Raw genomic sequence first — 142,307 nt, 5'->3', positions numbered from 1 at the left:
CAATGGATGAATTAATTAGAAACCTTCATAGGATTTCTGCACAGTGAACCCAGGAGATAAAAGACATCCTATTCCTCAGACCTGCTCCTTTCCTTCTGCTCTCTCCTCCCTCTGCTCTTAATTGTATTGTTTGCTTGTTGTGTCGATAGCAGGATTAATTTCACTATAGATCAGGATTATTGACCTTCTCGTCAATGTTATTTCATTTCTGTAAGGTGCTAATTATAGGGAACAGGGGAAAGCAAATTGCACTGTAACTTGTCTCACTTGCTTTCCAATAAAACGGAAAGAAAACAACATGAATTCCCTTTGTGCTGCCCTCCTTGGTAAGGTACATTCAAACACTAGCTCACTGTCTATCTATGGCATCTAGGAAGGACACTGCTAGTGACTGCTGGACTTGATTGGTCGACTTTCTGTTTAAAACACTGTTGAATATTCTGACCCATTCCCCTCCACCAAATGCCATTCTTGTCACAGTCACTGCTTTTTGTTCCCCTCACTTCATTTGAGAGAGGGGGAGGGCCCAGTTCATAAACAATTAACCGGCTGGATAAGTGATACACTCAAGCGCTAACAGACCTGAAAAACATTGTGTTATAAATTCTGGTAATTGAGTGGAGGGAGGTGTGGAGCACCAGGCCGCTGGAAGTGAGACGCCGTCAGTTTCTGAAAGATCAGGAGGTCTGCACTTTTGCATCAATTACATCTACTAAAGGAGAGGGCATCTTTTAAAGTAGAAGGACATAGTAACGCTTTACAAGAAGAGTAATTTGCCGCTATTATGACCATTTTGTGTACTTCCAAAGGTCTACCAAAGTACAGTGAGCCCTAAGACCCTCTCATCCACCCTTTTCTCCCCTTCTCCACCCCTCCCTCCTCCCACAGTCCTCTAATGAACTGAAAGGTCAGAGCACTAATAAAACTATTAGCAGAAATGAATCTCTCAGATGTGTTAATGCACTTTTAATTCCTGTTAGCAAATTTCATCCCCCAGCAGTTTGCTGCCCGCTAATGAGAAATAAAACGCCCCGCTCTAGGGAAGGGGGATGGGGGGGAACGGGTCGATGCTCCGGCTACTCCACAGTAGACTCCACACACACACACACAAGTCATATACACTTACTTTGCACCTCACACACACCCTGGATGTGCTGGATGTTATTCACGGACCGAGGCCTGTTTTCAGCCCTGTGATTCTGCAGGGTTAATTAAAGAGCACATCTCCATCTGTTCTCATTCAGCCTCAGCCCAGTGTCTCCCTAACACACACACACACACACACACAACACAACACACACACACACTCCTTTTCCTCTGTCGCTCTTTGTCATCAGTGGAAAGGTGAAATAACTTGACAGTAAGGTGTTCACAGGGACACTGATAAGCATGCTGTAACTTAAAGGACATGCTCTGGCCTCCCACCCCTCCTGTCTCGTGACCTCACTAATGAGGGACAGACGGGGCTTGACCCTGATGTCTAGAAGCCACCAGAGAATATCAAGCCATGGTAGGCGTGACGTTCCCCGTGTTTGTGTAAGTGTGTCTGTCAGCCCGCTGTCACAGGTTTAAAAAGTAATCTGGGCCAACTTGTTCCACTTACAAGGTGCACATGCAAGTGGAAAAGGGAAAGCAACTCACTGCATTCATAAATAATTAATGAATTATTGTTCTTACATGTAGTGGGAAATGCCGGGGAGCAGTCAAGAAGTCTGACGTCCAAAATAATAAAAAGTGGGTCAGAAAGAATTTGTTTTAAATAGTCCATAAAATGTCAAAAAATAATGACAAATGAGAATTACATATTACAAGAGGTCAAAATAGCTTTCTTTGTCTAAAAAAATGTCCATACAAGGGTCAGCAGAATTTTAGTATCAACACTATAAACGTAGTTATAAAAGTACAAATTATAGTTTTCTGTCACTTGATTGATACATTCATCAAGTGCTTCTGATTTCAGCAGTTTGGGCACTTTATCTACTGTTGGTAAAAGTGACTTTGTAAAAGTGAGCATTACTCTCATTCTCCTTTTTGTGACAAATGTTAAAGGGGAAGCACAGAAAATGTTGTAAAGGGACAGTGCAGTCCCAAATGTACAAAACACTATGAGTGGGAAGGTAAAAAAAAAAGAAGCATTAACTGAACTGTGTGGTTGCATGTTATTATTCGTAATTTCACATTGGTACAGCTAATTACACACACACAGAATATGTTTTGTTTAGCTGTAGAGTTGACATACTGTACTTACAGTATAACATTTAATTTATTCTATCCTAAGCTATAAAAGGGGACACTATCAAAGAAAGAAAAAGGTAGAAAAAAAAGGCCCCGAGGGGAGGGGCCGAGACATTCTATTACCATCTGAGCCTTTTAATCAATAAAGAGATAAAAGATATTTTAATCAAAGACATATTTCCTTGTTTGTCTAATGCTTCTGCCGCCGCTGTGCATATCATCTTTAAATGCTGAAAAGGATGCATAATGCTCTTCCAGGGAGCCACTCATCCATATAAACACAAAACAGGAGCAGTCAGCAGAAACACACACCAGCCCGGCCCAGCGCACAGACACTCCATAGACGCCAAATTACATTAGGATGGGCATATTAAGGGGAAATTGCATCCTGTAAACTAGAATATTATTTCTACACACAAACACGCTGCTTGCGCACACACCCACACAAACCATTCTTCAACATCATATTCCCCAGCCCTGAGCGCACAATTCAGTAACAGATCCATAAATGCATTGTTTTGTGCAGGTGCATGAACACACACATACACAAACCATAAACACAAAGCATTAGTGTTTGTCGGACATGCAGGCATCCGCTGGCCGTGGCTAAAGCGTTCCAATGAGATTAGAGGGGTAACCGGACCCTTTCCAGGCCCGCTGGACTGAGCTCACACCGGGCTAACAAGTCCAGAGGTGGTGGGCCGGCTGGATCAGGTTCCAGGAGCTAATGGGTCAAATACCAACTGACACCTAATTGAGTGATAAAGAGTGCACATTTAGGTGGGGATGGATGAATGTGTGTCTGTTTGTGTGGGGTTCATTTACCTTTACATTCCAGTATATGAAGAAGTTTTTAGTCATAAATAACCTAGGTGTGTGTGTGTGTGTGTGTGTGTGTGTGTGTGTGTGTGTGTGTGTGTGTGTGTGTGTGTGTGTGTGTGTGTGTGTGTGTGTGTGTGTGTGTGTGTGTGTGTGTGTGTGTGTGTGTGTGTGTGTGTGTGTGTGTGTTTGTGTGTGGTCCCGGCTGGTGCACTACTTAGGGTGCATCAGAGTTTGAACATGTCTGCCGAGCACCGGGGAGCACAGCAGCAGCTCCAGTAATAGTGATTCATGCTTTCCGTCAGGCCCCCTGACAGGCGGGGTTCGATCCCCTGCTCAGCGCGCTGTAGCGGCAGGAACAGCAGCCGAGGCGGGCGCAGGACCACCAACATCATCATAACTGCTGAGGGAGTGTTGGGCTGCTGACATATTGATCCACCCTCAGTTAGGAGATTTGATAGATTGACCTCGGACTCTTGACTTTAAACCGTAAAAGGGAGGAGGGCAAATCGGGAAGTCGGAGAAAACAATCAAGACAAAAGGCTAAAAGAGAGACACCATTGACTGAGAAGGCCATCCAGTGAAGCATGTTTCATTCCAGAGTGCAGCTAATGATTATTTTCATCAGTGATTGATTTGCTCACTTTTCTACAGATAATCCATTCAATTTATAGTCTGAAAAACAGTGGTAAACCGGTATGGCTTTTTAATGGCCAATGCCAATATTTAGAGAGCAGGGTGACTAATAGCTGACATATATATATTGTTATTTTTGAATCAAGTAAAACAAAACAAGTTAATACACAAAACGCTGAACTTTAATGATCATTTATCGAACATTGTTAATGTGGGCATATCTGTGTTTGCACAATCCGTCTGCAGTGCACTTTATTTAATTTTTAATGTATATCCACTGACTCAAAAAACCTAACTTTGTCCAAAAAGCCTTGTGAATTACAGAGTTTTAGAGAGCATCAGCAAAAAGCTACAGTCATTTACCCCCCCAAAAGAAATTCATTGACAGAACAGTTTTGTCAATAGACTCTCTAGCACCTGAAGTCATGTATAGTACTCGCTCTTTATACGACCTGCGGCCTTACTGCCACAGCCTCAGTTACATCTCATGACCAGAATCTGCATATAATAGAAAGCGAAGAGACAAGATATCCATGAGGTAACATCCCTTACTCCCTTCCCCCACACCCACAGCCCAAAGCCCAGCAACTCGTCGGACCATCAGGTTAAGCCTCACCCCAAGGCTCCTTTGGGCCCCGTGGGGCTCAGGGGCCAGGAAGGACCAGAGAGGGTACGGGCTCACACTAACGATGGAGGAAACCGTGTCCAGTCGGCTGGAGCCTGAGACGGAGCAGAAGACCCTGCCCCATTGTTCTGCCAACACGCTGACAGCCGGTGATTTAGGACCGGGGCTGCCCAGGAGCGTGAGGGGAGGGACAGGAGCGAGGGAGGTCAGAGAGAGGCTCCACAGGCACCCTTCAACAATCCTACCCGAATCCCTCCATCCATGAGATGGCAGAATGAATCATGGCTGACCCAGCGCGCGGCCTGGGCCTGGCCTCTCTCTGCCTCTCTCTACCTCCCCCTACCCCCCAATCGACCCCCTCCTCTCCCTGGACAAACATGACAAATCTGGTGTTTATTTACTTAAAAAGACCTGGAGAAAGAGCAAAGGGGGGCAGATAAAAACTGTGTAAAATCAATACAGAGTTAGTTCCTGCCCTAGTGTTGCTCTTTCCTGTCTGTGCGGCTGCAGAAACCCAAGCCTAATAAGGAACCCAGGTGAAGAGGAACCCAGGTGGCGTCAGAAAGAAGCACATAACAGGAGCGAAATGTGGAAAAAGGGCTTGTAGGGAATGAGGAGATAGTACAAATGCAGTAGTACTACAACCTAATTCTATCGACTTTCTATAATGACTTTGTCTATGGATGAGTTACACATGTTGAGCGTTGAATGGGGACATAACAAATAAAACACAACAGCCAAAGTCTAAGCTGTGGGTGATGTACTGTATGTGCGTCGACGGAGACATGTGAGATATAATTGGTCTCCAAGTTAGAGTCCAGACAGCGGAGCATTGAATCTACAGAGCCTCTGCTCTCGCCACATGACAAGGAGAAAACAGATAAGGCTGGCTCTCAGGGGAGAGGGAGGGTGGCCATCGAGCCAACCCCCTGAAAAGAAATAGCAGCGGCGAGCTGTCAAGGATTCTGTCATATCCTACATCACGTCAGCCGCCCATTTCATCCCATTGCTGGCAAACCATGCACGCTGTTGTGGCTGTGTGAGGATGAAAGTGCTGGAAAATGGGAGTCATTGTAAACCATTTTCTGCCCAGGACCCCCCCCCCCCCGCCCACCACCACCACCACCACCACCATCCCCTCCATCTCCACCCCTCTTCTTTCCGACTCCTCTTGAAGACAAATGGGTCCAGGGCAATGACAGAGTGCCTGGTCCACAAATCACCAGCGGCCGGTCTGCTCGTCCACTGCTTCCTCCTCCCCCGCTGCCTCCTCCCCCGCTGCCTCCCCCCTGCACCCAACCTCACCCCTCCCCGTCCGCAGCCCCTCCATTAGTCATGTGCACGCGGGCAGCAGCCAGCAGCCGTAATTAGACAAGGACAAATCGCCAGCCACGGACACGGACGAGTCCGGCCGCTAAATAAGGCCCCGTTTCCATACCGACCGGTGGGCGGCAAGTACGGCCGAGGAGAGAACTGGGGTGTGGGAGACAGAAACTGGAAGAGCTGGGTGCTGCCCAATACACCCTGCCATGCTCCTGACCTGGCCTGGCAACTCATAATCCTACAGGCCCATGGCCCGAACCCACCTCTCACCCATACACCCTGAAACTAAAACCCTACCAGGGGTAGACATTAAGGGTACAAATCCACTGGCCCGGCTGGCCCCACCATTGTAACCACTGGCCCAAGAGCATTCGTCCAAAGAATCGACTAATAAAGAAGAAAATTAACACATTTGTTGCGATAGTAATTTATGCACAAACTATACAACATTTGAATCATCAGTTCTTCCTCATTTTCCTCAATTGTTCATATTTGGTTTATTAAAATTGTTATATTGTGGTCATTGTTAAAAGAAAAAAAGGAGGGTGACATTTCTGCTATGAGTATTATTATTTGTATAATACACTTTCTGCCTTCCTGATAATAGCCTAGATTAGAACCTTCATTATCCTAAACTGCTGGGACATTTCCCTAAAGCCAATATACCTTTATATTTTCTACTCTTCACTTACTTGTCAGCATTGGCCGGCATTGATGTACAGGGCCGACAAAAGACCTCTTCTTCTCATACTCCCTGTCACTCTCCTTTAACTCCTCCGGTGACTTTCTTTTATTTGAAGATTGTTTTTTGCCCGGCGCTTGGCTGGTTACCGGTGGTTTTAAAAACATTTTGGCGAATGGTTAGGTGGCGAGAAAGTCTGTAGTGAAGGAGCCTGCTCGCGCTGCGCTCTACTCCGCAGCAAACAGCTGTTTGCTTTTCATCCAACAACGACAATCGCCTCACGAAACGCTATGTTGTAGCGTTAATAAACGAAACAATTTAACAAAATTGCTAGTCAAAATACCAATACCACAGGACAATGTGATTTTATGTCTTACTGTTTTTTTTGTAAAAATATTTTTAGTGGCCCGAGAGGGCAAGTGGAAAGTACGTTATGCGGGCCCGGGGTGTCTAAATAGTGCTTCCGGGCCAGCGGGCCATTTATAATGTCTAGCCCTGCCTACTCACCACCACACCCCTCAACCCTATTCCCAGCAGCAAGCTGGTTGTATTCATGCTGGTCTTAGTTCTCCTTCTTGCTCACACTATAGTTTGAAAGGGAGCGTCCTATGATACACTTTGTCACTGAGTTTGGAAGGCCATCATAAACATGGATATTCATTTCATGAATACCAAACTTTTTTGCTCCCTTTTGTCAAAGAGCTGAAAGTGTAAAATTCAAGATAGTATTGTATTTCAATACCGACTGTTCACAGAGCCAGGCATTCATCTTTCAAGACAAGGGCAAGACAGAAACCTCATACAACCCTCCATCACATTCCTGTCAATGCAACACCACTACGTCACTTGTTTTTGTGGTGGTCAAACCGACTCCATATAAATAAATTAAGTAAGCAAAGCAAATCTGGAGCAATAAAGAGCAATAAAGAGGTTTCAGGGTACATTAGGTGAAACATTAGAAGATGGCATTAGAAAAAATGAGAACCCATAGAATCAGATTACACATGAACGGAGAAATGGGCAGTCAACAAAATATAAATTACAGCCATGTGAGGCTAGAGCAGTCTGAATCCACAGAGGAGTATCAGTAACAATTGCTTTGGCCAGGTCACAACTGCAACACACTCCCTGGGCAGAAGGGGGTTGACTGCCACACACACACACACACACAAAACACACACGCACGCAGCATGCTCCACCAGAGCAAACCTTATTGATCCGCCTCCTAATTTCCTAATTAGTTTTTATTGGATTTCATAATCGTCATCACGACACATCAAAAGAAACTCAAAACCCCAGCAAGATTTTCTGCCCTCCTCAACATAATTTCTTTAAACTGTGAAAAGGAAGCCATGTATTCAATTCCAAGTCCCCAGCTGTGAGAGCGACCCTTTTTTTTTTTCCTTTAAACTTCCCTACTAAAACTCCTTGGACAGCAAACACTGCACAAACACACCATTTCTCCCATGTGCAGTAACTGATGTTTAGCATTGCACATTTTCTGCATGATCTGCTGCTATTTGTCACACTTCTGCTCACTCCTCAGTCGCCTCTCACTTGTAGCACTTGTTAAACATACTGCAACATGAGCAGCAGAAAAATGTGGAACTAAAGGAAAAAACACTTGTCCTTTACTGACACTGATTCTGGTCATAGGTCGTTTAGTATATCAAATGGCCTTTCTTTAGTCTTTCAGAGCCAATGTAACCTCGTTGTCATGGAAATGATGATTTTTCATCATACCCTCACTGAGACTGCCTTTGTAGCCAGTTGGCATTTTCGTTCAACACAGGAAACGTCTTTTTGAATCCTGTGAGTAGCTGCTCACACATCAACATGCTGAAAGATTGAAAGTCCAGCAGCAACCACAACTTTCCAGGAACTACAGCAGCTGGCGAGTGGTTTGTACACGTTTGAAGGGTTATGTATGCAATGTTGAAAGATATACTGAGTACAGAACGCAGACTGGTCCAGAGGGGGTTCAAAGACAAAGCCCATCTAATGTCCTCATTCACACTTGAGGACAGTTAGCCCGCTGACATCTGTTTATGAAAAGTAAATTAATACAAAAACAATAGAGGAACATTTCAGATTACTGGAATGAATGTCCCTTTGGACCACAGGCCTCAACTTCTCTATTAGCACCTCCGCTATCATAACTGTTCCAGAGAATCCTTATTGCACCATCTGGTGTGCAATAAATGAGGAGAAAAGTCGAATGGAATTGGAGGAGAGTTAGAAAAATGTGGTCTGTATAGAGATATCCTGTCTATTACCACCACTGCTCCAATGCTAAAGCACAAGTTAGAAGCTGGAATGACTTGATGCACTCGTTAATGGCGACTGCCAGATGTTAATCAGCCACAACAACTAATTTCCCTGTTTTTTTCCCTTTGTTATGGCCCATTTTGAGACAAAACCTCTGGCATGATGACACAAACACAGCAGCTTTTAAATGAGGGCAGATGAAGATAAAGAGGGAAGGAAATTGAGAGATGTCGCAGGATTCTTATTGTTATTGACAGCAGAGATCCATTCATAGTTGCTGATGCAAACCCAAAAACTTCCAAAACTTCCGAACTAATTTTTTGTTGATTCATATTTAATTCAAACTACTTTGCTATGATCTCAATATCCCATAACGAAAGAAGGACAAATATGTATTTTAACTACTTAACATCATTTCTTAGCAGAGGTCACTAAGGGTTAGGGTTAATCCTAACCCCTGTCTAACCCAGAGACAGCAGAGTTTAGAAAGTTACACAAAGCACTGAGGCGTGAAGTCTAATGAGATCAGAGGATCTCCAACAGAATACCGTTTTCAATGAGAACTGACATCCAGCCTGTGGACCCTTTACGAGTGTTAACCCACCCATCTCCTCCTTTCAAATCTATCCCTCTCATTTTTTTTTTTTTTTAAAGACTACCACTGCATCCATTGATCAAATAAGACATTTAAGATCGCTAAATGACAAAACATGTAAGAAGAAATGACTTTATAGGCAGTCAAAATACGTTTTTTTTTTTTAAATAGCCCATTTATCTAATGCTGTTTACAATCATTTACTCATTCACTCAAGGCAGACAACATAGTCTGGCAGACTAAGGGAGGCTCATGTGGAAAGACAAACTAAACTAAATACAGAGGGATTCCTTGGAAAGAAAACTGCTCATAGCACATGTAGCTTGAGAGCTATACGATACAGCTTTGGTCAAGCAAGCAAAAACCTAGACTTGAACCCAACTGAAAATACAAAAATCCTTGAAGAAATGCCATTTAATAACACTTCCCCGTCAATGTGACACAGATTAAGAGAATCTGCTGGGAATGAAGTGGAGAAACTCTAGAAATCCATGTGTGTAATGCAGGGAACTGGCAAATCTAATAAAGACCTGAAGGTGTAGCTTCTACAAAGTAGTGAATAAAGGACTTAAATGCCACTGTAAACGAGGCAGTCCGTCACTGTGCCAGACACATCAAACCTACTGTATAGATTGGAAAAAAGTACTTACATTTCATATAAATCAAAGCATGTGGGAAATAAAGAGCAAAGTTTCTCTGACGCTTTCCATCCCTCAAGTTCTCTCATCTTATTCTCCCTCTTCAACAGATCTATATATTGCAGGTAAGTCCAACCTGAGGGGCCTCTCAGTGACCCCACCAGGTTCATCTCACCAGCCTCTGCTCACACCGAGGTGTGGGCACAGGACAGCAGAACAAGCTTAAATCCCAGTGAAGATGTTTTTGGCCTTGATCACCGTGCCCATCGATCCCTGGCTGATTCCCACTCAGATACGTCTTATTTTATTAGTGGCTTCAGCCTTCTGCCGCCCCATTCCGCTGTGATCAATACCAACATGTGGATGGCCCATATTTTTCTCACTTTTAGTGCCTTAACGCTGTTTAACCGTGTCACCTGATAAACGACAGGCCCTCCCCAAACACTGATTTCCTATTGATTTCTCCTTCATTCAGCCATCCCTCCCTTCGTCACTCTCCCATTGTTTTTATCTCCAGTTATCTCCTCTCTCCTCCCTCTATACCTTAACCCCCACCAAACTTAAGCAGAGGATAGACCTGCCAGACACCTTTTAACCAATTCAACCACAGACACCCAACTCAGCTTAGGGCAAGCGAAAAGGATCTGGACTTTAAAGAGAGCAGGACATTTTCAAATAACCCTTTGGCATGTAAGACGGGCATTGAGTCAAACCTGGGGAGCTTTTTTCTAAAAGTGAGGTTTGTGTTTGTCATTTTCCATCATTACCCACCAAACAGCCCGTACACAAACAGTGGTGGAGACCTATCTGTGTGCATGCAGGCATTAACAGAGCAGGATCCAGTGAGCACCATGCAACAGATGCTATGACAACCTGGAGGGAGACAGCTCCATCCATCACCCGCTGAAGTCCTGATGATCAGAGCAGGGCTTGGACTGGAGGAGGATGCACAGCAGGGCAACACACAATCCACTTAAAGGCTTTCTATTGGGCTATAGCTGTATAAACACATTTCATATGTTCCGTAGAAGGCAAATAAAAGCGAACAGCAGTGACGAGGAAATAAGATTAGGACTGAAACCAAATGGGAAAACAATATGTTGTGGACATTAGAGATACAAATAAACTGCATCTCAATATTGGAGAAAAACAATTACAAAAAGGAAGGATCGAACCGGTATCTGCCTGAACTACCATGCCATCCTTTTCTCTCCTCAGACTGTACATTATTTATGCAAAATTAAACTTATGCTCCTATTCCTGCTTAGTCTGGCTCATCCACTCAGTTACCTCTTAATTGATCTCTCATCTAAGGCACTTGTGTAAATCCAGTCTGCTCCTCCCAGCCATTAATGCCATTAAATATGGCTGCCTTATAACCAGATACTCTGAAGATGTCTGGATCAGCTGTGGTTGGAGTTCATTTTCTAATTCACAGGACAATACAATTATCTTATCGCTGTGAAACCCCTGCGTTTACGTCTTATGGAAACATAAGTTATTGTATTTCCCTGTGTGTTGTTTGCAGTCAACACATTACTTACAACTTTGCTGTTAACATTTGTAACTGCCCGTAAGAGAAGAAAGGAACAAAAAGATTCAAAGACAAATAAAATGGAAATCTGGGGAATTTCAGGTCTATGCATAAAGTCTGAATAAGCCAGATAATAAACTGACACCATGAGCATCTGTTAAGGAATCCGATAACATGACCTGGCATCTTTTATTAGGCCTCTCACCCTTTAACAATGGGTTAAGTGATAAATTGACATTTACAGCGCAGCCTGCCAAGTACACTGGGTACAGAGCACACTGAGAAACTGACCGTGAAGTAATAACGAGCGAGTGGGCAAGAGCAGAGATTCTCTATTAACACGAGGGGAGAGGAGTTGAAGGGGTTGTGGGCTATGAAAGGAACGGTTTCTTGAACAAAACTCCCGTGCTTTAACAGCAACCCCCCCCCCCCCGCCCACCCCTCTATCAGGGCTGCAGCCATGGGAGAGCTTGAGCACCAGCTAGTGGTAGTGGAGTTACACTGCCAAGACTCCCCACAACAAACACATTAATCATGACCAGGGGAGTGTAAAATTCAATCGGCTCCTTCCATCCATTTCATGTGAAGCAGACTGAAGGCCGGCCTTGTAGTGCCTGAGAAAGGAAGGATGAAAAAAAAGGGAGAAAAAAGGAAGAGGAGCTCCCTACACTTCATCAGAACCCCTACTTCATAACAAATGGAGTGTCTCTCTGGCGGAGGAGTGCCATCAGAAACACGCGTTCTCTCTATCCATTTAATTCCGGCAGTGGAGGAAGGGTCAGGGAGGGAGCAGTGGGAGCGCGTTCTGCTCCTCGCTTGCCGCTTCCCCAGTCACACAGTAAACTACCTTTTAGGAATTGTTTCTCAATAAGAAATGATCAGTCCATTTATCTGCACCAGGCGGGCCTGTCTCCTCACCCCAGACCTCCAATATTTTTCGTTTGACCTGATCAGGGCTATAAACTAGACCGAGACACTTTCAATTTGTCACCCGAGGAGGCCTCTGCGAGTCCCATGCTACTGATTGCATCCTCCCTCCCAAATGTAAAAATTCCTCCCATGCTTGAAATCTCTCAGATTCTTTTTTCAATGCATACAGCTCCTTGGAAATAGAGCCTCCTGTTGCCATGCTACAATAAAAGGTTGTGAGAGATAATCACATCCACACACCATGTACAGAATGTAGTGTCTGTGGGGTTAAAGAATATAGCCAGGACAAAAAGGCAATTTGTAAAATGATTAAAAAAATAATAATGAATCACTCATGATACTGATTAACTACAAATTAACATTTTTTGTATTTATTACAGGGTTCATACACTTTTTCACCAATGATTTTCAATGACTTTTCCATGACCGTTACCTAATTTTCCATGACCAAAAAAATTACTCTTTCTCAGCAGTACCACTGAAACATTTTTATTTTAACATGGTAAGCTGGGAAATAAGGTCTGCATATGAAACAGGTTGTGCCTATCTAAATCAAATCAAATAGTAGACTTACTAGCTCCTACAGACTAAAGCCACTGGAGACTAGAGGGCGTGATTGTAAAAATCTCTCAGCAGCAAAATACCTCGACAGTTAAATGCCATTTTACGTTTCATTACTATACGATACAGTATTTATTATCGTTATAGTATTACTATTTTGGCGATTAGATAAAATATAAATTATATTTGATGCAACTTTGGTTACATTTCCATGACTTTTCCAAAACTTTGGGAAAAATATTGTTTTCCATAACTTTTCCAGGGCCTGGAATTTGCATTTTGAATTTCCATGACTTTTCCAGGTTTTTAATGACCGTAGGAAACCTGTTATTAATATAGTATTCTGAATAAAAGAAAAACAATCTTTTTAAATAGAGCAGTGTCCTTGCATGTTTGTTTTTCTAATATATTCTCATCACTTGTCACTTTGCTATGCTTTTGAATGAGAATTGCTTTAGCATAAAATAACAAGATTGGAATTTTGGATTTAGGCTTATTCAGATAATAAAACACCTGACAAATCAACATGCTTCATCGCATCAAAGCCAAATTCACATAATTAAAATGTGTATTTCATATCTATATTGCCATAAATCAGTCCTGCTTGCTTTTTTTTAACATTGCCCAAAGTGGTCAATACAACTACCAATATAAAGGGACATCAAAGTTGCATGGTCTCATGCAGTCATATCGCACAATTCTACACAAACATCACGTGGGATGTAACGAGTATAAGTCTAAGAGACACCATGAACCCTTTCAACAAACACCACCATCAAAAACTGGGGGAAAGCACTTATTACTGGTTGTTCATTGAGGGGGAAATATTAACCACACTGTTTTCTTTCAAAACATCTACAAACTTTGAACAGGGGGTAATTACAAGTCACACACCACTTGCTTTCCCATCAAACCCTTTAAAACAGTTAAACATTCTTTGAATTGGATGGAACATGTCAATGATTTTTTGACAGCACTGAAATATGGTGAGGAACACTCAACCACGTATATGCAGCCTGTTCAAACTGCTGCCTCGTCCGAGTCACATGCACGCGATTAATCACTGATACCTCCGGCTGTCACTTTGCACGTATGTGGTTACACAACACTAATGGGCAACTGAGTGGAACTGAAAAACACATGAAGAAATCGGCCTTTCTTCTCTTACTTGTTTCCGTTCTCTTTGAAGAAATCAGGTGGGGAACGGCCTCCTTCCTCTCTGATGACTCGGCGTTGCAGCGTTGCTTCATTCAGGATACCTGAAATACAGGACATATAAGAAGCATAAGAAAAATAGTAATCTGAGAGACTGTCAATAATCACACTATGTTATAGGCCGTTGACAGATGACATCATTTAGTGTGTTTAAAAGTATTTTGGAAGAGATTCAACAGTTCTTGTGACACAGTTGGGATTTATTGCATCACTGACGAGGTCTAACAATAGGATGTGAAACTTTAGGTTGCTAACAACTTGGTGGTCCAGTCTAAATTGTTTGTAAGTAATATTTAGATTTGATTTATCAATAATGCTGTCCAAATGCACCCCATATAATAATAAAATAATATTAACCATATTTTTACAGCACAAATGTCTCCGTTGGTTCTCTTTATGTTGCAAATACACACACAAGTACACAAACTTATAGTCACAAAATAAACGTGGCTCGCCTTCACTAGTAATGCAACATTCTAAAAAATGATACAGTAAGTCCAATAAAATGTTTTGTACTAAACAACATTCAGATTTTCTTTTTTCTCCTGTTTATTCATTTCCGTGGCACTGCACTTGATTGAACCAGAAAGTATCTTATCTTACTGATGAATGTTTGCTTTATAAATGGCTTTACTGTAAATACTTTTTTAAGCTTTGCTGAAGTTACTAATTGATATTTGTTTAAGTTTAGCAACCTCAGAAAGGTTACAACGATCTTGATCTTGTAGCTAATCTCGTTAGGTTTATGGGTTTTAGTTTGACTTTTTTTTCTACACACCCACAAACCATTTCTAACTTAAAAGATCAAATAAATTACACAAAACTCTCATTCTTCTTGGAAATTGATCACCATGGACAATGTACACTGTTCAAAATGAAAGAGGATTAAAAACACAGAAGTAGTAGCTGCCAACAGGGGCAACATGACCGGACAACAACTGTCTGCAGTTACCCAAGTTACTGTTACTGCAGTTACTCGAGTTAGTCAGTCAACTGTCAAGAAAACTGTGTATTAAATGATTTATATTTTGCACATGATATTTAGGTAACGTGGATATTCAGTCATAATTGACTAATGAAGGGGCTTCACTTTGCATTGTTTTTAATTGATGCAGCCAATGCCTAATTACTGAGTTTAATTGGGTAGTAAATAATAGCCATTACTGACTAATTGACTAGAGGAAAACCATTATTTCAGATGTGACATGTTGAATATTAAAGATATTTGAACTGTTAAAGGTGGGGTAGGTAATTTTGGAGAAATCAGCTCGAGATCGCTAGAATTTGAAAATACACGACCGGAGAAAATCTGCCACTTCCTTATAGAGCCCTGCCTCCAACACACACGAACGCGCACATGACCAATGAGGGCACGAGATAAGTTTGTGCACAGATGGAAGGCTGACAGGCAGGTAGGCCATCCAGTTATTTTAGCCGGGCCGGCTAAAATGATTGGTCGTACTTTTTACAGTATTACGGCTTCCACAGATGACATTTTTTTATGGATTTGTTGTCAAAGCACTTAAGATATTCATTGCTATCGGGATGTTAAGAGCATTCCATGGAATATAACAAAAAGTGTATCTCGAGCCGGTTTCTCAAACTTACCTACCCCACCTTTAATAAGCCATAATTTTAACTGAATGGTTACTCTTCTGTCATTGTCCATGTCAGAAGCAACCAGCCCAAACACTACACACCAGTCCATACTCAACTCATGTAACCTAAAGATAAACTAACAGTCATAGCACTGGGATGATATGCACTACTCTTCTTTTCCTACACTGTGTAATTGTCCCAGAGAACACAGCATCTTCCTAATACTAACACAAACATATCATTGAGATTTCTACTTAACGGTGGGAAATGCATTCAGTTTGCAAAGGAAAACAACTGCAGGACACACACCGAGAACTGAACTGATTCATTAGTGAAGCCATTTCTGTTATTTGTCAGTGTTTAAAAGCATCTGTTTGTGCCAACGGCCAGACAGAGAAAATGCAACTCTCTAAGTGAATTCTTTTTTTTGAAGCTACCAGCCATATCTTCAGGGGCAGTCCTCCCTCCCTACACCTTTTGTTAAGGTCTGTTTATGTTAAATGTGTAGGTCAGTGATGTAAGAAGAAACTGTTCCACTGAGCCAAAGACAAAGGGTAAAAGCGAGTAACCGCAAACTAAGAAAGCTACACTATATAGAGCTTTTAACCAAAGCACTTTAGTCACACACACACACTAATTGCAGTGATAAGTTGCTATCACAGTATAGACAAATACACTCATAGCCAACAACATATTGATTGTAATGTGTTTGCAAAACCCAGATCCTGAGAATAACAGTAGTTTGGGAAAGTTGTTAAGGATTTGCGCCTGTTTTTATCTCCTTCACAACTTCATTGAACTATAAAATCTCTACATCTTTCTTATAAGCCAATTAATCCACGTTAGTATCTGTCAATGAAGAGCTTCATGTGCAGTACTAACACTTGCAGTGAAATGCTAAATGTAAATACTCTAAGGAAAGAAGATGGATAAGAAGCCAGTTTTAAAATATAAAGTTCGAGACACAAATTAGTCTGCAGAAATTGCCCATAAACTCAGCTGGGACAAGTAGCCCTAACTGCAATACAAAAACATTTGTGTTGTATACGGATGGTAAGACAACAACAGCCTCTATGTGTTTAAACAGACCAAAACAAATATGGTTGCAGAGAAAAATCATGATATAAGTGACTTTTACCCTTTTACACTTCCTGTAATTGTGGGAGGCTACAGAGTTTAGCAGTAGCCTTTTGGCTAAAGTCTATGGTAGCCTATTAGCCTGGCTGCTGTATGCTGCCAACAGGAACATGTATTGACATTCAAGCTACTGTTTTCTATCATATTTTACATGAAAAATAGTGGCATTTTGTCTTATTTTCATAAATTCAACATTAGCTAGGTACATTTATGCAAACAAACAGCAGCCATTTTAAATTGGCTAACCATAACATTTGCCTAGTAGCTAATGGGCTGACCGGTGCACATGGAAAGAAAACATGTCAGTTCAATAAATGTTTGTAAACAAACCTTTTGGACTTCCCATAACACATTTGAGGTTTATCTTCGTTGAAACACCCTTTCACGTATCCGGTAGGTGCAAACTGACATGACGCAAAATGAAATTATGTTCACATAAACAACCAGACATTTATCCCACACGACACTCAGGTGATAGGAAAGCATCTTGGGTTCGCAGGTAAGGTAAAATTGGCGCCTTTTTTTCTTCTTTAAACTCTGCTTTTGAGCCATAGTGAGCTCAGTGCTTCCACTGAGGGCTGAAAGGTGAACTGCAGCTGCTGAGTAGATGAGAGCTTCACCTGCCCTCTAGTGGATTCTTTGAAATTGTTAACTACCATGTAAACATAATAGGCTATAGTTCGGAATAATTTAAGGTGTATATTTTTATTCCATCTCTCTTGGACCCAAGTTGGGCCAAGAATACAGCAGACACTTTTTAATTATTGCTTTTACTGATGGAATTAAGTTAGAACATTTACTAGTAAGTAATGACCTTACAGAAGTACAATTTTGAGGAGGCCCACTTTTACCTTACTTAAATGTTTTAATTGTATGCTACTCTATATTCCACTACGTTTAAGAGAAAATATTGTAGGGTACATTTTACCATATAACATTCATTTGATATATCAAGTTATTAGTTACTTTGCAGATTCAGATTAAATGAAATCACCTAACAAATAAGGATACATGATGTTGTGTTAAACCACCCTGCAGTTTATTTAGTACTTAATACCCAACCTTTACCAGATGCAACATCCCATTCCCAAAAGTCAAAGTTGATAAACAATGTTTAAATGCCGTCACATTATTTTGTTAAAGATGCAGGCTATTGTCTGTCAAACTATTGTTTTTGTTTGTTAACACTCCACCTATTAGACAATGCATGATTCTTAAATATAAGAGATAATCCCTTTATTAAATCAATAATACAAATCCAGTAATATATCTAAAATGAGCCATTCTGCATGATGAATATTCATATATTAGGGACTTTAAATTGGTTCCTGCCAATACTTAAGTATAAAGTAATTTTTACTTAAATATGAGTTTCTCTTGTAATATAGTATTTATACACCTGTGTATTTCTACTTTACCACAGTCAAATATCTAAATACTTCCTTCACCACTGGTTTTATTGGTGCATAATGTAATTATCAAAATTGCCACAAAGTAATTGCACCACTTTATTTTTTATGGTGGAATACTACATTCCCCCAGATATGCTTACTATAAATTGATTAAATACATTAATTTAAGTCCATGTGTTAACCACATTGCACCTCTAAATTGATGAATGGCTCATCAACCTAAGTCGAAACAACCATTTTTAATTTACACACTTATCAAAAAGGGAACTAATACATACAGACACTCATAAATGCCCTTTCACTCAATTATAATTTTAATCTTTTGAAGTGGGCACAGTTTGTAGTACAACAGTGACACCTCCTGGCAAAATGGTACACTGAATAAAAAGCACACAATTGTATGATTCATAAGAGTAAAATAACAGTAGTTGGGTGGGTGAAAAAGAAAATCATCAGCCAACACTGAGTGCATGACAATAAGGCTTTATTTGAACATGTGAGGAAGAAATGGCAGGTGACAGTTTTTTTTATCTCAGCGGTGAGCAATTACACAGGACTACAGATCACTGCATTGGCTGCATACATACTCTGTATCAGCACAAACAAGTTAATACGTTTTTATTTTCATTAAGTCCTAGAAGGTGATCGTAAGTGTATAGTCTATCAGAGTACCATTTAACATGCAAAGGTACTTCCTTTGTATATCCATCTAATTTGAGTTGGCTTACCTATCTACGGTACAGTGTGTTCTGTGGTTTGATTACAGTTTCACTGAATCTAGCTAAAGTAGTAACCTCAAGAACAAGATTTATGAAAAACCATGCAGGCAGAAGTAAACGTTTAGTGACAGTGACCTTATGGATTTTCAAGCATATGACAAACCTTTAACATACTGTTCACTGGCGGTTTCAGGGCCAAATACTTCTGAAGAAATATAAAAACAAATAAAAACGTAAGCGGGAAATGTAGAACAGATGCTGTCAATATGGAATGGAAGTCTCAAATAATTTGCCATTTTACTGAACACCTGGTAGATGGTTTTGACAGTAACGGGACAAAATTACATTAAGGTCTGTCTCGAAACTGAGACAAACTGTAAAAGGAAATGCAATTATTATGACAAAAGAGATGGCTTAGATCGAATAAATGCTACTGTTTCTTTGAGGCTCTGGATGCATGTCTGAATGCACTTTATGTCATCACAGGAACAAATGGCACTTCATTTTTAGTTTTGATTTCACAGCTTTGCATTTACAATGCTTGGGTGTATTTACACATTTCATCTGAAAATGAAATGTGAAATAGTCTGAAAAATAAAAATTGGCACAGAGTGGTATAGGCCACTATGTATGGAAAACGAGGATCAAAAAGTAAAGCGGTCTTTTCACAGTATCATTATTAGATGTAAAAGATAAAGAAATGTGTTTCCTTCTGCAGTAAATTCCTGAAAATATATATTACTACATTCTGTATGAAGGTGCAGAAAGTTAAGAAATCAAAAATAAATTGGAGATAAAGTGAACCAGTTAGAAACATAAAGGCACCCAGGCGAGGGGGACGCAAATTAAACAGAACAAAGTAAGCCATAAGTCTCTCAAAGGGAATCATCCTCACATACCATTGACTTTCGTTCTCCATCATGCAGCAGGAAATACAGCGATTAAAAAAATAATGAAGCCAAGAACCAGGTGAGGACAAGCCTGTGGCATACGAGCCATTCCCTGGACCTGAGCCTGCTTGGACTATGTACAAGTATGAATGAAGTGAACTACGTGACTATACATGAAACAGTCTGGTCTCATCTTACATTCGTCACCATTTACTCCATCACAGGTACACTACATTACTTCCAAAAATCAAGAAAGATGCTTCCAAATGAAGTCACATTAATGTCAACTCTAAAAATGTATCAACTTCATCCCATTCTAGCGTGGCCACATAGTGTGGAGGGGTTGTGCAGGTGGACATGGACAATCAGTTTATAATACATCATTATATACAATGAGATGGAGAGGGGCACAGTGGCAATTTGAAAGGGTGTTTCTCCTTTTATACCCGTGAGTCTTCAGTCTTAACATGACGAAAGGATGGTGAGCTTCAGAGGACCCGGGACCTCTTGCTGGCCAGTGAACCATGCTAAAAGAGAGAAGGGACAGGTTATGTTAAATCAGACAATAATATATCTGGGGCTTCAGACCGTCAACTCACTTTAACGTTTAATATTCAACTCACGTTTCAGAAGACGCACAACAGCCTCATACACAAATATCAAGTTGGAGGAGCTTTCTTTGACCTACCTTGGCCTGCTTGTAAAAGTGAGGGGCCAACTCGACCAACCAGGACGACTCCACAGCAGTCACATCGCGCATGTAGTATTTTGCCGTCTGCAGCACTTCATTGAAAACCACCCTGAAAAGGAGACGAAGTAAGATAGAAGTCTGAATGCGTGCAAATTCTCTGCACACCATACATGTTCAAGAATAAAGGGAGCAAAGGAAACTTGCTGCAGAAGAAAATGCACTGACCATTTTGGAGGTTTCTCTCCATACAGCACAGAGCTGGGGTGGATGTGAAGCTCACGATCGTCTCGTAAAGTCCTGTCATTGCAAGTGAATATGAGAATGAGTTATGTGATTTGCAAATGGATGAAAAACTGAAAATAATCTGTAGACATTTTATAGATGATAAAAAGGAGCACTCTCACCGGTAGGAACCAGAATGGTGAATGCGTGCTGCATTTGAGAAAAACCCAAGTACAATGCACTTCAAGATCACATCAGGATCACCTGTGCACAAGAAAGAAGCAAAGAGTTGTTAAAATGGCCATTTTACTTTAGTTATGACAGTGAAGCAAAAGGTGCATTTAAGTAGCACACATTTGTATCATTAAAAAAAAACATCTACTTTTGAAACATAATTAGAACATGAGTTAGTCCTTAATATTGGTAAAATATTTGTGATGTCTGTTCTTTATTTGCGGGTCCCATTATTATTATTATTATTATTATTATTATTATTATTATGATGATGCTCCGCTTTCCCCCTTCTTCTCCAGTAGGACTCAGATGAGGGTGTTGCACTTTTCCTTGTACATGTGATGTTTCGGTGTTCTTTTGTTTTGTTTCTTTCCGTTAACTGTCAAGTGGGAACTAAGTATTTTTTGCAGTAAGTTTTTGTGTTTCTCTTATTATCCTACTATACTGTTATGTTTGGCTGCGAATAAGCTTGGCTGTGAATGAGAAATATGTAGGACAGACCATCTATTTTTTATTTTTATTTTTTTATATACGATTATTTCTTCTCCCTGCTCCTTTTCGCTCAATGGTGTGTTTACAGAGACATGTTTTGTAAACAATTATTATACATTAAGTTGTGCATACCATGAACGGAACAAATACAAATTTAAATGAAATATGTCACTGACACAATCCTACCTTACATAAAAAAACATAAAACAAACAAACCTTCACTGGACGTCCGCGGCACCTTAAACTTGTTCATGAGACGCCTGAGCTGCTCTCGTACAGTCACAGCCCGCAGCAGACCTTTATAGTTGAGGAAATGTTCCTGACACCACTGGGAGCTCTTCTGGTGCTGCAGTAAAGACGAAAAAGTTTCATTGTTTGATTATAGTCAACCCTCATTCTGCTGAGTTCGCTAGCCCCAAGTGTTGTGATCACTGTCACTGATTGAGCTATACATTGTACATACATTCACACACACTATACCTTAATGAATGCTTCATACACATTCAGCATGGTGAGGTGGTCTCCCTCAGCAACTGCAAATTTCCTGTGCTCTCGAGCCTGCAGGGTGCGATAGCGGAAATTGGATAATTGTTATGCTGACAAAGCATTTCTGCCAAATACACAACATGCTCATTTTGAAAGCCAGTTTTCACTTACGGCAGCTTTCTTCTGATTGGCCGGCAAAACAAATATATTCTGAATCTGCATCATTGCTGCGATGGTAACAATCTCTTTGGAGCAGCCGAAGGTTCCTGACTCTAGGAGCATCTTGGCAAACATGGGGCTGAGAGGAAACTCTGCCATCCGCACACCCATGGGATCAGTCAAACGTCCGTAATGGTCTAGTCCTGCCAAAAGACACACAGCTGGTTAAGATTCTGCATCATGTGCAAGGACACCTTAGCTTGTAGATGCTTGCTGACAGAATTTTGAACACAGGTCTTGCAGTTGAAGGACAGTTTCCCTTTGTACTATCCTGCCCTGCTGACGGCTTGTTTCTTACCTCCGAGAGCGTAGAGCAGCTCCAGAGCCTGAACCATGGTCTGAGCTGGAGGAGGCTGCAAAATTATTGTTAAATATAATGTTACATTTTACAATTGCAATGTTTAAGACAGAAAAAAATAAGGAACTGCCTTTACTTGTGAAGTCTTGTCATTACATCTTGTAAAGCAGGAACACACAATGACTGCATTACATTTTATGGTTTCTGTGCATTATTCCCCGGAGGCTAGGGGACATTCTCGCTAATTAAAATGCAAAGTACCATTCCTTTCACAGTGGGTGAACACATCACAGCCACCCTGTGGATGCAGAGAAGATACTCACCGAGAGGAAGCTGAACCGCAGCACGTTGTCAATGCCTAGCGCTTTCAGCTGCAGGATGACAGGGGCCAAATTTGTGCGCTGCATCTCTGGCACAGTAGAGGCAGGCAGTTTCTCAAAGTCCTCCTCTGAAGAAAGGAACACAGGCAATAAGAAACACAGGGAGGGAAATGAAAAGTGACAGAAAAAAACAGGCATAGAGGTAGGAAGGAGGAGGATAGAACTACAACACATTGCCTAAAATGCTAACAATGCATGATTACACTCACAGACTATATTCTACAACACTTTCATCCTTCTTCTATTCCTGCAAACCAACACATACCTGTGTAGAGTCTGAAGCATTTCCCAGGACGGTTTCGTCCGGCTCTCCCAGCCCTCTGGCTGGCGGAAGCCTTAGAGATTGGAGTTACCACCAGAGATTCAATGGCAGTGCTCGGGTTATACGCTCGCAGCTTCACAAAAGCACAGTCAATGACGAACACAACCCCATTTATAGTGATGGATGTCTCAGCTATGTTAGTGGCCACCACAACCTGCAAGAAACAAAAGAAAGAAATAAGTGTTTTGTATATCACACAATTTATCGTCTCCTATGTTGACACCTACACTGTTAATGTAACTCAATGACTATTGAACATATTAGAACAATGGTAGCAACTTCACCTTGCGAACAGTGGGCGGCGTCCTCTCAAAGACTTTCATCTGATCAGCGTAAGGTAAACCCGAGTACATGGGCAAAATCCTCAGGTGTTTCTTCATGCCGATTCGTGACAAAGACCTGGCCTGGTCCTGCAGAAGGGACACCACTTTCTCCACCTCTTCCTAAGGTGAAATATACAAATGGACAATAAAAAGAAGGTAACCTAGACAAAGACAAAAGACGGACCATGCCAAAATATAGTAATAAAATAATAAATGGAATGCTTGTGTTATTATATGCCATCTATTCCTTCTGTCAAATTAATATTAAGTAGTTTTAAATTGCCACTAACCTGTCCGGTAAGAAAAGCAAGGACATCTCCGTCCTCCTCCGTCTCATGGATCTTCAGCACTGTCTCCACTGTGGCCTTTACATAGTCTGGGACAGGACTGAGAACAAACAAAAAACCCTTGAGAGTTAGAGAAACAAAATGTACTACTAAAACACCTTTTCCTCACATTGGATTATGTGCGTTGACTACCTGACAGTGTAGAAGACGTCCACTGGAAAGGTGCGTCCCTCCACGGTCAGAATTCCACACGTGTCCTTGTTGGGATCCCCGGACTCATTCAAATTGAAGAAGTCATGGAATTTCTGTAGATAATAGTGATAACTTCAGTCACTAAAGGAAGCACTAATGAGGCATTTGTAGATCATGTTTAAAGCAAACATGTTTATATATAAAGTGAAAGTAAACAGACTTTTTATCAACTGATATTTTACAAATGTTTTGCAGCTAAAACAATCAATGAAGAACTTCTGTACCCTCAATCCGACATCATAAAAAAGTATGCAACTTACTACTGAAGTATAACTAAATAATGTGCATGTATAGATCAAAGTCTTTTCAAACAGACAGTAGATGTCTGATATGGCATTTTAGCTTTTTTTTTTATGCTGAGCGCAGCCGTGGCCCGATTGTGTCAGTTCTTTCATCAGTGTATCGCAGATGTCAGTACAATGTGATCCGACCTGACACCAACTTTTCCCCTTTCTGTCTTTTTTGTTTCTGTTCTCGCTTATCAGGCATATCTGCTCATCTTAATGATGCTGTCACCTTGGCATCCAGAGTGGCAGAGGCCACAATCACCCTCAGGTCTCGCCGCTTTTTCTGAATCTATAGAAGAATCAGGAGTGTACAAAACAGTGGGAACAGAGAAGGAGAGTCAGCGTTAAAACGGAAAACAACTTACAACTTACTAGGATTATTTGTATAGTTACTAGAATGAATGAAAGTTAAATAGTCAAGTGTAATTTTTTCAGAATCAGCAGGAATTACCTTCTTTAGTAGACCAATGGCTATGTCCGTGTACAGAGTTCTCTCATGCGCTTCATCTAGCATCAACACACTAAGGACAACAGCACAATACAAAAGTTAGAAAGAGTAAATCCAAACCACTTTTAATGACACAATACAGTTTTCATGTCCGATAGAAATGACTTTATTCACAAGGGACATTTTTAGCTGTCACAGAAAGGGAAAAAAAGTGTAAAATAATGGGGTTGATTTTATTAGCTGCTTCAGGGTTTTGGTGTTGTGCATGGTGGCTTCCTGTCATATTATCAGAACGCTCAGGGACACTTGAAATGAACAGAGCCACTGTTAATGTTATTGGTAATACCAGTGCCTGTTCTTCTATGACAAGTTAAACTATGGGATTTGAAAAAAGATAACATAATATCTTAATTACAATCACTTACCTGTATTTTTTCAAAAGAGGATCAGCCATCATCTCCCGCACCAGCATGCCATCTGTAAGGAACTGAAACACAAACGCACATTAAGTACTGAAATGACCCAAACACGGGTACAGCTTGTGATGAAAGCTTCAAACATCTGGCAGGAATTACCTTAATCCTTGTGGCTTGAGGATCAGAGCAGTCATCAAAACGGATGGTGTATCCCACCTCATGTCCCACCAGGGCCCCTCGCTCCTCTGCCACGCGATTGGCTACCTATCAGCAGGAAAGAGGGGGAAGTACAGAATTTGGCACGTGTCTTTCAGTGGGAACTACATTTATTGAAGAGAAATGACATTGGCAAACAGCAACAGAGGACATCAGTAGAGGCCTTACAGAGATAGCAGCCACACGACGAGGCTGTGTCACTCCGATCACCTTCCCCTCCGTTGCCCAGCCAGCCTCCAGAAGATACTGAAGTGATTCAGATGAAAGAAAAGTTAGATCAAAAAAGATGGAGGAAACGAATGAGAGACTGCAAAGGAGCAGACTTTGCATACAATGGCTGATGTGGTCCAAAGCCCTCTTAAAAAAAAGAGCCAACTAAGCATGTAAAAACAAGGTGGGAGTGAAGGGTATCAGTCCAATGCGGCAATGTTGTGCCTTTGACTGTTAGATATGTGACTTCGAGGACATTTTGCTTCAGCTTAGGCAAATACGTAAAAACGGGTGTACTGGTGTCCAGCATTTCTTAAGTTGTGCCACAATGTGCCATGGTTGAAATTATACTTATACTACTGCACTAACCTGGGGTAACTGCGTTGTTTTTCCACATCCTGTCTCACCAACTATGATGACAGTCTGGAAGCTCTCCACCAAGTATAAGATGTTGTTTCTGTGCTGAATAGGACACAATTAATACAAAGTTTATCACTGAAATACACACTACACACAGTTCAACACATTTCCCACACTAATGTAACATCTTTGCATGTTCAGAGGCGATGTAAAACCTTGAAAACGGGGAGTTTCTGTCGTTGCTTCTCTATGGAGAGGGCTGTGTGCGGGTTGAAGATGATGGGAGAGCCGGTGGTCTCTGTGTTGAGCTCCCGCTCCTCAGTGATCCCCGGAGCCTCAGCCCCTGGGGCAGAGCAGATGGTGGAGGTAAAGATAAGATGTTTTATTTAAATATGAGCAGAATGAGGCTTTCAGATGATGAAAGGGTTTAGTGCAAAGCTAATACTTAAACTAAAGCACCTATAGGTGTTGAAACCGCCTTATTTTATTGCACGTCTGCACGTAGCTGTCGTACTTTCCGCTTCATAGCCCATGCGTTTTATTTTGGCAGGTTACATGGTTACTTTGATTCCGCAGAGCTATCGTTACCCGGGCTGAACTGGCTGCAGAGATCACGCAGCTGCTGTGAAAGCAGCTAAGGGAAACCTAGACTAACTGAACTTTACAAGCAGCTGCCCGTTACTGAATACCAACCCCGGAAAATAACAATAAATGCCCGATTTATTCTTTTTTAGCGTACTTACCCGGCTTCCAAAATTTCATCGTGGAAAGGGGAGCCGCCATCTTGGATTCTACGTCACATATTTTTTTCCCTTCTGCGCTGATGACGTCAGGACTCGGGCTTTCTGGTTAGATTTTATGAATGATGTATGAATGATGTGAATGCGGTTGAGTTCAAGTTAGACGAATAGCTTAGTTCATTCCAGCAGGTGAGTGCCAACAAAATGCACATGCGCTTAAGACTAAGTAATAGGACATACATACTGTTTCATTAAAATAAGCTTAAGCATAGGTGGACAATGAAAACTCTGCAGCAACAAAACATGGTCAAAACCAAATCTAGGCGAATAATCATAATCATCTTAATTAGAATGGGCCTGCCTTTTATGCATTCTCTCATTATACACAGAAATAAACAACATCTAGGAACAACAACAACAACTATGATGGACAAATAACACTACAGAAGATAGGATTTTATTCTCTTGATTCATTGATTCATGTTTTTTTAATTCTGCTAATCAGTGATGGAAAGTAGGCTACCATTAATTAAGCATTATTTTTTGAATGCTTATAGCTATAGTTAGTTTCTTTAGAGAACAGGGTTTAACACACAAATCAAGGGGCCAGCTTACAAAATATGAAGCCACAGATAGGAAATTAACTATTTAAAAGTTGCTGCTTAGCTGAATGCAACATAAAACATGCAGTAACTTTACACAAGTGATGATCCAAAACTCTTGCTGTGGCAAACTGCCAGCCAATGAGTACTCTTTACTTATGATACTTTAAATGTTGTTGCTACATTGTTTGTACTTCTGCAGTGTAGTTTGTTTTATTTTTATTGAATAGTATTGCTACTCATACTCATGTAAAATGTCTTTAATATTCTACCATGAGTATTTGTTTTGTCACCTCTGCCACATGTTTTGATTGAGTGTTTCCCACAGATCTGAAATATACTTGGGGGGGTGGGTGGTAAGGAGAGGTGACGTGCAACAACAACATTAACATTAACCTTTCTGTTGGTCGCTTGTGAGCAGACCCTTCACGCGATGGCAGAGCGAACAGGTACAGGCAGGGCCGGACTGAGACAATAAGTCAGGCCGGAAATTATACACCCAGCCTACCAGTTTCTTTTTGTGCCATTTTACCGGATTTATTTGTCAATATTTACAGCGTTGCTGCCCATAGTGATAGCCCTGGGCATGGGTTACTATTTAAATACAATTGTAAATGTATTTAGGAACCTGTCCATGTGATTTTAAGTGGGGGTGGACCTCAAATCCTCTAGGGAGTCCGGGGGCATGCTACCCCGGTAAGATTTTTGTTTAAATGTTGGAGTTAAATGCATCAATCTGGTGCACTTTGAGGGAAAATAAAGAGACTAGATCTATGGGAACAGAACATATGAAACAGAACTGTATACATTTCAATAATCATAAAATCATGGCCATAACCAATAACATACCATATCCAATATGAAAAAACACTGAAACTTGTTTATTTATTTTTGGTTCATTTATAGTTGTGTGTGTCTGGGCTCCTGAATCAGCCTCCCTCCTCTACCCCCTGCTCCTCTTTGAGGCAGCAGCAAAGACTAGTTTTAGCGCTCAACAAGTTTTAAAAGTGTATCTTACCTTTTTTCACCTAGTTAACTTTTTTATTTTTTATTCATGCATATTTGACTAATCACTACCCCCTCAGATGGAAATATGTGTTTACATAAATGGTGACCAAACCGTTTGAGACCCACTGAGAACTTAGACTAAGTTAACTATCTAAACACTCAGAGTCCTTTACCTCACCTGAGCTGAGGTTATCCCGAGCTTGAATGATAGAGACCAATCAAGGGCTTTGATTTATGATCTGACAGTGGCCATGTCGGCAGCCCACATCATGTAGACAGCCAGTCACCCTGTGTGAGGCAGACCCACATTTGTGTCGCGTTGTGTTCACATTACATTAAAAAAAAAAAAAAAACTAAATGGGTCACGAAATATACTTGGGCCGCCGTTAATATACCTGGCCGGCCCGCCCAAGTAAAGTCTATGTGTGGGAAACCCTGAATTCTGCTGCCAGAAATGAATTTCCAAAATTGATAAAAACTGAAATAATCTTACACACTAAAATAGCTTCTGGATTAAAAATAAAACACAAAAACCATGTCTTTGAAAATGGAGGCCAAATAAAGCCCATGTTTAATGATTCCCAAAAGATTTGATCAGAAAATACAATCCTTTCAAACACCAGCTGAGTATCTAATATAACATTATAATTTTAATAACTTTGCAAGAACTGTTTTTAAAAGTTCTTCACTATAAAATACTGAGAAATATGTTACATTAAACAAGATATAACATGAGTACAAATAAATCTGTTTAATACAAGGTGGATTTGACAAAACGGACATTGTACAGAATTTACAAACAAATTTAAATTAATTTCAAAAAAAGGTAAGACTTTGATCTGGAAGCTACAAGTGAGAATAATCAAATTTAAATTAGGTCTACCCTCCTAACTAATGCCATTAATAAATGACATCTAGATATAAGAACAGTTAGTCATGGCAGTGCACAGACTCGTTTTTAAGCTTAAATCTGTGAACATTTGCATCTGAAAAGGGCATGCATGTTTCCTCTTTGCTTTGAGGAAATCATTTGTATGGACAGATTGCTTGGATAGTTTTTAGTTCCTGTCCTTAGCAACAGCATATTGATACTACTGGCAGATCCCGTCATCGGGATTGAATATCAGCCGATATGTGTATTTTACGAGCCGGCATTTGGTTTTGATGTTAAAATTAGCACGAGTGAGATATCAGCTGTGTGGTTGCCTAAGAACTTTCACATGTGTTGGACACCAGACCTTTAAGACGAAATGACTATTGACAGATTTTATTCAAAAATGCTACGTTTATATCGAGTGAGCAAAAAAAAAGAAAAGACAAAACATAAAGTTTGGAGTGAAATGTAAGAGATGGTATTTAACAGTAAAAACCACAAGAACAATTTATTACTGGTAGTTACATCCGGTATGATGTGTTTTGTCCCTAAATTTAAAAAAAAGGTAACAATTCACACTTATGGATTGACTGATCCTTAATAAATATGACAACAGTTTGTTGTCAGCAACTGGGATGAAACACATGCTGCTTATATAGTCTAAAATGTCCGTTCATGTCTTCTAAAGCAGACGAAAGGCCCTGTAGTAAACCAACAAAGGAATTTCTATTCTGATTCACATCAAGGCAATCTTCCATCGCACATTGAGTTTGCAACCGATCTCAGCTGACCTTTTCGGTAGTGTTTTGAAAGAGATGATGACATTAAAATTAAGAAGGAAATATAAACATGTGGGAAGTGTGATAAAGGCTGCCTTAAAAGGAACCCCTGAATTAGACAGATGTACATTTTTTTGTTCATCACGGTGTTCTTGCAGGATCCTGTTAATCAAACAAGGATTCCCATGATGCACTGCACACTGAAAAAGTCATATTGTATGGAGGAGCATTGAGACCCCTCAAGCTGTGGGGTTCCTCTTTCTTGGCAATTTACTTCAACAGAAATGTTCATATTTAGTGTCTTATGGATCCCTGTCATTCAAAATGTAGTGCTGTGTAAAAGATTATCCACACCACCTGGTAAAGGAAAAAGAAAAAGAAATTAAAGATACAAATGATCCAATTAAACTTAAAATTGATACAGGTCATAGTGGTTAGCAGCACAGTATACTCATTACAAGCGGACTAATAATAACTGGCTAAGGAAAAACACACCGACTGAGCACAACTCCTACAAAAACAAAAACAAGAATTTGGTGTTACAAATAATCGTTATTTTTTATCGATACAATTTGTTTTAAGCTTACTTTAAAATCGTATATCCCCTTTTCTAGCATTATCATACATTTTTATAATTATTATTATTGAAACTGTGAATACACACTGTTGATAAGGGGCCTATTGATCTTTGAGTTTTATTCTCACATATTTTCTTAGTGGTGTTCTATGCACAGATTAAGTAAACCACAGAGCGTTAAGCATCACTAAATTAAACTTTTTATTATTTCAAATCATACATTTGAGAACCTAAAAATATCCGGTCTTTGATTTGATGACAAATTTGAAACCAGAATAAGCAATTTTATTTAATTATAAAAGGAAAATAACCAAAAGCATAAGATGCCATGCACATGTTAGCCATCTCCACCCGATATAGCGGTGCTCAAATGCTATGCAGCTGAATATGACGTAAAACATGAGTTAACCGTAATTATATAGTATATTTGCCTTTAGCCCATATTTTGAACCTCTTATTCTAAAGAAAGCTGAAAAGCCAACAAGTCTTTCAATAAATATTAGCATACTCACCATAAAGAGAGCAAAAGATGTCATGAAGCCTTCTTTGGTGAGTTCCCATGTGCCCCCATACTCCTCCTCATCAACCTGCTGAAAGCTGCTGAAGTATACGTACAGGATGCCAGCGTTGATGATGCAGAATCTAACGAAACAAATACATAAACATGTTAACTTTTCTGTGTTTTCTTTGGTTCAATGAGATATGAATCAACTAGAATGCTCAGTTACATATATATTTTAAGACAGTCTGTCCAGCACACTTACATGGCTATTGCCAGGAATCCTTTCAACGGTGCGACTCCCCATATCACACCAAGGATTATAGCAATAATTTGCCGTAGCCAGTAAATCACATCTAAAAACTCATCCTGTAAAAGAAAAGAGAGAAACTTCATTTAGAGAACAAAATACTTGATTGAAAAGATGGTAATGCATTATTATCCCCTTCATTTCATTTGTTTATGTTTTCTATTTAGGGGATGTATTACAAGGTGTGTGTGTGTGTGTGTGTGTGTGTGTGTGTGTGGGTTCTTTACACAGAAAAAAAACGGAGAAACTGTTTATAACACATATAACATAATCTATTGTTTTGACAAAAATAGCCTGATGCATCACTAATCTTTTGTCAAAGCCTGTTTCTCTTATAATAAGTGTCGCCCATTGGCTTAGAGCTTCATTAAGGTTATCTGAGGTTATGGTTGGGTGACTATACGATAATTTGCTAGGGGTTGGGTTTAGGTAACATTTATGGAGACCAACACTGACACAAAAAACTTGTGATAGTGAATATTAATCATTTAATTGATGAGCCAATAAACCGAAATGTAACTTAAGGTAATTTAAGTTAGCAAGAGCTGCAGCTGCTTAAATTAAGTGTGTATAATTACATGTACTGTTAGATGCAACACTAGACTATTTTAAAGCAAATTACTCCGTGAGAGGACGTATTGAGAAATGTAAAAGGCATTTTAGCAATTTGATCCCTTCAAATCCAACGTATATAAAGTAATACATCTCAGCGTTTTATACATATATTCGACTTCAAGACCAGTAGTTTTGTTATGAACAAATCTCTTAAGAAAATTAACGTCAGGCCTTGCATTATTTTTTTTCCAATTGACAAGTAACCCAGGCAAACCACATAATCCTTAGCATGCTGGCTAGCTCCAGATAGCCGTCTTTATGAACACCTGACAACAAATCAGGTGAATTGATAACTTTATGGCAACTAATAGCGACAACATAATAACTGAGCTACATTTTAAAGCTGTCTGACCTTCTCCTCCCAGACAGCAGTACTGTTGAAGACTTTGCTCCATGTGGGCTGCTTTACACCCCCATTCTGCAGATGACTTTCTTCTTTCCGCTTTAAATTGGTCGTCATTCTTTTCTGTTTCCTTCAGCTGTAGACGTCAAAAGGTTAGAATCCAAATCCGAGGACCCTTCAGGCTAGATAAAAGTCTCTAGCGCAGACTAGGGGAAGAAAGTACTGAAATATTAGAAGGTATTAAGGCAACGTACGCTACGCTGATCTGACAGATTTCAGTCTGGAACCGAAAAAGGGCATCTGAGCATGCGCAAGGCAGTTTGACCCCGGCCTACAACAGCCAATGAGCGAGTGCGACGTTTCTGCAACGCTCGTGGCAGAAAGTGCTTAAAATCTGCAGCGACAGCTAGTGGTCAAGATGTGTAATGCAACTCAGAACTGTCAAAGCAGGTTGTGGTAGGTAATACTTTTGGGTTCCCCTCATGAGTGTTTTTGTCATTTATTTAACGTATGTACTCCTTCAAACAACTTCTGGACTTACATTGGCTATTGGACTTACTGCATATTCTTAGTTAGACCGTCTATTACTGGAACAAGAATCTGTTTATAACTCTTTGCAATATATAATTGTAATACTGTTATCTAACACTACATGTTACACTTATTTTGATTTTATAAATACTTCAGCTACTTACTTATCTACCTGAATGTGTACTTATGTAAACTTTAATAATGTTTATTTGAAATATTATGTGCATGCCTTTTATCTAATTGTGTTTTTTTCGTCTCTATTTATACTTTGCTGCAACAATGTAAATGTTCCCTCTGTGGGATGAATACAATGATTCTGATTCTGATTCTACATTATCTCATTAACCTGGGTGTCTTATACGGTTTGGGGTTATATCTCAGATGTGATTTTTCTTCAATGAAATGTCAGAAGTGTCATTAACAGTAAAGTTGATCACTTTTTTATCAGAAAACATGACATTCACAAAGGCCAAAGTTGTTTTCAGACATTCAAGTATTTAAAAATCAGTCTTTAATGTCATTTAATCCCTCCTTAAAAACATTGTGACACCATTGCCAAGTGATTTAAGTAGTTTACTATATTGCTTACTTTGTTGTTAATAAAGTAAGCAATAGTAAACTTATAGGTTAATTAATTAGCATACATTTATAAAATTAAAAGCATAGTGTTCTTTACATTACATCATCCGATATATGATTTCATTTAATTTAATCGTTTATTTGAACCGGGACAGTGCACATTAATGAACATTTTTAAACAAAATAATGCTTTGAAATGTAAATGAGCCGGATTTTAGCTTTGAGCTAATTTCCATCCGTAGTCCCGTCACATACAATATTTATGAACATAACATTTATATACATAGCAAACAGAAATACATGATATGCAGAAAGAGCATGAGCAGCATACAAGCATTTACCACAAGGTAGTATACAATGTAGCAGCTACGACATATAAAGTGCAGGAGGAGATAGGGAGGGGGCAGCAGTCCATGTAAACATTTATAAAAAAAAACACATACTTTTAAAAGACTTAAAATTGTCCAAACTCAAGAAATTGTGTTTTGATGAAAGAAACATAAACTGTGTACGGAGTATTTTGTATATATTATTGAAATCACATTTGAATAAATGAATAAAATAATATGTAAAGAACATATCATTCAAACTAATTGTGCTAAATCAAGATATGATGCACTGATAATCAAAGAGGCAAAGAAAACACAAAAAGTATATATACATTTCAGAAGCTGGGCGCAAAATCTTTTGAGCATTTATGTCTTTTTATTAAACAAATTAATTTTCTATTGAGAAATTGTTGAATTGGATAATGATAATCAATGCAGCTTATGTACATATCTCAAACTGATTATATAAGAAGGGGTTTAAAGTCAATTGGCTACAACTCAAACTATATATTCAGTTTTTTCAGAGAACATTGAAGTAAACATCAACCACAGGTGAACAACTACAACGTAAAGCAAAATGATTAACAAACCAAGAGTTACCTAAATATATATTTATAATAAATACACATTTTTAAAGGAAGACAAAATAAAGGTAATAAACACATTTTGATTGTAAGAAAATATAAGATAATGATTTCTGAAATCAAATTTCCCCTAAAAAGTAGCAGTTTTTGGTGCATGTTTTATTTAAACAAAGCAACATCTGAAATAATGAAAAAACAATTACCCTAAGTGACACTCGCTTGCTCTTCTTTCAGTCATTCTCTCTACTGTCCAGCAGAGGGCTTCCTTCATGAAGGTGAGCTTCACTGCAGTTGGTGAAAGCCTTATCTAGCCCCAGTACATCCTCTCCAGATCATCACTCTGATTTGAGATAACCATGATTGTTATACTACCTAATAAACTGGTGTGAATGGAGACATTTGGCTAATCCTTTCCAATAATGCTTGGTCCAACCATAGCCTCGTTCCTAAAACCAGTCGGACAAATACATCATGAAAATTGACAATTGAGTGATAAGATTTGATTGAAGAAGGAAATGCCCCTGGGAATAGTATTTACAACACAGATAATTAGAATAAATTATATTAGGATGGAAACAAATGTTCAGTTGCCTGTTATAAAGTATCAATGTTCTCTTACTCCCAAATGTATTCTGATGATATTTGAATATATTTCTCATGAATTTATCTGTATTGATGACAGATGTAATATGCTAAAATCAGTGTAGTTATGAATACATTTTGAATCATGCACATACGAGAACCATTTGAGGAATTGCAGTTTCTCTTTTGAGTCTTCAAATTGACCCACTATGCATCTTTACTAAATGAGTCATTCAGGAAGATGTGGGGGATGTGTGAACATCTTAATTTGTGTCTCATTGCATGGCTGCATAATAAACACAGCTTAATGGAAAATCAATAACACTTTTATATGATAAGTGAAAAGCTTTTTCTGTTGAATTGTAAAATTCCTTTGAGAAGCAGTGGAAAGAAACCATGTGCTCTTACTAACTGAATAGCTTTTTTTAAATCTACATATCCTACTTGTAGAAGAGCCACAGTTGATGGTCTCGTACAATCTCCAACTACCTTTTATGTCTATGCAGACAGTAAATATTTTTGAATGAGGTTCAAACTCCAGCAAACCTAGTAGCAGAAGACAAGTTTATTGTGAAAACTTGATTTGACTGTATACACCCAGTTGCTAGTTTGTTAGGTGTTTTTTCAAGATGTACTTCAACAGATTACTTGTAATCTTAATTTAAGTAATTGATCAATTTGTTCTACTCTGCTAGAATTCAGAGGTGAATTGTGTACTTTTACTCCACTATAGTTATTTAATCCCTTTAGTTACTTTACAGATTTGGATTAATGATGTGAAATATAATCAACACATACATAAGACTTTAGTTACACCTGGAGTAAATTCACAAGCTATACCCTGCATACAAAGTAATTAAAACTGCACCTTTACCAGCTTTGATAACATGCATCAATAATTATAATCAAAACCTATAATATATATTATTCTAAAATGGGCCAATCTGCATCATGAGTACTTTTACTTTTGGTATATACATAAGTATATTTTGATGCTTTTACTTGAATAACATTTTGAATGCAGGACTTTTACTTAACAGAGTATCCCTACATTCTGGTACTTATACTTTTACACAAGATCTAAGTACTTCTCCCACCTCTAGAAATGTATTGGAGACAAAACAACAAGGCTCATTGCCTTACATACTGAACATACGGATGAGCAGTCATTTATATGTTATTGTTTTGCAAACTTTCGATAGTAGTTCTTTAGTATAGTTGAGGTGTGATGAATGAACTTTTGACACACTGTAGCCTTCTATCTCTTTAAGAGGGGTCATCTGGAAGAGAGGGACAGGTGTGAGTTGCTGTAACACATGACGTCTCACCTGGACAGGAGAATCTTTTGTCGCTTACTAAAACTTGACCAGGACCCCCACGTCTTGTTGGGTCAAAGTCAGGACGGGATGTCTGACTCACTTCTGCTGCTCTGTGCACGGCGGAGCTCGAGCTCTCACGCCAACTCCACCGTCAGTGACGTCTGAGTCACGTGTGCGTCTCTTCCCTCGGTACGTCCGTCGTATTTTCCTCCCCTCCACTGCCTGCTTTAACACTGAGAGCCACTCGAAATAAACAAGCGTTGTAGGGACCGGCCTGGCTCCAGTGTCACGTTTATCACCAGCCTATGGACAGAGGGGGCTTACACCTAAGTTGCCATCAGTGAAGCCCAAACCTCCCGTCAGTTTCTGCCTCCACTGAGCCCATATCATTGTAAACTTTTTTTTAAATCCTGCGCTGCATACACTGAGCTCCGACAAAGCGAGGTGAGTGTGGTTTTATAATACACATTTACACAAGTGTTTCACCTTTCCCAAAACTTGTGCGGGCTATAATAGTGCAGCCTTACCTTTGCGGGCTGCGCTTTGGCTCATTGCTGGCCAGCTGCATGTCGCCTGCTTAAAATGGCGACAGCGGGGGGAGAGAGAGTAGTTTTTTGGGCTGGGGGCTTGCCTTTTCCTCCACTCTGAATTGGTTGCAATGTTTAAAACCTATAACGCAGACAAGCCTATTAAGTTGGGGCTCACTCCGCCTAACTTGAGCGGAAGATGAACACGCATCATTTTCGTAAATGTTTGACGCCGCTGCGCTCTGGGACTAGCGTTACAGTACAGACACTCTGTGCCATTTAACAAAATACCGCTATTTCCTCATCTTTTTAAAACATGTATTGTTTATATAAGGAGCTATTAGATGTTGTCGCTTTACATTAAATTCATACATTTAATATATTCAGCTTAAACTCCCTATTTTCAGTCTGTGCCATAAATGAAGTTAGAAATCATTTAGACAATCAGTTATTACTTTGTTTAGAGTTTATTTTGGACAATTGTGCAACTGATTAACTATGATTTACCCACGACCTTATTATAAAACCTATATTTTTGTTGTTTTTGTCATATAAAAGTGTAATGTTCACAGATTGGTTTAATCAAGGATACACACTTTTCATAAAGCTTCATAACTTAATGCTTTTATGTTGCCTACTAGTCTGAAGTTGTTGTCTTGGATTTCTATCATGTCAGTGTTGTCATGAGTGTGTGACTCCAGGGATTAGAGCAAAGCTTTCCCAGACAGCTCGTTTGTGTCTGATGTCCACGTGAGTCCCCAGCATAGACAGGCAGCTTAATCCACCTACAGTATATATGTATCACTCACAGTGGTACATCTCTCAGTATACAAGAGGTCAGCTCCTATACTATTGCTGATTAAATAATCAATTTGGCTTTGTAGGTGTTTTGTTGTTGTTGTCAATAGGTACAAAAGTCAGCTATTTTTGTTGTTAATATTATTGTTATTATGCCCCTTCTTGCTGTGGTGATGCTTGAGCTCAATGGCTGTACATTTCAATCTGAAAAGTCTCACCCCCCCCCTCTCTCTTTCTCCCATTCTATCCCTCAGTTTAGGAAAGGTTGAGCTGCTTTCTATGAAAGGATGAATCATAACATTTACGTAAACTGTATTTTGGCCTTGCACTTCTGTTCATCGTGAGAATGTTTTTCTGTGTTTTCAAGTTTCCTTTTTACACATCTAACAACATCTTAAAAGGAAATTGAGTTATTCGGTGTGTGTGTGTGTGTGTGTGATAGTCATTCAGTAATCACTTTTAATCAGTGAGTTTATTCCTCTCTCTGTGTTGACCCACAATTTACTTCCAGATCTCTACCAAGTTTGACAACAACAAATATTATCAGATGCGACTCTAGAGCCTTTTCTCAATCTTTGTGGGGTAGCAGTGTGATCCACTCACACGTCCGGACACAGCGAGCAGGTTTGGGTCAGCAGCAGTAGCAGCAGCAGCAGCAGCCTCTTGCTCTGCTTGGCTGGTTAACAGCTTGGGATGTCAGCCATTTTAGGTTGGACAGCACAGAGCATGGTGCTCCGCCATTTTTCTCTCCCTCCCCTCTCAGCAACCCAGTTTAAAGCCTGCACTGGCAGTGGCCACAGTATTGCAGCCGTTTGCAACCCACACAGCCATCCGCTCCCTGACCTGAGAGCAGCCCAAGTGGGACTCAGGAGCAGATGGAATGACACCGTAGGACACAGTCATTGAGGTTTCCTTACCGTTGCCACTATTGTATTGGCGATGAACTGGTAGTGGTAATAAGTTCAAACCCACAAAGGGTGAGGGTTGTGAGCGTGTATCAGCGTCAGCAGGTTCACAAGTGTGCGAAAACCCTAGAGTTTATTGACAAGAGGAGTCATATTGGAGCCATGTCTGTTTAAGGTGGGATAATCAGTAGCTGTCAAGATATTTCTGTTTTGGGAGAGAAGAAAACATGGCGAAGGATTTCTCTTTTGGTACATGGTAGAAAAAGCAAAGGTTTAGGAACATAGACTAGTATATGGCATAGGGGTTTGGTGAAGACTTTATAATTAGCCTGGGGGCTCACCCTTGGGGATAGAGGTGGTCCCTCAGTCGTCTCTGAAAGAGATTCCAGCCCTGTTTATGTATCCATGCCTCTGTTGCCTCCAGTGAATACAGAAGCCCTGCATGCCTCAGGCCGCTGAGGCCAAACACGGGAGCCACAGAGAGCGAGGGCAGTATGTCTGGAGAGGGACTTAGAGTTAAACAGGAAGAGACGCCATCAGCTCTGGCCAATAGCATGCCCAGGCGACGGCGACCACACCTAGCTGGGAGACATCAACACCGCCTGAGGTAGGCACTGAAATAGGAGCAGGGCAGGGACTCGCCAAATACCACTCACAGGGGTGTGTGGAACAAACAAGTTGGGGACTGGATGCATAAGAGATGTGTGTGTGCGCCAAGGTTTGAGTAACCATGTCTGTGTGTGTTTACTCACACGCATGTGCTTTACAGAAAGGAGCTGGTGGGAGAGAGAGAGGGGGTAGGAGGTGGTTGCCATGGGGACAGTAACACACCAGTGGCGCTGCCGACCTGTCTCCCTGGGCCAAACTTGCTAAGAGAGGGAGGAGAAGAAGAAACCGAGGGAGGGAGGGAGTTAAGGGGTGCAGAGACTGTTTGAGAGGAAGGGGGGAGTGAGGGTGAAGAGACAGGGGAAGAGGGAGAAAAAAAAGACAAGTGTGGAAGCAAGAGCAAACAAGGAAAAGACTGCCTGTGTTGTACACCATAGAGCATGTGTTACACGTGTAAACATATCAACATTACACCTGTATTCTCAGCTAGGTGAGGAGTTAGCTTACTGCTACGCCAAGCAGCCGAGCTGTTGGATTTCTAGAGCGTATTATCATTGGCCTGTACTCGAAGGACACAGCCCGGGCCTAGACGAGAGTCAGTAAGTCAAGAACATCGCCTTTGTGTGTCACCGGGAGATCTCTGACTCTCACATGCAGTAAATGGCAGCCTCACTACCTCGGTAAACAAGCCTCACACACAGGCATGCAGGCAGCCACCCCCGCACGCCACATACACACAGACGCGAGCACACTTGCTCAACTCGCCCACCCCCACCTCCCCTTCTCTCCACTCTCAATCTCACAGGAAACCCACACATGCAAATGCTGACACGCATAACAGACACAAACCCACCATCACCACATGGTCAGTCAATGTATGTGTAGCTTTCAAATTAAAGTTTCTGGCCGATGTGCTCATACCCGTGAGTCAACAGTGCTCTGTCTGAGCCCGGCATGAGCTGGCCATGTCGACTCGCCGATAATAGCTTGGCCTGCATTGTGCATTGTTTCTGTCCTCACCTGTGTGAGGCCTCTGGGTCTGCGCTGGTAACTCGCCTTGCAGAGACTCAAGCTTTATCTGCAAATGTGGTCACAGTGTTTTCATTTGTCTCACATGCCATCAGTGTGAGATGCAAGATCTGTTGCGATCATAGCGCTGTCTTTCGGTGTAACCGCCTGTTGGTTTTTACATGATTAATTTTGATAATTTGTGATACCTTATGTGTTTGTCTTTAGTTTGAGTAATTGGTGAGCATGATACACTGAGACGCATGAGTGTGCACATACAGACACTCAAGCTGAACTTCAGGTTGTGTCCACTGGCTGAAGAGCTCGGGTTGGAACATTCCAGTCTTTGCAGTGCAGCGAGGAGGGAGGGAGGGAGGAGGGAGGAGGGAAGGACTGTGATTGTAGTTTGGAGCAAGAAGGGGGCGTTGAAGATCGGGGGTTAGCAGGGCGGGGTGGTGTTGGCTGGTTGGAGGGGGGTATCAGGGAGGAGAAATTCCACACTGAAACACCTCAGTGCTTCCTCCACGACAGTTAACACCCCTCCTTCCCTTGCCTCCTCACCCCCAAACCGGCTGCCCATCCCCCACCGTCCTCTCCTCTCGCTTGCCCCCCCCCCACACCCAACCGAACCACGTGATGGATGGCTGAGACTGCCCCCCCATAAGCCTTTGTGTTGGTCATGTGACCAGCCTGCCTTGGCAGAGCGGTGCCCCCTGATGCAGAACTGAATGGCAGGGCAGTAGGAGGGGTGCACAACAACCCGAGCTGAGGGCAGTTGCTCTCTCTGAGGCATGCTCGGGGGAACAAGGGGGCATCACGTTCCCCCCACAGTAGCAAACTTATTTTGCCTCTTTACCCCTCACTCTCAGATGCATAACGTCAAACTAAGATAAAGATAACAAATCGCATGTTCAATTAAGATGCTTGATACAGTGTCTCGGTATTGATTAATTATTTGTGGTATTGAGTTCAAAACATTTTGAAAAGTAGACACACAGGAAGTTAGAAAAAGTCATCGACTTTAACTGAGGTTGTTGGCTTCAGACTGCAGGAAAGTATACCTTCGCTCGGTAAGTGTGTGAAAGGGCATCCGTCACACCCCAGGCCTGTGACGGTTAACTGGGCTCTGAGCTAATGTACCATGACCTTTATGTAAAGTAAAGAGTGTGTGTGTTTGTTGGTAAAAAAGAAAGAGTGCCTTTGCCACTGAATTAGTTACATTTGATTGGTGGTTTGGTTAATTGTATGATGACAACTTGTAGTGTGCTGCTCACCTGAAGGGGACATAGTGGTGCTGCAGCATTATTGTGCATCAAGAGGTTATGCTAAGTCTGAAACAAGTCCCTATCAAGTTTAACTTTTTTTTTTTATAGGACTGCTCTATTTTGAAAGAGCATGATTATTTTAGATTTGGGCGGCCTACCAGAAAAGCTGCATTTGGTTTGGATTTGTTGGTGAAGGGAGGGGCTGGACTTTGAAAGGTTTTAGGGTTTTCCTGTTCAACGTCTTTTAGCTGCTGAACTTTTGTGAGCTTTTGCTGCTCTTTGCGCGAGGTGTCATGTCAGTGCAGAGTGATTGGGAGAGTAATTGCCCTAGAGCTGTCCTCCAATTCTGCATCACTACCTCTCTGTCAGAGGGAGGGGAACACTCCTCCACAGGAAGCTTCGCCATTTTGTAAGGGGGACAAAGGATCTAGGGGTGATGTGAACATTTTGAAGATTCACATCAGACTTACGCAGGTCTACGGTTTCAATCTGCACTGTCTGTGCTAGTGTTGGACGAGAACGCCATTTTCCTGAGGAACATCTGTTGATCCACCCACTAACACAATTATCAAGTAGACTCTATCTTAAGCAACTCATTCACAAGTGAGAATGTCTGTGGAAATCTTTATAAAAAGTATTCACTGAAGCTACAGAGGCTTTGGATACAAAAAAAATACAGAATGTGCTCTCTCTGTGGGGGTGTGTCTGAACGAGGGGAAGTGAGGCAGAGTTGTGTGGGGGAGGGGAAAGGAGGGTAGGACAGGAGCTCTCCTAAAAAGCCTTTAGTGAAGGAGCAGACTGAGGTGGGTTGAATGCCCTCATAAAAGAGATAGCCTTGAGTTTCATGGGAGTTGAGGACAAGACTTTTTTATTTTTATTTAAAGATCTTCAAGCAACACTCTAGTTTTTAAAAGGCTTCGGGCTGAATCTTAACACCAACGCTTATTATTACCTGTTTTGTTGATATTTTACCTGGAAAAATCCAGCCATGGATGATTTTCTTCCAGCTGAGAAATCTGGGTTGTACTGAGTGGCGTAAGATATCCCATCTAATTTCTTCTCTTTGCAATCTGTTCTCCCTCTCACGACTCTTCCGTCATTTGTACTTGAAACATTTTATGCCACAATCCAAAACTTCGAGGTACTTTATTGATCCCAAATTTGGACATTTCTAAAATGTCCCAATTTGGGATCAATAAATTACCTCTTACCTCTTATCTTAAAACATGACTTGTTCTAAAACGTGTTACTCTCTTTCATTTCCAGGTTCCCTCTTTGAAGTTGCAGTGAGAACTACAAGTGGACCTATGGACATGTCCCGCTGTCCTCCTTCCCCCATGCCTGGTCTATAGTCAGCCCATAATCTCACTCACACCCTGTTCCCAGCCATTTGAAGAACCCACCCTGTGGTCGCACCATGGCCAGCAAGAGGAAGTCCACTATCCCCTGTATGATCCCCAGCAAGATCATACGCCCAACAGATGAGGTTGACCGGGACTCTCCGGATTTTTACTGTCAATCCAGGTTTTCTGGAGGTGGCAGACGTAGCTCTCCCGACCCAGGAGAGTCTTTCAGACCAGAGGCGGGGGACGCCATCAAAGACAGTGCTGGCACTTACACCTGTAAGCCTTGTAACTTTGAAACCCATGACCTTAACTTGTTCTTGGATCATGTGTACTCTGGGCACCCAGACTTTCGTGCGGACCCCAGCTTTTTTTGTGTAAGCTGCAGGGTCTCAGCGCCCAAGTTTGAGGGGCTGGCCCTGCATAATGCCAGGATTCACCCTAGCACATTGACCACGACTCTGCAGCTGAGGAAGAAGGACAGGAGGGTTGTGGTGGAGCAGAATCTGCTAACTGGGGCAGAAACAGGGAAAGAAAGCGAGATCTCCATCACCAAAACCCCGATGATTAGGATGCTGAAGGGCAAATCAGAGTCTAAACGGATAGTGGTGTCTCACCCTATCTCTGATGATCCTTCCTCAGACTCCTCTTCTAGAGAGACTGAGAGAAAAGATCCTCCCGCAGTCACAGTCACCCATGTTCCTACCATCGTCCACAATGGGACCACAAAAGTCACTCTGCCTTCAGCAATCCAGATAGTCAACGGCTCTGGAGCTTTACCAATGCTCAAGACTCCCATCACACAGGTAGGTGGTCATTTGGCTGTTTTGGAAAAGTTGGTTTATAATTGACTTATATTAGATATTAAAAACATTTAATACATTTTAAATATTTTCCCTACAGGTGGTCTCAATGGTTCAAAACAGAAACTTTCATCAATCTGCACCAATCACAGTCTCCTCAAATATTTCCTCGGCTTCGTATTCAACCTCCAAAAATCTCCCCAAGGTAACTTTTTTAATGAATTTTTTGTGTCCCAGTGTAATGACATTAATAAGAGATTGAATAATGCGATAATCTTTCTCCTCCCAGGTGATGATTCCTTTGAGCAGCATCCCTACCTACAATGCCTCCATGGACTCCTCTCCCTTCTTGAAGACCTCCTTCAGTAAGTTTCCTTACCCCACAAAGGCGGAGCTCTGCTTCCTGACTGTGGTCACAAAGTTCCCAGAAGAGCAGATCAAGATCTGGTTCACGGCCCAGAGACTCAAACAAGGCATCAGCTGGTCTCCTGAGGAGATAGAGGAGGCCAGGAGGAAGATGTTCAACACCATCATACAGACTGCACCTGCCAGCTCGCAGAACCACATCCATAGTCACCAAACCTCGACCCATCACACATTCACAGTCCTGCCTGCCTCGCTGGGGGCGACAGGGATCCCTCACTTCCTGCAGGGCTCTCTTCTCAGCCAAGGAGGGGTTATCATGGCAAATGGTATCCAGGTTAGCAGCACTCCGTTGGCCCTGGCTGTCACACCGAAGCCCCAGGCAGCAGCCCGCCCCATGCAGGCCCGTCCCGCTGCCGCCCTGGTGGCAGACAAAGGCGTCAGCATGGTGGTGGGGACGGTGGGCAGCAGTAGCACTGGGAGCAACATAATTAGCAGCAGTAATAGTAGTAGGAGTGGTAGAGGGGGCACAAGCAGTATTATTACTAGCAGTCCGGCTAGTGTCATCAACCTTAGTTTAGGGGGCAGTAATGCTAGGGTTAGCAGTGTCAATGGTAAACAAAGCAGTGCAAACTACAATAACAAAAGCAATAGTAATGTCACCAGCTATGTAAATGCTAAGAACACTGATTTCAGTAAAGCAAACAAGACCAACGTTGTGAAGAGTGACAACAAAGGGTCCACAGAAAGCAGCAGAACAGGCAGAGAGGGACAGAAGAGCAAAGATGCCAAAGATAGCCGCATCAAAAATGACACGCATGATGTCGAAACCACCACCAGCAACTCTCCAGCCATCAAAATGGAGGAGGCGTCTTCCCCCATCTCAAAGTCTCCCTCCCCCTCACCTGCATCTCGGATGTCTGTGAACGCGTTCCTGGACCCCAGCTTCTATAAGGGCAAAAAGTCTCAGGAGCAGCTCAACCACCTGAAGGACAGTTTTCTGGTCTGCCAGTTTCCCGACCAGGAGGAGGTTGACCGGCTCATCGCTCTGACCGGGCTCACAGTACGAGAAGTCCGCAAGTGGTTCAGTGACCGGCGCTACCACTTCCGCAACCTCAAAGGGTCCCGCTCCAGCACAGGGGCGCAGAGTAAGGCGGGGGCAGCAGGGAGCGCTTCAGGTACGGCAGGGGGCGGAGCTGCTGGCGGCGCCCAACCTGTGGATCTGTCTGAGAGCAGCAGCAACTCAAGCTCAAAAACTCCCCAGCACAGCTTGGCCCCCCTGAGCCCGACTGCATCACAGACTCCAACCTCTCCCACCACACCTTCCCGTCGACTCCCCAGAGCTCCTTCTCCAGATTTCACAGCTATCCGCTACAAGGAGAGAGAACCTCATCAGGTGAGGCTATTGGTTCGTAAGAAACTATAGGGATTCAATGCTTGGAGGCTGACAATGTTTTTACTGTGATCAATCAGTACTAATGCTGAAACTGACTTTTTATTATTAAGTTAAAACATTTTTGAAATAATTCAACTTATTTCAAAATGTTTGTCTGTTTACGGGTATTTTTTCAGGAGTGTTATTGCATACAGTTTTAAAACGTTGAAATGCCTTTAGATAAGTGCCTAAAGAAAAATCTTAAATTGTGCCGATTATCCTTCTTGCTAAATCTACTCAGTCCTTTTTTGACCTTTTCCATTCCTGTCTTATGTTTAGTTGAAAGCTCTAGAGGCCAGTTTTTGCCAGGAGTCAGACCCGACAGGAGAGGAAGTGGACAGATTGCGATCTGAGACAAAAATGACCAGGAGGGAGATCCATGGCTGGTTCGCTGACAGGAGGAAGAGGCTGGCAGCCGAGAAAAAGAAAGAGGAGGCTGAGCGGGTGCTGAGAGAGGAGGAGGGGGAGATGGAAGTCTATGGGGAGGAGAGACAGAAAGAGGACAGCTCAGGAGAACTGAAAGTGAACCCTATTAAAATCAACCTGAAGATGCTAAAGGTGACGGAGGCCAACAGCAAAGAAGACGGTGAAGGCTTGGATAGCCCGCTGCACTCCAGTAACACACCTGCATCCTCCCCAGGCCTCACTCCAGCCACCACCCCCAAACCATCCCAACCCTCCACCCCAACACACAAACCATCCAACTCCCCCAAACCCACAGCCCTACGAGGTAAGAAGAACGCGGAGCAGCTGCAACAGCTCAAACAAGTGTACGCTCGTACCCAGTGGCCCAGCGCCGCGCAGTACGATGACCTGATCTGCTGCTCCGGACTGCCCCGACCAGAGGTGGTGCGCTGGTTTGGGGACTGCCGTTATGTGCAGAAGAACGGCCAGCTGAAGTGGCTGGAGGCTTACCAGACCATGGCTCTGGAAGAGGACCTCCAGAAGGAGAACATAGAGATCCTGCAGGCCCACCGCGACACCTACAGCAGCCTGGAGGAGTCACAGGTAAGGAGACGACAAATAGTGTTAACACATTTAGAACGGAAGAGCAATTCAATTGGTTTAAACAACAGACATCTGAGAGGCAGATGATGCATCTTTACTGCTATGATACAAGATACAACGGGACATTTTACAGTCTTCACACATCTTACCTTTACCACGGCTCTGTGGGAGAAAATGTTCTTCACTGCTTCAAAATCAGTTCACGTATCGGCATCATCTTTCTTTAATTGAGCTCAGTCAGTCATTTTCTTCCCATCTTTTTTTTTTTAATGGGATTTGATTTTCACAATTATTTGTTTTCTGAAATAAAGCAAATCATTTCGACTATTAATGTGAGTTATAAACAAAACAAATAAGAGAACTTTTGATTATAAGCAACATTTTTTATGAATGCCTCATTATGCTTTTGGACACAGGTTTTTAGCATTTACTGTCAACCTGTAATTGTCACTTGTGATAACGGTGGCTGCTCTTAAGCTACGTGAAGTATGACAAGCTTTAATTAGGTTTTTAAAAAATGTATCCTCCCTGTCCTTTAAAACAGATTATTCTTTGTGCACAGTTGCAGGAACTAGCTCAGGCTAGTGGTTTAACAGCAGACTTGGTACGACACTGGTTCTCTACCACAGCGTCTTTGCCTCTGTTGGAACAGACGGCTGCTGCTCAGGAGACAGAACCCAAAGCAGTCGCAGCAGACGCTGAGCCACGAATTACAGGATCCTCCCCCCCGGAGCCGCAGCCAGGAGGAGGGACGGAGGAGAAAATGGAGCAGTCGGTGTGTGGTGTCGCAACAGAAGCAGAGGAGGCCAACACTGACGAGACTGTGAATCCCACTAAAGGTAGTCTTCGTTTCACCAGCAATCTTTAGTGTGATACATACAGTCATCACATCCTTGCAAGTCAACAAGCAGAGTATAACACTTTTTTTTTTCTAGATGAATCTATTAAATGTAAAAAGTTGTTTTTTTTACAAATGGCATTCACAAGCGCAAGCCAACCTTTCAAAAATCTTAACATATTTAATTTGCTATCAAATGTGACAAAGGAAGCAACAAACCGAACTGCAGTATTTAACACATTTGCTTAACTGAAACGATTATTGGAAAAGCTGCAGATTATTTATTTTTCGATGGACCATCTGTGATTAATCGACTGATTACTGACACCACGGAGACTTGATATCCACTCGACATGCGTTCTCTATTCATTACCGCACTGACTATCTTTTCTACATTTCCAACCTTTTCTCCCAAAAACATACTATGGGTTACTATTCAGGCTTTGTTACGAGTTAATACAAAATTAGGTTGTCCAATTGTGATGGGAGAAAGTGATAGAGCTAGGGTGACACTGGTTATATGATATATGAATTACAACATGGATAATTGTCTAAGGTGAAACAGGAAAACACACAATGTTCATAATGATGTGTACCGAGGCGTGCTGTGGCAGGCATGTGGTGCCTGCCACCAGTACACTGTGTATAAATAAAGAACATTTATTCTTGTCCTCTGGAGCATGTTGTCAGGGCGATGGATTTCTAATTTCTTTTTGTTTTTTGTTACTACAGGAACAGATTGAAGAGGCTCTTTTTTTCTGAGGATGGAGTTCACAACGCAGGTGGTCTTTGTGTCGGTAGTCTGAGGAAAAGACGGCAGATGTGCTTGTAACGGGATCACTGGAGGGAAATGGACCCTGAAGCCATCCCCACCCATCCCTCTCTCACACCCCTAGAGGTAGGCATGACATCCCCCACCACATGAGATGGACACTAAAGCCACTAACCCCCCCCCCCCGCCTCTTATCCACCCACTCCCTGCCCTCCTCCTGCTGAATCCACCCCTCCGCTACACAGACCTTCTCCAGAACTCTCCCGTCCGCCATTTTCCCCTCAGAAGGAAGTCCCAGTAGAGGCTGAAGTGCAGGAGAGGAAGGAGGGGCCCGAATATTTTCTACCGTTTTTGTTCCGCCTGCCTGCTGTGACGGGAGAAAGGAAGGGGGGGGGGAAAGGGGTGGTTTTGGAGGGAGCAAAGGGAGAAAGTGGCGGGACCTCAGCAGATGTTGATAAGGAGCATTGGGTGGGTTAGGTTTTTGGACAGTCATCGACCAAATCAACACTCGGACAAGGATCGAAAGAGTGTTAACAGCCTGTTCATAGTTTGTTTTGGGGTACGAAATACTGCACAGCTCTTAGCCACAGGGTGCTTGCCTTTTAAAGGCCTTAAAGTAGATCAAATGACCTTTTCCATTGTGCCATCTTCATACTCCCCTTTTCCAACAACCTGCACTCATACACTTTGTCTTCATGCTTGCAGCTTACTTTAAATGTGCTAGCAAGGCTGTTCATAGTGTAAATGTGGAACTCAGCATTGATTTTCATTTAAACTTTGTCTTTTTTAGAGATCTTTTTTGTTTTCATATCTAGGACATTTAAATTGTCCAGTTTGGTGAAAATACATTTTTTTGAATTCCGTTATCCTAAGAAGGCAAGCACCCTGTTTAAACAAAATGCGACACGTAGACTATATGGAATCTGGTTTGTGCTGTAGCATCGAGTGCATCTTTACGTCACTCACATGTACGTACATTTGTTTTTATGGGGCTCTCCTATGAAATAAAATGTACTGTAAAATAACTGAACTTTCACCAGTGTTCCACACTTAGGCTTGATGTATACTTTTTACAGATGTCATTTGCAGAATAAACGGAATGTAATAAATATGTGGCTTCAAGACTCTTCCTAATGGTGTACAATAATGGGAGGGGGGGGGGTAGTTATGCCTGATCTTGACTATAAACAATAACGCTTTAGTTATGAGGGAGCCTCTTGTTTATGTTTGCTACTAACAATAATTTACATTTGATATACAGATCTGTCTTGATAACTTCGTATATGAAACATCAGAAACATGGCCTGAGGGTTTAATACATTGAGGATGAATTGTAACAAGTCTGGCTCCTTGACCTCCCCATCTCCTTCACCCATCATTGGCTGTCCTCGTTAATTATAGCACAAAACGCCCGACTAGAACAAATAGTGACACCTTCCAAAATCTCAAGGTGACAACTTTAAAACGACATGATTTGTCCAAACAGCAGTGTAAACCCACAAGAAAATAACAAGTCCTTACAATCAAGGACCATGCACAAAAAAAAAACGTAATTATCGAACGTCAAAATGATCGTTTCTTCTAATCATCTCAGGCAGCTGTTTACACTCTTCCTGTGGTGCAGTATCTGAGGTTGATGAAACTAATTCTCAGTGATGCAATTAGTGAACATTTAACTGTAGAAAAAAAAATGCACCAGATTCAATATAAATGCAATGAAAATAAGACAACGGCATAAAGTAGTAAGTATTTTATTTACTTTTCAGGATTTAATATGTTTCATATGAAAGGCAAAATTAAAATGAATACTTTTCCTCTCCATAGTTTAGGCACATTACAGAAAGGCGATAGTAAATGAGACAGTCGGTAACAAAACACATAATTGGAGCAAAGAAAATGTGAAAACAAATTAGGCTAATGGGCCCTGCACACCCACAGAGATGCTTTTAGTTAGTCTGGTTGATCTAGACCATTTTACAGGTTGATGGGAGTTCACGATGTCCCGCCATAACCGGTATGACAAACTGAGCAGCAGTCGCTCGCTCACAGTGCTGACGGGAGGCCGATCAGAGAGAATAAGTGAGAGCGGCTGCGTGGGCGTAGCGTGGCTGTGTACAAGGTGAATGATGTGGCTGTGCTGATGTGTACACAGACAGAGGCACACAGACATGAGCAGACGGCAATAAGAGCAATGCAGCATTGGAGGGAGAGCTCTCCATAAAGACAACGGAAAGAAAAAAACAACTGTAATATGGGGTAGCCTTGGAATCAATATGAGGCTGCAAACACAAGATGCTAAAAGAATGTAGTTGAGACTTAAGTATTTACTCCTGTCCCTGCTTTTACCTTAGCATAAATCATACCCTATGGCTTAGGTGTGTCTCAGTGGTCAAACACTGACTGAGAATACTGAGTTTACATCACATAGTCATCACATAAAAGCAGAGGAAACACTGTTTCTGATACGAACCTGGAAAGATAACACCGTTGGTTATATACGCGTCTTCCGCCAGCCACAGAAACACAGCTACTGCTAAATCTGAAGCTTACACTCTGCTCCACCCAAAGAGGCTCTCACTCCACAAACAAAGGTCATGAAAAACCCCTGCACTTTTAAAACACGCCAACATTTTGCTCAGGAGAAGTCTGAATTAGCAAGTCAGACAAACATTTATGAGTCGAAGCCAGAAAGGGAATTTAAAGTTGGGAATGAATTGCAACACGTAGCATTTGACATTCATTTTTGAGCTGTTATCCAGTTGCTTACACGTTGAATTTTGCACATTTCATCACAGATAAATTCAGGGGCAGTTGCAATTTAATGTTTATTGTAGCAGTGCGACTTAAAAAAATCCTCAAAGCTTTCTGGGAAGCAGCTTTGTGCTGCGACAGAACTCCCCCAGGACTAAAACACCGTGGCAGCACAAACACAAAAGGTCCCTTATGTTTTTGTGCTGCATCAAAACGTTCTCATGAGGTGTATATGGGATGTTTTCTTTACAACGGCAATGCAAACGCTCCCACTTGGTCAACAAAACTTCATTTCCTTTCAAACACAGGGAACTCCTACCTCACAAATGCTGACAAATAAAAACAAATAAGCCGGTTGCAGTAAAACACATTTGGACCTCGAAAACCTCTACTTAGAGACATCCGTTTAAACTTAAACTCAAAATGTGAAACAGGGACTGTTGTTCATTCACTGTAGTCAAAGAGCTGTGTTAGGTATGGGAATAGTTATGCTCAACAAATAAAAAATACAGAATAAAAAGCGGCCATAAATTCTATTACGCCTGAAATGTCAGTAAAAATATCCACATTTCTGAAATATTCAATCATAAATCACATAATCAAAAGGCTGCAATGTTAATAGCCTGACTGTATTTACAGTATGGTACATTTTTGAAAGTGACACATTTACAATGTTTCCTGTCACCGAAAATTATGTCAAATGAGGTTAGAACTGTGTTCCTCAAACCAGCTGTTTTAAAAATGATCAGTTATCAGTATTGTTATTTTAGCTGTAACCTTGCAGCCAATGAACAATCATCTGATACACAAGATGACTGTGCAGCACTTAATAAGGCCCATTTACATTTTGGAAGAGAATGCAGGCTAAAAATCGTAAAGAGGAACATTTTTTTGTATTTAGGTAAGGATTAGTCCTGTGGGAGTGTTCACTAAGCTTTCGCTAATCAAGGGTAACCATTCAGACACTACCCTGATCATTATAAACTAAAATATCAATTGGACTTCAACCTATCGTAGGACAACATGTATCCCTTGTCCGGCTTCATCACACAGTGTGATGATGACATGATTGATGATTGGAGGAACTCAGGAGTGTGTCAGACTGGCTTGTAAAGGCACCTGCGAAGCAGGAATATGGAATGATGTGCAGATACTTGGAATGTAAATTAGAAATAAAATGTATGCATGTGTGTTTGTGTGTGCAGATAATACGCTCTCACTTCTTCCAACACAAACAGGCTATGACTTCTTCCTGATGCCTTCAAAAAAAAAGGGTGAGATATTCCCCCAGGGTTATGGTGTGAGTTTGACTGGAGGCGGTAATTTCCTCTATGAAGCAGAGAGACATTGAAATAGCCGTAGAGAGCCCTCGTGTTTTACACATATACATTTAAAAAATGAAAAGTCACATTATGAATGTTTTAAAGGCTTAAATAATTAGAATAATTAAAAACATGGAGAAAGAAGCTCTTTGAGAGCAGGTCAGCTGCTGCTGTTCTCCGGCCAACAGCACAGCAGGAATAAATACATATATTCATATACGACTAATAGAGAGAAGAGCAAAGAAACTTAACTGGGGAACAGTTTCAAACTGATACCTTTTATAACTCTCTATTTCCCTCCTCTTAGCCTCCAAACAGGCAGATGTTGGGCACACCTAAAACCAAGAGAGGGCAGCCCGTCCTCTCACAACCAGCCCAGAGCGGGACTCTACTCCAGCCTGTTTTTGTTCTCCCATGAATGTCAATTTCTTCTTCCTGTCCCAACGGTCAGCTTCCTCTCAGCGGTCCTCCCTCTACTCTTGTGTCCGAGTCCCTCCTTCCCATCAGGCGAGTGGTGAGAGGGCTGGGCGGTGGGAGAGAGGGGGAGAGAGAGAGAGAGAGGAGTTGGTTTGGAGAATGGAGGGTGAGAGAGCTGCCTGAAATGTAGGCCAAAGCGGTGGTGGGCGTTTCCATGGAAACAGTGTTCACAGCAGTCAGTGACATCATCAGTACGGGGAGAGGCGACTGGGTACAGGGGGGGTGGGGTGGGGGGAGATAGACGGGTGGGGGGGGGGGGTGCAACAGAAATGTGTCCTGATTGGCTTGGACTCAGACACGGTTCTCTCCGCCCACTCTGGTCCTCCGCAGCATCCTGAGGTAAAAACAAAGACAGGAGGATGTCTGGAATCTTCCACCGATACAAAACGCACCGCACAGGCTTAAAAAACCTAGATCACCTCATATGTACCTTGTTTGTCTGTTCTGGGGGTCCATGTGGTCCAACAGGGCCTCCTGGGACACCCTGAAGTCCTCCAGAGGGGACTGGTAGCGGGACTCAAATGAGCCCTCCCTGTAGGCCTGGGCCTGGGCCGGGGACTGGGGCACAGGGGACACGTTGGAGGACGTCGAGGACACGGACTCCACCGAACGTTCCCGCCCAGATGGGGAGGATGCCGTCACTGACGCAGCCCCCACTGCGATGAACGGGCTCAGAACCTCCCCGTTTTCATCCTGAGAGAAACAGGAGGGGAGACGAAACAAAATGTCAACTCTACATACCTCTACAGTGTTCATGGGACTGTGGTTATCTGTACACTTGGGACTGTATCCTATAGAACTAACAAACAGGCTCATTTTGAAGGAATAGTTAGATATATTATATATTTTGAGAAAATAGGGAAACGGCCTACTTATCTTATCAGCACCTCTAAAACCTACTAAAATACACATATTATCGAATGTGTTTGATTTGTATATTAGACTGTTGTTGACAGAGATCAACACTGGTCTAAAAACAAATTGTTATGTAACATCCAACTTCAAATTGACCGTCTTAAACTTAATTCTTTAAGACAGTATGAACAAATGATGGGTCTATTTTTGTTCACCAGAATCTTTAACTCTTAGTGCTTTATCAAATGCGTAATAACTTTGTCTCCTCTTATTTGTCATCAAAAACAAAGAGAGAATTTGGTAGTTTATTCATATTTTAAACTACATCCTAGATTGCCTTTTTACGTCAACATATTGCATGTCGATGTAGTCAAAGTTGGAGTTTAAAGACGTTGGTGCTGGCTCCTCCTCCTCTCGTCTTCTAGTCATAGTTTCCAATAACGAAAGGAGAGGACCACAACAATGTGAAATGTGTCAGCTAGCTTTGCTCATGTTTTCGGTGCCTGTAGGGTTTGTTGTGGGCGGAAGCATCACTGAGCAGGATTTGGTAAAGAACAGTCACTCACCCGGCCACTGATGATGTCCATGTGGACCAACAGGGAAGCCAGCTCCAGATCCTCATTGTAGCTGTTCTTCAGAGGGACCGACCGGTAACCTGGTGTTTGCAGAAAGACACGTATCTTACAGCACTGATCCCCAACCGGATATAAGGGTCATTTCTGAGAGCACATTCAATCTGTGTCTACCTGTCTTGAGGCTGTGAATGGGGAATGTGGCCTGAGCCAGGAAGTTTTGGTCATTGAACATGTCAATCTCATAAACCACAAAGCGCAGGAAGGCAAAGGCAGCGTTGCATATCGTGAACTCGAATGGCTTTCGGGGCCACGTGGGGTTCAGCCCGTTATCAGCTGGAGAGGACAAGAAGAAGATGGACAGAGAAGTTTGAGAAATGTACAAATATGTATCATCACTGGTGTCTCAACTGTAACAATAACAGTAACAGTATAACAATTCTTTCCCCCAGTAACAGCAGTGAAAAAAACAACATTCAGCAATAACTTAAAACTTAAAATGTCTAGACAATTGCATCCATGTGTCAAAATTCAGCATAATTACACTGAAAGAAACAGGGGCTATGGAGTGTTGCAGGGATGACATATTATTGATTCCTGATTCCTTTAAGAAAAAGCCATCAGACTTTTTAATATTACACAAAATAAGCACGAAAATTACATGTTTTTTCAGCAAGATGTTCTTCACTAATGAAAAACACTTTTTATGAATTTTAAAGCGTAACTGCAGGCCCATCAAGCACATCCGCTCCACTGTCCCATGAGCTGATGTCCCACCACCAAGCTAAAGGCAGACTAGTGTTTGTTGTGTTGACGTCTAATGTTCCCGATGACAGCAAGTCTTTTTGTGTGGTGGGGAATTTACTGACATGTCGTAAACAAAAGTTGAAAATCTCTTAGACTTGTGTTAACCACAGACCTTATTTTTAGACATCTGACTCTAAACCTATTCGATTCAAAACATCTACTTCAAGATAAAGGAGATGCAAGTTCAAAAACACTGATTTAAGGATTTTAGGACTTATTCCTTCAGGGAGTTTATTTTGCATTGGCTAATTGTGTCTTCTGCTGGAAGAACCACACTGCAGATAGACAACCATAAATGGAGAGCAAACAGCAGAGAATAAAAGCATACTCATTATTTAGAATGTATGCTATACAAAACTAATGTTATCACTGTTAAAAGGTTTAAGGTTATTTGTATAGTTACATTTGAATTTGGTGTAAATACTTGTCTTTAGCATCCTTTCTTAATAACAAGAGTACAGTAAGTGGCTAAGAACATCAATAACACAAAGCGAAGAAACACATTTGTAAAAACGTATTTGAACAATGTTACTTATCTGTCTAAATCCTGATAACAGCTGTTTGAACTGTGTCTGATGTGTTCTCTTTGTATTCCCACACATGGCTAAGTTGTTTGTACAACTTCCTGTTTTTCTTGGAGCAGGAAATTGCACGAGGGTAATGTATCCAGTAAACAGTAACTACTCCTTCCTTCAGTTTTGGCAGAGTATCACTTCATTACTGTCAGACACACCCATAGTAAAAGTCAGAGTAACGCTCACCTTCCGAGTCAGTTTTTTGCTTGGCACTGTCGTAATCCGCCCCGCACACCTCGATCTCGATCAAAGGACAAACTATGCCGCGCCCGTGTTTGGGCAAGTGCCGGGCGCCCAAAACCTTCAGAAGAGGAGGGAGAGGAAAACAGGTTGCTCCTTCAGATCTTTACACTTGTTTCAGAGCATGAATACAAACACATCCCCTATGGCAGTCTGACACTGTTGGCAAACCATCACACACACAATTCAGACAACTGCTCTTGAAATCCTTGTGAAGTGTCACGCTGAATCTAAAAATATGTGTGTCATATCTGTATATTCAGATTTAACCGAGTTCTTATCAAGAGGAGTGTGAGCAGGGCTTTTAAAAGGACCTTATTTGGAGTTGTGTGTCACAGCTGCTGCTGCAGGACTTGACCTTGGTAATTAACGACTCAAATCAGTGGCCAACCAACAACAACCACCTAGCGCTATTTTTAGAACACGCGCATGCACCCGTCCATTTCACCTCATGCAGTGTCTCTTATACTCTCCCGCTGGAGAGGAGCACCTCGCAGTTTGAAAACAACTGCACAAGGGCATCACTCGTGCGTGCGAACACAGTCCAAATCTGTCTTTGCTCTACCTCTATCTCGAGGGTGATTTGTTCGACGCCTCGTAGCGTATGCCTGTCGAAGGGATCAAAGTTGTCGTCCCTCATGATGGGCGGCTCCAGGACGTAGCCGCTCTTTCCGTTCAGCATGAAGAGAGCCTGGTTCATCTGCATGGGCTTGTCTGCACAGGGGGGGAAGAGGAAAGGTAAATAAAAAACGTTAAAAAGATTAAGAAAACAAACATATTCTTTGCTTTTTTTATACAAGGAGTTGCTACCCGATATCAGATTTGGCTGATGCCGATACATGCACATAGAACAACAATTCTCCCCTGTAGTTGATTTAACATATTACTATGGTTACTATTATAGTGATGGCTGATGCAGGCAAAAACACAACAGATTTCAAAATATACACATCTCTGGGCAAACTAAGAAAACTGCTGCCATCTAGGTTATCTGTTAAACATCACATTATTGTGATACCAAATGTCGTGCTATTTTAACAGGTTTTGATGATGCCGTTCCTGAGGCAATATTGAAATAGGATTTGGCTGATGCTGAGATTTGATTTTAAAGCCTTTAATTGCCGATGCCCATTATCGCACATCTAGAATTTCATCTGCTCCTACGGGGCGGCTTCTACCTGCTGTCTGGAAGTTGAGTGCTACCAGCTGGGACCCACAGAGCCACATGGGCAGAGGGTCGTAGTTGGAGGAGTCTAGTCTCTGTCCTCTGGGGTAGATCCTGGACAGCTGCAGTCGATTGTACTGCAGGAACTTCTTCCCCTTGATCTTGTTGACGTACTTCTCTGCCTTGGTCTCGGGGAAGGATGACATGTCCCGGAAACAGGCACGCTCTGAGCCAATCTCTACAGGAGGCAGAGACAGAGGACAGAATGTAATACTGAATTTGTACTATTAAGTATTATTAGTATTTGTATGTGTTATGTTAACAGTCCAATAAGTGTGCATTATCCTTACTGTCTTCGTCAAATGGCACAGGCCTACAGTAGATGACCAGGTCGGATAATTCCAGTGCAATCTTCTTCCTCCTCTCCATCATCTTCCCCTCCTCCAGCTGTGCAGAGGGACACATACTTTAAATACAGCTGTTCCAACAGTATCGCATGTCATTTCAAATCACTGACGCGAACACTGCCTAAAGCTTTTTTCCTCCCTCAACAAATACTGCTCAGGTAAAACCAGAAAGCTTCCAGGTGTGAAATGTGTAACGGTGTGATTTTGAAGAATGGCATTCCTGACAAACACCATATGAGCTCACTGCTCAGTGAGGTTATCGGTATTAAAGGGCAAACACAAGTCCTGAGCGGCGTGAGCGTGGTATGAGTCCTGACCTGCATTCTCTGTCAGCCATGTGGTAGATATATATATATATATTTACCTTGGCCTCTGATGTCATTGTGACTTCACGGATCTTGAACACCCATTCCTTGAGTTCCTCCTGGGTGCTGGCAGCGACGTCCAGCACCGGGCCGGTCCGCATGGAGGTGCTCGGCACCAGGGAGAAGACATGAGGCCGGCTGCCCTTCCCATCAGGACGCACAACTAGAAATGTAAGAAATACCTATTTGAGCTCAGACCAGACCGTGTTGCCATCAGGAATATCAAATCATTTTAATTTGCTTGCATCTATGAAAATGTTATAACATTTTATAAAATACTAACAAATAACAAATATGTAAGTGAAAAGGAGCAAATGGCAGATATAGAGAGAGAAAATGCTTTTGTCTGCAGGTTATAATTGTTTTTACAGAATCAGTTTAAACTACTGTTGAATTGGTCTTCATAAAAAAACACTGAGGCTTTTTTGAGTTTAAACATCTTAGTCTTTTGCAATCTGAATTGGACTTGCTTTTAAAACGGTTGGAGGCAAACAAGGTCAAGCATAATAGGTACTTGCATTTTTCATTTGCAGCTTGTAAACATAACACTCAAAGTGGGCCCCTCCCCCCTGGCTCAGCAAGGCTTATGGTACTCCACAGTGGGGGAAAGCCGACCCCAGATACACTATCATTTCAAAAGAAAGATTTCTCCAACTGGCATTTCACCTCTCTATATGTTAAAGCAATATATTAAATAATGTTTTTTTGTCCATGCCATGTCCCCCATGACTTTGGATACATACTTAAGAAAATATAAAAAATCTGTCTCTGCAGATACAGACACCGCCAATCAGTTCTGGTGGGTCATAATGGATGGGTCAAAGGGATTATTTATGTATGAGTCCATATATTGTTTTGTTGGAACATCATTCTCATTGTGCCTTCAAAGTTTAAATAATATAAACTTCGAGCACCCGCGGTGTCTCACGGAGAGATACCGCAGGTCCTTCCTTCCTGCAGCGGTCAGACTGTATAACCACGGCCCCTGGTAGAGCCCCCCCACACACAACAACACAGACTATAACACCCCTTGTTGTTAAATACCAACTATGTGCAATATATGTATATGCCGTTAATAACTGTGCAATATATACCTGGCTGCTAAATCATCAGAACTGTTACAGGATGTGTATTTTGTAAATTGTGTAATTTTGATTATCATTTTTGTATCTTTAATATTTTTGTATGCATGCTTCTTAGGTAACATTAAGCTCTTTTCTGCTGTAACAATGTAAATGTCCACTCGGTGGGACTAATAAAGGTATTCTGATTCTGAGCACATCAGCGAGTGGTGTGCAAGAAAAACAGCAGCTCTGCCACAAGGTTCACCGTCATCACTTTCTCCACAATGGCTTCAACTGCTGTGACTGTGCCAGTGGTCATGTGAAGGAACAAAGTGTACGAGAGGATGTTGTTCAATATCTCCCCGGACCACCACTAGATGGCGCCAAAGAGCCAACGCAGAGAGCCGGGCTCAGGTATTAAGTGTGGTCAGAAGAGGCTACAACAACGCATGACAGCATGTGCCAACACTAATGGGTGTGTATTGACTAAACAGTAGGATGTCAATAAAATACCAGATACAGAGCTGAGAGAAAAGCAAGGATAGAAATAAAACCAAATGGTGCAGAATGAATAATAGAAGAGGTTGATAATGGACACAAACGACTATAAAAGCGGTGACTTTGCCCATTTAAAATAAAGAGGGCAGAAATGTTGTGCATGAATTAGAAGCCAAAAAAGGGGGTTGACCCTGCGCCATGGTGACAGAGTCGGACAGGAAGCGGCGAAGCCACTCACCGATCTGACAGGAAGACACGTCCACACTTCCTCTCAGCAGGTCTCCAAGGGGGCTGTTTTCTGTCATCTCCTGCATTGATGGAGAGAATGAGGATTAGGAGAGAATGAGGATCAGGAAAGAGGACGACCCAAACGTTCTGTGGACGGTTGCAGGTGCACCGATTCCACTTTAAATATACTGGGTTTGTTCCTCACAGTTCTATCGGGCTCCACTGCTGATGGACTGATCTCTTCCACATAATTAGCAGGAAACCACAGCTGCTTCTTCCCTCCACAGTCACCCTTCCACCTGAGAGGAAAAACAATGGGAGGAGATGATAGTTGAAACAAAGTATACCTAAAATGAGCAAAAATACATGTAAGATACTTAACAAGTTCTGATCAGCTCCACATATGAACACCGCATTGGGATTTTTTTTGTGTAAATCTGTTGCCAGAAGTAAAAAGCTATCATTACTCTATAAACAAAATACATCATGGTCGCATGCCTGCATCACCAGCGCATGATGGCGTTTAGTCATTTATTTAGTCACTTCTGGACATTTACGAGTGGGTTAATTACTGAAGAAAATGTACGTCGTAGAACTTAATGTGAAAAAACTCTGAAGCTTGTGTTAGCCACAAATCTTATTTCAGGAATCCAACCACAAACAATCTTTTTGACTAAGAGCGGACGTGGTCAAATGATGAATCATTTCTGGGTTTTAGGATTCCTGCACCACTCTATTGGGTTGATATTAAAATGGTGGATTTTCTTTATCCTATCCTATAGTCGTACCCTGTATAATTCCCCCCCGTCAGAACGCTTCACTGTCTCTACCTGCACGAATATAATTGATCTTAATGGATAATTAAGAGTCACTCACCATCCTCCTTCCTGTTTGTCTACATTAGAGATAACAGCGTTCTTAATGAAGGAGAGCTCGTCGTCTCTCTGGGCTTTATACTCGTACATGGCTCTCACTGTGCACTGAAAGACAAGACATAAGGTTGAGACACACATCTTTCTATATGCATGTCCAGTTGCAGATTTTCTCCACACACTAACTCCTTCAGACTGAACACTCACCTTAAATGTTGGCATTTGGTTGGCCTCCACGTAAAAGCCTGGATTTCTGCCCTCGTACAGTGACCCGTAGTCCGGCTCCTATTGGACAACAGATTATGTTTCAATAAGCTCTTTCAGTAGGCTGCAGGAGGTTTTACAACAGAGGGCAAACTACAGACAGACATTTGATATTACTTTACACAGACAACATTATGTGAATTTCTAACCAGTGAGCCTCTGATTGTGTGGCGGTACTCACAGCAGTGCCTATCTTCTCCAGTGTGTCCTCATTGATGGGATAGCGCAGTTTCATTTTGCGGTACAGAGGGTGCTTCTCATAGTAGCTGATGAGATCTACCAGGCTGTCGAACTCTGAGGTGCCCAGCACCACGGTCTGACCCTCCTGCTGCACCCTGCAGTGCTTTATCTTTCCCTCGGCCCTGTGAAGGAAACACAGACATTATGTCTTTGATTTGGTTTCGTGAATAAATGATGTTCTAGGATTTATTTTGTCTCTTGTTGATTACTGCAATGGTCTTCACACATGCATTACCCAGGCTTCCATACATCTCCTTCAAAATGCTGCTGCCAGGATTATCAGAAGTTTGAAAAAACAAGACCATTTTTACTATAATTTATAACCTTCTCAGAGTAGGGTTGCTTAATTAATAATGGCTTTAAAATCTCTTTAAAAACATACTTCCTGAAAAAAGCTTTTATCTCTGTGTGATTTATATTTATTTGCTATTTTCTTTTTTGCTCTTGATGTGAAGCACTTTATAACATTGTTAAGAAAGGCGCTATATTAATAAAACATATTGCCTTTCTCTTCAGTCAACCTTGTATTGAACAAGGAAGTTAGAAAATAAATAATGATTTATGATGTAAACATGTCACACCTTTCAAAGGAATAGGATATTAAAAGTTACCTGAAGGAAATGGCAAACGAGTTAGCCTCCGCCCTCTTCCTCACAAGGAAAGCCCCGTCACGAGGGACCCTCATGAGCATGTTTTCTGCGTGGCTCCTGGAGAGGTTGGCATGGTACCATCTGGGACAAACGACAAAACACAGACAGGCGGCAGATGGTTACAGATGTTTCACCTCACACCTCATGTACGTTCACAGCTACCAGTCTACAATGTCAATCAACTCCAAGTAAAAGAGTCAATACAAATAACATGATTTAAAACATACAAATGAATAAATCAAATAATAATACGGATATAGCAGTAACAGCTGTCAGGCATTGTTGTAGCCTTGTAGAGAATATTGGTTTCTTGATGAGACTCACTCTTTGCTCTCGTGAGCATTGGTCTGAGGCACCGGCTCTGTCAGCTTCATCTCAAACTCGTTGCAGCGCAGCGCCACCTGCTGGTAGTGGTTGATGAGGGCGAAGAGCGTGTCGAACACCAGGTTGTCAGTCAGGTAGAACTTGGGGCTGCCTGCCTCCTGACGAGAGTGGATACGACAGTGCTGAACCCGCCCCGAACGCCTGGTGCAAAGATTGGTAAGACGAAAAAAAATCAATCGAAAATTGTGATTCTTTTTAAAGTAAAGTAATAGTTATGACAGACAAGTTAAGGAAAAACAAACACCCCCTTTGTTAACCTTGAACATAATGCCCTCTGCGTGTCAGCATTGTTCCCGTACATTGTGGTGAATCACATACATGCAGATTGATTAGCTTTGACGTTAACACCGTTTTTGCATAATAGCAGAGAGAAGGTGAATGAACACAACCCCATTCAATCAATGACGGAGTGGCACTGATTGATCTGCCACTGTGTCACTGTTATTTGCACTGCAGTGCTTAACCCCACAGAACACACCAGAGAGTTTCCCACTAACATACAGAAGCCAAAGATAAGGGCAACAATGGCAACTGGCAATAATTCAATTAATGAAATGATCATGAAAAATAAATGTTACTTTGATATCATCTTGTGTTGTCGATGGCAAATACAAATGAAGTTCTCTTTGTAAATATCAAAAATGTTTCAAATAAATATAATTCTACAGTAAAAGCCACAAATGTGTAATTTCCCACCACTAGGGGCCTCACAACATTCGCAAAGGGACTACGACACCATTATAGGCGACCAAATGAGACATGCTGTTGCTTTGGTTTGTTTGCAAATTGTTGGAAAGACACTTGCAGAAATATCCCATATACATTATAGTACAGTAAACAGCATTCAATGACCATTTCCTATCTATGTGATTCATTTATATTTTCAATTCAGTTTATTAATGTCAAACAAATATCTTTCAACTCTGAAACAAACACATAGAAGACTTAAAAAATAAGTCTGATGGTAGTATCATGGTTGACGTACCAGAAAGACAGTGTGTAGTCTCCCACGAAGGTCTCGCTCTCTCGGACCAGGAAGGAGCCGTCGGGCGCTCCGGTCTCCAGGCAGTACTCGGACAGTAACCTCTCGGCGATCTGCCGCCCGTCCCGCCCGGCGCCCAGCTTCCCGTGGAACCACTTCTCCGTCACATGCTGGTCCATACCGTTGGACGGCTGGAGGATTAGAGAAGAAGAAGTTGGTCAACTGATGTGAGCTCAGTGTTGGTAAAATTACAAATACTGCGGTCTAAAAATACATAACTTAATACTTAACTTACTTTAATACATTACGCAGAATGGGTATTTTCACAGTATTTTCTTATTATGGTTATTATATTAAACTGTTTTTATACATGCAAGAGTATTTTCGTATTGTAGTTTGTCAATGTGGACCAAATGGACATACTTGGATACTGTGTAGATTAGTAGTACAGTACTGCATTATACCATATCAGCACATCGTGTGTTTTTATATGAACAAAGTCATTTTTAACTGCGAGTTTTAAATAAATGTAGAAAATGTAGTGGAGTAGAAGTATAAAATAGCATGAAATTGAAATACTCAAGTAAAGAACAAATATGTCCAAAAAGTACTGAGGTACAATGCTTGAGTAAATGTACTTGGTCTCTTTCCACCACAGTGTGAATTCATTTGAACTGCATGCGTCCGCCTTATTTAGCTGCACCAGCCTAAAATTGCCTCCTTGCTGATCCTGTTACAGGTTTTTAAAATATATATTTATTTAAGCTGTCCTTATCCTCTTTAAATAAAGCACTCCTAGAACATCATGTAAATTAAGTGCAATGTCTGTGCACAGATCCTGTTGCAAATCCAGTTGGTAACCACACAAGTGATTCTCATCTCCATGTGTATCAGCAGCAGATCCGGCCTACTAACCTCTCTGTGCTCCTCCTCATCATCGTTGCCCTGGTTACTGGAGGTCTCCTCGGAGTAGTAGATCTTACTGCTGGTCAGGACAAAGAAATGAGGGTACCACTCCTAGGGGGGAGAGGGGATCGACGGTTAGATTAAATATTCATAAGACCCATGTGTTGCATTGAGAAGAGGCCAAAATACACAGGAAGCTGCCTTCTTACAACGAATCTAATCTAATCTAACGAGAAAATACGTTTATGAAGTGAAGGCCTGGTTCTTAAAACAAGATGATGGTGTCAGTGCTTTAATATAGGTCAAATCTAAACACTTAGGTATTATGACACAACACAGGCTTGGTATAAAAGCTTCAGTGCATCATATTTCAAGCGTTGCATTCGTGCTGAAACTCAGCAGAGAATCCATTTACATTTGATAAACATGCTCACATGATTAATGGGGTCTTCCAGGTACAGGATGCCATTCTTGATTGAGTTGCTGATATCGTTCTCAGAGTATGGAGTGGAGGTAGAAACCTCCTCGTAGGCACTGCCTTCTGCAAGCTTCTTATGCTGCAGCACGAGAAGAGGAGAGAGAGAAGAAGAAAAGTACATGCAATCAGAAAGATTACACTACCAGAATACTGTATATCCACTCAGGAAAAGTTCTTTCAGTCAGTCTTCATTTTCTGTTAAAGCTGCTCAGCAATGGAACTCAATCCCAGCTACAATCAGAGACCAGACTACATTCAGTTGATTTCAATCAAAACTCAAAACATGGTTAGTCAGGGATCAGCTCTGCCAACACTGACACACTCTTCTGCACCTTACAACCCACTGTATGTCTACACTGCCTGGGTTTTAACATTTTCTTTTGTTTTATTTTATTGTTCCGTTTTATTTGTATTTTATTAACATTCCCAGTACTGCATGTTGCATGGTTTTATTTGATTGAATTACTTTTTAGAAATGTGTCTTTCGGGTGATTTACTAAATCTGTCCAGGGACTACAGATGAAAAATAGCCTCTTGGCTAACTCTGGCACATTTACAGAAATGTTGATTAATGTGCACTGGCCCTGTTAAAATAAATAAATACATACAAAAATAAAAAAGCCTCCATTTATACTTTTTCTCTTATGTTATTATAGTGTTCTTAAAATAGTTCTCTATCTGTGTTTTTTTATTTTTGTTTTACTTTTATGTATGCACCAAGACACCAAGTCAAATTCCTCGTACGTGTCAACCTACCTGGTAATAAACCTGTTTCTGATTCTTCCGATTATAAATAAAATAAATAAATAAAATACAGGAAAAACAGATCAAATGATTTTGTATAATTGGAGGTGTCTCCTGACCTTGATGAGGATCTTCTTCTTGAGCTGGTTGGGTGATGGCAGGCCGTCTGCAGCGATGTCCACCGCCTTGGTCAGCAGCATGTCCCCAAACACTTTCTTAAATTGGGTGGCCATATTCCTCTGCTGCACGATACTACAGTGGTCCTCGATGGACAAGATGATGGGATATCTGCAGGATGACCGAAGATCAGAATAAATGAGTTCCAACTAATAACTATCTTTGTTAAGGTGTGATTTTCTTTTTTTTTTTCTCACACCAAACACACTGAAATGATGTCAGCGCAGCCACACAGATGCTTCCGATTGAGATTTAGAGTGTGTGCCATTTCCTTATCGCTGTCATCTCTCATTTGTTCATGATCTCTCGCCTGACAGCTTTTAAAAAGAAACGGAAAGAATTCTGCTCAAGGAGACTCACTCGGATGTGACGAAGGCATGCTCTTTGATGGTGGTCAAGACATCACAAAACTTGATTTTTGTTGTGAGGGTGTGTCCGTGGTAGATGACTGGCATTCCATCTGGACCATCCCAGCAGTCCACTGAAAAATAAACACACTTATTATATACCTGCTGTGATACAAAAAGTAAGTATGTAAAAATGCAGATGATTTCTATTCTGTCAGGTAGTTATAAGAGATTTACACTCAGACTCACAGGTTTACATCATATTTGTTTACTTATCTATGAGGTAATGCGACCCTTTAACACACTATAAGCCAGGCTTATTCATAGAAACCAGCTTGACAAGGGTTTTGTTTAAAGGCCATATACAACAGGGTTAGGCAACAGCAAATGTGTGTGTGGGTAAGGGTGTGGCAGCTGTATAAAGGTACAACTGTCAGGGGTAAGAAGTGGGTAAGGGTGTGGCAGCTGTATAAAGGTACAACTGTCAGGGGTAAGAAGCGGGTAAGACAGTTAATTATGAGGTTGAACGTCAAGTGCAATGATTTACTGTACACAGACTCTAGCATGTGGATGTCGTGTTTACGTACGTTCAATACAGCGGCAGCCCATTCTCAGACAGCGAGCGTACGCCTCCAGGGACGACTCACTGGAAAACTGGTCTCCCGTCAGGTAGCTAAAAATAATCATGTTACGTCAATGTTTGCAAACAAAAAACACACTCGCATTGAACCAGTCTTTTAAAAAGGCTTCTCAGGCCAGAAACAAACACACACACACACACACACTTTCTATAGTGGTGGCACAAACACATTGATACGGCTTTATCAAAAAGGCTCTCTTTCTTTGTTGACTGGAGTAAACACTTCCGACTCATTCAGTCGGTCAATTCAAACTTAATCAAAGGTTCATGGGAAGTTTTCATTCCGCTGCTCCAATGAGTATTGTTTCGCTCCTCGTACAGAAGGTTATCATTTGAACTGCCTTTCACACACTTTTCAATTGGAGGGAAAATACATTTTCCTGCTAAATAAACAACTGGGTCTCATTGTTGGACATGATTGTTGAATAATACACTTTTTTTCTGATGTATGACGACAGTTTCAAGCCCTCTTTGGCACGAGGTTCTCAGAGCTGATGCCAGACTACAGTATTGGAAGGCGTAATTACAACATTTTGAACTCGACAGTAGCTAGACATAATGAAATGTATGCATGAAAGCTTTATCCTTACGTGTTGTGTGAAGAGGAGATCCAGTATTGGGACAGGGGGTTGTTCATATTGTCAGGACACACTTGGTCCAGGGAGGAATCCCAGATGTTGTTCTCTTTGGAGAACAGGTATGTCAGGAGCTATACAGGAGAGAGGAGAGCAATGAGAATTAGGCATATTCAAATGTGTGGACTCTAACAAACAAGCAGGCTCAAGCGATGTGTTTACAGGACGTCTGCAATGAACTAAGGTTGTCCAAATTCACAATTGATTAAGTCTGCAAAAGCCAAATGCTAACTTTCTTCAGACTTTCACAAAATGTGCTTGGAGAGCAAACTCCAGATGTCACTCTGAAGACTACCTCTGTATAATTTCGATGTGTGTGATCCAGCTTTGGACGATGCAGATAACTGAGCTTGTGTCTGCACCACACCTTTTCTAAATATTTGACTTTGTGACGAGTTATAAGTTGTCTTAAGCCTGTTCTCTTATAACTTAAGAGACAAACATTTAGTACAAAATAATAGATATCACAATGGAGCTTGCACATTTAATTGTAACCATGCATTTGCTTAACACCACTAGAAACATACACCTAAATACTTGGGAAAGCAGTTCTGGTGGGCATACCTTAACAAGTGGACGGAGTATAAGTGAGTGGCCTCAGTCAGTCAAATGTTATTTATAAGTTTACACATACAGTTCTGACCATTTGGATTTGAAGTCAAATATGTGGTGACATTTGCCATCTTATCAAGACAAAAAAGAGCAGCAGATGTTTTTTACTTTACCCGGCTTCCTTAAGTGGACCACATTAAATACTAGTCTGCTTTATGTGTTATTCTTAATATGACCCATATCTATATATCTCGATCCAATAGAACATAACCCCTGGCCCAGACAGTACCAACTCATGCAGGCAGGCTGGCAGCGGCTTCCTCTTCTCTTTACTCAATCATAGCTTTATGGTGACCACAAAAAGCTTCCCCTCGCTTTCAGCAGAGCTCTCATGCGGCGCCGCAGTCAATAACCTTTTCTGTCTGTGTGGGAGGCGGTGCTTAAGGCCGAGATCATGACTATCCATGTCAATTTATGAGCATCCCCCCCCACCCACGGCAACAACACAGGGGGGCATCGGAAACTCAAAAATGTTTTCCATTAGTAAGCAAAAGAGTGAGAACAGAAAGTGGGAGAAGCTGTGATGCGTGTTTACCTCGTCTTGGTGGAAATAAGGCTGCTCCACTTCTCTCAGGGGGTCTTTCAGGTAGCCGAACATGAACTCCTGAACTTTGCTGTTGTCTGCTGCCCACATTTCCTGGATTCACATACAGAACACACGTATTGGAACAAGCAAATAAAAAGAATCTGTGGTGAAATCTCAAAAGGACCCAGAGATATTACCTTTTGAGACTCCAGGAGGAAGCCCTGAAAGTCTTCGAGGGAGATCTTCTGTTCTGGTCTGTCAATGAACCTGGCAGAGAAAGCAATGGTTTGCATCAGTACAGATGTGTGTGTGACAACATAGAGATTAAATGTGTGCGTTTAGTTTTGATCTACCTCTGCATAAACGGGATCTCCATCTGAAAGAACGGGGCAAAAAAAGGGAAATTTCAGTTTATTAATGTACATGCTGTCCTTTCAGTGTGCGTAGTTAGTCATGTAGATTGGCATCGACATCCGGTAGGGGGGCTGGGTTGTTAGTCACGGGGGGGGGGGGGCACTGAGGTCATCCATTTAATCCGACCCCAGCCAGCCAGCCTCCTCATCCATGTGAGTGAGTCCTAATGGCCTCCACCAGAGGGGTTTGGTGGGTTTTTCAACTGGTCCATATTGATCTCGCAGCCATTTGAGAAGAGACAGATGGAGTGGGGGGGAGGGAGGAAGGGTGCCTTGGCAGGGCATCAGATGGGGGGTGAGAGTGCTGGGACAGAACTATCTGTGGAAACATAAAATGCACTTACGTTTTTCTGAGCATCAAACATGAGGCTGCGGTAGAGCTGAGCGAACTGGCTGAAGGACACGTCTCCATTTCTCAACTCGGAGTCCTAAAAAGACAGGCAGAGAAATGGGAGGGCGGGCAGAAAGACTGTTAACGACAAATCATAAATCTCTAACATCATATTGAAGGGGGAAGTGGGCAGGGAGATGGAGTGGGAAGGTGGATTGTGATAAGCAGAAGGAGGTTACCGGAAGTTTCTCTCGGAGGAACCTCATGTTGGGCACCCTGTAGTTGACCTGGCTCAGCATGCTCTTTAGATCCTTACAGGATATCCTAAACACATCACATCACATCAATTAACAGGTTTTGTTGAGAAATCCAACACAAACATGAATATGCACGTACAATAAGACTTCTAAAAGACCTGGTTTTGGTGAAGTCGTTTTTTTTTTAAAAATCTACTACAAGCGGAAACCCTGCAAACACACACCGTTCGTGCTTTGTCAAATCTTGCCGGCTTGATTTTTTACTACACAGCCTGGAATTTTTGACTAGAGGAGACAATAGCCCTACAGCGTAACAAAGGCTTGCTCTTTCACCAGGGATGTAACAGACAAACATTGCTGTACATCACCATCCTCTGCAGTCTGTTTCCTGCTGCAGGAAGAGGTGCTGGTGTGCGGCTGAGGGGTTAGTTCCTTCACTACACCTCAACAAAACTCTCTCTCAGACACCGACCAGCCCAGCGCAGATAGTCTGCCCGCTTTAACTGCCCGTTAAACTAGGCAAAGGACACACAACTGGTGCAGCAAACAAATTACGTCCATTTCCTGTGAGGCTGATCTGATTATCTCTTGAGGTTAAATCTTCTAAATTGAGTTTGCTTACCTGTCTTCTCTGTTGCGGTCAACGGCGTAGAACTGCTTACGTAACCATCTAAACATAAAAGAGAATTAAGAGGTTTAATGCATTGAACACAAAAAGGACATTACATTATCTCATGGTGGTCACAGCTTGAGATGTGATGTGTTTTGGTTACCTCTCGATCTGGAGCGGTGTTGGAGATTTCAGTGTGTCGGCCACAAGCCAGTTTAACCCCTTCACCCACATGGTCATCTCCTCATCTGACGTTGCTGAGGACGAATCAACACTTGACTTAGAAATACTTTCTTTACTTCTCTTTTGGTTACCATTAACATATCTTAATGGGAAGGTTTTTTTCTTTTCTGAATCAATGATCCTAACCAGAGGTTTTAAAGTGGAAGACTGTGCTTTTGTTCCAGGCTGCAACTACAGATCATCATTAATGAATCAGGTGATACTTTTCCTTATTACTTGTCTATGAAAGGCTAAATACTATTACAAAGGGCTAAAGTGAAGTCTTCAACACACTTGTTTGTCTGACTGGCATACTAAAACATTTACCATTTAATTTAATGTTGTATATGGAAAATAAAATAGTAATTTGATAAGCTGGAACACGAGAATTTGGGGCATTTTGCATAAAAAAAAAGACTGAAAAGATTAAGTGATTATCAAAGTTTTTGCAGATTTTTTTTTTTTTTGTCACTAATCCTTTGAGCTCTCACACTGTACAAAGTGTGAAGCCCTTTGAGGCAGGGTTGTGAATTACTGTTACAATATAATTTGATTTGACTTGATTGTTCATTAAAGCAACATTAAGGATGTATTTAGTCATAAACACAAGTCTCACCATTACAAAAAACAGGTCCAGAAACAAAACACATGAAATCATACAACCTGTAAAATATGGGCAGTTTGTGGCTCAGGACCATATTAGCAGAAGTGTTCATAAATAGGATGGAAAGTGTAACTGAAAGTATGCAAGCCTTTGCTGTGCTTACCTGCCAGGCTGAGGGACTTAAGGCGGAACTCGGTGCCGTACAGGATGACGAAGCAGTGAGCCTGCTCCAGCCGCGTCGCAGAGTCCTCCACATAACGCTCAAAGTCCCGGGACTTCTGTCCAGGACGGATCTCCTTGATCTCTCGAATGTCAACTAGAGAGGCAGACGCACACACAGAAAGAAACAGTTAGAAAAAGACAGAACTTTCCCCATCATGAAATTATGGTTAAAATCACAATAATAGGAATATTCGGAACCTGTGACCCAAGATTTTCATTGACTACACTGTAGCTGTGTTTAAAAAAATAAACCTTTGAAACCTTTGATTTTAATAGGCTTCATCGTAAAATGTAAATAATCAAAATGATGTTCAATACGCTGAACTGTTAGACCCGATGAAACTGTTCCTATGTGTAAAACAGAACCCTAAATAACTGATTTGTTATGATTTGTCCCAATCGGGAAATATGAATTTGGATGGCAGAAATTGGCAATGGAACCCTTTGATCATATCTTCACAAAAACAAAAATAAAGTCCAAAACTAATAATACTAAATTGCTTCAATCAGCACACTGTTAAATAATTGAATAACAAGTGATTTTGATTTGCCTCGAACAGTAACAGCATAGAGACAAACACACGGCGAGATTGAGTATCTAAAGGACCACCGACCACATAAAAAGCTGAAGCTACGACATAAACCACATTAAGGTAGACTTCCAGTAAAGACCTTCAGTCGAGAAACATTGTTGATATGGTTTTCAAATCAAGATGACGAAGTTATTGACCCTAAATGAACCCCAGTTTGCAATTCACAAGTGAAATCAACCAAAACCACAGATTACTAATGTGAAAAACAAGAGACGACAGCCTGGTTAGGTATCTACAATAGAGATCAAACACATCTCAAACATTTTGTATCTGGGTATGTGTGACTAAGAGTGCTTGCAATGCTTTAAATATTTTATAGTGCAAAGGGCATTTGACAAGGCATATAAAAGTGCTTTGCAACTTAACAACCCTTCCTACAAAGCTACTCTATATACAGTATATTTCCTCTACATTGGATAAAGAAGCACTGCATAGTCCAAGATGTTGTTGTTATGGTTTATCTTTAGAAATGATGCAAGTGAAAAAAGAACCTGTTACGGCAGAAATATGCACTCAAACTTCACAAGAGCGTAGGCTGTGAAGTAGCTCCACGGGTTTTATCAGCCATGTATTAGAAAACAGTTTAAAACCTACAGCAGGGACTCTCCTCACACACACAAACACACACACACTTATTTCAGCTCCTGCTCCTCTTCCTGCCCCAGAACCACACATCCTGTGCTTTTGTCGCCTACACACCACATCTGTGCTCGTGTGTAGGTGATCATGTGCGTGTTATTTTCTCAAGCATTAGAAAGGAAATAAAATATGTCTTCTTACACATAACTTTGCAAAGTTTCTAATCCTCCAATCGTTTATCATATCTCAAACTGACTTCACCTGCCAGATGAGTGCTGCAGATAGCAAGACTGCTCTGACAGGTTCAGGTGTTAGACAACACTTTGACATTTAAGTCAAACTATTTGCAGGCAGCCTCAGACAGATGCAGGAAATAAAGAGATAGCCAGAGGTGTATCCTTACCAAAGGAGATGAGAGGAGGTATCCTGCAGCACACTTCCTCCTTACTCCATCCTGTCTTTCACACTTTTTATATCACTCCTTGCCAGGGCTGGGTTTTATCTTACATTGTCAGATATTACTGGCTATTCAATAGCTGATTTGCGGATTCATTACTTGGGAGCTTTTCACATGTTAAATGTCTAAACATATACAGACATACAAAAGAGTACAATAAATGATCTTGTGCTTTGACTTTGACCGGTAAAATATGCTGAAGACCGGCAAATCTAAATCTCTCCGGTCAAAATAATTTCCCCTTAGCACAATACAGCATCAGTTGCGCCACTTATGTGACAGACAAGAATAGTCAATTCTAATGTCTAACACTTAATGTGGAGAAAGAGATGTCCTGTATGGGTTGATTGTGCGTTGATCTGTTGGTAATGCCTCAGGGTTCCGGTGGGCATGTAAACAAATGCATAATGCTGCGCTATACTTTGCGGCCTCACCCGGTTGCATAGCGATGCTTATTGTTTAGGTGTCTTTTAATAAGCAGGTAGTCATATCATAAGCTAGAACTAGCTAGATCTGATCGATATGGACATAAACGCGAGTGAAGTCTAATCTGACGGGAGAGAGAGATCGGCTGCTGCTGACGAGTCGATACGCAGCTCTGCATGATCACCTGCAGCGGTGTGCGGAGCAAAACACACACTTCAGGTTAGAATATCACACGTAGCTATTTTAATTACCTCTCAAACTACCTAAACTAGTCATAGATATGTATATTTTTACTGTCGGGTCACTCATTACTGGATCCGCGAGCTGCATGATACTGACGGGCTGTCAGGAGAGAGAGAGAGCGCTCCGTTTATCCGTGTTATTATAAGTTACTGTACACTTTTGAATAATGTAGTTAATCTACTATAATTAGTTTGTTTAATATCGAATCATATCAATTTGTTTTAAAGCTCAATAAATAACAAAGAAGACCTTTGACCGGCACTTTTCTCATTTTGTCCGGAAGATTTAAACTTTAACGGACATATTGACCGGCAAAAAAGAATTCTAACGGAAACTCTGGCTTAACCGTTGGTCATGTTCATTTCTTTTTACTGTTTTGGTATTCTTTATTTGAGTCTTTAATCAGGGAAAAATGTCAAAACCTTTCCAAATTCCAGTTTCCTAAATGTGAGCATCTGAAGGGACTGTGATGAATGCAAATGCAGACCACAATGTTCTGTTTGCCTAAAAAAAGTAAACTTATTTACTCATATTTTTCACTTATTTTAATGCTTATCGTGTTAGTTTCACAAAATTTAGATTTTAGTCTTACAATTAATTTAATCGTAGAAAATAGATAAACAGGTTAACCAATAATGAAAATAATCATTAGTTACAGCCATAGCTACTTTAAATGTTTAAACACAGAATATATAAAAAGCTTTACTGTATATTTTCTAACATTAGACTGAAGCTGATAAAGACATTCATATTGCAATTTTCATCGCCTGTGCAACCCAGCGCCGTGAAAATGTTTCAGTGTGTGTTCACACGTCAGCTGATCCATATCAGCTCCTTTGAAATCATGTCGGTAAAAGTTAGACAGAGGATTTCCCCCCCTGCTAAAAAAACATGGATTGTGTTCCCCTTCCAACAAATTTCAAATGGAGCAAGTCAGCTGTGGAACCGCTCATGTTCTCCAGTCACAATCTAATCTTTACATCAATGTTTTCCTACAGATATAAACCATTTTTAAAGTGCATTCTGATGCCTGCAGGCTAATATCTAACTAATTAGTCGATATATTTATCACAAAAACCTGGGCTGACAGCCAAGTGTGTCATTCGGAAATGACATCAGACTTTTGTGGGAGGTATGGAAAGAGCAGCTTAGATGACAGCCTCAGAAATGACAGATGTGTGCTGGGAATTCAACCCACATTGACAATATTACAAGAAGGTAAATTAATTCATTACAATGTTAATTTCTAAAGAAAGGTCCAGGAAAAAGCTGACATTTAATATCTATTATTGTGAAATGTTAACGTTATAAATAACTATTCACAGAAATGGAATACAATTGTTCTGTTTTACTTTGACTGTATAATCACTTGAAACTGTTACCTTAGAATATGTATCTATATAGTGAGCAGGGAGGGGGGAGCAAAGAGGTATTTAATTGGCAAATCTGCAGACTATTGTCTCAATCAATCATTAAGTATATAGATTGTAAAACACTGGGGTAAAAGTGTTAATCCCGGTGTCACAGTCCACAGATTAGGGTTTACAACGACATGAAACAAAGATAAACAGCCAATACAACTGAGAAGTTCTAATTAATTTTTAGCCAATGATCACCAAATCAATTGATCGACTAATAGTCTCGTAATATAAAGCCATTAATCTTCAGAATGATCAACTATTACAGTTATATGAGAGAGGATATGCTACTGCGACATTAGCAGATCTGTTTTACAGGAGTTGTTGCATGCCATCATGACTCAAAGCTGTGGGGGAAATCTGTTGTCTGTAATTTAGCTGTCCTAGTTGTTTGTTGGGTTAGTTCTGCAGGGGACACTCAGTGTGAGTCGGGGTCTAACAGAGCTCTGAGTGTGACTTGGAAATACAGACTGAGTTCTTATTCACTGCTTTTCCAGAGAAGTGTTGTTGAAATGTGAACACAGAGCCACATTCAGGCCCATATTCATCAATGACATGTGTTTCTGTAACATTATAAAAGGTGCTCAACACAATTCAGGTTCTTGTCACGCACATTCACGAAGAACTGTAAACGTATTGTATACCATATAAACAACGTTCTCCTTGTCCTGTTTAAGATTGTTTGCATAATATATCAGGGTATTTGTCATTTTATATTCTTGTAACATATATGATGTGCTCAGCCTGACTTATTTTATTAAGGGCGATATTAAAGAAAATAAAAAAATTAATTGGTTAACACTTAACCACAAAAGAAATCTTGATATGGATATCTTAGATGTGTTTTTTAAAGAACTACGAACGAGATACAAACTAAGTGGGACATTTTACAGAAGGAAAAATCACCTCACAGAAGAAAAATATAGCTTTACGCCGAGAAGATATTTTGGATTTTGGAATTACTGTTATATAGCTAAATGTACTTAAGGCAAATTCTTCATTTATGTAAAGCTATGTTAATCATCAAAATACCAGTACTGCTCATTAGACCTTGGACAATAAGAGAATTTCATGTTATGTTTACCCTCGCCAAAACAGTCGCAGTACATGATATTATCTCATGGATCATCAAAATAAGCTTTAAAAGGTCTTCCAATGGCACGAAACATACTGGACTGACTGTACCTTACATTTAGCTGGGAACCAAATACTTTTAAAGCAGGACATATATCTCTTTTAGTGAAAACAACTATTTTGATTGAACAAATCGTAAAAAACAATATCAACAGTGCGTCTGTTCTTTCTGCCTTGATCATTTCTTAATTTTTTTCAAAAATAAATCACGCTATATTTTTCACTTCTTAACCGTAATATCAAGCTAGAAGGCTTTTTAAGTCACTCATGTGAAGAGGTTCAAAAATTATCACCACCATTTTTCCTCAATTTACTTATTTTGAGTGCTCCTAATAATCACAGATACTATATCGTCCATCCCTCTGCATCATGGCCAAATACAACCAGAGTTATTCATCGGATAGCTACTTTGTGGCGTTAAACTTAAGCAGTGCTAGGCAGTGGAATCAGCTCCTGCAGTCTTTGTTTGACATGAAAACGATTTGTAAACATAAGAGGATCTGACGATGTGGTGGGCTCCACGGAACAAGATGGGAGGTATCACTACCAGAGCAGCAAAGTTAATTATAGCTTGAGAGTGTAAAGTGGAAGCTCATTCATAAAAGAAATCCCAGAAAAGGCTCTTTTACAATCTACCTATTCATATAAATAGTTATCGCCGCAATAAACCACATTTAATTTTGTCTTAATGTACATTATTTAATTTCATATTCTGTTCATATCATATTCTATTTACATGTATATAGACTTCTTGCACTATTATTTATTATTGAATTGAATGAATTTAGTAAAGTATGTGTCTGTTTACTGTCAGGAGGATGAAACAGCAAAAACATGTGTCACCATTCAAACATGATTCTGAGTCATGTGTGTTTTACTTTATTATCAGTAACATACACTGGAAAACAGAAGTTTGCTCTCGTCCTCTGGGAATTCAGTGAATGTACAATAGACCTGTGAGATGTTTAACTACAGTCTTGCCAGCATCAAAACAAACAAACACTCACGTGCGGCATTATGTGGAGTTTGGTCGTGTTAAGTATCCAGCCTTTGTGTTTTATAACATGCAAACACTCTTAACACGTCTGTTATCACCATTTATTCTGCAAGACCACATCCTGCTCTGTCAAGCCAGACATACATCTTATTGTGTCACAATATATACACAAGTTGAGTAAGATAGGCCAACATATGAGCAAAAAACAAGCAGAAAAGATCTCAACAAATAAATAAATCTGGGTGTGAAAACATGGAAAATCCACTTTGATTAAAAAACAAAAAGCTTCTCAGAATGTTGTATTTGGAAACGAACTAGAGAGCCGTTTCCACAGCTAATGCACATCACTCTCACACTGCCATCGATAAGGGGTAAGTACAGCGGGCCAAAATGTTCTCAAATGATCACACACTTCCAGTAAAACCCTTCATATTCTATTTATGTACATTAATGAGCCGCTTGGGCCAATTTCACCTCTCCAGTAGTATCAAATTGCAGCTATGAGCTCATGTGTGAGCAGAGAAGATGATACCGCTGTGTGAAAAAAACCGTTTTTTATGCTCTTTTTGCTGCATCCGGAGCAGAGTGCAGCTGTGCACAAGGCATCCTGCTACCGAGAGACAGACGACTTAACAACTCACTGAAGGCCTGCGTGTCCTCAGTATGACGGGCTGTTTGGTTGAAGATTAACCTGAATTTCAGATTCCTGGTAAACTACAGTATATTAATTTTAATGTAAAAAAAGAGTTGCAGGATTTGTACTTTCTTCCTGTAGTCGACCCTGCATTTATACCAGAGATGTGATTTATCCACTGCTGGACAACAGCGGCATTTCCTTTTATGTCTGCCAAGATTCACAGCTGTGCTGTCCATATATTTTATAATCCTATGCTTTTAATTGAGATGGAATACTTTCAGGAGCTAATCAGAGTAATATTGTAATATAATCTTTCCTGTTTTAATAATAAACAATGGTGTTGTTGTGAGGCGGTCTTGAATTGACTTGTTTACCTTTTCCTTTCCTTTCCTTTCCACATTAACAATTCCTATTTCTTCAAATTTTACAGCATGTAAATAACTTGTGGTCGCAATTATTAATGCACTAAGTCAGAGAGTGATATTTAGTTTCACCAAGTCCTTTTGTTCTATGTAACATCATTCCCCATCATGTCGCCAGCACTAACCAGGTATTTTGTGTGCCATTCAAACAAGCTCACAACACTGTGTACTTTCCATATTCCTGAGTGTATGTAAACCAACCAGTTAAGGCATGAATACCTTCTCATTTATAAACAGCAGTCTGGAGCATGACTACCTGTTTGTGTGTATGTTTGTGTCTGCACAGTACTCACCCTCTCCCTCTATTTTGTCCGTGCCACGAGTCCAGATAATAGTCCTGGTCTCCAGCTTGACTTGAAATGTCCGCCTCTCTGGCCGCTGGGACTTCTTAGAATAAAACAGTGTCAGTACTGTCCCGAGCTCCAGGTCTCGGTACAGGTTGTTCATCTCTGTGTCGTTGTCCATCCACGGGACGGGTCCGTTTGAAAAGAAGCCTGAGGTCCCCGCCATGTTCACTTCCCCTGTTTGTTGTCCGTTTCCTTTTAGAACAATCTGCTCAGTCCAGGCCTAGGGATACCTACAGCAGAAGAAGCGGAGGGGGGCGGGAGCATGAAACAACAATTCACAAGGGACTTCTCAGTAATTCACACACACATTGGCAGTATTGCCTGTCAGGGGGGCCCGTTTTAAATAATACTGGAAACTTCACCGTACATATGCAGCACTTGTTTATGCACTTGCAGACAAGATGTCAACAGTGTATGAGAGAAAACAGATTATTAGACATTTTAAATACATTTAATCTTCCTGTAAAAACACATATTTTCTACAAATATAGTTTTTTTTTCTACGCATATTTTGAAAGATATGTAAAGTTGGCCATTAGAGGCATTAAGCCTGAAATATGCTCATTCATAAAATCATATTCAACCCAAATATATTGTGAGTGATCATTCTACTTTTTGGAATAGAGGCATTTCTGACAAAAAAGATGACATTTTACACTAATTTCTGAATGCTACCAGGGATTAAAATACTGTAATACTGTAAAATAGTTCGACATTACATAAATAAAGATTTTAATATAATTTTTTTATGAAAGGTTCACATTGCTTGTTTTACATAAATATGGACTGATTTCAGGTTATGTCATAATTGGGATCAAACTGAAAAACCCAGAGAAAATAAGCACATAATTTGGTACATAAATAAGCATATAGAAAGCATCTCCTCAGGCTATGTAATAGTTTTGTTTTAAAGCGAAATAAAACTGTGAGTAAAGTAGGCCGATAACATTTCATAACATATAGGATGGTATTGATTTTAGGGTGGGTTATGTATAAGGTTACTCAACACTAAGTACAGTATTAAATCCCAAAAGAAACTGATTTATCATTAACAGTCAATACATGACAGATGCAACATTAAAACATCAGGCGAGAAAGGAGAAAACGTGTTGATTTAAGATGATTTAACTTTCTCACCAACATGATTGCACCTTTAATCCTACATTAGCAGCGGGGAGGTTTAATCGAATTTAGACTGATTTCTAACACCAACAACAGGCCTGTAACCTGCTGCCGTCCGTCCCACAGGGAAAAGAAAGTTTCCTTTTGGATTTAAGCAGCTTCACGTTACTGTGAATAAAGCTGTAGGCGAATGGCAGCAGAGAGTGGGATAACAAGAAGGCTATTTTCACAGCGTGGAAATGGGGCCGGTGTGAGCTAGCATTTCGCTGGGCCACAAGGAATTATCACAGTGGGGTTTTTAAACCTGAAAAAAGGGGAGCAGGTAGCAGTAGCTATTCTGAAATGTTCCCCCTCTCTCTTTTCAGCTAAACTAGAAAACAACACGTCGGCTGCTGTGCTGTACCTACCGCCGCAATCTCGGCCCGACCGCACATCTCCTCTCACGCTCCCGTCGGTTTTCTCCTTCTTCTTTTCCCCCCACACACCCCAGTTTTCCAAGATTAAATCATAGCTGGGCCCTGGAAAAGCGCTGCGGTCCCGACGACAACAATCCCCGTTTCCTCTTGTGCCCTCCAGCCGTCCATAGAGAGAGGCAGGCAGACAGCGAGGACCGTGGAGAGACTACGCAAGTTTGTCTGCTCTCAGATCCAGCTCTTCAGGCCCTTCCCCCCCCCAACCAGCATCACTCTGGCCAGAGTCAGAAACCAGGCTTCCGCTGCGGGTTTTCACAATAAAAGTCGTATCGAGGAACTTGTTTAGCCTACTGTTGAGAATGAGAAAACTGAACCCTTTGCAGATTCTGATTCATCATGCATCATATCTTGTCTTATCTAAAAGAAGAATAAGTACTCAGATATTGTACTTAAGTAAAAGTACTAAACTCTAGGAATACTCTTTTAAAAGTCATAGTACTGCATTCAAAATGTTACTCAAGTAAAAGTTCAAACATATTGGCATACAATTTTAACTTAAAGGTGGGGTAGGTAATTTTGGAGAAACCAGCTCGAGTGCGCTAGAATTTGAAAATACACAACCGGAAAAAATCTGCCACTTCCTTACAGAGCCCCTCCTCCAACACACACGAACGTGCACATGACCAATGAGGGCACGAGATAAGTTTGTGCACGAGATGGAAGGCTGACAGGCAGGTAGGCCATCCAGTTATTTTAGCCGGGCCGGCTCAGATGATTGGTCGTACCTTTTACAGCGCCACGGCTTCCACAGATGAATTTATGTATTTATTGTTAAAGCATTTCATATATTCATTGCTATCGGGATGTTAAGAGCATTCCATGGAATATAACAAAAAGTGTTTCTGAAATAAATTACATACCCCACCTTTAAGTACCAAAAGTAAAATTACTCATTATGCAGATTGGCCCATTTGAGTATAATATGAAATGTTTTGATTATAATTATTGATGCATTAATTTGTTTATCAAAGCTCGTAAAGGTGCAGCTATTTTTAAATACTTTGTATACTGCAGGGTGGCTTGTGTTACTCCAGGTTTAACTAAGTCTTATTCAATTGTTGTTTATACTTCACTTTATTAGTCCAAATCTGCAAAGTAACTAAAGGTATAAAATAATTGCAGTGGAATAAAGATACGCTATATACTTCTGATTTGTTGTGGGGTAGTACAAAGTAGCAAAAACATTTAAATACTCAAGTACAGTACAAGTATCTCAAAATGGTACTTAAGTACTGTACTTGAGTACACTTTGACTAACAAAAACAGTATCACGACTCTTGCTATCAGTATATGGTATATCAGTTTAGTTATTTTTGGCTTGGGTCATTTAAGTCTGGCGTTTGAGACAAGTTGAGTATTTCAATTTTCTGCTACCAAATACTTCTACTCCACTTCATTACAAAGATACAAATTGTACTTTTTACATCAGTACATTTGGAAAGCCCCTTTTTGACCCCTTTCCAAGAAGTATGTTAACGTTTGATATTTTCAATTTTTCTTGCTGGTGTTAATTATGTGCTTTTAATTTGGTTCTTTTAATTTCATACAATTAGCTTACTTCCGGTAATCTTGCGTGTCACCCGTTGGCTTGACGCATCTCATGCCTTCAGTAGGAGAGCCTGTTGTCGGCCTCTTAAAGAAGCAGACCTTCTGATACTGCTGAGTGCTGATACTGTACTTCATAATAAGCTCACTCCTCAACCTAACATCACAATATGTCAACTTAACAGGTAGCTTTGTAGCTATCCGCCCCTGTAACAAATACTGTAATTTAATGCAACATCAGTACCACCAATACCAGCCAGTCATTGGTTTCGTTATTACATTCATTTAGGGTAGTGGTTCTCAAAGTGGGGGGCGCAGAGGCATGCCAGGGGGGGCACGAGAGACCAGGAGGAAAAATGGTTATTAAAAAAAAAAGAAAAAAAAGAAAATCATAATTTGAAAAATTATTGATTCGAAAATAATATGATACAGTACAGTACTATTACGTCTGGGTCTCTGTGTTTCATTAAAGCTCGGCTCTGTGTGTGTGGAACGAGCCATTTTGTGTGCGCGCGAGAGAGAGAGAGAGCGCACCGGTACCGGAGATTGTTGTTGTTAGCTTCTGGTGCTAGCGAGCTACGCTAACGGATATAAGGAGTTTTTTCAACAACAAAGTGGAGGAGAGTCCTCTCCTGTCAGACTGAGAGACTCAGTGAGCTAAAGGACTCTCTCAGTGTTATCTCAGTGGGTCTCAAATGTTTTGGTCACCATTAATGTAAATAATTATTTCCAAGGCACACGTTTATATGATCATTATAGTTATAAAACAATAAGAGAATAAATGAAAAACAGGTATAAAATACTATATGACAGTAAACAAGAATAAAGTTTAAAAGGGTGATTTGTAAAATATCCATAAAGAAAAAGTAAATCTGTTTACAGTTCTGTTTCATATGGGTGTTGAGAGAGGTATCCATAGATCGCTTCATTTTGCTCTCAAAGTGCACCAGATTGATGCATTTAACTTCAATATTTAAAAATAAATCTTCCCGGGGAGCATGCTCCCGGACCCCCCCTATGTGGTCCACACACCACCTATAAAAATAGCACTTTACCCCTGCTTACACCTATATGCCGTGAGCTGATTATCAAGCCTTCACTGTAACTGTCGCGGGTACACTGTGTATTTGCATGGGGATTGTTGTAGTAGAAAATTCCACTGTAGCGACCGGTACATTAATGGGAAACCCTAAATGTTTGAGCACCCTCTATGAAACGTCAAGCTACCCCACAGCACCCCCAAAATAAATCTCTGGCGCCGCCACTGAGCCTGACTATTTGTGTTGGGGGGGCTCCAAAGAAAAAGTTTGTTTTGTTTCAATCCATATAAATGTATAAAAGGACAACACAAGGACAAAAAATACAAGGTCGATGTTTTATTCTGAAAACTACAAAGCCCAAACAAAATAAGCATCCAACCCATCGCTGTGTGATAAATGATCAAATACCAAGAAATATTAATGACAAAAGTTGTTATATCCATTCACATTTGGAAATTAACGAGGACACTCTGATAGACAAGCTGTGATTTCTTTTTGGCAAAATCCACATACCTCTTTAGAAAAGCGTCTCTGTCTCTTTTAGCTCTAGTACAAAAGACATGATCCTGTACTACAGCTGTTTCAAGTAACCAAGAGGAATGTCACCATTGTAAAACTGTGGAAACAGACACACACAAGTTGCATATAGGCAATGAAGAGCTTCTTTTGGACAATGCATACAGCACACGTTTTAAAAAACACTGAATCATAGTTACTGAAAAAGGACAAAACATATGTACATCCCTGAAATAAACAGCAAAATTAAATTAAATGGAAAGTAAGATGACGTTCTGTGTGCTAATAATTATATTATCATAGTGCTAGGGTTTCTATTCTTCACGCTGTCATCAGTCTGTCCTTTTATTGTACCAATCTTTCACACGATTACATAAATTGAAATTCATCCTACTGTCTTTCATGTTGTCCCTCACAATCTCCCATACAAACATTTATTATTTCATTATTCTATGAGAATATAGAATGTCTCAATATTTCCGATGGCTTACAAATTTCAGTACAGTCATGTCTGACAAAAGATAATACTAATGTGTTCATAGGGGTTTTATTATGGGCAGATAGCTGCAGCTACATACACACTACTGTCATTTGTATGTGCCATTTGGCTTGGTCAAATGGTTGTGAAGTTATTTTCCTATATTCACAAACAAATCCATATATATACAGCACAATTATTAAACGGTGGTAGCAGCTGCAACAAAGCCTCCTCCTTCACAGCCCTGCAGTAACCACACAGTGGAGTCATTTGACATCAACTACAAACCATCTCTACAATCAAAGGCATGTTAAAATAAGGTAAAAACATCAAGCATGTTTAAAACTCATAGTCTTTCTCAGCCATGTCAAGCGCCCAGGCAAACTTCTCTCTCTGGGTTTTGTTGTAGATCTTCTCGATGGGAACGTCCCATTTCTTGCACCTGGAGAGGAGGGAAGACGGACCAGTTAAAGACAGAAAAGATATTGAGCTTATCCACTCACTGGCTGCAACACTGCTCATTAGTCAGTTAAAAAATCAATTAAGAAGTGACAGGGAGCCAGTTGTGACTGAAAATCTTCAACTACTCGGCCCATGTGCATTGCATTAATGTTGTTGGGACTTCATTAGTGACCATTTCTTGTTTACTACTTTTGTATTGAACTGGGGGAAAATCCCCAGTTTCTTTTACTATATCAGTGTGATATCTTCTCTAATTTTCAATAAAACTTTGATTCAATCTTTTTTTTTTAACTGAGTGAAATTACACATAATTATGTAAGTGGGATAGTGGTGGTCTAATGGATAGTGAGGTGGGCTGATGATCGGAAGGTTGTGAGTTCAAATCCCGCCAGGAACACTAGTGTGCCCTTGAGTAAGGCACTTAGTCCTTAGTTACTCCAGGGAGAATGTCCCTGTAATTGGTAATTGTAAGTCGCTTTGGATAAAAGCGTCAGCTAAATGAAATGTAATGTAAGTTGCAGCCAGCCATAAACAGTGTTTGATTTCTCTTTATGCAAAGGAAAGTTGCTTTAATTTCTACTTATGTCCTTTAGCATAGGGTACACTGTCTACTGTCACCCTTATTAAAGAAAAGGGGAAAATGCTTCCCTGTGGCAGGTTGGTGGCAACAATTTAAAGCAACTCATAATTTGGCTGTCATATAATATCCACCGTTGCCGTTTAAGTCAAATCTGTTTTCGACATGGACACGTAATTTATTTGTATGTAATGCCTTTTCTGACTTTTTCTTTGTGTTGTATACAGTTGGACCAAACAAATAAACAAAAGGCCTGTTGGTTTTTCTGAACATATTAGTTGAGAAGCACTTGTTTACTCAATTTTTTCTGGAGCCTGACTGGACGGACCATTATTCATCACTCTCTCGCCACTGTCCTACTGTCTATTATGCCAAACCATACAAAGGGCGAGCAGGGACCACAAGTGACTTCTCTGTTTTAAAAGTTAGCAGCATCATAGCTATACTCGGGTCTTATGCACCAAGATACGCAGCAAACAAATACTGATGTTACACTCCATAGATTTCAAACTGAGAAATGTGTTTAACTTTTTCATGTAATGTGGTCACTAAAGAAAAATATCAAAGACATTTAATTTTAGCTTTTGAGTCCAGTGTTAATAGTAGAAATGAAGCAGGTACTCATAACAAGTGATTATATAAGAGCTAAGGTTCGGGTTCCTAATTTAAATATAAATAACTACCTCTTGACTTATGACTATTTCAATGAATTTATATTCATACTTACTTTTTAGTTCTGACTGTCTTGCATGTTTTTTCCATGAATTCAACTTTTGTTAAGCTTGCTAAACTTAAATCCACATAATTCATCTTCATTCAGTTAGCACATGTACTTTACTATAGAGGTGATATTGAGAAATATTAACATTACTAATTGAATCAGGTTTTTCAACAGTTAAGTCAACTTTGCTAGCAAGGACAGCAGCATGTTTAAGCATTTTCAACATAATAATACATCCGCCCTGCTAGCAGTCAACCTGATTAAACTCAATGTTTTCATCTCTATTACACACATTCACACATACCACTACAGTGTAGATGTAAGTTCCCATGCACCACCCTACAAAGGGGGACCCCATCCCTTTCGCCTTACAATCAGGCAAAACACGGAGCATTCCTGTATCCATTGTGCATGAGGAGGTGGCCTTCCAAAAATAGCTGTGGGGCACGGGTTAGAAAGGGCTGACCACTGTTCCCCCTCTCTGTGGCCTGGCCCTCCATTCAGCCACAGACAGCTCCTCATTGACTTCCCACATGGAGGAAAGAGCGCTGTTTGGGGACGCTCCCTGGCTTTCAGAAACAAACCCCATTGTTCCTGAAGCTCACGCTTTTCTTCCTCTTATTTTCCTTTTGCAGCCGTTAGCTTTTTTGCTTGTGCTGCTCCTTTTCCTACAATGCAAGAGCATTTCCTGCCTTTCTGTCCCCAAGGTAGATATGCACCCAGCGCACTCACCCACCCAGAGAAAGCTGACTTAATAAACAGTAAGTGCGTACTCATATAATGTAACAGCTTGTTATTATTTACAGTAGTAACTCCTGTCAATAATAGTTAGTGGTTAACAGAGTTAAACAGCTACTGCAGTGCTACATAAATACCATGCGACAGAGATGCGTGGATCCAGGTAGTTGAGCTTTGATGTGCCCAGAGAGATCTGCTTGTTCTCCTCTCTGTCTGTGGCCTGAACCTGGAGCTTCATCAGCTGCTCCTCTATCCTCTCGACGGCCTTACGCTTCATCTCCAGGATCCTGAGAGAGACACAGACAGAAGGAGGAATAAAGATAGATACAGAAAATCATACAGAGAGAAAAACAGATATGTATACAGGTAGAGAAACAAAGAAACAGAGAAAGGAATAAATACAGAAATGGCGTGAAATAACAGATGTCCTAAACATAATGATGTCTGGGAGTCTATTCAGACACATCACATTAACGTAAGTAACAGATAATACCATGATAGTCTCACACTGTTGAGCGTTGATCAGACTTACTTTCTGCTCTTGTCATCATGCGAAGCCTTGTGATCAGACTTGGCAGCTTTTAGCTGCTTCCTGGCGGCTGACAGTTGATTCTGCTTCTCGTCAATCTGCACTCACAACAAACAAACACTCAGTAACGTAGATAATCTGCATCACAACAAACAAACGCTGAGTAACGTAGATAATCTGCAATCACAACAAACAAACGCTGAGTAACGTAGATAATCAGCATCACGTAGAGAGGTAAAATCCATATTTTTTATGATGACGAAATAATCCCAATATACTCCCAAGGCAACCATGACAACACAGAGGCATCATAGTTTGTGGCGTAACAACAAAACCGAAGAAAGGTGGAACACAGGTGTTTACCTTGGTCTGAAGGTTTTGCATGGACTTCTCAAACGTTTTGGGCGGAGCTCTCTGGTGGTTACAGAGGATGGCCACCGCCCGGTTGGCACGGTTGTACGACAGGACTTTAGCAGGAAGGCTGTCCTCAGCTGGAGACCCAACAATTACACAACAGGGTAGGAGAAGTATCATCAAATTATTGCAATTTTGAAATCACTGACCCAAATGTTTAAAGGAACAATAAGTCTTAATTTAGTACACTAAATTACAGTTACCAGCCCTGTTGTAAATGTAATTATGAAAAGATCTGTCGAAATATAGCATTCAAAGTCCCACCTTCTCCTCATCTCATCTCTTCTCCTACAACCCCTCTTCTTCTTAAACCATTTTTAGTACATTAAAGCACATCACAAATATTTTTTGTAAATTCATATCGTACCTGTTTGTCCTACACTTGACAATGCAGAAATTCAAACTATCTAGTGTTGGTATAATTGCCAGACAATGTTGATAAACTCTCAGGAGCTTAAGCACTGCGGTGACATTCAAGTGAGCTGCATGTGACTGTCTGAAGCTGCTGTTACTCACGGCAGGCAAGTTCCTTCAGCTGCTGCTGCAAGGTGATGGAGGCGTTGTAGGTACGAAAGACCTTGGCTGTCAGACCATCCATCAGCTCCTGTAAGTGCTTATTCAGAATAGAAGTCTGCAGGAGACACAGAGAAAGAAAAGAGGGAAAAGGGGTGTAGTTAGGAGAAGCAGAGGAAACCGAGTCATACAAGTGTTACAGGAATCTAAACAGATCACTTAGACTGAAGCCCAGAGGGCGGATATTCTTCATGTGTGTGTTTCTTACATTCAGCCTGTCAAAGAGGTCATCCTCAGGCTGCTTGTTCTCCAGGAACAGCTGGAGGTTTTTAAAAACCTGAAAGGAAGTTGGCAAAGATTGTTTTAGCATGATATCACTTTAATTTGACACTTGAGACTAAAGTGCCTTCCACACCAAGAACAAAGAAGCAACAGCTTTTATTTGATTTTACTTCAGAAGCAAGTCTCGTTTTTCTTTTGTTGCAAAACCTTTTACCTTTCTAATGGTCATTGAGTATGCATTTGTTAATATGTTTTACATTAAAGCTTCTGCTGATTGTCTTCACATGCTGGACTCTGAACAATGTGATCTGGAAAACCCTTTCAGTTTTACTCCTTTTACTATTGATGTTGTTCATGAAGCCTTATCCAAGTTAGATCCTAAGAAACCGGCTGGCCCGGACAACGTAGAACCTTTCTTTTTAAAGATAGCTGCAGATTTTATTGCTCCACCTCTTACTTCTCTTTTTAACCTCTCCCTCAGCACAAACACAATTCCAAAAATATGGAAGTCAGCTTATGTCCTGCCTTTACTAAAAGGAGGGGAGGCAACTATTTTAAATAATTATAGGCCCATCTCTAAATTGTCAGTTCTGGCTAAGGTTCTTGAACGCCTAGTGCAGGGGTCGGCAACCCGCGGCTCTCGAGCCGCATGCGGCTCTTTAAGCCCTCCGCTCTGGCTCCCTTGAGCTTAGACAAAAATAAGAAGGAAATAAAATAAAAGTATTTGTAGGACTATTTATATTTTGTTGCATGGTTGAAAATGTTTCGTATCTTGTATTTTGAGGTGATACTGTGACACATAAATAAAAAACTAAACGGTTTTAATTAGGTCAACTAAAATATGCGTCACATCCTGCTACGGTCCCGCGCCAGCGCCTTTTCTTGCAGGCGAATAACCTGACCCCCGGCTCGATGAGCGAACTATGGATAAATCAAAGAAAAGAAAAGTACCGGAGGAACACAGGATTTAATTCTGCGTGGACAGAGTTATATGCTTTCACAGCAAACGATGCTGGTTTACCGGTATGTTTGATATGTAGAGAGAAGTTGTCAAAGGTGCTGCAGCCTTTACGTATCGAGGAGAAAAACGGAAGAGGAAGACAGCTGACGATCTTCAGTCATAATTCAATGGGGTATGTAATTTATTTCAGAAAACACTTTTTGTTATATTCCATGGAATGCTCTTAACGTCCCGATAGCAATGAATATATTAAATGCTTTGACAATAAATACATTAAAAAAAAATTCTGTGGAAGCCGTAGCGCTGTAAAAAGCACGACCAATTATTTTAGCCGGCCCGGCTAAAATAACTGGATGGCCTACCTGCCTGTCAGCCTTCCATCTGTGCACAAACTTATCTCGTGCCCTCATTGGTCATGTGTGCGTTCGTGTGTGTTGGAGGAGGGGCTCTGTAAGGAAGTGGCAGATTTTTTCCGGTTGTGTATTTTCAAATTCTAGCGCACTCGAGCTGGTTTCTCCAAAATTACCTACCCCACCTTTAACTCTTTTTAGGGTGCAGCTATATGTTTTATTTATTTCAAAGTGGGCCCATTTTAATTATATTTTTTTTCCTTCAAATGTGCAGAGGACTCCCCAAGTGCTGTGTTTAATTTATTTTAAAGTAGGCCTGTGTATTATTTTTTAATTCTCCTTATAGGAGTTCTTTGTTTCTTATTAGAGGTTAACAGTTGTATATAATGTAATAAGTAATAAATGCAACAAAACTGTAGTTTTTGTCTATGATATAACAATAAATACAACTTTATAAGCTATCAAGCTATGAAATATGTTTTGCGGCTCCAGACAAAAATCTTTTTTGGAAAAGGGAGCAAAATGGCTCTTTTGGTCAAAAAGGTTGCAGACCCCTGGCCTAGTGAGTGAACAGGTAAAGGAGTTTTTATGTAAAAATGATATCCTGTCTAAACATCAGTCAGGTTTCAGAGAGAAACATAGCACCATCACTGCGACAATGAAAGTGGTGAATGATGTGGCGAGTATTTTAGATAATAAGCAGAGTTGTGCAGCTCTATTTATTGACCTTTCCAAAGCGTTTGATACCGTCGATCATCGCTTCTTGAAGCAGAGGCTGGTCAGTATTGGCATATCCAGCCATGCAGTAGGGTGGTTTGTGAACTACCTCTCTGAAAGGTCCCAATGTGTTCAGTTTGATGGGCTGTCTTCTGAGTGGTTAAACATTACAAATGGTGTTCCCCAAGGTTCTATTTTAGGTCCACTTTTATTCTCCATCTATATCAACAGTTTAGGTGAAAATGTCGATGGAGCAACCTTACATTTTTATGCGGACGATACCGTGATGTATTGTGTAGGTCCCTCCATTAAGGAGGCTGTTGTTAAATTACAGGCTGTTTTTAACATTATTCAGACTCAGCTCTCTGAACTAAAGCTTCTTTTAAATGTTGAGAAAACCATGGTAATGCTCTTTTCAAAAGCTAAAAAGACACCAGAGCCTGTTTTAGATATTGTTACTACGCAAGGAATAAAACTTGAAGTGGTTGCCTGTTACAAATACCTAGGTATCTGGCTTGATGATTGTCTCACTTTTAAACTTCAGGTCAATAACCTGCTTAAAAAGCTGAGGGTTAGACTAGGTTTCTTTTTCAGAAACAAGTCCTGTTTCTAATTTGAAGCCAGGAAAAGGCTAGTCACTGTGCCCTTTTTACCTGTGCTGGACTATGGTGATCTGGTCTATATGAATGTACCTGCCCATTGCCTGAACAAGTTAGATGCCGCCTATCACAGCGCACTGAGATTTGTCACAAATTGTAAAGCACTTACACATCACTGTAGCCTGTATGCCAAGGCAGGTTTGCCATCACTTACTGTAAGGAGGCTCAGTCATTGGTACACGCTTATTTATAAAGCCATGTTGGGTAAACTCCCGTATTATATCTGCTCTCTGATAACACAGAGAGTTGCAAGCAGCTATTGTCTGGGATTGCATGATGTAGTGTTGTTACATGTGCCAAGAGCAAGGACTGTCTTAGGTAAGACAGCTTTTATGTGCGCAGCTCCACTTGCTTGGAACAGTCTACAGCTAAAATTGAAACTGAGCAATTTCATTCCTCTGCATGTTTTTAAAGCTAGGCTAAGTGAAATGCTCTTTGATACTATGGGTACTTGTAAATGTCGATAACTATGTAAATGTATCCTGTAAATATAATGTATGATGTCCTTTATTGTTTTATGTTGTTTTATGTTTCATGTGGAACCTATTTGCTGCAGCTCTCCCTTGAAAAAGAGATCTATGATCTCAATGGGACCAATCTGGTTAAATAAAGGTTTGAAATTAAATGAAAAATGGACAGCGTGGATCAGGGCTCTAAGATTCATAACAAACTGTGGATCTCTTTCTCACCATTGGGTTTTATACTCTGCCATTATTGGTAGAAATGATCTATAACATAATAATATGGTTTAAAATGATCTTCTTATCTTCTCCTTTTTCAAATTGGAATTACGGTAAATACAAATCTCCATACGCAGGACTTTTTCATTTTTCGTTTTCAAAGTCAGAAAGATTACTACTGCATAGGATACTCTAGAGACTGTTCTTACACTAAGCAAACATTGTGACTTTCAAGAAGTTTAAAATTAAACTGAATTATTTTGAGTCGATGCTGTCTGTGTGCAAATGTTTTATATAATCATTTAATGTTATTCAAATATGTGCTTTTGTGTTCATTGTTTGAGAAGAGGTGGTGGTGAATATAGGCCTAATAAAACAATAAATAAAAGGTAATCAAATTACAATTTGGGACCCTGACACAGCTTAGGCATGCAGAATGCGCTAAATGTTTTGTTGTTCGTGAGTGTAGGAGCTCAAACATTTTTATTAATATGATAATTATTGATATTATTGATGGAGCAAAGTGTTTGGGGATGCACAATCAAATTTCTGCCACATGGAGGCGCCATAATATTTGTTGTTCATGATGACAAGTGCTGGTGGTCTATAACAGGTTAATGTGTCTTAGAATGTACTTTAGTGTGGAATGGGGTATGCAGAGAGGAAGTGTAGCCTGTGCCCTGGCCTGTAGAAGAATGTGTGACTGAAAGATGTGTAGCGTGTGTATGTGTGAACAAGTGTGCACAAGTGTGCGCTTGTGTGTCTTTAAACTCCGGTAATAGCAGGAAACAGACCACCCTCCAAGGCAGTGCTGACGGAAAGCTTTTGTGCCTGATCACCTGTCTGTGCAAACATCCTTCTCAGTGTAGCAACTTCTTGTCTCATTAACACTAAATTATCATATCTGTCAAATGCACACACAGTCTTGTGCTTTAATGCATTTGTTCTGTTTTTAACTCTTCTCTCCATACATTCCCACATTTCCAGTTCTTACCCTCTTCTCCACGGGCATCTTGTTGTAGTAGCGGATGGAGTCCTTTCCCAAGAAGTCAAACTCTACCACGTACTCCTGGTCGTCCATCTTGGGGTACAGTTTGATGTGCTCGACCCGCAACGAGCAGCAGCCTACTGTGTCCGCTGTCTCACCTTCCTCCTTTTCGTTACCCGCCCTCAATGCAAGCTACAGGGGAAACATTATCACACATCAGGATTAGTTTTTTCACTTACAGTATATTGGTATTTAGAGACCTGGGATAAAGGTAAACCGTGTGGTTAATGCAAAATGATAAAATAGGATCCTTACTTTAAGTAAAACCGTACATTTTAGCATTGTTGGGAACATTACTCCTATGTTGGATTTCTTTTCCTTTCACCGATTTTTTTAATATGCATAACTAGTTATAATCAAGATTAAATAGTGTTGGTTTAAAGGTCCCCTATTATACTATTTTTCCAAAACTATATTATAGGTGTTTGGCTCGAAAATACCAAACAGATCATTGTAGCATCCCATAAACCCCTCTGTTTTAGCCCTGTTTCAGCCCTGTTTCAAAATTGCTGATTCTGTGTCTGTTACTTTAGGAGGAGATTATAGGTGATAAGGCAGGTGGGTGTTACCTTAGTTGGCTAATGGTTACACAACCCAAAAAAACATTATGACATCACAAAGTGGCTCAAATCTGGTCAGATTTTATATAAATGGATCAGGACAAAAAGAGAGGGGGTCTTTGTTCCTGAAACTTTCAGAATCTCTTTACACAGAGGGGACACATGTTTATGTATAAAAGACATGAAAAAGTGTGATTTGCATAATAGGTGACATTTAAAATGTGTTTCCTTCTATTTTATCCATACAGTTTTAGTGTATTTCTCCTCACCTTGTCTATGAAATACAGTGCCACGGATCTCTGCCTGATCCTCATCTCTTTTGACTTCCAGTCGTCTCTGTACTGGGTGCGGAGGCGACCCACACACTTCTTCAACCGTCGAGCAGTCTCATATTTCTGCCAGTCCTTCTCCCCCTGCACACACAAACAGTTTTTTCCAATATGGAAAAATCAGACAGATCTTTTTTTTTCATCAAGGAATAACTGTGGAACTATCTACATGTAGGATTGAGTTTATTATGCTTTTAGTTTTGCAGCTGAAGGTGTGAGAGCACAGTTACCTTGATCCTGGAGCTGGGATTCAGCATGATGTACTTGATGGAGCCCTGGATGTTCTCCGTCCACGAAGCCAGCCAGGTCACCTTGTTGTCATGGCGAACCTCCTTCCATTTTGTCCCTGGGGGAGGTTTAGGGTGCTTTGAGTCCCTACAGAAAAAAAGCAGGTTAACCTTAAAGAAGTTGACAACTTTTTTCTCATGTGTAATATTTCCTTTCTCTGGATGAAGTGTCCACTGAGGTAGTGTCTCTACCTTTGTGTTGATTAAGGTGTTTTCATTTTCGGTACAATATACATCATTTATTACAGACCTGAGACTTAACATGAGGTATTTGTTTAATTCATATCTGATTGACACTTGGTCGATATTTGGTTTGTACATAATAGCATTGGGGTTGTTGTTTCTAGGTTGTTTGTGTGATAAATGTTGAGTTAATTGCTATTCAGAAGGAGAAGGACGATATAAAGGTATACTTCTTCCTACTCCTTTTTGGACATACTTATTGAAGTTGTTTATTTATATTGTTTATGTGAAGTTGTATAATAAAAGTTATTTAAATTAGACTGTTCATTTTTCTTATTTGTGTTTACTTATTTATATAATATTAAAAAAACAAATAAGAATGACTATGCTTCCATAAAATACTTTGGCTTTTTTTATTTTGATAAGCCATTATATTGTAAGCACTTCAGCAATGAGACAATAGCTTACATATAACTGTTAAACAGTCCCCCCTGGTTCGCATTATTGTTTGCACACAGCATACTCTGACAGGAAGATTAGCTTTGACACAGTGCCGGCATGTGTGCGAGTGTGTCTCAGTGATGCTGAACATCTGACATACTTTAGTACATCGTTTTGCTCGTTCCTCTTTGATGGCAAATGAATGCTAAACATTAAGACTCTCACACACACACACACTGCCCCTGAGACCTTAAGTGACAGACGTCAAAAGTTAAATATGTCCACTGTCTTTAAATAAATCCAGCAATCACAACATGGCAGATAAAAGATTGAACGGGAGATAAAGGGAAAAGAAAGTAAAAGAATAGAAGAGGCTGATAGAGTTGTTAAGAGCAGGATAAAGATTGTAGTCTATTTGTCTGTTTGTCTACTTAGACAGAATAATAACTTCAAAAAATTCACTTAATACTAAATCAAAGCCCATATGTTTGTTATATCTCTCACAGGCTCCGCCCTCTACTGGACTCTATGGGTACTCCCCTCGATCCTATCATGCAAGCATTCATCCACTGAGACTTTCTAGACGTAGCCGGCCACTGGGCGGGCCTACCTGAATGCGCGCGCATCTCACCGCATAAAAGGAGGCCTCGCCTCCTTACTGCCATCCCTTTCTCTTCAGCAAGGCAGTGAACAACTGAGTGAAGAGAGACGGATAAAGAAACTTTTGTCATACGAAGAAAAATGGACTCACCTGTGGAGCGCCCCTGTCCTTCGTGTCCGGGCTCCATTGAAGGTGACGACCCCCACTGCCGGTGTATCGAGTGCCTGGGGTCCGACCACGCGGCGGCCAACCTGGCTCCGATTGCAGTCTGCAGCGCCTGCCGACTGATTCCTCGCCCCAGCCGCCATCAAAGGCTGGCGCTGTTTGAGGGGTGCTATGTCTCGCCGGTGGAGGACCCAGAGCTCGACGTGGTGGAGATGGAGGACCTCGAGCAGGGAGTGCCCTTCGTCTTCGCCATCCCAGCGGACCGGGCGGGTCCGAGCGTCGGGGAGAGGGACGACGATGACGACACCTCGTCGTCTGGGATTTCCGGCGACCGCCAGGAAGGCCATCAGCACAGGTCTGCACGACAGGACTTCTCGGCGGTGATGGCTATGGCGGCGGAGCGTGCAGACTTGCCGCTCCCCCCACCGTTGCCACCGAGGCCGGTGAGCCGCCTGCGTAAGGGCTTCTACGGCCCGGCCCGTCCAGCACAGCCGGCCTTCGTTTCACCCCCCCTGCCAGACATCTGGCGGTGTGTGGAGGCCACGTGGCGGCAGCCACTGAGAACGAAGGCTCCGGTGGCTACTTGGGCTGGAATCCTCAGAGTGGAGGGCCACTCGGACACGGAGTGTCCTGGTGTGCCCCCACTGGAGGAAAGCCTAGCGGCCCATCTGCTTCCGCAGACAGCCGGGTGAGCAGAGGGGAGAGGGGAGAGGGGAGAAGGCCCCTGCCCCCGCTGTCGCGTGACAGCGCGACAGTGGAGGGCAACCTCCGGTTCTGGGGGACCCCGGATCACCTCCGGAGGGGATCCCCACTGGGACGGCTGACTTCCTACATCACAGTGTTCACGGATGCATCCGGAACGGGATGGGGAGGGACCTGCCTGGGGAGAGCTATAGGTGGGCACTGGCCTCTAACAGAAACACGGCACAGCAACCTCCTAGAGCTGCGGGCAGTAGTGTTGGTCCTCCAGCATTTCAAACCCTTAATTCGGGGGAGACATGTAATGGTCAGGACCGACAACAGCACCACAGTGGCATATATCAACAGGCAGGGCGGAGTCCGCTCCGCCGCTTTGTTGACCACAGCGGAGAAATTGTGGTTATGGGCTGCAGAGGTGGTGTTATCTCTGAGAGCCCTCCACATTCCGGGTCTGGAGAACAGGGGGGCCGACCTCATGTCGAGGGGCGGACCCCTGCCAGGCGAGTGGGCGCTTCACCCGGAGGTGGTGAAGCGGATCTGGGCCCGGTTCGGGACAGCAGAGGTGGATCTGTTCGCCAGCCCTGTGGTTCTCCATGGCTCTGAGCAACGACCCGCCCTTGGGGGTGGACGCGTTTGCACACGAGCCATGGCCAAAGAAGCTGCTTTACGCCTTTCCACCATTGCGTCTCATTCTCCCACTCCTGGGGAGAGTGAGGCGAGAACGTCTGTCAATCATCCTAGTAGCGCCGGATCGCGTGGGGGCGCCGTGGTACTCAGAGATGACACAGATGAAGGTGGGACGGTCCTGGGCGCTCCCCCAAGTCTGGGGGGCGATCTCGCATCTTGGTCAACGCCAGGCCCCTTCATAAAGTTTTATCTCTTGGACATTTCTGGCTCCTTTTCATCGTCTGTGCTTGCTGGGGCAACGCAGGACTGGTGAGGAGGGAGGGGGGCTGTGGGTCAGTGGGCATCTGACCCCCTCCCTGGACGTAATGCGCTTACGTGACGCACACATGGGCCCATAGGGGCTGGAGGACTCTTTTCCCCCTGCTTTAGGACAGGAGGGGGGAGTCCTCCACGTTATAGCACACCTCCGCGGGGTAAGCGCGTCAGGGTGTACTCTGTCAGCCGCAGCCTCTTTTCTCTCCACGGTTACGACCGAGGGAGAGGTGCTGCTAACCAGAAAGCCGGTCAGAAACAGTGAGATGGAACAGTGTTGTTGTGGGACGACAGCACGTGTATACATCGGAGCTCCGCCCACTGTACCCATAGAGTCCAGTAGAGGGCGGAGCCTGTGATAGATATAACGAGGGGTTACGTATGGTAAACCTTGTTATATAAACACAGGCGGAGCCCTCTACTCAGGGGCCCTGTCTGTCCTATGCTGCTTGCTGAAGAGAAGTAAAGGATGGCAGTAAGGAGGCGAGGCCTCCTTTTATGCGGTGAGATGCGCGCGCATTCAGGTAGGCCCGCCCAGGAGCCGGCTACGTCTAGAAAGTCTCAGTGGATGAATGCTTGCATGATAGGATCGAGGGGAGTACCCATAGAGTCCAGTAGAGGGCTCCGCCTGTGTTTATATAACAAGGGTTACCATACGTAGCCCCTCGTTATGTTCCTCCTGTGTATCTAAAAATGTAACTAAAGCCTAAACCCAATGTAAGGCCATAAGACCTGAATCCTAAGTAATGTATCTGACATCACCTGGTAAAACGATGTGAGAGGCTGGAACGGCTTGAAATTATTAGATACAAATGGGACAACACTTTGCTGGGCCATAACATCAGGTTAGTGACAAAACATGTTATGTGCAATTGTGGGTTTTTAATTCGTTTTTTTATGCCTAATTAAAATGTATTCCAGGCTCATGCCTTACAATGAAGAATGAAGAATTGTCAAATTAATAATTTACTTGTTTAGTGTCAAAACATAATTCAGCACAATTTAATGTAATGGTTGATTAGATAGCCTATGATTTCCTGATTTCATGCATTTGTTATGTCCCATTTAAATCCTTCAAGGTAATTCAGTGTTTCTGTGTGAAATTAATATGCCAGCCTGACAACATTTTTTTTTTTTTTAACCCTTCTGTGCTTCCCCTGGTAACCCTGCTTTTAAAGTCAGAAAGCAATAAACTGTGGGTAATTCCCTGTGGAAAAAATGTGCAGACTTATGGTAGTGTATATAAAAGGCTCAACATTTTTGCAGAGCTCACTCAAGCACGTAGCAGTGGCACCAGGAACGTTACATCAAAGTGCATCAAAGCCTGTGTGGGCTTTGGGATTTGGCTTAAAATGTAAAGGTCCATGGCAGTGAATGTTGTGGTAACAGTGTTGGTCAGATTACCCACTTGCTACAGTTAATAATTATGTCTTGAGGTCTGATGCGTAGTTTCAGCCTGCCCATTTTAGGATGATCGCCTCGTCCCCGGAACAGGCCTGGTGGCTCGATGCGGAAGTTTCCGATCCTCTCTTTGTGGTTGTCCATGACACAGAAACCATACTCCTGGAGGAGTCTCTCATTCTCCTCTTTGATTTTCTACAAATTGTATGGCAACATTAAAATACAACAAAAGATTGCAGAATGTTTTCAGGGTTAAAGGAATGAATCCAGGCATACCAGTTTCTCCTGTTTTGACATCTGTTTCCTTGCTTCGGATTGGGCCTTGAAGAACTCACTCATCTCACTGAATTTGCACTTGTTCAGGTCGGTTATCTTGGACTTCTCCTCAGATGTCATTTCCTTAAATGTAAAGAGTCACCTGAGGCATGTATAACATAAATACTTCAACTTTGTACCCTCTTTAGGCTCTTGCTCGGGACACTTTAATAGCAAAGCTTGAGTCTTATCTCCTCACCTTCCTCCAGTCCTTGAGAAAGTTCTTCCTGAAGATATCCTTAGTGGTGTACTCATGATCCAACATCTTAGCAAAAAATGTAGCCACCTCCTTAGCAGGAGCATTAAGTTTCATAGGTTTTCCTACAAAAACAGAACAATCACATTGTGGTGTAAAATGAAAAAGAAACAAAAACATGACCCGTTTTTTTTTACCAAGATATACTCACCATCGTAGTAAAACTTGACTTTGTCAGGCATGGGTTCATACGGAGCTGCAAACACTGGACCCTTGTGCTCAAGGAAGCGCCACTTAGAGCCATCAGTAGATCTTTCCTCCTCCCACCTAATCACCACCAACAACAACAAAGTGCAACCCATGAGGGAAAACACAAATATGGTATCTACTTGCTGTTTATAACTACCCGTGTGTGATTTCCTGAGAAAAATAACTATTGTTCCCTGACATTATCTTACCATTTCCACTTCTCCTCTTCTTCTTTTTTGGCTTTCTTTCCCTCGGTTACCTTTTTGTCTTTTGTCTTCTTTTTGGGCTTTATGTCCTAGATCAAGTGCAGAAAACAGAATAACTCTGGAGAACAAGAACGGCAGATACACATGAGAATATATTCATTAAAGATAGTAATGAAAAATGTAATGAACCTCCTCTTCCTCCTCCTCCTCTTCTTCATACTCATGTTTCCTCTTCTTGGCCTTGTTGTCATGCTCTGTCTTGACTTGTTTGGGCTTGTATTCAAATCTGTGAACAGATGTATTGATAATCTTACTATGCCTTACATTTCAATAAGAAAGTGACAGATTATAATTTAATTTGTATGATACCCACTCTTCATCATCATGCTCTCGCTTGGAGGTCTTGTGTTGGGGAGAAGGGTAGAAGCCATTGTCCTCTTCGGGCTCACTCTTAATGGCAGCAGGGCTTGTATCTCTAAGTCACACATTGAAATGCAATTTAGTAAAGTAATATTGTATTAATCATAACCAACTAATTTAATTGTACATCAGTCAGAGAAAACGCAATGCATTTTTACCTCACATATCCATTTTCTTTCTCCTTTTTAGGCTTGTCTACATGGGATGATTTAATCTGTAAGAAACAGAGAAAGATAAATTAGCAAATGTAATTTAAACAAACTGTCAAACCTTTAAACAATGTTCAGACTGTCGTCACTTTTGCTGGAGTTACAGAGGCCATTGGTGTTGACCTTTTTAATGATCATGAAAAAACAAAACTTGTTAACCTAATTTAACAAAATAATAATGATGTTGTAATGAGAAAAAAACATATTTGGACTTAAGGTCCCTACATCATTTTATAAGCGGCAGACTGACAACAAACCTTCTCTTCTCTCCTCTTCTCTTTGTCCTTGTCTTTCTCTTTGTGTTTTTCCCTGTGCTTCTCTGAGCTGCCGTTGCTGTGCTTCAGCTTCTCCTTGTCTTTGTGTTTCTTTTCAGAGTGGTCCTTATGTTCGCTAGAGAAAGAAGCCACCAAAGGTCAGAGATCAAGTGCAAGAGGTCAGACGTGGTCCAGATGCGCAGACACAAAAGTTGTCACTAACTACCAGTATTAAAAACATTTAGCAAACAATAAGACTCTCGTAGACAACAGAGGGTGAGATTGGCCCAATTTGTGACACATCCTACAGCCTGAAAGTATTTCATCCACAAAAAAAGTAAGCACAACCACCGTCCCATAAGGGTTCAGATTACAAATGCATTCATAAAAGTGGATTTCATTGAGTCTTTGTGATATGTTTGCTTATTTAACATGGCAGGGTTCTTTGACGTTCCATAAAATGTTCTTGTTGAAAAGATAACATTTTTAGATATGATAGAGAAAACCATCAGCTGGTATCATAATGTATACTGGAGGATATGTACATGTGAGGGGTCGAGGTAACACTGATAGCCTATAATTTCAGGGGCTGTTAAAACCTCCATTGGTCAGTTTTATATCAGAAAACCTCAACTCGAGAGGAAAATACCCTACCTGTTGCCGTGCTTGAGTTTCTCTCTCTCCTTGTCTCTCTTGTGGTCTTTGTGTCTGTGTTCCTTGTCTTTATGTTTATGGGAGTCTGTGATACCAAGGAGAGATCAACTTATTTAGCAGCATACAAAGAAAATCTGAATAAAAAACATTTAGCCATGTGTATATCCTAATATCCATTGAAATGTGCCTTGCATTTATTTGAGGATCATGGCTAACACACCTGCTGTAGCTGACCCTAAGGTTCAACCTCCAGGCCACACCTGTGATGTGATGTTGGATATGCTATTTCCTTCACACAAAAGGACTTCTTCCCCTCTAACAGTATAGGATATTTGTTCAGGGCAGCAAGTCATGTGATTCTGCTGTAACAATTATTGTTTAGCCTTCATAATAAAATGTATCCTGCTGAGTGAAATTCCTCCCGAGGTAGACCCGTTTTGGCTTGATCATCACCTCGTGGCGCCCTGTTGTCATGGCAGTTTAATAAGGGTATTATTATCTGCTATAGGAAATTGTAATAGGCTACACATCGCAATTATAAACCCAATCAATTCCCATAGACTGCTTTTGCTTCCCATCATATCATCAGACAGGAAATTAAAACACAAGAAAAGTGATCTCAACTCTGCAGGAGTATCAGATACTCTTGTGTTGAGGCACATTTTTGCAAAACTGACTGCTGAAGGCATATGCTTTTAATAATGTAGTGCAACTTTATTTTCTGTGACCTGACATTTTATGCTCATGTATGAGGATTCCCTGTTGGTAGTGCAGATAAATGTCTCTAGCAGGGAGTGCAGCTGGTGGAGAGATACGGCCAGGGTGAGGCGATAAGCGCCCGCCTCTCGCCTCCATATCACGGCAGACAGTTGGCTCTGTGGTCGGCGCCCTGGCTGTTACATCCAGAAAAAGAAAATGGCGCAGAGACTAAGTCCTCAGCCACAATTCTGCTACTTTCGGCTCCAAAATGCGTTATAAATGCACGTACAGTTTATCAAACTGAAGCATGCAAAATAAACACGATGCCAGGTCCTTTGAGAATACCCCAGCAGGTTAAAAAACAGAGGGCCGGAAGTGTACATTTTAGACCCTCTTTTTGAACAATAGCCGCAAGAGAGTGGAGGAGAAGGGACTTAGTCTCTGGGACGCCATTTCTGTGCTTTAAAAACTAACAGTAGACAGATCACGATTCCGACTGGAAATAAGACACACTATGAATACAAATCCTATACAGAGGACCTACCGCTTCCTTTGGATCCAGAATTCACCTGAAAGTTGTGAAAAAATATGATTTTAATATTTCAATTTTGAAAATGCCGGTAGCACGGTTATTCAAGTTTCAATTGGTATTGACATTTACCCTAGAAATGCATGCATTCAACTACAGTAACATAGGCCCACAAATACTGCACATAATTTCAAAGTGTTCATTAAAAGAACAAAGAAAGCGGCACAACTTACTACGCAAACTAACGTTTCTTAACCATTATTTAATATCATGACGATTAATACACTGAGATATTACAAAGGAATTAACACAAATTGACATTAAAAAAAAAGGGTAAATAAGCAAAAGATACCTGAGAGTCTCCATGTCCATGATCTCCGCTCATGGTCAGGTTGTTTTTGTTTGTAGAGCAGGTGAAGTTATCTCGGTAGACAGCTGTTAAGGATGCGAGGCTCGGGGAACCCTCACTGACACACTGGAATGGAGTCCCAATGTTTACTGAATGCGCATGCGCACACCGAGAAAATTCTGCTCCCTACCTGAATCACACTCAAAATGTCAAGGTACGTCAATGTGGTTATATTTTCTTTTCAATTCAGTCACCATTTTATGACATTCGTACAGGGAAAATATGTCTTAGAGCATCATATTCTATCAGGGCTTTAACTTCTTTTCACCTAAAGGTATTGAGTGTTTACATCACACTCTGCCTCCTTTAACGCAGTTCTGGTAGGAATGAGCAAACTGAGACTGACCACAAAATGATCGGTAATCGTTAGGACAATGCATGAATCATTTTACACACTTTCACAGAACAAAAAAGCAGTAGAAAATTTAATTCAGTTTTACAACATAATTATACAATCATGACAAGCTCCGTCATCAGTCTTCACATGATTAATCCAGCATTTAATATAAAAAGCACATTCACACAAACACATACTGTATTGCACACATTCTAACTACAATCTCACATGATAGCATGGACAACACAATAGCATAATTATTTTTAAAACAATCTGTACATGGTTTCTTCCTCCATTCATAAACCGGGACAGAGAAACCAATATCAACTGATTCACAGCGGAAACAAAAACATTTACAGTACAGTTCACAGGTTTCCATCACTGCAGTCTATTTAGACTTCCTTCGTTTTGCCTGGGTGGGGCTCGCTCCAGTTTCTGTTTAAAAAAAAAAAAGAAAGTATAAAAGTATATTAGGTACAGGTAGTAGCTTAGTTGTGTGAAGCTTAGGCGTAATGATATATATTATTTTAAAGCTGCATGAGTGGTTAAGTTACCTTTCACAGCAGCACTGGTTCCAGGCCTGGCTGATCTCTTCCTAATGCCGCTGTCTGCTACTGGCTCCTCCTCCACCTCCTTCTCTGCCCGGGAGCTACGTCTGCTCGGTCCCTTGGGCTTCTCCACAGCAACCCTGGGAGGACCAGATAGAAAAACAACGACAGGGAAAGGAAGAACAACACAAGGGTTTGTTACTAAAGATGCATGGGTGTGCGTTAACTCTGCTCTACTCAGAGAAAGGAATAATACCACTCAGGACTCTGCTGTTTTTCCTCGTCTACCACAGATACTGTCCATCTTCATCCCGACAGCTTCCACTACGTCGACATGATCACTGCTTGTCTTTGCAGCGCAAACATGTTAAAATACATACCTTGGGACTAAGTTGATGGGCGTCTTTCTTTTCTTTGCCCATCTGTGATAGAAGTGGAAAAACAGCGGTAATCTATAAACTGTGCTGAACAAACATGGCTTCACTTCCCCCACCATCATATGAAAAACCCCAGGAAAAGAGATGTGGCTAAAAAGGTCATTTGAGCGGTGCCATTTCCTTTGTGATTTGGCTGTTTTTTGCTTTAACTTCGGACATGCATAAGTATATTTATATTGTTGCATGCCAATCATACATACCAAGTGCCACGTGGCTCATTGTTTTCGCCATGTACCTCTTGGCCAACCAAATGAACTCCCTGAGTTTCAGTAGAGTTAGAAATGTCTAAGCATTTCTCCAAGTCCAACTTTCAGAGATCAGAGTAAGGGAAAGCTTAATAGCCCCGAACACTCTCAGCATTTTGCAGCTAAGCAACAAACAGCAGTTCAAATAATCCAAATGTTATGAGGAGCCTTACCCCTGCTCAGCACTTGTCGAGACCTCTTCACCTGAACAGGACAAAGAAAACTGTTAATTATATGTCATGTAGTCCCAAGAGATGCATATGGTTTACTATAAAGTAGTTATATTCTATAAACAAGCATGTTTTAACAACAACTTAAAACAAAGATGACCACACTCACCAGTCTTCTCACTGGCGACAGGTTCCTGAGACTGTGAGACTTCTTGTTGAATAGGTGCTGGGAAAAAATATTAAATAGTTCAACTCACATTTTAATATGTACTCAACTTAAACTAGATAGAGATTGGCTATGTAAGTTTAATGTTTACTTGCACAGGTACGTACTATAACATAAACCAATGCCATACACAACACAACATTTATAGTCTAAGCTCATTTGTAATGCCCTAGATGGGCCTTTGAAATACATACACACAACAACAAATACACAAGACAGAAACTCAAAAATACATTACATTAATCCACAGAGCTCATCAAAATAGTGATAAAACAAAACAATACAATACAGAAACTAATACAACAAAGTAACATCTGATTCATAACTACCTAAAGGATCCCTCTTCAAAAACAGTTTCAGTTTGAATTAAATTGATCAAAGTCAAGATCCAGTTTTAGTTCAGTAAAGAATTTCACATTTTGTCAACTCTATTAATATAAGTTTAACCGTCTCTCCTCAACTATTACCACCTGTGAGCCATCGCACAAAGCAACACTTTATACTTTAGTTTGTATGGCACTTGCTTGACCTGAGCAAGGATCACGGCCAGAATATGGCAATTTTCCTGTTAGCTTGAAAGTTGTGCATTTACCTGGGGTGGTCTGAGTGGTTTCAACAAATTCAGCAGCAGGTGGCATGGGGGGCTCCACAGCTGCATCAGGCTGCACTTGTGGAAGTCCGCTGGGGTTAGCAACTGAAAGGGATGTGGTGGGGGCAACCTCCATAGCAGGTACAGATCCAGCAACAATTGGAACAATGGACGGTACAGGACTTTGCACGGGGGCAACCGCAGAGAGCAAGGTACCTGTGTTAGCACTGACTATCGTGACAATAGCAGCTTGAGATGCAACCTCCTGGGCCTTGCTTGAAACTGAAGCTGTGGCAGTCACTGGAGCCTGGGTAACAATCTGAGTGGGAACAGCCACATGTGCAGGAACTGGGATTGGAGAGGAGACAGCAGGCGGTGTCATGTTGTTAGAAGCAGCGACAGTACTATGGGGATTTGGTGCTTCAATTTTAGTGGCAGGAATAGCAGGAACATGAAGGGTCTGTGGTTGCACAGCTCCGGAGGGCCCCTGTGCAGACCTTTCTACGGGACTTAGCTGCGATTCAGCTGTACCAGAAACAGCTGCAGCAACCTGTGCAGGTTTACTTTTCCCCAGGGCAGTGGGAGACGGTGACATGGGGCTCTTTCGGATGTTGTTAGCAGCCCCAGGACTAGAGCAAAGAGGAGGAGAAGCCAGGGGTGGCTGAAAGGGAGATGATGCTGAAGGGCTTGGATTGGGAGATGGCTGCTTCACTGGGGGACTAGGTTTATGATCGGAACCGGCCTCACTTAGATTCTCTGGTTTTGGAGGCCCTGGGTTAATTTGATGAGAAGCTGGGGGAGTACCAACTGGGACTGATGAGGACACACTAGTGGCAACCTGTACCTGTCCTACAATACTTCTGGTAGGCTGAGTGCTGCCCATGTTAGCCCCTGAGGACTGGGTAGAGGTCAGAGCAGTTGAAAGTTGGATGTTTGTAGTGGACACTTGGATAGGCCTCACCATGGTGAGCGGCTGTGGTACCATTGTTGTATTGGGAGCCACAGATCCACCTGGGACCTGGAAAATTGGGTTGATAAATACAGGGGTGGTGGTGATAAACTGTGGTCGGGGGACCGGGGCCTGCTGCCGGATGTCTTGAGGTCTAATGTTCTTGTTAGGGACAGCCACCATGGTGGAGACCATAGTTGTGGGTGCCTGGGGAGTGGGGGCAGAGGTCATGGGGTTAGAGGTCACAAACACGGTTATCTGGTTTGGGGACATTGTGCTAGAAGAGGCTGGGATCTGTATGACCGATTGAACACTTGTCCCTGGTTTGGGACTAGGGCTTGGTTTTTGAGCCACGCTGGAGTTAGAACTGGTACTAACCGTCGAGGCAGGACTGCTCTGGCCTGAAGTGACTGTGTTGGGGCTTAAACTCATGGTGGCATTAGTGTTAGTACTAAGGGTGGGGCAGAAGGAAGGGGTTGGCTTTACATTCGGACTGGGATTGACACCGGGACTGGAGATAGGGTTTTGGCTAAGGCTAGGGGTAGTATTAGAGGTCACGTTAGTGCTAGGGTGGGAGATGGGAATTGAAGTAGCCTGCAAATTAGGACTGCTGGTAGAAATAGGAACAGTAGGTTTTGGTTTAGCTGCCAATTCATTTATAGTGGCAGAAGTACTAACAGCAGCTGACATTTCTGTACTCTGGGAGTTACTGTAGACTGGTCGCCGTGGATCCAAAGCAGACTTAGGGCTGTCCTTTCCCATTAAATCCCTAACAGTGTTACTCTGTATGGGCCGAAGAGGCATGATTGGAATACCCGAGTTATCAAGTAACTGGTTGAGGGACGTTGGCCCTGCCTTGAGAGTAGGCGAGACCTGGGAGTCCTGCATATTGGGTGCTGTGTGTGCTGGTTGCCTATCAACTGTGCCACCCTGATGTTCCGGGTCAGGTTTAGGCTGCTGAGGCATGGGGAAACGAGGGCTTGCCATTCTGGGAGCTGATAACTCCCTCAAAGGCTGTGGTTGGGGGTGAGGCTGAGGCAATTGCCGCTGCTCCGCTGCCACCATTCCCTGACTTTCCCTGACTCCCTCAGCAGGGTTACCTTGCATCCCGTGAAAAGGACTCTGGGTTTGTTGTGCCTCCGTGGACCCACTAACTTGTGAATGCATAGATACTGGACTTGGGGGTACTGATGATGGGCTTAGCATCATCGTTTGCCCCTGAGGGTTGACCAACTGCTGCTGGGGGGGAGGGCAGGTGATGGCCATCTTTGTCCCCTTTTGTCTCCCTGGACTTGGGGTGGCTGATTTACGACTAGAGGCTGGACTCGACCTCCGACTATTGCTAGGACTTGCTCTCTTGCCCTGTCCTCCAGGCTGCTTGTCCTGTTTAGTGCCTGCACCTCCCATTCCAGTGCCAGTAGAGAAGGGCTGTTGACTGTTGTTAGTGTTATTTCCACCCATACTGCCATTGTTGTTGTTACCTGGTAAAGTTAAGCCAGGAGGGGCCTGCCCAATGGCTTTCAGAGTTGTTGGGTTAAGACCTTGCTGATCAAATCCCCGGTTAAGGTTAGGCTGCCTGGGAGGCAGAGGAATGTTGATTTTGGGAGGAAAAAGCCCTGCAATAGAGGCATTTAGCCTCTCAGGTGAAAGGTTGATTTCGGAGGGCTCAGTACTGGGTGGACGATTTGTTGGGGTGAGAGGATGGTGGTAGGGCCTGGGGCTGGCTCTGTTTGGGGTTTTGGGCCTAGAGCTCTGGGAGGTTGTGGGGACATTTGGGAAATGAAGGCCAGGCATGGGGCCTGCTTGCTGAGGCTGACTGGGTAACTGTTGCTGGGGACTGGCTACAGTGTGCTGGGGCATTGTTGATGGACCAGGGCCTTGCTTCATCATGTGAGTGTTAGAGCCCTGATTGGCCATCATCTGTTGGGTTCCATTTCCAGGCTGCACCCCAATTTCTTGGCCAGTAGGCCTGTCCTGCTTAATGTGGGCCCCTGCAATGGGCTCTTCAGAACCGGAGCCTTGAGGACCCTGTCCTGCATCAGGATGGGACATTCTTCGTGCAGCGCCTGTGAGCTGGAAAGGAGAACAGACACAAACATGTACAGCTTACTCCAAAGAAAATAAATAAACAGCACACTCACAAGTTAAACCCAAATCATGCCATATGATTGTCAATATTGTGTTAACATGGCTCTCACCTGTGGGTTCACCATCAGGGGCATCCCTCTGGCTTTATCAGGTGACGGGGGTACTCCTCCATGTCCTTGAAGACTGATCATTACAGGCATGTTGCCTTGCTGTGAGACAGGAAGCCTCTGCACCTCTGGTGGATTGCCCATGCCCCTCGGCGGGAGCTGCCCCCCTGGAGGGATGGACATACGATTCTTTGCCTGCTCCTGCTGCATCTTCAGCATCATCAACATCTGCTGTTGTTGCTAAAAATGAAAGTATTTGAAAAGTACAAATAAATAAACAGTTAACCATTGCTTTGATAGAACACACAGTCATTTAAGTATATGATATGAAATATACCTGTTGTTGCAGGTGTGGCTGTTGAGTTTGCTGCTGCTGTTGTTGCTGCTGCTGTTGTTGTTGTTGTTGCTGCTGCTGTTGTTGTTGTTGTTGTTGCTGCTGCTGTTGTTGCTGATGCTGCTGCTGTTGCTGCAGCTGATGAGGGTGCATCTGAGGCTGGCTTTGACCAGAAGTCTGCGGCCCCGTCATCCCCTGCTGTCCTTGAGCATTTGGGAGACCCTGCATTTGCATCTGTTGCATCTGTTGCTGTTGCTGCATCTGCTGCTGTTGCTGTATTTGTTGCTGTTGCATTTGCTGTTGTAATTGTTGCTGCTGCTGCATTTGTTGTTGCTGTATCTGCTGCTGTTGCATGTGCTGCATTTGTTGTTGTTGTTGTTGTTGCTGCTGCTGCTGTTGTTGTTGTTGCTGCATAAACTGCATCGGTACCTGCTGCAATACTCTCTGGTCTCCAGGTTGTCCGGGAAAACCTACGTTAACTGTAGAAAGGCATACATACAAATCAAACACACATTTTGAAAAGACTGTAAACTTGCAAAAAGTAAACAAATCACTAACTGAATGCAGATAAAAAATAATTGCCAAAATGATTTATTTGAATTGAATTTACCTGCAGGCCTGTTGGGAAAATCAGGGAGTTTCTGGCCAGAGTTTTCCAAACCCAAATTCTGTTCACCACCCAGATTTGGCAGTTCGGGATCATCCATGCCAGCAGCCCCATCAAGACCACTAAAAAATGTAAATAGGTGAATTTTATCAACTAATTCATGTAACAATGATTCCACTTACTTCAACTGTCCACTATAGAAGGAAATAACTATAAAAAATAAAATGTGTTACCCAAGTCCTTCTACTTGCTGCTGTCCTTCTCCCTCTTTGGGCTTTTTCTTTCGTGCTGGTTTCTTCTTTTTGGGCTTGGCCTGGGTTTGGGTTTGGCCACCCCCTGCTCCCTGTTTTCCTCCTGGCCCAAACTGGCTGGCTGAGATGTCACTCTGCAGCAGGTTGACCAGCAGTGGACTAGTCAGTGTTACGTCCTTGTTGACAGGAAAGGCTCCTTGCTGTGCACAGGGTCCGCCCATTGGCATCTGACTTGGGAACTGTGAGTTAAAGTTCATGCCATGACCTGCAAAGTGGCCATTTCCCATCTGCATGTGCTGTGCGCCAGCCATCATGCCTTGCTGCTGCTGTGCCTGTATATCAGGGACCATCTGCTGGACCCCCAAGTCCCCTGTGCCACTGTTAGGATCCCCTAAAGGATGCTGGTGTTGTTGAGCTGCCTGTTGTTGCTGCTGCTGCTGCTGCAACATGACCTGTTGCTGTTGTTTCTGTTGCTGCTGTAACTGCTGCTGTTGCAACTGTTGTTGGATAAGAGGATGGCCAGCGGGGAGCCTCATCTGTTGACCATGCATGCCCATAGCTTGATTAGGATTGCCAGCAATAGGAGCCTGCTGTGGTTGTTGCTGATTCATCTGCTGGTGTTGCTGTTGCTGCTGCTGCTGCTGCTGTAGCTGTTGCAACTGGTGCTGTTGCTGTTGTTGCTGCTGCTGCTGTAGCTGCTGCTGCTGTTGGAGTTGAGCCATTTGCTGCTGCTGTTGGGGAGTCATCTGCTGAGGGCCAACCTGGCCCTGAAACTGAGCCATGTTACCTTGAACGTTTGGAGCAGGGCCACGCATCATCTGGCCGGGCATGACCCCAGCTGGAATCTTGCCTCCAAATGCCTGCTTGTTACCTTGCATCTGGTTGGCAACCATTTGTTCCATCATGGAGTTTTGTTGCTGTTGTTGCTGTTGCTGCTGCTGCAGGAGCATGGCCTGGTGCGCTTGGCCTCCAACCATCTGACCCTGCCCATGCATCACCCCCTGGCCTTGCTGAAGCATCATTTGCTTGGGTGGGGTCATCCCTCCTCTCTGCCCTTGACTGAGGGGCCTTGAGAGGACAGTCTGACCACCACCCTGGCCTTGAACCTTCTGGCTGGGGGACGAAGACACGGGCTGGGCCTGATGCTGGAGGCCCATAATCTGGGTCTGGAGGCCTTGCTGTTGCTGGCCCATACTAGGCCCAGCGGTTGTACCAGGGGGAAGACCCGCCATGCCACTTTGTATACCCATAACATTTGGCTGGGAATGGGGTGGACCCTGCATTGAGTTTGGTGTGGAGGCTGGCGGAGCTCCTGATTTAAACAAAGAGGAAAAATAATCACTTTTGGTGAAAGGCTTTCACAACAAGTAATACAATAACCTTCTATTAACTGCTTGTTAAACCATGGCATTTCAAATTAGACTGTTGACACAATAAAGCAGTTCATCACATCTAAATATAAACAAAAAGCAGACTACATAGCTGAACTTGAATGAATGAATGTTCCTGTGACAAGTTGAGTGAAACAGCATTAGTAATAATTATATATATATTAAATATAAAGAATTTCTAAATTACGACTCAATCTTAACATGTTTATTGTGAAATGAAAGCATTATTATTTTTGTATTAATATATGCTTTTTAGAAACAATAATTATTGCTGTTGAAAACAATTAGTATTTGCTGATGCCTAAACTATATCATAAATGCACATCAATTCAGTAGTGTATATTTTTCAGTATTCATGTTGTAATGGTTTTTCCAGCAGTTGTTTTTATCAGTCAAAGAGCCTTTGTAAATATTTTATAAAAGGGATTTTTGTCAAAAATGCTTTTGATTGTGTAAACAGCAAATATCTTACCCGAGTGAGTCATGGCTTGGCTGCTCTGAAGCTGCTGACCGGCTCCTCCACCAGGGGTTCCTGGAGTGTTGGCACTCACCTGACCTTGGACAAAGTTGGGGTTTGGAAAGCCCATGGGACGCTTCGGCATGCCTGTAAAATGTATTCAATTATTTTTTTATTGTCGATATCAGAGTACTTAGTAATTAATTAATTACTTAATACAGCATTTACAAGGGGAAAAAAGCACTTTTTTGATGTTAATTTTAGTCTACCTAAACAATATTACAAACGTAGCCCACCTGGGTGAACTTGAGCCCCAGGCTGTCCGTGCTGGGGCATTCCCATGAATCCTTGTTGCATGTTACCCTGTTGGCCGAGGGCTGCTCTTCCTGGCGATCCAACGCCCTGAGGGAAACCCTGTGGAGTTGTAGGTCTCTGAGCCATCATAGGAGGAGTCCCAGGTGAACCCTGCTGAAAAGGAGACGAGGAGGACCCAGGGGACTTGGCAGTGAGGTTGCCCTGCGGTCCAGATGTAGGTGGAAGGGGTGGAGGAGGTCTGGGCTGTCCTACGACACCTCCAGGGCCAGTCTGTGGGCCTTTAGGCTGGGGGGTGGCAAACTGACCCACTCCTGGCTGTTGTTGTTGCTGTAAGTGTCCCTGTCCCATGGCATTGAATACCTGCCCAGCTTGCTGGCTGCCAAATGGGTAAGGGGGTGGGGGATGGCTGGGAGTTTGAACTGCAGCAAGGGATGGTGGCCGTTGAAGCATTTGGGCTTGTGGTGGGGGCTTTCTCCAGGCAGGGCCTCCTTGGGCGGCTGGTGACTGCAGCACCCCAGAGGGCAGCTGGTTCCAGCCAGGAGGCACAGCCATCTGGCCCGATGGGTTGAATGGAGGTCGAGGTCCAAGCTGGGCCAGTTGAGCTTGCTGCTGGGCCTGTTGCTGTTGTTGCTGTTGGTGATGTTGTTGTTGTTGTTGTTGTAGCTGTTGCAGTGCAGCAGGGTTAAGCAGTCTGCCACCTTGCAGAGTCTGCATGTGATGGGCAGCCTGAGGAGGCATGGGGCCTGAGACATGTGGGCCAGCCTGTTGGTGCTGAAGCTGCTGCTGCTGTTGCTGCTGAACGGACATACCTGGCATCATTGGATCCATAACATCTGTGGGACAGGAAGATTGACATTTCCATTATTGTATTGTCCAAGCTGTAAGATATTTAAACCTACAACACCTATCATTTAACGTACAAGAAATAAAGACCTGAACCTGTCTGTGAAGATGGTCTGGGAACACGAGGATGCATCTGTCCACTGCCGCCTGGCATCATAGCCTGAGCTGCCATGCCAGGCCCGGGAGGAACCATCGCTGGATTAGCCATCCTCACTCCTCCTTACCGGAAACATGTGAAAATTGAATCATATTGTAGAAACAAGCAAATAACTCATATATATAATGTCAGTAAACATTGATTAACAAAATAACAGAATTATAGTCACTAACTAATGAGTTGCTATGACACACTAAAGAAAAATAAAACATCCAAGCAACACGTTCAGTTAGGCTTTGTCTTTACAGCTTTTGTTTTTTTCACAGATGCATACGTGTGTGGAATAAAGGAGAAAAAAAACCATAAAATAATTACTGTGCAGTATTTTATTTTTTGATTGGTATAAAGGCAACATGTAAAATAAATTTAGTAAACTCATACCTGTACCAGGCTGACCCGGAAATCCAACATCCATTCTCATCTGGCCAGGTCCTCCAATTGGTCCATTCACTCTGACTTCTTGTCCTCTAATTGGTCCCACAGCCACATTGATGGCTCCTTCCCCTGAACAATAATTGAGGGGAGATGTTTGCTAGGGTCCTAATTTGTATGCTTTATTCAAAAGTGCCACATAGGTAATAAACGTTGTCTCTTGTTGGAGTGTGTAGGTTGTGTTGTTACCTTCTATCTGCACAGAGAGGATCCCCAGGTCTCTGAGCTGCTGCTGGTTGTTCTGGGCCAACAGTCGGAGTCGCTCAGCAGCATCCCGAGGAATGTTAAAGGTAACACGCACGCTGTTCCACGGCTCCACATGCTGTGGCTGTAGCCTATCAGAGCCTAAAAGAATGACAAAGAATACAAGTTGCAATTGAAGTGCAAGCTGGAACAACAAATCTAAAACTATTAATTGGAAAAGGATAAGGAAAGGAAAAACAAAATTCTTGCTGCTATATTCCACAAAGAAATGTGGGCATGTTTCAAACGTACGAATTCTGCAGGTGTAACTAAACTAGGTACATATACCGCAAATACAAATACCACCCAATTATCTATAACATGGCTACATATTCACTTCAAGTGTTATCAGTCATTAATCAATGTCAAAACACCAAATTACATCGAAGAATATAAATGTTTTTTTAATAATGTATTCAACCGAGTAGAACATACTTTTAGGATCTTTCCAGAGTTGTAAATTCTTTATTAAGTGTGTGGCAATTGCACACACTTGGCAATGGCAATTTATTTCAATATTATATTTATAAATGTTAGGTTTAACAGTAAAAAATCCTGTGCTGTTTTTCCCCAATAACAATGATAGCTACAGAACTTACCCATATCAAGCATGTTGGGTATCCCACTGAGGATAGTGTCAAGTTTTCGAGCGAAGTCCTCATCCTCCATATTCCCTTGAAAGGCTACAAAAACTGTAAAATCTCGTCTCTCTCCTCCGTTTTCTTCCAATCCATCTTGTATGTTGACGTTCTCTTCCTCCGTAAATGTGGCTTCATGGCTACTGTCAGCATCCTCCCCTGCATCCTCCCCAACGCCAGAGTCCCTGTCGGAGTCATTATCGGGTTCCAGGTACTCTGTCCTCTGAGACAGCGGAGGTGGGGTACGTCGATGCGCCATCCTCCCTTCTTACTAGGAGTGGCGTTTTGACCGTTTTAAGCTGAAATTGTACACAAGACAGAAACAGATCACTAGTCCATCCCATTCAAGAGTAATGTCACAGTCAAGAAACAACAGAGATGGCTATTCAAATTGGGAACAATCAGAATTGAATTAGTGGAAGATGCCTTATACAGTAGAACCAGAGGTGGAAGATGTACTCAGATCTTGTACCTACTGTAAACGTAGGAGTACCAGTAAAAGTACAAAAGTATTAGTATCGAAAATAGAAGTATCTATCATGCAGATTGGCCCATTTCAGAATACAATTAATTATGTTTTGAGTGTAATTATTGATGCATTAAAGTGTTATCAAAGCTTGTAACTGTAGCCGACTAAAAATACACTATTTACCTCTGAATTGTAGTGAGGTAGATGTACGAAAAACACACATCCATCACAATTGTAATTAAGTACAGAACATGAGTACATCTACTTAGTTACTTTACACCACCGAGTAGAACATATGCTGGATAAATAGGCAGTAGGATGTCAGGTATACGTTGTACACTGCAAGCTTCAAAAGAGACAACGTCAAATAAATATTTTTTCACATACTCGTGAAGTAAATAGATGACGTTATCGCAGTAATAACACACGTTAGTAGTGACATCATTGTGACCGGTGATGCTAAACTTATAACAGTAGGCATGTCAACATCTTACAGAAGTGACTGTAGGTGGTTGAGAGGTATTAACTGCTGTGTGATTTGCATTAATGTCGAATAATGTTGCATTGTATAAATCAGATGCCATAACCGGTGAGCAGCTTCACGATCGGCCCAGCAGCAGTAGCACGGGCCTTGACGCAAACGTAACAAAATATAAATCGGCAAGGAGAACACAAATATGCGAGTGTGCACACCTGTGCCAATATGAACACCGCTTACAATTCAAATGAATATGTTTCCTGCAGTCACTGCATTACGAATGAGGATACACATTAAATGTCAAGGCGGTTCCTGCTGGTTTCTCCGAACGCTCCAGTTAGCAAACGTTAGCCAAGTTAGCCTTGTAGCACTGCAGTTAATTCATCATGAATGCATTGAAACACAACCGATTGACTTCCAAATTCGTTAGCTTTAACTTGCCGCATATCGTAAACAGTAAAATCCGCATGAGAAAAGCAAAAGCCTTACCACATATATTCATCTGACACTTAATTCGACCATTCGACATCTGCTAGCCAGATTAGCTAACAAAACATGAACCACAAGCAAGAAACAATGTCAAGCTAGAGACGAACATCGAACAGTACTATTTCCGGTATTACTTTCCAAAATAAAATCCCAGTTAAGGAAGAAGCAACGTCCTTTTCATGATAACAAATGTATTAATATTAGGAAGAACTGCCTTGTGTAAGCCTAAAGACTTGTCTACAGGTTACTATTGTATGGAGCTATGGATTCTACTGAAAGAGACACTTACGTTTTATTGTTTCAATGCCTCTATATAAATGAAGGCAGTAGTAGGCCCAGGGGCGTCGCCTGGACCTGAAAACATTCGGGGCTTAGCCCACAGTGGCGGCGGCACTACAGTGGCATTTTTACTGCAACACTCCCCACACGCACACACACAGTACACCCGCGACTGTTACAATGAAGGCTCGATAATCAGCTCACGGCATATAGGCAGGGGTAAAGTGGTATTTGTTATGAGTGGGGGGCGGACCTCACCTCCTCTAGGGGGGTCCGGGGGGATGCTCCCCCGGGAAGAGCTGTATCCATAAATCTCTTAATTTTGCTCTGAAAGTGCACCAGATTGATGCATTCAACTTTAATTTAAAGACAAAAATCTTCTCCTCATTATATACACTACACATTTTTCTTGGATTTTTTTAACACCATAGTCCCTAATATATTTGTAGAAAGGCAGGAAATGGAATTAAATCGAGAAAATGTTTCATTGCGGAGGACCCCCTGTTTTGTGTCCCCCCCACTTCTCAAACCAAAGTTACACCCTTGGGTGTACACATATTGGTAATAACAGGTTTTAAACAGGCATTGGGACATTTGTAAAATACATCTGCTCAATTTTAAAATTTAGAATAGTGTATTTAAAGAGCAAGCTCACATACTCTACAGTAGGTTAGATGATCAAAAATATACACATATATATATACATGTATGAGGCGAAAAGGGCAAATATTCATCCACATTAAGAAGTGTGCAAACATTTTATTTTTTGGGTTGACAGTGCTGATTTTGATTAAAATCTGATAAAAATGCATATGGAATTAAACATCAGGTGTTGTGCAAATGTTTGCCTTGAGGCATGGTACTCTACCGTACAGGGGGAAAGCATCAACAGTCATATTGCACTAGTGCCAAACAACAGACAGAAAGGTTAAGGGCTCATTTGATCAGTCAGCATCTGCCATCCTGGAATTCAATGAAATTGAACCACTTTTAGAATGCAATGCTTTACAAAAATAATTACACAAGTACACAAAAGATAAACTTTACAGCCTTTTCTAAAATAAGCTGAAGTAATGCAAATTGTGTTACAACAGTAGAAATAATGTTTACAGCCCAAAAAAATGTTCATATAAAAATAGACAGTTTACATTCATCCTTTTGTAAAGAATCAGATTATTCTTATTCTAAAAACAAGTATCCCATGTCTAAATTTAAAATGAAAAATGTAAACAACAAGCTTAAAAGAGAGCAAAATCATGCCACAACTAAAATATCTTAAATAATATATTTAAATACACTTGCTCTATCATAAGTAATAATTTACACCTGTAAAACCGAAGCAAATTCTGTAGAGGAAATTAATGGATAATTTTGAATGCCGTATAATTTGTTAATCATTTGTACACAGTCCCAAGAAGCCATTGATTGTTTGCAACGGTTAAAACTCCAGCAGCTATACCAAACAACATCTAATCACAGTTAAACACCATTTAAAGAAAATGATAGTGAATGGTTTAGCCTCTTTGTTTGGTTTAAGATAGTATATGTTTAGGTGTGACAATACAAGGCTTAATTAGTGGTTTAAATATTATAACCTTTAACATTCCATGTGAACCTATGTGTTCTTTCAAACTATGGTGAAATGTAGAATAATCCAAAAGCAGAAATATATAGGGCCATGCACATAATACAATTAGTGGCTTAATGATGTAGCATCATTAGATTCATTCATCCTGTATTTGATAAGAATCAATTTGTTCATTATTAATTTCCCCCACAATTCCTGAGGCGATATTCAGAGTGATAAACTTCCATTTTGTTTTTCTCATGCCCACTAAGTAAATCCACTCTAAACCTATTGAGTGTATTGCTTTCTTCAAGTGGACCTTGAGTGCATCGAATTTACATTTTTGGACACACCCTGCTCTGCACAATACATGCTTCAGACTTGACTAATGCCATTAAGTGATGTCTTACATACATTTTGAACACTATCTACAGTGCAACTGAACGTAACTCTAGGCTGTGAAGGAAGTAATACAGACACCAGCATGTGAGATGTTGATCCTCTGTAGTTTTCTGTGTGCTGATCAAAACACTAGGCTCCATATAATCTCGTCACAGTTTCTTTCTGTCAAACAACCTTTCTTCAACATTAACCTACATTTAGTGTATTAAGTGATGAGCAGCCTCCTTACTCCCTCACTAACGATCATACAGTGTTACTCTACCCTTTCTTAATTATGTGTGAGTATTGGGAAAGGGGGTGGACTAGGGCACGGACATAGTGAGGGCAGAGGCATCAGCACTACGTGGGTCTTTCACCCCTATGATGAGGTCATTGGTTCTCCGGGTTCCCTCAACCAGTGAGAGAACATCTCTCCTCTCCACCTTGTGACCTTTGGCTTGCAGCAGCTCCACGTCTTCGTCTAGAAACTCAGCTGTAGGAGAGAAAGGGAAAGGATGATCTGAGGTCAGTCAGTTAGCCAAATAATTATATAACAAACTGAATTAGCTCTTATTTACACCTGGTACTTAAATGTAATTTCCTCTGATAGAGGAGAATAACACTCGGAGTGAGTTAACACAGCACATTTCTTCCGTGATTTTCAGCCATGTAGGTCATAAGATATCGTGTTTAAAAGCACACACAAACAGTTTGCAGGGGGCAGACCAAGTAAAATCCTTAGATCTCAGCCAAAACAGTATTTTCTGCACTCTTGATAATGAAACAGACATTTCATGTCATTATTGGAACCAGAAATGTGATGTTTGCAGTATGAGGTTCACAGTATTTGATAACACATTACCATGATGTTTTCTAAAATTAACAATAAGATTATTCTTTCCACAGCACAGAAACTCAAGCAGGCGTTTTCTGTGTCATGGAAACCCTGCACCTGCCACCTTTGTTTATAACAACAATAAAGGTACTTGCTTCCTTCCCAGCTACTTGCCTCTTTGCATAGTTTACACATACATGTGACCTAAGTGCAATGTAAATACTGGTGCAAGGGCACTATTGGATTGTTTTTTATCTGGAGAGCATATTGCATGTTATAGCAGGAAATTACTGCTGTCATAAAAAAAGAAATGCTAGCAGTAACGCTGCAATCATAGTGTTTGAAGCGATTCAGTTATGTTTGGATCGTATAGATGGATAAGAAGGATTAACTCACAGTCTACCAGCAGGGTGTTGGGCTGCAGATGTGGGTGGAGCCTTCCATATGCTAAGCTGTCACTCATATTTTTACGGGAGGACAGCACATTCATCAGCACCTGTGAAAGATCATTAAAGAGATTAAGATACAAATGAGTTAAATGGAAATCTATATGTAATATTAATGAAAGAAAATTCATTAATCTTTCCAGTAATGTAATAACCTGTGTGATGCCACTGAGAGCTTTCTCCCCATTGGAAGATCCAACGGCTACATATGTGCCACATAACCCCACGGCAGGCCTCACTGCTGTGGGCATCAGGAAAGACATGGGCCTCTTTCCAGGCTGGAGGATGTTATGCTACAGCAAAGGAACACAAATCATGAGGACCTAGAGCAGCTACAAGAAAACGTTCAATAATAAATGTATCAATACTTCAATCAATGTAAGAAAAGAGAATGCACAATTACCGGGTTAAGTGATGAGCCCTGTGTTTTATTAGGCCAGGAGAAGTCCAGTATCTGGCTATTTAGGAGGATTCCTGAAGGAGTCACTATCCCGCTGCCAAATGGTTTGTTTAGAGAGCTAAAACAGTCACACAAAAAAGTGGTCTTAGTTTAATATTTTTAGTGAAATCAATCCACTCCTAACTGTCACTGTGATTTACTTTACCAATGTGCAATATCAGTTCAGTTCTAGCATGATGTACCTCATGACTGACACAATGTGGTCGTCTGGGCCCATGACCATGACCTGGGCAGCTGCTGCACTGTTCTCCATGGTAAATGATGGAGTGTAATGGCCGACAGGGAAGGCCTGAGAGTCGTTGATCATCTGGCGGAGTATGGAGGCCTGTGATTTACTTTGAGATGGGAACAACATATGGTAGGGTTACATGAACATGCCTTGTTGAATTGTATACATTATATGTTTAAAGATGGTATAGGGATCTCTACCTCAGCATCTTGGTGACAATCTCCGAGACAGAAGTGTCATACATGGGGTCTCCCAGCCCACTAGCCAGGGCAAGAGCTATCTTTACAGCCTGGGAGAGTAATGCATTATTAATACTTAAGTAAAACGACATACTGTACTTTTCAAACTGTTAATGCTGACAATGGTGAAGCAGTTAATGCAGTTTATTACCTCTGCAATCCAATGGTAGGTGTTGTTCCTGGGCACCTGGCTGGTAATGTTGTAGCCTTCCAGGATGTTTAGAGCAGTGATCAGGGCAACACCTGCATGTGGGGCCGGGGCCACCATCACATGGTATCCTGTAGAAACACCAACAAAGCATAAGTTTGAAAACACTAACAGACATTTTTCATTTTTAAAGGAAACTGACAGTACAGTATATCCAATAAATGTGATAATTGCTAGCAAATGGGGGGAAAAAAGGTGTGAAGAATAAGGAAAGATAATGATAAAGCCTATACAGGATCTGTGTCATGTCTGTCATATTTGCATTCCTGGTTCAACAGTTGCTTATGCCCCAATTAAAACACTCTAAACACAAGTATATGTTAGTAAATTCCTAAATGTAATTAATGACAAGTTAAATTCAACCAAGTGGTCCAGTTTTGTTTTGCATCCACCTTGAAATTCTGGTCTCAGTAATATTGTAATGTTAATAAGGCAGTTGGCTTGCTGTACTGTCACTTTGAGGCTCATATCTTAAAATGTTTGGTGTAAATAGTACAACAAATATTTACCTTGATAGATGACCTCTGCTGGCTGCTCTAAGACTGTGCTGTAATTTCCAAAGTCATCCTCAGTGAGCACCCCGCCTCTTGCTTGCACCTATTAAAAATGCACATGTTAGTTTTAAGGATAGACAGTAAAGGCGGCCGGGTCTGCTACGATCCAGCAGGTCTGATGAGGGTTAAAGGTGGTTTTGTATGGGAATATTTTATATTGAAAGGTTTTTCAAATGTTTCGTCATTTATATTTAAATATTTACTTACATGAAGGGGTCAGAGTATTACAAACACTTCTCAATATAATGCAGTTCAAAGCAATACCACCACTAACTGTAATGAGTAAGATTTGTATTTGGAAATATATATACAAGGAATAAATGAATAAGAACATATTAATATTTTAATAAGACAATATCTGTTCATTAATGATTAAATAAACTGCACTGGTGTTGAACATCTTTTTAACTAATCTTCAAAACACATTGTAAGATTATTTTGTGTAACTAAGGAATATTGTCTTTAAAAATAGAAGTCATAGTTACCTAACATCATTATTTTTCTCACATTATGACAGTCAAGCCATGGTGAAAGTACATCAGGGACTAAAAGTAAAATCCCTTGGATCCATGAAGAATTCATGACCACTTATATCATCAAAGATGGAGACAGGGGGAAAAACATTCTTCCTTACTGCTGCTGCCATCTCCTGCGTCAGGTTGCCACTGTAGAACTCCGACATCCCGTTAGCTGCAACTGCATCCAAGATGGCTGCTAAATCAAGACGTGTGGTGAACAGCCCAGAGAGCGGAGCCTGGCCATTTGGAAGGAACAATTCCCGAAATAGGTCCGAAATGTTTTGGTCCTTAACGTTTGCCAGTGCTTCAGCTAGGGAGAGAGAGGAAAGGCAGATGAGATCACGGCAAATCTTTTTTTTTATTATTCACACTAAGGCTAGGCTATAATGCTGATGACTTTTAATCACAGTGTCACAAGTTGAAGTGACTTCACCAGGGATTGTTTCAACATTACATTATACCTACCTAGGTCGTGAGTTACATTAAATCCATTTCTGGCCACATCTGCTGCCATGGTAACCACATCCTTCCATGGCATTCTGGGTAAAAAGTACAGAAACATTGCTGAGAATGTTTAAAAATCATATAGACTCTAAACATTTTTATTTTTTAAAGAGATCTTTGGGCTAAAAATAACCATTCACAATACTTTAAAACTTGGTAAAGCTAGTGTAACATCAGCCTCTTACTAGCTGAAGCATCAGGATCATGATAATTATAGAGGATCAGAGTAATTGCAGCCCATGACCCGTGTTAAAAAAACAAAACAATGTATTTTTAACACAGCTTGGGACTATTGAGATCTCACTCCTTTAGCTTTCAGAGCTGATGTTATCAAAGTTTAAAAATGCTTGTGTTTATTAAATGAGGAGAACAATTTAGGAATATAATAAATAAGGTTCTATTTATAGATGTATCATAAAACACATGTGAAAAAAACAATATCAAAGAAGTAAGGAATGTAGAAAAAACAGAAAGCAGCATGAGGACTCTAATTATATTGGATGGCATGGGAAGAGATTGAACAATTAAAACAATGGATTACACAGCAGTATCCGTACCTGCCATAGAGCTGGTGTGCTTGATGCATCCCGCTGAGCATGCCTGGTACTCCCACCAGCAGGCCCGGCTGAAATGCACAGGGAGCACACATTAACCTCAGTACTAAACAATAACAATGAGACTTTCCGTAACACTCTAATTGGATAGTCCGCTTCCGAAATTGTCTATTGAGTACATGCAACATATTTTATTAGTTGAGATTGATAAATCAACAGTTTCCTTTGTCTGTAGATGTTTAACAGATTATCTATATAGTATGAGTTCATGTGACAATTCGTGAATTAATTCATACCTACATATTCTCAGAATATTTCACTTGAACTACTCACACAACCTTTGATAACGTGTATAGCACAGTTTGAGTGAGTATATTATGTAGGTATGTTTATGGTCAATGTATACTCTGTTAGACATCTAACAAACAACATCAAACAAATTCAAACAAGTCAATTATTGAAATGTAACTATTAAGCTGTTGAATGTTATAAATAGTCTTTAAACTATGTTTAGGGGGCCTATTCACATAAATGATAGTAGCCTGTCTTCTGTTTTCATACTTTACATTTCACTGTTAGAAAAAGTATGCCCAGAAAATAAATCCCTTACATTTTGATCAAGGTCCATATGCAGCATCTGCTCCTGAATGGCAGATGGTGCCGTCTCTCTGAAGTCGATTATCCTCGTCTCGTTCTTTCGGATGTCATGAACCAACATAACTCCACCACTAAACATCAACAGAAGAAAAAGTGTTTAAAGGCCTTGTATCATCAACTAAATATATACCTTTCTGTTCATAACAGATAAATATGGTTCAATGACTCACCCTCCAATACCAGAAGTGTGAGGGTGGACAATTCCCAAACAGAGGGCAGCGGCGATGGCTGCGTCGACACTGGACCCCTGTTTCCCCAGAACTTCAAAGCCAAGAGATGTACACTGGGCCACATCCGTCACCACTGCGCCTTGGTTATAGATCTTGCAAGAGAAAGGAGAACAAAGCATAAAGGTAGAGACTGTCTCTATGCCTTTAATTTGACTTTTGGCTTGTGTGGGAGGAAACAGGGAGGAGCATAATTGGATTATGAGTCATTCTACAGAATGACTCATAATCCAATTATCACATGAAGTTGTTTGAGAAAAGCAACCCTAAGTCAACATTGTTACAAAGGTACGACTGCAGGTAACAAACATGCACCAATACCTGTGGGTCTCCGAAGTAGATCTGCATGATAAGAGCTACAGTGACTCCTGTGGCAAAAGTGAGGCAGGCTGTGATGATGACCGTGAGTCCATCTCGCTGACAGGCACAGTCTTCTGTAAAAGGGTCTTTATTGGTCTCCCGCAGAGATGCGATATCATGGCTAGCCAGGTCAGAAGCTGAGGAGGGGAGACGTTGCAGACGAGCCGATTTCAGAAACAGATCCGGGTCTGGGACATTCAACACAAACCAAAAGGCTTATTAAACAGTACAGAGTAATATGTGCTGTTTTGTAAAACCATAACTCCATTCAAAAAAGTGTCAGTTCAATGTTACTTTCTAGTACAAAGATAAGAAGTCTGGATAATTACATTTTCATTTTATATTTTAACAGCATTAATAGTTCCAGCAACCAAAATGCAAGGATTTGCTACTTTTCTTTATGAAATTAAATCTTTGGATTTTGTACTGTTGGTCCCACCAAACTAGACATTTGAGGAGATCGGCTTGGGCTCTGGCAGAATCATCTTTCTTGAGTAACCTATTACTTGAGAAAAAAAGGCAGTCCAATATAAGAAAAATAATAAATTGTTGCAGTCCTAGTTCACACATTGATTTTACTTTTAATATTTAAACAACTCCTTGAGCTTTCAATGAAAAATGAATTCATGGATAATAACTCCACATCCAGAAACGTAAACACCCGTGACAATATTGTCTTTGGGCTGTGGTTTTTCTAGTAATTGAGTTTATGACCTGACTTACTCACCTGTATCTTGCTCACTGAGGACGTTGTCATCATCTTTTCGAGATTTTAAAGTGTTTTCCCCAGACTGCGCGTCGTCCTCTGGCAGCCTGGGGAAGCTGGTGATGCTCATGTAGTCCACAGGAGAGTAGGCACTGCCCAGGGTCGTCTCTGGATTGGCATCTTTATCCGCCACACACCCACTGGTGTACCCAGCCACAATATCAGGAGCTGGACTGTGCATGACTACTGTTGATCCGCAATTAATCTATCTTTATTTTAAGGGTGTGATGAAGAGAGTTAGAGCAGGATATCCATGTTTCCATTCACATCTGTTTTTATTCCTGGATGATCAGTCAAACACCCTACTGTCATCCAATTGCAAATTCAAGGTTGTGTGCACTGTGGTGCTGAAGAATTAAGTAAATCTAATGAATGGGATCTTTAATGTCCCAGTAGGCTATGTCCAAAGTCCCCGGACAGGAATTTGTAGCTTTCTTGTATGGCATAAGCACCCTTACAGAGAGATCAGTGCGATTCCTTCTTCTTGTGAAATATTTTGGATAGGCCAAGACAACGGTGTGTTGCTCCGATGATGATGCATTTTCCAGTCATGTAAGATGCCACCTGCAACAGATATAAAAAACCTGTGGGTCAACTACATGGGCTTTCCTTAGAGAAAGGTTTGTCTGCGATAATGATCGGATTTAATTCTAACCAGCCTGGTCACTAGGTAAACACAACCTAGGCTACCGCAAATATTGACATACGACAATACGTCTGCCATGGTCTGTCTATGGCGCAGATAAACAGTTAATTATAGTATTATATTAAAAAATGACATTACCAGTGTTAAAAACAAGCACAGAGCCAGCAGTAGGGCCCATGTTATCCTACGTACACTATCTGTTCACGCTTGTCTCTGCTAATGCGTAAAATCTTGCGGCTAAAAGCGGATCAAAGCGACGTTAATGTAACTTACCGTTGTCGTAAAATACTCGCAGTCAAATAAAAAAACAATCCTGACAGTGTTATTTTACGTGTTTTGCCGGGTGAGGTGAGTGTAGCTTTGCCGTCACAGAGCTTCTGAATCACGACACCTGCAAACGGCAGGGAAGTCGGCTTCGTGTTACAGCTAGAGAAACCGGTATTGGTAAGACTTGTCACGCAGGCAAATAGCTGGTTAAAATGTGCACATATCTGTCACCTTAATACCAAAATAAACCTATACAAAATGACTTACATGGAAAATATTTATGAATTACACGTTGAAATAGAGAAATCAGGCTGATGGCCGTGTTGTACCAATATCAGACTTACTTCACAGTAGATGGCGTTAGGTCCATAAATCTCATCCAAACAGCTGATGACCAAATCCTCTCCCCAGCACCGGTTCTTCAAGTCTTTTCCCACACAGTATAATTATGACAGATGCTGATCTGAAAACTACCCCCAGCAACCTGAGTTTCTCTGCTGAGTGTGTATTGTATTACTTGTTGTTAAGACTCAGAGGTTAGACGTGGCCAAGCAGGTATGCAGAATACCTGCTCCAATTACAAACCTCTGTCCCTCCCATAAATCATGTATTTAATGTTTCTCCTTTTTAAGTGGCAGAACATCACTAACAGTCCTAATAGACAGTGAACAAATACTCAATACTATGCAATACACCACTACACAATATTACTACAACACTTTAAGTAGATGTTGTTCTTGCTGCAATTGAAAGAAAGGTCAGAGTCTACACTACAGGGGAACTCAGCATCTGTCTCAGCCTCACACCACAAAAGTTGGACCACTCTGCTGCAAAAATAGATGTCATTCTTATTTTTGCTTCACCCTTTTACAGCATCTTTATTTGCCTTCATTTTATGTTCTCCCTTTTTCAAGCCACTGTAGGTCTATGTTTTGCAAGATAATACCCCGCCCATTAAATACACATAATGTAGCCTATTTACACTCCATTACCACACCCGTCTGTCTAATGCTTCCCTTTTTTTTGGCATGCCATAACTTCCGCCTACTTTTAAAGCGTCACCTGTAAGGTGAAAGGTGGTGGAATGTAACAAAGTACATTTACTCAATAACACATTTCAGGTACTTTTGAGGTAAATATTATAATTAATGTAAATATTCTATTGACATGGTACTTTTGTTTTGAAACTTTTATCATCTTTTCCCGTTAATACTTACTTTGAAAAACTTGGAAGCATAATTGTTTGTTTTAACATTGTGGCATTTCTATTTTTACTCAAGGATTTACATTCCCCCACTGATAACACACTCACTGCTCTATTCCATAGCCTCCATATGCTTAATTCCAATCCCCTTATGCCCTCACAGTGGAAAATAATGACACAAGATTCAGGTGTTAACCTGAGTATTTATTGTTGATGGTTTTTTTAGTTTTTTTTTGGCGGGTACCTGTGTTTTTCTGAATGGATGCTGGAAACCCATCCATTAATTTTTGCATAGGTCTTGCCTGTCAGTGGACATACGTCCACTTTGGGGATGGAAAAATCAGTACATCCCAAAAACCATGCAGAAATAGTGAAAGGCACAATCACCATACTGTAGATATCAGATACACCACATTTTATGTCTTTATATTTCTTTTTTACGAGGGGATAGGTGTACTAATTGAGATGTAACATGGGCAAAAACCCCAAGGGTTTTTAAGCTGCCATTTCAGGGCATAACATAAAACATATGAAACTCCCCAGACATTCAACGCCTCTTATTTAAAACATCCTATTGGTGAACAACTGTTATGATAATATGGGAAAATACAAGCATATTCTATTGTATTTTTGAGGGTACATTTCATATTTTTGTTAAATATATAAATCTCCTGCCTCATTCTTTCCCTGTCCACATCATATGACCAGTCTCGCTCCCCATTGTTGACTGTCGCTCCTTAAACTCCGCCTTTCAATAATCACACACAACATACTGAAAACACATTTCCTGTTTACATAATAAGGGAGAGAAAGGAAGAAATAAAATAATGGCAAAAACGTATATAGCGGAAAAGGCTGTGATGGTCATTACATTTTATATTCACGCCCACACATTCATCTGTGATCTCTCATATTACCAGTTTTGTACTCTGTATGTACTTTATTACAGGGGCAGACATAATTCATTCAACAGAGATCTCTTTGTGTTTCTTTATGTCTCTGAGTATGTTGGACTCATCACCTCAGATCCATCTCCTGCACCATTCAGCGTTGATCAACATGATAGAAAATAGTTATCTTTAAACACAATAAAAGATACAATTCATAATTATATCATAAATTAACAAATATTAACATACTTTGAATAAAACAGACTTATATTGGCAGAAATTAATTTGTGGTAGGTTATTCGGGGTGGAAAAATGTATTTTAAGATGGGACAGGACATTTCAATTTCCAAACAATATGACAGGAATACCCAGACAATATTTCCTTTACACACTGGTACAGATTATATTAAAACCAGGTCTTTGTACTGTATCCTCACCAGCTTCCATACAGCTGGAGCTGTGCTAAATGGACCCTCTGGAGGGCAGTGTTTGCCTATGACACATCAACCCTGAGTCTAGTGCTGTTTTTATGGTGCACTTCAAAGGGATGAGACTGAAGTTGAGGCAAAGACATCACACTTTTGGCCACTGAAATGCCCTCTTGATTTGATATTGAGCACAGAGGTGAGGCAGAGAGGGGATTTGTCATTAGTCTCATTAGACACAACTTTGTGGACTCAAGTCTTGAACGGCTCTGACATCTAATAGTGCGTTATAAATTGTTTTGTAATATTTACAATAAAAATAAATGACCACTAATCATGTTTTTTTAAAGAGTTTCTAGCATTTAACGTGTCAGTACACCTTCTCACACACAATTTAAATCAAAACAAAAAGAACAAATATACCACATAAAAACAAGCACACAGCACACTGCTAAAACTTTGACTCACAAAATGTATGACAGTGCAAACTTACATCCATATCTCAAATAATTTACAAACATTAGTATACACTTCAGCACCATTGTTTACTATTGTTGTTGAATACATATCAGTAAGCTAGATCGTTAAGTGGAAACTATTAGAGCTGGATGTGCTAATGAGAGAGGGACGGGTAGAAATGGACAGATGATGTTAGGGAGCAATGGGTTGCACGACCAGATTCAAGATGAAGGTTCTGGATGTGTTGAAGAGGGACGATGGGTTTTGTTCAGCTGAGAGATGTTTTTCCCCAGCAACCTTTATATGAAAGGGACTGACGTGTGAATAGGTCATACTATCTTTTTGGTGTTCACATGGATAACATAAGATCACAGCACACGTTGAGGATGAAAATGTCTGATGTGTGCCGGGCACATCACTTTAGTTTTCAGACCACACATTTAATGATAATCATGCTGTCGTATGATCAACAGAGAGATTCTCTTATTTGTTTACTTTAAAAGCTACAAGTGTACTTTGTCTGACAGAACCAGGCCTTATTTCTTTATTTGGTGAAACCATGCTGAGAGAGAGACTGTTCAATAATATTACAATTAAAAGGATAAATGGCAGAAAACAACATCACAAAACAAAATAAAGAGTTGCCATCAATACCGCTCTGCACTTACTATAACTTGCCATACCCTGTAACCCAAAGGCAAGCCCTGTATCCTCTCATCTCACATCCATTTATACTCTTTATCAATATGTCTCTGCCCATAAAGCCAATCTTTCATTTCATAGAAAGAAAGTGCCTTATTCATTTTCCAGAGTTACACCGATGAAATATTCAAAACAAAAGCCATTTTCTAGATACTGACGGGCTGCTCAGAGGGTTACATAACACTTTCCTTTAACTGTTTCATTTCAATAATCCTTTTAATAATGTCAAGTTCTACGTCAAGACATTATTTTTACTCTTTAATCTGTTTTGCTCATACTCTCACCATCTTCTACTTGCTCTTAACCTTCACAGAGAGAAAAGAGAAATATCACAATATGTGTTTCCTGTGATGAAACAGGTTGCCTCATGTCTGAATGCCTTTGTCTTTTGCCAGACCAAACTGAAGAGGAACAAATGTCAAGTGATTTCCCTCTCTCACTCGTCTCACGGTATAACCTTCTATCTATCTGAAAATATAGTCACCATAATGTAAAGCTTCGAAGACATGATGAGTTGTTTTCTCTGAAACAAGAAAGTCTCTTTCTTGCATGGTTTCTACCAGAAATGTCTTAAAGTACACTTGGTAATTACAATTTTAAAATCTCTCTAAATGTATAAACAATTTAAGGGATTTAATGATTGAATTATTAAAAATAACATGCCTTGAGGACAAGTGAAAGAAAAAATAATAGTTTACTTAGGAGGAAAAAAAAATCAAAAGAGCTATAGTTTTTTTTGTTTTTCTTAGTAATTATTGTTACTAAGTATAACCTGTATACATATTTTTTATACTTTTTTTGTTGTTGTTTGGATACTGCAATGGATAACAACTGTTATAAACGTCTACACAGATCTTCTCAGAGGGCTTGACATCTTAAAGGGGCATTAAACTACCAGGTGGAGCCAGTTTGTAACTTGACCAAAACAAAAAAGCTACTGGTCTACTGGCATCTAATTATGATATAATGTGCAGAAAAGAAAGCAAATATGTGGTGCGTGAAGACATTTAATCCTGTGTGTCTTGGAGTTGACTATGCACTACTAATTCCCTCAGACTAAGCGCTGCCCCCTGGTGTAGTGGAGTTTAGTGGCAGATGTTACGCTTGGTGGGCTGCTGAAGGAAGGTGTTTCTGGCGTGGCCTGCATGGCGAGGGACCTGCTCCCGGGTGCGGTTTTGGCGTTGGATGCGGTTGCGGCCCAGATGGCGTCGCTCGATGCGGGCTTTGCTACGCTGGACCCTGGCCACTTGGGTGACCTTGGCCAGAGCTCCAGCCTGAGCAGCGGCTCCACGGCTCACCCTGGTAGGCATAGTGCTGCGGGTAGCCGGGGCAGCAGCTGGTTCTGCCACTCTGCTGCAAGGAGAGAAAAAAACATGAAGGTGTGATGTAGTGATAGTTGTGCTGATGCTGAAAAAGCAGGTAAAGGTCAAGTGTAGCCAGCATAAAGAGTGTTAGCCAGCATAAAGAGTGCTATTTCTCACCTCACGCTGCTCGCCAGGCTGACAATGCTTTCCTCTCCCAACACGGACAGGTTGCTGTGGGAGACCATGGAGAAGTTGCTCGGAGAGACGTACACAGACATGCTGGGGTGCTCGATGAGCAGGTCCTCCATCGGGCTGGCCTCCGCTGTGGCTCCCTCTGCAGTGAAACAGGGGGGAGGGGTGACAAACCAGCTCTCATCCATGCAGCCTCTCTCTTGGCCTGACCTACTGCTACCCCCACTGCGCCCACACTCACTTCCAGAGCCAGGGGACATTGACGGGGTTGAGGAGGGTGTGGACAGCCTGGCCCGTCTCGGCAGGGTCACAGGTGTAGTGGCACCCAAGTCTGAAGGGCTAGCGCTTGGACAAGACAGTGGGTCTGATGGTGCTACTGCACCTCGTGACCGAGCTTTATGTGTTCTACGTCGCTTGATAGACGGGTGGGAAATGGGGGCCAGGCTTTCAGTCCTTGAATTTATGACTTTTTGATTTGATTGGTTACTATCTGGGAATGATTGTGCAATTGATGGTTCTCCCGTCTCATCGTCTGCCTGAATCATGCAGTCAGATTTTTCTGAGGCAGCGATGAGATCGGGGATGAGACGGCCAATAAAGACAGATGTTTGAGGTGGGAGGGGGATGTTGCACAAATGATGCAAATATGGTAGATTTTCAAAAAGCCATGCGGGTTGAAAGGGGCCATTTTTAAAGGATCACATACGCACGCACACACATACCAGTGTGGGGAATGTAGGGGTGTTTAAAAAAAATTGGAGGTGGGGAAGAAGAGGGGGTAAGGAAACACAAAACATAAAAGAGTCACATCATTAGTTGTGTTGACCCTCTAAGGTTGTGATTATGTCAGTGACATAATGTTTGTCTTGACTTTCCTGAAAGCTACTTTTATGTTGCTTTTAATGTTTGAGTGGCTTCTGTAAAGGCCCCAAAGCAAGTTTTCATTCTCAATAATTGTCTTTGTCATGATTGAGATCATAAACAAAGAAGAAGGAGATGCATGTTCACGGAGAATTATGTGTTTCCTTCCACTGACAGACAACACTTTTGGTATGGCAGCCATATGGGTAAGCACCGGTGTATTTGAGTCGCGCCCCTACTGATTCTTCACCTCACCCCATCATCCCCATCAATACTCCTACACTTTAAACATTAGTCCGTATTATTGACATGCAAGAGGGAAAATATATATTTCGCTGCTAACTCAGTCTTTAAACATAAAACACAATTTGTCTATTTCCCAGTTTGGTAAGGCTTTAAAATCCGACCACTGCACTCTCACTGCTGGTACTCACCAGGCAGGTTGACGAGCATCCATCCCTCCTCGTCGGCCTCTGTCACACAGGGGTTGGGTCCCTTCAGCTCAGCCGCCACTTCTTCTACCTCCCCAAACAACAGGCTGCTCAAACGCTGGAACATGACTGCTTGTTTCGTCAAGTGGTGATGACTCAGGTACTTCTTGTTTGTCCACAAAGAAAAAGCTGTAGCTGCCTTATTGAATTTCTTATTTGTGTTTAAGTATCACTTGTTGCTGTTCTAAGCAATACTTTGTTAGATATTTTGAGTCTCTTTTATTTTCCACCTAAAGCCCTTACTGGATCTCGATTTTGACAAGCAAGTTTGAACAGGCTTCTCTAGTGCAAATGTAAGGTTTACTTGGTTTGAAGCGAAGGCCTAGAGAGAGAAAACAAGAGAGAGGGAGAGAGAGAGAGAAGAGGGTGGTTAGTGGTAATCAGAAGATACAGTAATGTACTTTACTGTCAACACATTTTCTATAAAAAGACATCTAAAAAAAGAGAAGTCACCTATTGGATTAATTTCCTGCCGCTACATGCATGTCAGGGCAGATTAGATAAGTACAATGAGCAATGCTTGTGGTAAGTAACTATTTCAAAATGCTGATCAAACAGAAAGGTTTTGGGTGATTCAAATAACAAAACAATGACCTAAAAGATACTCCGAAGAGCTGCGAGGAGTCTGGTCTGGATATAAAATATAGGTTGGTTTTATCAATATGAGTGCACTGTTTCACAGTCATTTGACACATTGCCCATATAAAAGAATATTTATTATAGTAGCTTAAACACTTGCTGACAGTTCTTTCAACCCTGTCTATACTTTAGACTCTTAATCAAAGAGGGAAAAAAAAGTGAAACACACACAAGTTTGTCTTTAGCTTTGAATTGCAGAAGAACTAGGTAGAAGAATGTGTTCTATAAATTAAATCCGGATGCAAAAGGCTGGTGGACATTGGCTGCACTGCACTCCCCTCCCCCGATAGTAGTTTACATAACCAATCAGCAAAGTCTCAGGACAGATGGACAGGCCAGAGAAGAAGAGGAGGAGGAGGAGGAGGAGGAGGAGGAGGTGAAATTAGGTGATACAAAGACCCTGGTTCTCAAAATGTCAAACAAAGTGAGTGTGCACAATGTGAAAATGCAAAGATACACCAGGACAAAAGGTACTGAGGCAAAGGACAGGTGCCTGACCTAAATGTGAACATGAGGACATAATGTTGAACAGATGTTTAACAAACATAGCCTAAAAAATAAACATGTACAAAGGTTGAGTTTTATTTACTTAAAGTATATTTGTATAATATAGTGTAGGACCATACCTATATAAGGCATATTTATACTTTTTTTTTTTCAAAATACCAAACAGATCATGCATTTTAGCCATGCCTCATTTTGCTCAATTTGACAATTTCTAGCTCTGTTTTTGCAAGGGCTGATTCTGTGAGAACAGCACCATCTACAGGCCTGTCATATGTACTACAGCGTCTCCAGCGCTTTCGAACGGCAATGGCCGTGGCTGTCTCCTCCTGATTGGTGGAGTTGGCCCAATAGCCGTAGCGCCACTGTCAGTGTTCAAATCTGGATCAGTTTTTATCAGATCCGTTGCAGCCCCTTTTTTAGAGATTTGGGTATGGAGGAAAATAGAGAGGGTTGTGTTTTCTGACACTTGGTGAGTTCCCTGGAACACCGGGGACACATATTCATGTATAAAAGACGTACAAAAGTGCATTTTGCATGATAGGTCCCCTTTAAACTATGTGAGTGCAGAAGTAATGACTGAAGAGACCGCAGAGAGCAATCCTCTGCTAATAATTGTTGACACACTAGATATATCTTTGCTCTCTTCTGTTTCTTTTTGATCATAACCAATTTCAATCCATGATCTCTGACCTATGGCTTGATCTTACCTTAATCTCTCATGGAAATCCGATATGTTCTGCAGACATTTAACTATGTCACCAACAACACGAGGCATGACAGAGGTTGGTATTAATGAATGAGCTCAGATTAAAAGGTGAAACTAAGAGCATGAGATTCTTATACGGAGCAGTGATTCATTTAAGGAGTTATGCATGAGTGGCTGTTGCAAAGCAGACACCTTTTTTTCCTTATTTGGAGAATCAACATGGACACCACACATATAAAGGGAAGAGACATAATTGCAAGCATACATGACATGCTCCTGAGATTTCTTATGTCAGATGGAATAGGAATATTTTCAACAATCAGTTTCAAGGAGACAGTTTGCATGGGTATATGCTTGATATAACAAGAGAAAATGAGAGTCAAATTAACTTTGACGCGAAAAGCTGCAGATGTAGCCTATTTCCAGAATAAATCATTACGAGCCTTCTGGATAAAAAACATCTCAGCTGTATAAAGATCCTATCCAGTCAATTAAATGAAAAGGCCCATGGTTGTTCTCAATTTGGGGAATAGTGCAAGGGTAAACCAAAAGATACAAAAACTGTGTCTGAAATTAAGAACTAAAGAAATCAAAGGCATCGGACCACATCAAATCCAGATACACAAAATGTTGGTAAAAAAACCTGAAGACTGCTTTGCATAAGGTGCAGCAGACATCCACAAAACACACACACACAGCACAACATTAACATTGACTACATGCAGCACTTCCCTAACAAAACTATTTTATCAGTTTGGCGGCTGCTAATTATAGGGCTATCTGACAAGTGTAAATATAGCCTTGATACTGCCATTAGAGTACAATAAGCACCACTGATATGGATTATATCCTGGAGGAGGCAGTTCCTGAATATATGGCATTGGTTGCGAAAAAGCATTATCTAACAACTTCCACAAGTTAACACTGATAAATGTCCTTTGAAGTAAAATCTATCACATGTAAAAAAGCAGAAGAATAAATGTGTATTTATTTTTCAATTTGAATTATAATCATGACAATGTTAGCATGATAATATGCAAGTCTGGATATATTGCCTTGTCTTTTCTGTCTTGAAAACACTCCTTGTTTTCCCTTAATTGTCCTTAGTAGTGCAACTACAGTATAGTAAGGACACTGTGGTAATAATACATTGTGGATGTGTACATGAGTATCATGTGCATATTAATTATGCTGTTGTTATTAATGAGATTTTATTCTAATATTAGGATGTATTTTTAACATTTGGCACACACACTACAGCAGAGATATGTTGCCTATATGGTCATCAGGAACAATGACAGGTCATATTTTACAAGCAGGACTGCACATCTATGATATAAAAAAAGGACCTTGAAACATGGATCTTTCTTTTGACATTGGCCTTTTAAAAAAAAATAGGAGGAGCGGAGCAGGGTGGGAGGAGATTCACGAAATAAAAACAAGACGCCTGTGACGTAATGCAAACGTCACTGACGCCAACAGAGGCTTTTTCAGCAACCGGAGACAAGAAGACATCTGAATAGCAAACATAGCGAGAATATATTATATAATGGCTGTTTTTATTCGACCTAAATATGTTGTTGTGTGTCATCTGCATTTTGCATCACTTTGCTGAAAACGATCAATATGTGAAAATCTGCTTTTATCGACGGTCATCGTCTGTAGTTGAAACCCATTGACGTTATTAAAAAAAAAAAACGCTGCCCACAGCAACAATGTTTACATTTGAAACACACAAAAATACCTTAACATTGATGTTACACGATAAAACATAATCTTCGGCCTAAGATTTTCGACAGCTGATCAGCCGAGAGACAGGACTTTCTTTAGAGTATCCAGGTTAAACATGAATTATCCGTATAAGCTGTACAGCTAAAGGGTCAAAGCAATGACAGTTGTGGCTCAGCGACAGTGCACGAAATACATCGACTGCATAGGCTTCTCACAATACCACGAAACAGGGTCTTTTTACAAAATATAAAATGAGTGACTATAATTTGCAGAAAACCTGAGCCTACAAGGTCCGCCTCCCAGAAAAACATCAACATCCGCCATCAAATTTGATTCCACATCAGCATTTGGTGCATTTTACAAGAAAAAAAACGGTCGCTGGGAACCTGTAATAAGGCTTATGGCTCATGTATGCAGGTTGATGTATTTTTGGGGTCATAAAACGTCGAATCGACCTAATTTAGCTTATTTTTTCTGGGCTGCTGCTTCCTTTAATGTATTCGTGACCTAATAATAGGTCATTCCCTATTATATCACAACAGTCAAAGATAGCATCTTAACGAGTGAGTGTCAGACAATGTTATTCTACCTGTTTTATGATTTCATGATTTCTGCGGATCTTCAGATTAACATATGCGGAATGCAGCCACTTCACTGGCAGAGACAAATGTAGCTTGATACCTCTTAAGATCACACATAGCCTAAAACAAACATCAAACAACAATTAAGAAAGAAAAGACAAGCTTACCTGCCTTTGCAATATTATTCAAGTTGTAAACGAGATCTCGAACACAGTAGAAACGATAACAATTCTTAAAGCACAGCTTAAGATCGTCTTTAAGTGAGGTAGTTAAAACACTATTATACAAAAATAAAAGGCTTTCTTCTTAGAAGAAGGGCTTCGTGTAAAAATGTTACACTGATGTTTTCGGATTATAACATCTGCAGCTTTTTCCTCCTCCTCAGTATTTTTCCGCTGCAGAATTTCCTTCTGTTTATTGCTGCCTCCAGCTGATCCTCGGATCAGAATGTAAAACGTACAAAACAGCTGATTGTGAGATCACAATACGTTGGCCACGCCCCTTTCTCCGCCCACCTCAAGAAAAACAGCCAATCAGAATATTACACAAGCCACAAGCCGGTCCTCTCTAGGTAACAGGGTGGGGGCTGGGCAAAAGAGCTGTCAACCTGCACCCAGATGGAAAGGGTGACTTTTCACAGAGACTGATCCATGATCAGCTTCTGCTTTCACCTTCCCTGCTGTTTGGAATCCCGGCTGGGGGATGGTAAACTGATCCTGAGTCTGTGCTCACATAGCTGCTAATACAAGCCATCTGTAACAGGGAATTATGAAGATCTGTTGATAGAAAAGTGATTACATTTTCAAATTGGTGCTGAGTTCAGCTAGAGAAAAAGAGAGCACAGAGCTGATCTGTTGCTGTTGATCTGACTGTAAAAAAACAACAAGTTGCAACCAACCTGTTATATCACCTCCTGAATAGACATTGGACTGCAAACTGGATACATGTATCTTTGTGTCGTACATGTTACCTCATAGATGTTTTTTTTTCAAATGTTAAATTGCATCTTTTAATTTTTGTGTTTTTTTTTTAAACATGGTCAAAATGAAAAAGACAGGGTAACCTCATCATCTCATTTTGTCCTCTTGTGGCAGAGTTAGAAAAAAAATCCTGTCAACCATGAAATCCTGGATTGATATTTAAAATTAAATAGGTGGACTACACACACCATATCATTTTTGATGACCAGTGATCCTGGAGATGTTACTCACAATTTTCGTTTGTAAACAGAGCTCTTTCCCCTCCCCCTTCACATCAATTTTTTCACTCACCCTGTGGGTGGGACCTTGATGTGCCAGTCAATCTTGTCAGCCAATCAGACGTGCTTTTTCTGAATGCAGCATTTGAGTAACCAATAGGATGCAGAGATGCTTTGAAAACCCCTGGTGGTCACTTTCATAATCTGCAGTCAGTTTTGAGAATACCCACTGCCTTTTATTATTGCAGACAATAAAAGGCAGTGGACAGTACAGAAATTGTGTTAAATAATGCCTGTGGACATAATTGTGTATTTGTGTGGGAAGTGTGCTTTATGAGGGTTCTGGGCCAATACTCACAGTTTGCATGGGTTTATGCACACACATGCATGAGTTTGTTTGTGTGGCTATGTGCACGTTTATATCTGGTTGTAAAATGCTATTGTGGAAGAGGGAATTCTTTAAGTAAAGCTTGGAGCAATCTACACAATTCATAGCTTAAGCTTGATGAGTCACTCAGGTTTTACGCAAACATAACTCTTCACTGTACAGAGGTTTTGGATATCCCCCATGACAACTGGAACTCTGCCCAATAGGGGTTATTCTGAAACTATTGACAATATCCATTTTATACATCTGTATGCATATGGTAGTATACCAAATGTAAGTAAAACCTACTGTACATTAACCTCAAATAAGGTTGTGTACCAAAAATTGTTTCAGGACCATGCATTGAACTTGGTTTACAGAGTGTTATGTCATAATGGACATGCAAATGAACTCGGGAATGGTCTGGCCTCTTTGACTGTTTTGAACACAATTTGCACACAAATATATTCCAACTAACAGAGATCTATCTCCAGATGTGTCTCGTGCTTCTCTAAGCTACTTTTTCTGCCATACACTTTGTCATCTTATTACCTCAGTGGTGAGTGACGATAGCAAAAGTCCAGCACAGCACGAACTCTCTAAAGGCAAGACGATAAGGTTTCGGCTATTCAGTTACCAGGTGCTAGGCAACTCACACACACACAAACACATGTACACACAAGCACACACAATCACCCTGCAGCGATGATGATATGTAAACCCCAGTATCATAGTGAACACAAACATTTAACAAGAACAGTTGGTGCATCTGTGCTTGTGTTAATGTTTGTGTTCTCAAACGAGTCAGAAGAAGTCGCAGGCCTGGTGGAACTTGTTATGTCATGTTCTTGTCTTCATGTCAGGTTGTGATGCACAATGCATACAATTCAAGATGTGTGTAGTCTTTATCCTTCATTTCCCTAATGGATGGGATCACAACCTTGCATTCACGAATAAAAGCTGAAGAGGTTGTGGTTTTCCATTGTGTAACTTCCTTTTCTTTCTTTAAATCCATCCCAGAGCTTTCACTGAATTTGCCTGCTTCACACAATTCCCACAGCTGCATGGAGAAATAGGTGAAAGGTCACAACAATCTCTCCCCCTCTCTCTCTTTCCCTCTCTTGCTCCCCCCCTTCTCTCTACTGTGTATGTTCATATTTATGAATGTGACGTGCGGCTCTTGTTTGACAGCATGCCTGTCCTTGCCCCCAACTCAAACAGTTGAGGCATGTGAATGTAGAGTGCTTCGAATAACTCAAACCTTGAGTTGTAAACACTGCTATTTTGTCTGAGGTTAAAAAACTGAGCTGTGGTGATGAACAAGTTGACTCAGAAGTCCAGCTTGTTGCATGTGCGCTGAGGCTTAAAACTGACATTAGATATATAGCTTAACTATTGGAAGGATAGTAAAGATACTCATCCTATATGACCTTATTGATCTTTTCTTTACATTTTGGGGCCTCTCTCTCTTCTCTCAGGCCTCTCTTAGCCCCTGCTTTGCTTGCTGCTGGTAGATGATAAGACAGCAGCCCCAGAAGATACTAGGTCAGACCTGCCAAAAAATAGTTATCGTATAACCCAATTTATACATTTTAGAAGTTAAGGCCTTCTTCCTATTTCCAGTCTTTATACTCGTCATTGATGCACAACAAGAACATGAATATGCTTGTCTAAGTCTAAGCATGAAGCGAATAAGAGAATTTCTCCAAATGTCATACCATTACATCTCCAAAATCCACACTTTGATAGGCATCATGCACCAAACACTGAAAAACCTGTTCCATAGAAAATATCCAGATTTAGAGATCTCATGGAGGAGTATAGAAACAAACTAAAAACTAAGATCATCAATCATATGCTAATAATTCGAGCCAAAGCGATTGGTAGTTTATCAATAAGTGAATTGACACAAAATGTATAGGTTACTATTTCCATAATCGATTAACCACATTAAGACACATTTTAAGAAAAAAACAAAAACTGGTTTCAGCCTCTCAATTTTGACGATTGGCTGCTTTGCTTGGTTCTTTGATGGGAAAATTCAATATTGTTGGGACTTTGGACTGTTGGTTGGACATCAACTTGTTTTTTAGGGAAATTGCAAGATGGTTCTTGGTCATTTTTGTAGACATTTTCTAAACCAATTGATGAACATGAGTTGAGAACATAATCTTCAAATAAAAATTCCCAAAGGCATGGTATATGAAGTTGTAAAAGCTAGCCCAAGCTCAACCATAGAAATGCATCAGTATTATTGATTTAATAATGCAATAAATAATTATCTCTCCAAGTGGCCATTTCAACAAGTAATTTCATATTTATACTCTGTATATTTTGCAGTTCATACTCATATAGACAGTGTTAAAATGTCATTAGCTTTGGTATATTTACTTATTTCTACCCTTGTCACTCCCATTTGGCACTGTCCACTGAAACGTCTGTGGCCTCAGATAAAGAATTTCTTCCTGCATCTCATATTGCATACAGCCTGTCTGTACATCCTTCCCCCACCAGTAGTCTACAGCCCCTAAGTAACCCCCCTCCACATGCTTGTCAACTATTCCTTACTCAGCACAGACTCAACATGTGGGTTCCTGTCACCAATCCAAATCCACACAACAATAACAACACAGATAGAAACCAGCGTCCCTCCCTCTTCCTGGGGGACCCCTCTGCAGGCTGGTGCATTTCCTTCTGCAGACAGAGGCAGAGCAGACGCTGAGAAGGTGTTCTCTACTTCCTTCTTTCTTGTTCCTTTCTTCATCCCTATTAAAGACTTCATGCCATGCGTGCATCCCATGGGTCTGTCCCTAGAAGGCTTAAGCAAACAGGGCCTGAAAGTGGTGTCCTTGGCAAGAGTGTGCTGATAAACACAGCATGAGAGAGGACATGCCGTGCTCTCCAGAGGGGGACGACAGACCCTAATTCAGGCTGCCCTGGAGGATATTATAAAACTGAACGAGGGAGGCTATTTTTAAATTCTGAAAAGGATTAAGGTATATTGGCTGAAGAGGAAGTTTGGGCCTCTTTTGTCTGTCTGAAATATTGTGCTCATATATATTCTCTCATTCTTTTATGACCTTGGTCCACATCCCCAGTAAAAGGTTTCCTCTCCCTCCAAGTTAAGTGGGAAGGAGAGGAGCCCCTTCCTCAGCTGTGTCCCCTAACTGAAACCACAACATGACCTGTAGACTAAAAATAGCACAGAGCAAGGATTAAATCAATGAAAACTGAGCTACAAATACAACAGCTTATTTTCCATTCATTCACAATGACGTAAATTATCCAACTAACTCAAACTAAAAGTAGCTCAGAATGTCTTGAGCTGGAGCCCCTTGGGGATTTAACCCATTAAAAAATGTCTTAAAGTACACAAACATACACACACGTACACACACAGAGAAAATTACAGTAGACCTTTTGTTGGCCGGGTCAAAAGTTGAGTGTATTATATCATGCTGAAGTTGCAACCATAAATTACATAACGTTGCTCCAGTCAGAACAAAAATATCCAAATGAACTCTCGTCTCTCCTTACAAGTCCTCCAATGGCTCACTATTTTTGTTGCGCAATCTAAGCAATAAAACCAGTTCTTCATTCCACCTGCTTCAAGTAGGGGATGTAGCTCAGTGGTAGAGCGCATGCTTTGCATGTATGAGGCCCCGGGTTCAATCCCCGGCATCTCCACACCTTTTGATTTTCTTTTTGTGATCTTTGACTCACTTCAATAGTGATGTGATGGTAAAGATGTTTCAGAGGTATTGTGTAAACATGATTCTTTTTAATCATATTTAACAAATCATATAGCTTTTGATTTCACATGCAACACTTTCACATGATATAAGCGCATGTCATTTCCAGTTGTATCTAACATGACAAAACACACATTTGATCAAGTACAGTTCAGTTTAGTTTTTGGGACTTCTTGCTTACTGGCCCATTGTCTGAGAGGAAGTTGCAATAGCATTATACCTCATAAACTGTTAGATGGCAGTAAACACAATAGTGATCTGGGGAGAAAGAAAAACATGCATTCATATTTAGTAAAAAAATCAAGTGTTTATGTGCTTTTTCTGATCTGATGACTGATGGTGTGTGATGATGGCTGATTTTTTTTTTAAATCAAAAAATATACTATTGTTGCATAATTAAAGTTGTTTACATATAAAACTTGATATATATATATTTATATATAACGTTTGTTAATAGTTATAAAGATAACCTTTGTATTATCTGTTAACCAAATTATCTTTTCTGATACCTTAATAGTTAAGATAACATATAAGACATTTTGAGGGGTAATCAGGGGAAGACAGATAGCACTTACAGTATGTGTTGTGTTTGAGAACATCATTTGGAGTTATGCATAGTTTCTGGTTTGAACGTTTTTTTTAATGAACATGATGTGTGTGTGATTAGTGTTAGCAATTGGTTGTAAACCCTATCACATTCCCGACGAAAAACGACACATAAACTAGATCTTTACGTTCATTGCCAACGAAAACAGTGTGCAGTGAAGATGTTTAAATCAGAGGTTTGCTGTCACAGCTTGCTGAGAAAAGAATGAGAATACCAACAGAACAGAAGTGGGAGAACCCCTCCCACCCACTCCACGCAGAGCTAGTGAAGATGAGGAGTACGTTCAGCCACAGACTCATCCCTCCACAACAACGCACCAAGCGCCTCGGACAGTCCTTTGTGCCTGTAGCCATCAGGCTGCACAACAAGGGGTCAATAATGAAAAAGAAATTAAATTAAATCACTGGACATAAATATACACTGTTTCCACAACCCATGTTAATATATTAGTAGTAGACCAAATATGTAGACAGATATGTCGACATATATGTACAGATGTCCATTTTCACTTTTCACTTGTCACTTTAACTCATTCCGTACTTTATAACTTAGATGACCAAATATGTATATATGCTGACAGTTATTTTACTCTTATTTTTACTCATCTCCTATTTCATAGTCTTTTATTATTATTATCATTATTATTTAAAAAAAATGTCTTGATTTTATTTTTTATTTTATAAATCTGTGTGAATCTTTGCTGTCCTGTTTTTCATGCTTACCCTGTTGCTGCTTTGTACAACTGAATTTCCCCACTGGGATTAATAATGGTCCATCTTATCTTATCTTATCTTATCTTAGAAACCCTGGGGGCCACGCTACTTTCGGAATAGGGTAAAAAGTCAAAAAGAGCAGCCCGCACACACTCATGGAGTCAGCTTGACCCCTCACGGACATGGGTAATGTCATCTGCTTTCAGCAAGTCCATCCAGGTTGGTTGTCCAGCAGGACACACTATCTGCAGTGAAACAAGACCACTCTGAGGGTCAAACCCACACTTACAGGGCCTACTATTCAGGAGCCTGCAACTGCTTATCCCACATGCTCTAAGTCTGTACATTATGACCTAAATGAACCTCTGTTACATAAATGTCACATATCCATTTCTCAGGTGTCAAGCTCAGGTGGAAAATGAGGAGAAACATCAGTCACTCCTGTCTGAAGCTCCAACAGCCTGCTGCACCTAGCCCTTTTCACATTGCAAAATGCACACCTTCATGTCTTTGAGAAGAACAACATTCAGCAGTGAAGCTGTTAAACCAGAGGGCTAGAAAAGTGCATAATAAAACTCTAATGGTGTGAACACAAAAGGTCAAAGGTGGTGTACTTGCAATTAACGGTTCTGCTAAATCTGCGCACATAATCTTTAAAGAAAGGCCTGTCTGTGGAACTATAGAAAACAAAAATCTGAAAATAAAACCGTAGGTGTATTTCACATGCTCACAGTGACTGATAGGCTTCCTCATAGTGCATCACTAAGTCTTTAGTGTATTTATTATATTGTCCAACCTGAGGGTTTGGTTGCTGAGTCATCAGACACACAGTTCGATGTGGATATGTTACGTCATGCACGGTTACAGAAAACATTGTTGCCCTTTTCCATCTTCAGGGCTTGGCAAAACACACACATTCCTTAGTGTCTAGTCTCTTTAATTTTCCAATGACGTGTGTATGTGTGTGTGTGTGTGTGTATGTGTGTGTGTGTGTGTGTGTGTGTGTGTGTGTGTGTGTGTGTGTGTGTGTGTGTGTGTGTGTGTGTGTACATGTGTATGTGTGTGTGTGTGTGTGTGTGTGTACATGTGTGTGAATGTGTGTATGTGTGTGTGTGTGTGTGTGTGTTTGTGTTTGTGTGTGCGTGTGTGTTGCCGGTTTTATTTCACTAAAGCTCAATTTCTGCTATTGTACTGACTTCTGGTTTAACCACTGACCTGGAAACCCCATTAACAGGGTCATTGTTGGTCTTTGATCGCCCCCTTGTGGTTAGTCTCAAAATAATCCAAGTGCATGTGAATTCACCATGTGACCA

At 41.3% G+C, this 142,307-nt stretch overlaps 9 protein-coding genes and 1 non-coding gene across 17 annotated transcripts; 2 read left to right on the top strand and 8 right to left on the bottom strand.

Moving 5' to 3' along the window:
• Positions 1-18,671: 18,671 nt before the first annotated feature.
• Positions 18,672-26,769, bottom strand: zgc:158828 (probable ATP-dependent RNA helicase DHX35). Its single transcript, XM_034126427.1, has 21 exons — positions 26,705-26,769; positions 26,177-26,304; positions 25,971-26,063; positions 25,560-25,637; positions 25,335-25,439; positions 25,185-25,246; positions 24,763-24,832; positions 24,541-24,600; positions 23,965-24,077; positions 23,776-23,872; positions 23,447-23,605; positions 23,106-23,316; positions 22,784-22,908; positions 22,461-22,515; positions 22,115-22,305; positions 21,938-22,015; positions 21,674-21,803; positions 20,914-20,995; positions 20,735-20,806; positions 20,507-20,618; positions 18,672-20,345 (listed from the first exon to the last, which is right to left on the bottom strand). Exons 1-21 carry the CDS (start codon positions 26,742-26,744, stop codon positions 20,307-20,309), a joined length of 2,100 nt encoding a protein of 699 aa, XP_033982318.1. The 5' UTR covers positions 26,745-26,769; the 3' UTR covers positions 18,672-20,306.
• A 2,080-nt stretch (positions 26,770-28,849) lies between these two features.
• On the bottom strand, positions 28,850-32,620 carry rab5if (RAB5 interacting factor). Its single transcript, XM_034126426.1, has 4 exons — positions 32,318-32,620; positions 31,306-31,409; positions 31,054-31,183; positions 28,850-30,321 (listed from the first exon to the last, which is right to left on the bottom strand). The coding sequence occupies exons 1-4, from the start codon at positions 32,423-32,425 to the stop codon at positions 30,280-30,282; spliced, it is 384 nt and encodes a 127-aa protein (XP_033982317.1). The 5' UTR covers positions 32,426-32,620; the 3' UTR covers positions 28,850-30,279.
• Positions 32,621-36,396: 3,776 nt separating this feature from the next.
• On the top strand, positions 36,397-49,025 carry zhx3 (zinc fingers and homeoboxes 3). The gene is made up of 7 exons (XM_034126675.1): positions 36,397-36,676; positions 42,608-43,490; positions 43,588-43,692; positions 43,777-45,246; positions 45,565-46,293; positions 46,856-47,132; positions 47,864-49,025. The coding sequence occupies exons 2-7, from the start codon at positions 42,759-42,761 to the stop codon at positions 47,872-47,874; spliced, it is 3,324 nt and encodes a 1,107-aa protein (XP_033982566.1). The 5' UTR covers positions 36,397-36,676; positions 42,608-42,758; the 3' UTR covers positions 47,875-49,025.
• A 613-nt stretch (positions 49,026-49,638) lies between these two features.
• plcg1 (phospholipase C, gamma 1) lies at positions 49,639-79,384 on the bottom strand. Of its 3 annotated transcripts, none has more exons than XM_034126673.1 (33): positions 79,124-79,384; positions 77,545-77,828; positions 70,287-70,439; positions 69,461-69,554; positions 69,310-69,357; positions 68,670-68,754; positions 68,444-68,527; positions 68,040-68,062; positions 67,884-67,953; positions 67,696-67,797; positions 66,504-66,622; positions 65,861-65,946; positions 65,287-65,407; positions 64,869-65,037; positions 63,962-64,084; positions 63,537-63,638; positions 62,625-62,812; positions 61,580-61,780; positions 61,217-61,336; positions 60,547-60,727; positions 60,309-60,386; positions 60,106-60,209; positions 59,435-59,528; positions 59,240-59,309; positions 57,439-57,602; positions 57,018-57,114; positions 56,681-56,905; positions 56,068-56,216; positions 55,449-55,563; positions 54,055-54,216; positions 53,875-53,963; positions 52,884-53,146; positions 49,639-52,499 (listed from the first exon to the last, which is right to left on the bottom strand). In XM_034126673.1, the coding sequence occupies exons 2-33, from the start codon at positions 77,759-77,761 to the stop codon at positions 52,424-52,426; spliced, it is 3,972 nt and encodes a 1,323-aa protein (XP_033982564.1). In that variant the 5' UTR covers positions 77,762-77,828; positions 79,124-79,384; the 3' UTR covers positions 49,639-52,423. The 3 variants fall into 3 exon arrangements, with proteins under 3 accessions (XP_033982564.1, XP_033982563.1, XP_033982565.1); XM_034126672.1 differs by having other exon boundaries at positions 79,128-79,384; XM_034126674.1 differs by lacking the exon at positions 49,639-52,499 and adding an exon at positions 52,679-52,787 and having other exon boundaries at positions 79,128-79,384.
• Positions 79,385-82,099: 2,715 nt separating this feature from the next.
• top1 (DNA topoisomerase I) lies at positions 82,100-102,356 on the bottom strand. The gene is made up of 22 exons (XM_034126467.1): positions 102,060-102,356; positions 101,112-101,940; positions 100,775-100,799; positions 99,532-99,616; positions 98,881-99,013; positions 98,573-98,628; positions 98,368-98,469; positions 98,184-98,280; positions 97,998-98,083; positions 97,751-97,866; positions 97,543-97,664; positions 97,305-97,427; positions 97,036-97,223; positions 92,543-92,687; positions 92,253-92,396; positions 91,370-91,555; positions 86,995-87,063; positions 86,730-86,844; positions 86,163-86,290; positions 85,803-85,897; positions 85,408-85,557; positions 82,100-83,214 (listed from the first exon to the last, which is right to left on the bottom strand). The coding sequence occupies exons 2-22, from the start codon at positions 101,142-101,144 to the stop codon at positions 83,112-83,114; spliced, it is 2,301 nt and encodes a 766-aa protein (XP_033982358.1). The 5' UTR covers positions 101,145-101,940; positions 102,060-102,356; the 3' UTR covers positions 82,100-83,111.
• On the bottom strand, positions 101,894-110,771 carry ncoa6 (nuclear receptor coactivator 6). Its single transcript, XM_034126368.1, has 10 exons — positions 110,201-110,771; positions 109,920-110,051; positions 108,818-109,368; positions 108,053-108,496; positions 106,868-107,104; positions 103,724-106,742; positions 103,075-103,131; positions 102,909-102,939; positions 102,060-102,193; positions 101,894-101,940 (listed from the first exon to the last, which is right to left on the bottom strand). Exons 1-10 carry the CDS (start codon positions 110,769-110,771, stop codon positions 101,894-101,896), a joined length of 5,223 nt encoding a protein of 1,740 aa, XP_033982259.1.
• LOC117479491 (nuclear receptor coactivator 6-like) lies at positions 110,704-114,069 on the bottom strand. The gene is made up of 6 exons (XM_034126468.1): positions 113,969-114,069; positions 112,494-112,831; positions 111,841-111,996; positions 111,601-111,723; positions 111,140-111,281; positions 110,704-111,052 (listed from the first exon to the last, which is right to left on the bottom strand). Exons 2-6 carry the CDS (start codon positions 112,789-112,791, stop codon positions 110,902-110,904), a joined length of 870 nt encoding a protein of 289 aa, XP_033982359.1. The 5' UTR covers positions 112,792-112,831; positions 113,969-114,069; the 3' UTR covers positions 110,704-110,901.
• A 917-nt stretch (positions 114,070-114,986) lies between these two features.
• LOC117479489 (glutathione hydrolase 7) lies at positions 114,987-124,189 on the bottom strand. 3 transcript variants are annotated; one of them, XM_034126463.1, is made up of 17 exons: positions 124,010-124,189; positions 123,672-123,789; positions 122,714-123,316; positions 121,948-122,174; positions 121,570-121,721; positions 121,353-121,470; positions 120,746-120,813; positions 120,150-120,223; positions 119,801-119,994; positions 119,122-119,209; positions 118,556-118,683; positions 118,366-118,454; positions 118,119-118,271; positions 117,880-117,994; positions 117,632-117,769; positions 117,427-117,526; positions 114,987-116,688 (listed from the first exon to the last, which is right to left on the bottom strand). In XM_034126463.1, exons 3-17 carry the CDS (start codon positions 122,931-122,933, stop codon positions 116,519-116,521), a joined length of 2,034 nt encoding a protein of 677 aa, XP_033982354.1. In that variant the 5' UTR covers positions 122,934-123,316; positions 123,672-123,789; positions 124,010-124,189; the 3' UTR covers positions 114,987-116,518. The 3 variants fall into 3 exon arrangements, with proteins under 3 accessions (XP_033982354.1, XP_033982356.1, XP_033982355.1); XM_034126465.1 differs by having other exon boundaries at positions 121,948-122,123; XM_034126464.1 differs by lacking the exon at positions 123,672-123,789.
• Positions 124,190-125,058: 869 nt separating this feature from the next.
• LOC117479487 (tumor protein p53-inducible nuclear protein 2) lies at positions 125,059-134,804 on the bottom strand. Of its 4 annotated transcripts, none has more exons than XM_034126459.1 (4): positions 134,525-134,804; positions 130,137-130,515; positions 128,827-129,400; positions 125,059-128,698 (listed from the first exon to the last, which is right to left on the bottom strand). In XM_034126459.1, the coding sequence occupies exons 2-4, from the start codon at positions 130,258-130,260 to the stop codon at positions 128,431-128,433; spliced, it is 966 nt and encodes a 321-aa protein (XP_033982350.1). In that variant the 5' UTR covers positions 130,261-130,515; positions 134,525-134,804; the 3' UTR covers positions 125,059-128,430. The 4 variants fall into 4 exon arrangements, with proteins under 4 accessions (XP_033982350.1, XP_033982351.1, XP_033982352.1 ...); XM_034126460.1 differs by having other exon boundaries at positions 125,059-128,695; XM_034126461.1 differs by having other exon boundaries at positions 128,827-128,983.
• A 4,733-nt stretch (positions 134,805-139,537) lies between these two features.
• Positions 139,538-139,609, top strand: trnaa-ugc. The gene has a single exon. It is a non-coding gene; the product is annotated as a tRNA-Ala (tRNA).
• Positions 139,610-142,307: the final 2,698 nt, after the last annotated feature.

This window comes from Trematomus bernacchii, unplaced genomic scaffold, assembly GCF_902827165.1.
Source record: "Trematomus bernacchii unplaced genomic scaffold, fTreBer1.1, whole genome shotgun sequence".
In the NCBI taxonomy this organism is placed as follows: Eukaryota; Metazoa; Chordata; class Actinopteri; order Perciformes; family Nototheniidae; genus Trematomus; species Trematomus bernacchii.
This window is presented reverse-complemented; position numbering and strand designations above follow the sequence as displayed.

Excerpts from the sequence above, each read along its gene's own strand:
- zgc:158828 (XM_034126427.1), bottom strand. The coding sequence starts at position 26,744 with ATGGCGGCTCCCCTTTCCACGATGAAATTTTGGAAGCCGG. Across the intron at positions 24,833-25,184 it reads CCTCTTTTGAAAAAATACAG|TGTGTTGATGCTAGATGAAG; the intron begins GTAAGTGATTGT and ends TGTTGTCCTTAG. Across the intron at positions 22,016-22,114 it reads CCAATCAGAAGAAAGCTGCC|GCTCGAGAGCACAGGAAATT; the intron begins GTAAGTGAAAAC and ends CGCACCCTGCAG.
- rab5if (XM_034126426.1), bottom strand. The coding sequence starts at position 32,425 with ATGACGACCAATTTAAAGCGGAAAGAAGAAAGTCATCTGCAGAATGGG. Across the intron at positions 31,184-31,305 it reads GGATTCCTGGCAATAGCCAT|ATTCTGCATCATCAACGCTG; the intron begins GTAAGTGTGCTG and ends TTGTTTCGTTAG. Across the intron at positions 30,322-31,053 it reads CATCTTTTGCTCTCTTTATG|GTGGTGTGGATAATCTTTTA; the intron begins GTGAGTATGCTA and ends TTCCTTTACCAG.
- zhx3 (XM_034126675.1), top strand. The coding sequence starts at position 42,759 with ATGGCCAGCAAGAGGAAGTCCACTATCCCCTGTATGATCCCCAGCAAG. Across the intron at positions 43,491-43,587 it reads TCAAGACTCCCATCACACAG|GTGGTCTCAATGGTTCAAAA; the intron begins GTAGGTGGTCAT and ends TTTTCCCTACAG. Across the intron at positions 46,294-46,855 it reads GCAGCCTGGAGGAGTCACAG|TTGCAGGAACTAGCTCAGGC; the intron begins GTAAGGAGACGA and ends CTTTGTGCACAG.
- plcg1 (XM_034126673.1), bottom strand. The coding sequence starts at position 77,761 with ATGGCGGGGACCTCAGGCTTCTTTTCAAACGGACCCGTCCCGTGGATG. Across the intron at positions 68,755-69,309 it reads GACCGCAACAGAGAAGACAG|GATATCCTGTAAGGATCTAA; the intron begins GTAAGCAAACTC and ends TGATGTGTTTAG. Across the intron at positions 63,639-63,961 it reads TGGAAGACCCCATTAATCAT|GAGTGGTACCCTCATTTCTT; the intron begins GTGAGCATGTTT and ends TCTCCCCCCTAG.
- top1 (XM_034126467.1), bottom strand. The coding sequence starts at position 101,144 with ATGAGCGGAGATCATGGACATGGAGACTCTCAG. Across the intron at positions 99,014-99,531 it reads AAACTCAAGCACGGCAACAG|CGAACATAAGGACCACTCTG; the intron begins GTAGGGTATTTT and ends TTCTTTCTCTAG. Across the intron at positions 97,428-97,542 it reads TTCTCAAGGACTGGAGGAAG|GAAATGACATCTGAGGAGAA; the intron begins GTGAGGAGATAA and ends TTTACATTTAAG.
- ncoa6 (XM_034126368.1), bottom strand. The coding sequence starts at position 110,771 with ATGGCTGTGCCTCCTGGCTGGAACCAGCTGCCCTCTGGGGTGCTGCAG. Across the intron at positions 109,369-109,919 it reads CCAAGCCATGACTCACTCGG|GAGCTCCGCCAGCCTCCACA; the intron begins GTAAGATATTTG and ends TGTTTAAATCAG. Across the intron at positions 106,743-106,867 it reads CCCTGATGGTGAACCCACAG|CTCACAGGCGCTGCACGAAG; the intron begins GTGAGAGCCATG and ends TCTCCTTTCCAG.
- LOC117479491 (XM_034126468.1), bottom strand. The coding sequence starts at position 112,791 with ATGGCGCATCGACGTACCCCACCTCCGCTGTCTCAGAGGACAGAGTAC. Across the intron at positions 111,724-111,840 it reads CCTCTCTGTGCAGATAGAAG|GGGAAGGAGCCATCAATGTG; the intron begins GTAACAACACAA and ends ATTATTGTTCAG. Across the intron at positions 111,053-111,139 it reads GGTTCAGGTCTTTATTTCTT|ATGTTATGGATCCAATGATG; the intron begins GTACGTTAAATG and ends CCTGTCCCACAG.
- LOC117479489 (XM_034126463.1), bottom strand. The coding sequence starts at position 122,933 with ATGCACAGTCCAGCTCCTGATATTGTGGCTGGGTACACCAGTGGGTGT. Across the intron at positions 119,210-119,800 it reads CGCAGGAGATGGCAGCAGCA|GTGCAAGCAAGAGGCGGGGT; the intron begins GTAAGGAAGAAT and ends CATTTTTAATAG. Across the intron at positions 118,684-119,121 it reads AGCAGAGGTCATCTATCAAG|GATACCATGTGATGGTGGCC; the intron begins GTAAATATTTGT and ends GTGTTTCTACAG.
- LOC117479487 (XM_034126459.1), bottom strand. The coding sequence starts at position 130,260 with ATGTTCCAGCGTTTGAGCAGCCTGTTGTTTGGGGAGGTAGAAGAAGTG. Across the intron at positions 129,401-130,136 it reads GATGCTCGTCAACCTGCCTG|AAAAATCTGACTGCATGATT; the intron begins GTGAGTACCAGC and ends TCGCTGCCTCAG. Across the intron at positions 128,699-128,826 it reads AGCCTGGCGAGCAGCGTGAG|CAGAGTGGCAGAACCAGCTG; the intron begins GTGAGAAATAGC and ends CTCTCCTTGCAG.